General features: G+C 33.3%; 19 protein-coding genes and 4 long non-coding RNA genes across 52 annotated transcripts; 9 read left to right on the top strand and 14 right to left on the bottom strand.

Annotated features, from left to right (window-relative positions):
* Positions 1 to 2,517: 2,517 nt before the first annotated feature.
* Positions 2,518 to 6,402, top strand: LOC143180499 (ATP-binding cassette sub-family G member 5). The gene is made up of 6 exons (XM_076380260.1): positions 2,518 to 2,581; positions 2,663 to 2,907; positions 3,715 to 4,290; positions 4,369 to 4,591; positions 4,654 to 4,868; positions 5,725 to 6,402. The coding sequence occupies exons 2-6, from the start codon at positions 2,712 to 2,714 to the stop codon at positions 6,390 to 6,392; spliced, it is 1,878 nt and encodes a 625-aa protein (XP_076236375.1). The 5' UTR covers positions 2,518 to 2,581; positions 2,663 to 2,711; the 3' UTR covers positions 6,393 to 6,402.
* An 80-nt stretch (positions 6,403 to 6,482) lies between these two features.
* On the bottom strand, positions 6,483 to 9,287 carry Scot (Succinyl-CoA:3-ketoacid CoA transferase). Of its 2 annotated transcripts, XM_076380262.1 has the most exons (8): positions 8,963 to 9,287; positions 8,379 to 8,759; positions 8,229 to 8,316; positions 7,891 to 8,117; positions 7,697 to 7,802; positions 7,410 to 7,626; positions 6,987 to 7,198; positions 6,483 to 6,903 (listed from the first exon to the last, which is right to left on the bottom strand). In XM_076380262.1, the coding sequence occupies exons 1-8, from the start codon at positions 9,059 to 9,061 to the stop codon at positions 6,713 to 6,715; spliced, it is 1,521 nt and encodes a 506-aa protein (XP_076236377.1). In that variant the 5' UTR covers positions 9,062 to 9,287; the 3' UTR covers positions 6,483 to 6,712. The 2 variants fall into 2 exon arrangements, with proteins under 2 accessions (XP_076236377.1, XP_076236376.1); XM_076380261.1 differs by having other exon boundaries at positions 7,891 to 8,316.
* Positions 9,288 to 9,706: 419 nt separating this feature from the next.
* LOC143180502 (tumor protein p63-regulated gene 1-like protein) lies at positions 9,707 to 12,683 on the top strand. 2 transcript variants are annotated; one of them, XM_076380263.1, is made up of 8 exons: positions 9,707 to 9,799; positions 9,904 to 10,036; positions 10,187 to 10,397; positions 10,466 to 10,642; positions 10,767 to 10,874; positions 11,560 to 11,693; positions 11,761 to 12,077; positions 12,231 to 12,683. In XM_076380263.1, exons 2-7 carry the CDS (start codon positions 9,931 to 9,933, stop codon positions 11,946 to 11,948), a joined length of 924 nt encoding a protein of 307 aa, XP_076236378.1. In that variant the 5' UTR covers positions 9,707 to 9,799; positions 9,904 to 9,930; the 3' UTR covers positions 11,949 to 12,077; positions 12,231 to 12,683. The 2 variants fall into 2 exon arrangements, with proteins under 2 accessions (XP_076236378.1, XP_076236380.1); XM_076380265.1 differs by lacking the exon at positions 10,767 to 10,874 and having other exon boundaries at positions 9,717 to 10,036.
* Positions 12,684 to 17,538: 4,855 nt separating this feature from the next.
* On the bottom strand, positions 17,539 to 18,042 carry LOC143181081 (ATP-dependent DNA helicase PIF1-like). The gene has a single exon (XM_076381288.1). The coding sequence runs from the start codon at positions 18,040 to 18,042 to the stop codon at positions 17,539 to 17,541; it is 504 nt and encodes a 167-aa protein (XP_076237403.1).
* A 19,586-nt stretch (positions 18,043 to 37,628) lies between these two features.
* On the bottom strand, positions 37,629 to 38,905 carry LOC143180801 (uncharacterized). Its single transcript, XR_013002183.1, has 3 exons — positions 38,363 to 38,905; positions 38,256 to 38,284; positions 37,629 to 38,172 (listed from the first exon to the last, which is right to left on the bottom strand). It is a non-coding gene; the product is annotated as an uncharacterized LOC143180801 (long non-coding RNA).
* Positions 38,906 to 43,560: 4,655 nt separating this feature from the next.
* On the bottom strand, positions 43,561 to 60,806 carry Vps13d (vacuolar protein sorting 13D). Its single transcript, XM_076380532.1, has 22 exons — positions 60,712 to 60,806; positions 60,214 to 60,404; positions 59,912 to 60,143; positions 59,641 to 59,837; positions 59,395 to 59,562; positions 59,077 to 59,314; positions 52,254 to 59,008; positions 51,569 to 51,725; positions 51,274 to 51,502; positions 50,969 to 51,212; positions 50,524 to 50,892; positions 50,260 to 50,448; positions 49,867 to 50,190; positions 48,809 to 49,001; positions 48,542 to 48,724; positions 48,238 to 48,468; positions 47,760 to 47,786; positions 47,314 to 47,474; positions 46,058 to 47,227; positions 45,883 to 45,995; positions 44,871 to 45,300; positions 43,561 to 44,789 (listed from the first exon to the last, which is right to left on the bottom strand). Exons 1-22 carry the CDS (start codon positions 60,803 to 60,805, stop codon positions 44,688 to 44,690), a joined length of 11,997 nt encoding a protein of 3,998 aa, XP_076236647.1. The 5' UTR covers position 60,806; the 3' UTR covers positions 43,561 to 44,687.
* Positions 60,807 to 61,793: 987 nt separating this feature from the next.
* Positions 61,794 to 64,599, bottom strand: Ost48 (dolichyl-diphosphooligosaccharide--protein glycosyltransferase non-catalytic subunit Ost48). Of its 2 annotated transcripts, XM_076380861.1 has the most exons (4): positions 64,583 to 64,599; positions 64,249 to 64,422; positions 63,063 to 63,689; positions 61,794 to 62,992 (listed from the first exon to the last, which is right to left on the bottom strand). In XM_076380861.1, exons 2-4 carry the CDS (start codon positions 64,379 to 64,381, stop codon positions 62,448 to 62,450), a joined length of 1,305 nt encoding a protein of 434 aa, XP_076236976.1. In that variant the 5' UTR covers positions 64,382 to 64,422; positions 64,583 to 64,599; the 3' UTR covers positions 61,794 to 62,447. The 2 variants fall into 2 exon arrangements, with proteins under 2 accessions (XP_076236976.1, XP_076236975.1); XM_076380860.1 differs by lacking the exon at positions 64,583 to 64,599 and having other exon boundaries at positions 64,249 to 64,524.
* A 6,933-nt stretch (positions 64,600 to 71,532) lies between these two features.
* Positions 71,533 to 72,384, bottom strand: Cox7c (Cytochrome c oxidase subunit 7C). Its single transcript, XM_076379774.1, has 3 exons — positions 72,200 to 72,384; positions 71,706 to 71,824; positions 71,533 to 71,628 (listed from the first exon to the last, which is right to left on the bottom strand). Exons 1-2 carry the CDS (start codon positions 72,278 to 72,280, stop codon positions 71,711 to 71,713), a joined length of 195 nt encoding a protein of 64 aa, XP_076235889.1. The 5' UTR covers positions 72,281 to 72,384; the 3' UTR covers positions 71,533 to 71,628; positions 71,706 to 71,710.
* Positions 72,385 to 76,768: 4,384 nt separating this feature from the next.
* Positions 76,769 to 78,714, bottom strand: LOC143180204 (uncharacterized). 4 transcript variants are annotated; one of them, XM_076379762.1, is made up of 5 exons: positions 78,548 to 78,692; positions 77,683 to 78,267; positions 77,479 to 77,601; positions 77,235 to 77,394; positions 76,769 to 77,154 (listed from the first exon to the last, which is right to left on the bottom strand). In XM_076379762.1, exons 1-5 carry the CDS (start codon positions 78,597 to 78,599, stop codon positions 77,049 to 77,051), a joined length of 1,026 nt encoding a protein of 341 aa, XP_076235877.1. In that variant the 5' UTR covers positions 78,600 to 78,692; the 3' UTR covers positions 76,769 to 77,048. The 4 variants fall into 4 exon arrangements, with proteins under 4 accessions (XP_076235877.1, XP_076235878.1, XP_076235880.1 ...); XM_076379763.1 differs by having other exon boundaries at positions 76,770 to 77,154; positions 78,444 to 78,635; XM_076379765.1 differs by having other exon boundaries at positions 76,771 to 77,154; positions 78,454 to 78,635.
* Positions 78,715 to 80,596: 1,882 nt separating this feature from the next.
* LOC143180206 (uncharacterized) lies at positions 80,597 to 88,343 on the bottom strand. Of its 2 annotated transcripts, XM_076379772.1 has the most exons (3): positions 88,207 to 88,343; positions 80,969 to 81,337; positions 80,597 to 80,796 (listed from the first exon to the last, which is right to left on the bottom strand). In XM_076379772.1, the coding sequence occupies exons 2-3, from the start codon at positions 81,330 to 81,332 to the stop codon at positions 80,684 to 80,686; spliced, it is 477 nt and encodes a 158-aa protein (XP_076235887.1). In that variant the 5' UTR covers positions 81,333 to 81,337; positions 88,207 to 88,343; the 3' UTR covers positions 80,597 to 80,683. The 2 variants fall into 2 exon arrangements, with proteins under 2 accessions (XP_076235887.1, XP_076235886.1); XM_076379771.1 differs by lacking the exon at positions 88,207 to 88,343 and having other exon boundaries at positions 80,969 to 81,873.
* On the top strand, positions 84,126 to 88,803 carry LOC143180207 (uncharacterized). Of its 8 annotated transcripts, XR_013002091.1 has the most exons (7): positions 84,127 to 84,561; positions 84,717 to 84,949; positions 85,801 to 85,888; positions 85,963 to 86,115; positions 86,194 to 86,351; positions 87,085 to 87,318; positions 87,970 to 88,803. It is a non-coding gene; the product is annotated as an uncharacterized LOC143180207 (long non-coding RNA). The 8 variants fall into 8 exon arrangements; XR_013002090.1 differs by lacking the exon at positions 84,717 to 84,949 and having other exon boundaries at positions 85,993 to 86,115; XR_013002092.1 differs by lacking the exon at positions 84,717 to 84,949 and having other exon boundaries at positions 85,966 to 86,115.
* Positions 88,804 to 89,924: 1,121 nt separating this feature from the next.
* Positions 89,925 to 91,954, top strand: LOC143180205 (uncharacterized). Of its 4 annotated transcripts, none has more exons than XM_076379767.1 (5): positions 89,966 to 90,175; positions 90,456 to 91,040; positions 91,122 to 91,244; positions 91,329 to 91,488; positions 91,569 to 91,954. In XM_076379767.1, the coding sequence occupies exons 1-5, from the start codon at positions 90,124 to 90,126 to the stop codon at positions 91,672 to 91,674; spliced, it is 1,026 nt and encodes a 341-aa protein (XP_076235882.1). In that variant the 5' UTR covers positions 89,966 to 90,123; the 3' UTR covers positions 91,675 to 91,954. The 4 variants fall into 4 exon arrangements, with proteins under 4 accessions (XP_076235885.1, XP_076235882.1, XP_076235883.1 ...); XM_076379768.1 differs by having other exon boundaries at positions 89,970 to 90,279; positions 91,569 to 91,953; XM_076379769.1 differs by having other exon boundaries at positions 89,975 to 90,269; positions 91,569 to 91,952.
* A 3,813-nt stretch (positions 91,955 to 95,767) lies between these two features.
* Positions 95,768 to 96,063, bottom strand: LOC143180596 (uncharacterized). Its single transcript, XR_013002157.1, has 2 exons — positions 95,925 to 96,063; positions 95,768 to 95,826 (listed from the first exon to the last, which is right to left on the bottom strand). It is a non-coding gene; the product is annotated as an uncharacterized LOC143180596 (long non-coding RNA).
* A 3-nt stretch (positions 96,064 to 96,066) lies between these two features.
* Positions 96,067 to 99,389, top strand: LOC143180594 (28S rRNA (cytosine(4447)-C(5))-methyltransferase). 4 transcript variants are annotated; one of them, XM_076380445.1, is made up of 8 exons: positions 96,067 to 96,210; positions 96,418 to 96,534; positions 96,639 to 96,775; positions 97,254 to 97,648; positions 97,720 to 97,890; positions 98,171 to 98,366; positions 98,443 to 98,811; positions 98,883 to 99,389. In XM_076380445.1, exons 2-8 carry the CDS (start codon positions 96,435 to 96,437, stop codon positions 99,345 to 99,347), a joined length of 1,833 nt encoding a protein of 610 aa, XP_076236560.1. In that variant the 5' UTR covers positions 96,067 to 96,210; positions 96,418 to 96,434; the 3' UTR covers positions 99,348 to 99,389. The 4 variants fall into 4 exon arrangements, with proteins under 4 accessions (XP_076236560.1, XP_076236561.1, XP_076236562.1 ...); XM_076380446.1 differs by having other exon boundaries at positions 96,395 to 96,534; XM_076380447.1 differs by lacking the exon at positions 96,067 to 96,210 and having other exon boundaries at positions 96,226 to 96,534; positions 98,225 to 98,366.
* Positions 99,390 to 99,459: 70 nt separating this feature from the next.
* Positions 99,460 to 102,006, bottom strand: Ccz1 (vacuolar fusion protein CCZ1). 2 transcript variants are annotated; one of them, XM_076380450.1, is made up of 11 exons: positions 101,918 to 102,006; positions 101,692 to 101,836; positions 101,494 to 101,584; positions 101,310 to 101,403; positions 100,994 to 101,209; positions 100,745 to 100,920; positions 100,534 to 100,677; positions 100,316 to 100,461; positions 99,983 to 100,247; positions 99,773 to 99,900; positions 99,485 to 99,695 (listed from the first exon to the last, which is right to left on the bottom strand). In XM_076380450.1, exons 2-11 carry the CDS (start codon positions 101,768 to 101,770, stop codon positions 99,643 to 99,645), a joined length of 1,392 nt encoding a protein of 463 aa, XP_076236565.1. In that variant the 5' UTR covers positions 101,771 to 101,836; positions 101,918 to 102,006; the 3' UTR covers positions 99,485 to 99,642. The 2 variants fall into 2 exon arrangements, with proteins under 2 accessions (XP_076236566.1, XP_076236565.1); XM_076380451.1 differs by lacking the exon at positions 101,918 to 102,006 and having other exon boundaries at positions 99,460 to 99,695; positions 100,115 to 100,247; positions 101,692 to 101,905.
* Positions 102,007 to 102,792: 786 nt separating this feature from the next.
* On the top strand, positions 102,793 to 105,553 carry Uri (unconventional prefoldin RPB5 interactor). Of its 4 annotated transcripts, none has more exons than XM_076380784.1 (6): positions 102,793 to 103,054; positions 103,251 to 103,500; positions 103,577 to 103,723; positions 103,808 to 103,955; positions 104,015 to 104,480; positions 104,590 to 105,553. In XM_076380784.1, exons 1-6 carry the CDS (start codon positions 102,989 to 102,991, stop codon positions 104,698 to 104,700), a joined length of 1,188 nt encoding a protein of 395 aa, XP_076236899.1. In that variant the 5' UTR covers positions 102,793 to 102,988; the 3' UTR covers positions 104,701 to 105,553. The 4 variants fall into 4 exon arrangements, with proteins under 4 accessions (XP_076236899.1, XP_076236898.1, XP_076236897.1 ...); XM_076380783.1 differs by having other exon boundaries at positions 102,794 to 103,054; positions 103,580 to 103,723; positions 104,015 to 104,507; positions 104,590 to 105,552; XM_076380782.1 differs by having other exon boundaries at positions 102,796 to 103,054; positions 104,015 to 104,507; positions 104,590 to 105,550.
* Positions 105,554 to 105,648: 95 nt separating this feature from the next.
* Positions 105,649 to 108,519, top strand: LOC143180810 (uncharacterized). Its single transcript, XM_076380786.1, has 4 exons — positions 105,649 to 106,477; positions 106,549 to 106,698; positions 106,769 to 106,936; positions 107,084 to 108,519. The coding sequence occupies exons 1-4, from the start codon at positions 106,343 to 106,345 to the stop codon at positions 107,792 to 107,794; spliced, it is 1,164 nt and encodes a 387-aa protein (XP_076236901.1). The 5' UTR covers positions 105,649 to 106,342; the 3' UTR covers positions 107,795 to 108,519.
* Positions 108,520 to 108,828: 309 nt separating this feature from the next.
* Positions 108,829 to 115,311, bottom strand: LOC143180996 (uncharacterized). 4 transcript variants are annotated; one of them, XM_076381111.1, is made up of 12 exons: positions 115,227 to 115,311; positions 114,322 to 114,541; positions 114,188 to 114,246; positions 113,924 to 114,107; positions 113,567 to 113,739; positions 113,153 to 113,269; positions 112,312 to 113,074; positions 110,979 to 112,234; positions 110,240 to 110,865; positions 110,000 to 110,101; positions 109,797 to 109,922; positions 108,829 to 109,714 (listed from the first exon to the last, which is right to left on the bottom strand). In XM_076381111.1, exons 2-12 carry the CDS (start codon positions 114,487 to 114,489, stop codon positions 109,167 to 109,169), a joined length of 4,122 nt encoding a protein of 1,373 aa, XP_076237226.1. In that variant the 5' UTR covers positions 114,490 to 114,541; positions 115,227 to 115,311; the 3' UTR covers positions 108,829 to 109,166. The 4 variants fall into 4 exon arrangements, with proteins under 4 accessions (XP_076237226.1, XP_076237227.1, XP_076237228.1 ...); XM_076381112.1 differs by having other exon boundaries at positions 115,199 to 115,306; XM_076381113.1 differs by lacking the exon at positions 115,227 to 115,311 and having other exon boundaries at positions 113,924 to 114,118; positions 114,322 to 114,359.
* Positions 115,312 to 116,250: 939 nt separating this feature from the next.
* LOC143180945 (uncharacterized) lies at positions 116,251 to 118,864 on the top strand. The gene is made up of 2 exons (XR_013002203.1): positions 116,251 to 116,412; positions 116,487 to 118,864. It is a non-coding gene; the product is annotated as an uncharacterized LOC143180945 (long non-coding RNA).
* LOC143180944 (uncharacterized) lies at positions 116,313 to 117,760 on the bottom strand. Its single transcript, XM_076381007.1, has 2 exons — positions 117,613 to 117,760; positions 116,313 to 116,792 (listed from the first exon to the last, which is right to left on the bottom strand). Exons 1-2 carry the CDS (start codon positions 117,758 to 117,760, stop codon positions 116,320 to 116,322), a joined length of 621 nt encoding a protein of 206 aa, XP_076237122.1. The 3' UTR covers positions 116,313 to 116,319.
* Positions 118,865 to 119,810: 946 nt separating the features above from the next.
* Positions 119,811 to 121,046, top strand: LOC143180323 (coiled-coil-helix-coiled-coil-helix domain-containing protein 7). Its single transcript, XM_076379972.1, has 3 exons — positions 119,811 to 120,053; positions 120,293 to 120,391; positions 120,471 to 121,046. Exons 1-3 carry the CDS (start codon positions 119,955 to 119,957, stop codon positions 120,582 to 120,584), a joined length of 312 nt encoding a protein of 103 aa, XP_076236087.1. The 5' UTR covers positions 119,811 to 119,954; the 3' UTR covers positions 120,585 to 121,046.
* A 343-nt stretch (positions 121,047 to 121,389) lies between these two features.
* On the bottom strand, positions 121,390 to 131,664 carry LOC143180322 (ethanolaminephosphotransferase 1). Of its 3 annotated transcripts, none has more exons than XM_076379971.1 (9): positions 131,504 to 131,664; positions 131,082 to 131,179; positions 127,881 to 127,949; positions 127,604 to 127,796; positions 127,250 to 127,512; positions 126,993 to 127,150; positions 126,735 to 126,915; positions 126,483 to 126,659; positions 121,390 to 126,406 (listed from the first exon to the last, which is right to left on the bottom strand). In XM_076379971.1, exons 2-9 carry the CDS (start codon positions 131,151 to 131,153, stop codon positions 126,344 to 126,346), a joined length of 1,176 nt encoding a protein of 391 aa, XP_076236086.1. In that variant the 5' UTR covers positions 131,154 to 131,179; positions 131,504 to 131,664; the 3' UTR covers positions 121,390 to 126,343. The 3 variants fall into 3 exon arrangements, with proteins under 3 accessions (XP_076236086.1, XP_076236085.1, XP_076236084.1); XM_076379970.1 differs by having other exon boundaries at positions 131,082 to 131,176; XM_076379969.1 differs by having other exon boundaries at positions 131,082 to 131,664.
* A 3,963-nt stretch (positions 131,665 to 135,627) lies between these two features.
* LOC143181080 (uncharacterized) lies at positions 135,628 to 136,557 on the bottom strand. The gene is given in 1 exon segment (XM_076381286.1): positions 135,628 to 136,557. A coding segment is annotated over 1 exon segment (930 nt).
* Between the last annotated feature and the right edge of the window lie 1,683 nt (positions 136,558 to 138,240).

The following is a 138,240-nucleotide window of genomic DNA, read 5'->3' as shown; positions in this document are numbered from 1 at the left end:
CGAAATTGATCTCATTCGGAAGCTTATACATATTCGGTTCAAATAAAAAAAGTGCCTTTAAATTTGGAGAATATTGCAAACCTGTTGAGATATTAATAAACTAAATATTGGATAAGGTTGGAATGCCTGGTTTTCGGAAAAAAGATACGCGGCAGCGATCGACTCATACACTTGGTATCAAAAAACTACGTGGCAGCAACGGTTCATATACATAGATTGGGAGATACAAGATTGAAGAAAAAATTGAAAATTATTATACATTAATATTTACCAAATTGACAACATTTTTAAATTAACTCTGACTTACTGACTCGTAGATGCGTATTTTGGCGTCAGTCATGCACATAAAATCTAATACATTATTCTGCGAGAATGGGTTAAGGACCTCATTATTGTATACCTTAATCGTAGACTTTAATCATACTTGTCCGACATCGAACAAGTAGTTTTTTTTTATGAGAACTCAATATTGTGTATTCTTGGTGTTAGGGAAAGTAGGTATATGAGTAAAAACTTTTTGCCACGAATTATAAACTTGTAAAGATACATAAAATTTTTTGTAACTTCAACCCTCTTTCAGATATGGTACGCCATGTGCTTGCATCATCCTTTCTCGACCAAATTTTTGAATATTTATTAGTATCTTGTTTATTAATAGTATTTTTTCATAATGAGCTAAAATCTCGATAGAATACAATTTTCTGTAGCTTCAACTCCCTTTAAGATATAGTATGTCATACTCCCGCATTTCTGTCCCTCTTGACCAAATTATTTGAAGTTTCAGAGATATAAAGCAAAATAGACATAGATATAAGCTCAAATCCGTAGGTACATATAACATCTAGTCATCAGACTTTTAGTATTCTTGCATTCAGGAGACCTCGAAATATCAAGAAACAAATTTTTTAAGTGGAGGCGATGGATTAAAATTTGACCGATAGCAATACTTTTCTTATTATATTATAATAGTCAGAGAGAAATAAAAGACTCTGACTCTTAGGTCTATCCTTGGCGTGAGTACGAAGCAAGTTTGTGGAAATATGTAGCTCATGGAAAAACGTACCCAAAACGACAAAATTTCCCGGTGAAGTTGGTGAACTAACAAATACCGTGCGACCATCGAAAAAAAAGAAACACCTTGAAACTTGTAATCACCTGTTGCTTTCACCGTGCTACTGGTAAACCTTTCTCATTATGCAAAATCAGGTTCGCAGTCGTTGAACTATGACCAGTCGCAAAATTAAATTCATACATGCCGCATTTCAACTGTTCTTTCCGCATTTTCTCCTTCATTTCGAGCGGGAATCTGGCTGCAGAAGATATTGTAAAAATTCGATCTCGTAAGACGTAAGCAAAGGTTGTCCGTTGAAAGATTCAACGGCTAAGACTCGCACTTCGTTATCGAGAAAAAAGGGGATTCATCGTCGTTGACATCTCTTACAAGAGAAAATACAGAAAGGTGTAAGTCCGCTTTAAAAATAAATTCTCACGTGCGTTTGCATGCGCGTACGGGAAGCCAACGCGCGTGCCAGGGACAAACTCGCGGAGGATCTTTATGACAATGACTCACCGCCAGTACTCAAGATGAGTTTTCAACCAAGCCTTGTCGAGTCAAGGTGATGCTGTTCCTCCATTCCGTCCTCTTTCTCTGCTCCTTCTTCTTGAGCAGTATCCTAGTTCAGTTAATGGAAACAAAGCCGCGAACACGACGTATCAACATAGGAATCGGCTGGCCTCTTGCAAATGCATTACTCGAGCCGCGATCGCGGAACCGCAATGGCATCAGTATGTCGAACCGCCAGTTCGCAAGGAACCTTTTCTAAACGCTTGCCTTCTAACAGACGTGCCTTCCGAGACTCTGAATCCCCTTCCCGGCTCTCCCCTTTCTGTCTTTCAAGTTCGCAGTGACGCAGCTGCCGAGAAGGTGTGCCCCACCTTTGTGCTCACGATTACTCCTGAGTTCTATTCCTATAGGTGATGAACAGAAAATCTTCATACCGGTTTCTTCTTTCCTGTTGGGATCCCTGATCTTAGTGGGTTTTTCAGTTTTCGTCCTTCCTGTGCATCATAATTCATTGACAGTATAATTAAAGATTGAGTATTTCATTTGCTTCCACTCTGATCGATGAGACTTTAATTGTCTTTGTCTTCTCGATGATCTGTGGTTAAATAAACATAAAACGGTATCCTTTAAAGTGATAATCATTTTCGTGGCAAGACTTTGGAAGAACGTCAGGGGGATCTCGGTTTTATAACTACAACCTTGCGCCACTGCTGATGGTACCTTCAACCTCCCACCAATCTTTTCTGAGAGAAGACATTCACCTCGTGAAGCCAACTCCCAACCAGGTATCGTTACAATGCCTGCCTTTTACATGCGGTGTTCGGCCAACCACTGCTGTAGCCACCGTGCCAGCTCGTAGATTACTGTACTCGCTGTTCTTGCAGTTTGTACTCTTGTATTTTTAATATTCGAGATGCAATTTTAAAGAACAGTCTCAGTGACTAGCAGTTTGCGTAAAAAGGTGTTTCTTTGTTTTCGAAAGTCAATCTTCTTTGATTCTTCGCGAGAGTTGTTAAGGTCTATAGCTAATCTTCTTTGAAGATTCTTCTGTAGCTGGTGAAGAGTGTCCTAACAGATTTGATCTGTTTTTGAGAACAGCCAAGGGCTATGTAATTCAGACAGGTCAGATATCCAGCGCAGTTCTAAAATGATACCGTCAGACTGTACTTTGGATATATCAAACGTGTTTTACTCCACATCAGTGGTAATCGAGGGAAATTGCTTAAGCAAGTCAGAACCGACTACGGTATTGAGAGATGTGTCTGCCCGAGTTCATGGTGGAGAAGTGTTGGCAATTTTGGGTTCGAAGGGATCCGGAAAAAGGGCCCTGCTCGATGTTATTGGTAAGAGAGCATCTCAAGTACAGGTGTTGTTAGTAACATACAGTGCGTCAAAGAAATACTCGCACGCTTAGCTTTCGTATAATAACATATTCAAAATAGAATATTAGTACATTGTTTCCTTTAATAAGCTATTATATATCACTTATTTGCTCCAATAATAACATAACTAAAAAAGTAACTGTTTTTGAGTTATTGGTAAAATAAAAAACGGATATTATGTGAAATGAAGTTGTTGCCTTATTTCTTGAAAAACTATGATTTTTGAGTTGTGCCATTGTTACAATAAATAAGCAATACTGCAAAATTGTTTTTCATTCGTCGTTTTATCAGTAAACACCATTATACACTACATGACATGCACCCGCATATTATGATGTGCCCACCGTTATGCATAATAGTCAGTTGAACATTCTTTTGCAGACGATCAGTATGTATTACGTTAGTAGTTCTGTTATATGTTCCAGCAAAATATAAATTATTTTTTATGAATTAAGAACCAATGGTGTTACCCGATATTGATGGATAAAGTTGAAATATTAAAATGATTTAGTTAGCTTCTTTTACAATATACAGTTTTTTAATATACAAAACTTACTACATAGAAACTGCATATAAAATGCACTATTGTCTTATACAGTACTGAATATTTCAAATAGAAACATCATCTTTAAATGTAAACATTTGTTAAATGAAGCAGTCCCCCACCCATGTATTAATTCTTTATTTAACATTATTATACGGGACCCGAATGTATAAATACTTTTTGAACTCATTATGAATTACTCAAAGGCTTATTGTGTTCTTTAGCCGGAAGAGCAGAGGGAGAAACGAGAGGCAGAATTATGTTAAATACTAATCTACTGACCCCAGAGTTATTCAAACGTCATGGTGGCTATGTAGCTCACAGGTGCCACTTGCTACCGAGTTTAACTGTCCGTCAAACTCTGACATACGCGACATGGCTTGCCAACCTGAACAATAGAGAGAGCAGAGTTCGTCAAACGCTGGCCGACCTGGCATTGTCCCAGGTTGCCAACAGGTCAGTAAATGATCTGACAAAACCAGAATATAGGAGATTGATGTTGGGAGTTCAGCTGGCAAAAGATCCTACGTTACTCCTTTTGGACGAGCCAACTTGGGATACTGATCCTCTCAACACGTATCTAATCGTCTCCATGCTTTGGTCTTACGCGACTAGGAGAGGATCCATCGTCGTTCTCACGATGGAGACTCCAAGATCGGATGTACTGCCATTCGTGAGTCGCGTAACTCTTCTGTGTCTAGGGACGGTGGTCTATTCTGGACCAACTAGAAGTATGCTAGATTACTTCACTTACATAGGATTCCCTTGTCCTGAACTTGAAAATCCATTAATGTACTATCGTAAGTATCTCATAATAGTATCTCTTCAAAATAGCTAGAATGGCGATAAATGTAACTAAAAGTAAACGATCGCTTCAGTGTGCCTGTCAACGGTCGATCGTAGATCCAGAGATCGATTCCTAGAATCTAATCAGCAAATATCAGTACTGGTCGAGAAATTCAAAGCCGAAGGTGTCATTTATATGAAAGAAGCTCCACAGATACCACCAAACGTAAAAGACACACCTTTGGGCATCATGCATAAAGGTTTAGGTCGTGGTATCAAGCCTGGATGCTTTTCTACCCTTCTTGCTCTCTATTTGTGAGTAAATAAACAAAGCGCTTCCATAAGTTTTATCAGATTTTACAGCTTATACATTTTAGGAGAGGTATGGCAGCAACTTTCGCCTTCAACAAGTGCGGCTTAGGACATTTTGCTACACGTCTTTTATTACTACCATTCTCTGTTGCTCTCATGACCATTCTTTATTCTCACTCAACTCCTGTGCAATCTAGGATATTTCTACAAACCGGTGGTTTAGTCTTCAATGTACTGACGTTGTTTTACGTTGCCGGTATAGCAACAACAGCTCTTCTGTGTAAGTATTAATATAAATCGATCGCTCTTGTCTTTCGCTCCAAATAGGTGTATGACAAACTTTAAGAAATAAGTGGTGTTGAAAAAAATTATTAGTTTTAGATTCGGTTTTCAGTCTTTAATTACCTGAGATCAAAAGGGCTGGTAATCTGACAAATTAAGTTAAAATATATATATTTCTTGCAGTTTTATGATACGCGGTTATTTACATTCTCTGAAATAGAACATTTCTTATAGCACACATATATAGATAACATGATTCGTAAAGTAACTTCCGTAACTCAAAAATTCCAAGTTTTCTTTTAACTTGGCGAATTCGTAGAGAATCTCAGTAAGAGTGTTAGACAATTTTATTTTCTACTACTTTTTGGTTTCCAGAGTGAAAATACTTGTATCTACAGTTACTTTCTTCTTTTTTCCACACCAGGAAGAAATTTTCAACATACAAGTTGTAACAAGTATACGTTTCAATATTGTAAGAGATGGCAGTAATAATGTTTTAAAGTTAACATGTTTATACGGTAAATTAATAGTCGGAAGATTTTGTAATTGTGCAGATACATTGGGGAGTAGTAGAAGAATATATTCGAAGGAGGTCATTCTTTTTAATAGTAATATGAGATTGGCGTACAAAATTGATTATCGTTTTACCGAAATTATGAGTGTCAGACAGATGTGACCGATGCGGCTCATCAGAAATATAGCTGTGCCAGTCATATGTATATAACTGACATGACAATCAACATGTTAATATTGATGTTTTCATTTTATGATTCTAAATTCTAATTCTTATTACCTATTCGCACCATTAAATAATAGATACATAGAAACAGACTACAGTACAGTTGATTACCTAGTTCCAGGCTATCGCGCCAGATATTATCAAGAGAAACGAGAGGGTCTTTATGGTGGCGCGATGTTCCTGACTGCATACGCGCTGTTAAGTTTTCCATTGAGTTTCATCTCCACCATGATTACGATTGGAATTCTAACGCCTATTTTAGAGTTAGACTTATCGTCTTGGGCGTATGCTTCGGGTGTTCTATGGGCTAGTTATGTTGCAGCCGAGCAAGTGACTGTGGCTGTGTTAATGGTGATTGGACGACCAGTAGCAGGCGCGATAACGGTGTTGTACATGACTCTAGTGTCTCTTGTTATTGCATCAGGAGCTATTAGAAGCTTGAAAGGTCTATCGTATTGGCTTGCGGCTATTTCGACTGCATTACCCGCGAGATATGCCTCATTAGCCTTGAATCAACTGGCCATCGACGTACCAATCTTCTTAAATTTACATTACAACGAAAGTTTCGCCTGTCCTGGAATACCAGAGCTGTGCAGATACCCTGACGGAAGGACGTACTTGATAGAACGTTTCACTCGCGAAGGTGAAAATATTTCAGAAGTTTTAAACGTTGATTTAAATTTGTTAATCTCGTTAGCATTTGCCGTAGGCTTAAGTATACTAAACAGTGTGCTTTACTTGCTACCACTTCCTGCAAGAGTAAAAGCTAAGTTTAGAGAATAATCGGTTTATTATAAGCATTATGGATAAATTATAACTGCAAACGACTGTAGTTATCGTAAAGATATAAGGAATGTTTAGTTTATTTAAAAATTCATTATTCCTCTGTTTTATTTCAATATGTATATTACAAAATTATATTATTCTCTTAGTTAAGACCTAGCCATCGTATTATGCTCTTACAAACAACTTATAAGAAGCTTAAAAATCATAATACGAAAATATAATTATAAAATTGTACAATTTAAAAGCACGTATTATGCAAAATAGCGATTGCATAATGTGTAGCATTCAATTTAAATGTAATTTCAATTAATAGTATCTTATTCGCATTCATCCACATCCACCTGTCCCATTTCTTTAAGATCATCAGCTACTGAAAATTCACAACCAGTTGAACTGACAACTTCACTTATGTCAACATTAGGTGCGATTTCGACGAGTTTTAATCCTTCTCCATTAGTTACTTCAAACACTGCCATTTCTGTTATTATTAAGTCTACACATTGTTGACCTGTTGTATAGTATAAATAGAAAAATTAATTTTTCCACTTTACAAATTAAACTATGTATTATCTGAAATTTTATTCACATTACCTGTTATGGGCATTGTGCAATTTTTTAAGATCTTTGGACTTCCATCGCGAGCTTTATGTTCCATAGTAACAACCACTTTTGTACTCGCTGCAGAAACTAAATCCATTGCACCTCCCATTCCTTTTACTAACTGTCCCGGGATCATCCAATTGGCCAAATCTCCCTTTTCTGACACTTGCATACCTCCAAGCATTGTCAAATTAATATGACCTCTAAAAGAATTAAAATTTTATATCAATTTATTTCATTTTCATTAACATTTAAATGATTGTATATTATTTCCCATAGCTTTACTTTGAGATGGATAAATAATTTAAATTTTTAAAAAAGAAATAAAAACAAAAAATTTCACGATCGATTTCTGCATCTGAACTTTGAAACACGAGAAATTTCCTAAGCCGTCTTTTGAGTGTTAACATTTACCCTCTAATCATAGCAAAACTTTCATCACTACTGAAAAAGGATGCTCCTGGTAGTACTGTAACTGATTCCTTCCCAGCATTAATCAGATCTGGGTCAACCTCGTACTCTTCTGGGTAAGGACCAAGACCAAGAATACCATTCTCAGATTGTAGTGTTACTTTTACATTTTTAGGAATGTATTTGCATGCAAGCATTGGTATACCAATTCCCAAATTGGCTGCAATAAAATTATCTATTGAAATCTGGATGCAATGTTTGAATATATTTACTAGTTCTTTAGCTCTTACCATACATTCCATCTTTAAATTCAAGAGCAGCACGTTTAATAATTCTTTCTCTTATTTTACCTGCTGGTGTTACTTTCTTAGGTTTCATACTTTTCGTATATCGTTTCTAATTAATGTAAAATAAAAGAAGCAAAGAATTTTATAAAACATTGTTTTCTAAAACACAGTTCTTTATAAATTACAAATTTACAAACCTCGATCCGTTTTACATATGATGGTCCTTTGATGATTCTATCCACAAAGATACCAGGTAGATGAACATGGTCAGGATCTAGATCACCAATTTCTACAATCTCTTCCACCTCAGCAATAGCTATTTTAGCTGCTTTACACATTACTGGATTAAAATTTCTGGCTGACTTCCTAAAAATTAAGTTTCCAGCTTTGTCTGCTTTCCATGCTTTCACAAGCGCAAAGTCTCCTGTGATTGCAGTTTCCATAACATAATTTCTACCATCAAATTGTGACACGGTTCTTGGTTCTCCCGAAATTTCTGCAGTTCCATTTTTGTTATATTTCACAATAATGTTACCTTCTTGAATTAAAGTACCATATGCAGTAGGAGTATAGAAAGCTGGTATACCAGCTCCACCTGCACGAATGCGTTCCGCTAAAGTCCCCTGTCAGATTTTAAATACAGTTATAATACTATTTATGCTTCATAATTTTAATCTGTAATTACCTGTGGTGTTAATTCTACTTCTAATCGACCAGTAAGATATTGTCTTTCAAACTCAGGATTTTCACCAACATATGAAGCGATCATTCTTTTAATCCTGTGCTCCTTTAAAAGTATACCTAATCCAAAATCTTCCACACCTGCATTATTTGAGACAACAGTTAAGTCTTTTGAACCTTTTTTAAGTACAGCTGCAATTAAGTTTTCAGGAATCCCACAAAGTCCAAATCCACCAACCAATAGCTTAGCACCATCTGGTATATCTGATACGACTTCATGTATAGAATTAAATACTTTCCCATCTCCAACTGGTGATGTTAACTTTTCAACCTCCTCTTCTTCCTCTGGGATATTAGATTTAATAGAAAAATTAACTGTGCATACCTATTAAAAATTTGATTTCATTTATATTATGTATATAAAGTCAAATAAAAATTATTATCATAAACTATTTATAAATAAACGACACAATTTAACGTTGAAAAGTTATGTATTGACAAAAATACATCACGTTATGCACACTTAACTAATTTGTCGAGACTAACACTGGTTAGTTGGCATTTTATCGAATCATATACATTACATACCCTACTTGTTTTCCAATTTTTATAACCACTCTTTGAAAGTGTGATCGCACGGAAGAAAATACAGCTAGCTCTGTTTATGGCAAACGCCATGATATCCATAAAAAAATTGTTCACTAAATTAAACAGCTGTCCAGGTTAAACTGCTTCGAATGTTCTCTTCAACAATACTAATAAATAAAATGGAGATAACAGGTCCATGCTTTTGATTTTTACACAGATAGTTAGTCGTATCTTATTGGTTCCAAAATATAGAACGATTAAAACTTATCAATACGACAGGAGTATGTCAATAATGTCACGAATTCAAATAATAATTAAGTTTGATTCATGAAAATTTCAAATTTTGCCGCATTTTTCAATAAGATTAAAATTAAAAAATTGAATGGTAGGCTTGTGACCTTAGACCATTTTGTAACCACAGACGTTTACAATATGAGTCTTATCATATATGGTTCCAGCTGGTTTCAGCTTCCAGCGTATCCTAAAGCATCGAAAAGATGAAACGACGATATATCTTCGAATGTCATGTTTTAACGTTTTGGTTATATCTTAGTTATTGACCATAATTGTTTCAATTTCTTATCTTTGGCTAACATATAAAATCTATTATTACTATCGCCCGTTGATGGAAACAAAAATGTTTCCTAAATGGTATTTCTGCCGTTATATACTTCTCTAAGATCAGGGAAGCAAAACTCGTTCGTTATCTATATTGATAACTTTATCAGTGACAAATTTAGATCTCAAAAACATGGCGCTTTTCATGATTACTTAAAATGTCAAATTACTGACTTGAATACTTCGAGTACACGTTAATAATCGTAACGACAAAAGCCAGTGAGTCTAAGGCAATTGTTCGTTCTAACACAGTGACTTCGTAACTACTTATCATTTTAACGTGACAATATCGTGATCAATAACGATTAATTTAATTTATAAAGTGTACGAAGAAGTACTAACTTTGAATAATGGACGAAACATATTTTGATGAGGGTCTACCGGGAACTTTTGAAAGAACAACGCTGGAAATTACAAAAGATCTCGATGGAAATGAATATAATTTTGTATCCGACGGTAGAGTATACTGACAATTTATTTAGTCCATAACACCTTTTACATGAATACTTTATTTTATCCTTTATACATAGTTATATTTGTACTCTCTTGGATTCTTTTTACAATTAGTATTTGATGTATCGTACAAATGTTTCTAATATTTATAAGGAGTTGATGCTGTGAGGAGAAATGGGGAAAACCAAAATAATTCATGGAATGAAATTTCATCATCTAAAACTTTATCTAGTATTCCGTTTAAGCATATAGACATCCATTCCTTCTTTTCGGATAGAACTGAAGTTGTAGAAAGAGCACTGCAAGATTGCCAAGAAAGTTTAATAAATGAGGAGGATATAGTTGGCAATTGGCTTTTAACTGAGTAAGCAGTCATTGTTAAGCCATATATTGTTACATATTATGATTAATGTTTAAAAATGATATTTATAGAATAAGTATTTGGGACATTGAGAAAGAGAGGCTTGTGATACTTACAAAAAAAGCTATTTATTCAATAAAGTATGATTTTATTTCATTAAAAATACTTGAATATAATAGAATACCCTTATTACAAATTGATACATTAGTTTCGGGTGAACTAATTTATCCTTCGTCTTCTTTAGCACTGTAAGTATTATTATTTAGTTTACAAAAGTTTATCATAATTAAATTATAGGTAATCATGTCATTGTTTAAATAAAGAATCAAACTATATCTTTTCATTGAATGGAATATGTTTAATAATTTTTAGACGATTAAATGGATTGGCACAGGGTATGTCATCTATAATTCATTGTGCAATTCGTCAAGAATGGTCTGCTATTACCTCTTGCACAGGTTTTGCACAATTTGAACTTAGGTACAATTAGCTGCTTTTGAGTAAAGTTAGGATCTTAGCCTAATAAATAGTTGCTTTTCATAATTTTAGTTGTGTTAATTTAGAAATATTAACATTACATGGTTATTTCAAAATTTACTTTTCTTTTATGGAATGCATACATATTTATTTGTTCAAGTTAAAAACCTTTAAACTGACTGGTTTTAAAAAAACTTTAAAAAATTAAAAACTTATGTTAATTACAATGTAGTCAAGTTGCATGTTATTACTGTATTTTTTTTAAACAAATGTATATCTACCTTAGACCATTACCAAATACAGTGGTGCCGGATTAACGGTCCGTAGGTCAGGACCATATCTGGACCATTATTAAGGGTGGTTCTAGTTCTAGGAATACTTGAATGTTTTGTTTCTTTTTTGAGCCTGCATTCATTGAGGCGGGTGTGAAGGTAGAATGAGAAATACTGAGTGCAAATGAGACACAGATACTTAATAGGGGATAGCAAGGTCATTGAGGCTTGTTATGAGCTACTTGGTTTGTCATGTGTCACTCGGGAGTACCAGTTTCAAGAATTGGAACTGGAGATAGAAATGGACCGTAAACCCGGGAGAATTTCCGACCGATACACCAGCACCACTGTAACATACTCTCTATAAAACTGTTAATTTGTTCTTTTCCTCTACTAAACTAGAGTTACTTTGGCAGGAAAAGATGTATGTCTGGAATAAGACTTATGTGGAATAAGGGTAATCCATTGCCGTTGAGCAAAAAATGGAATCCATTTGCGAAAGATATACCATGGCTTACTTATGCTAGTCATCCATTATTTTGGTACAAAGGTAAATTTATTTCTTATCTTGGTTTGTAATTGTATATATTAAAAACATATTATTTATCCAATTCTAGGATCAGAAGCTGACAAAGCAACATACGATGTTGAGAGTTTGCATTCAACAATTATAAGCGTATTACCTTCAGAATGTAGTATTAAAACTGGATCAATCATTATAGAAAATTATTTTGGGTTGGGTGCTTTAGTACATAATAGAAATGGATTAGGTTTCTTCAAGATAAGGGGTAAAGTTAGCTTCTAAACATTAAATTTATGAAAGAACTGGACTTTTTCTTTGGTTTTCTAAAGAAAATGATATTTTAAATCTTATAGCTCTGTGTACTTATTCATTTTACTCTATTAATAAAGAGATATTTAAATATCCAGACATGTAAGTGTAATTTGGATATAGTAAATTATGTAACACTAACTGTTTAAAATTAAATTACATTTAATTTATATGTTAACTTATTAAGTAATATAGGTAACTTAAATAGATATTAAAGTATATTATATTAAAGTACATTAAATGTGTTTTAACCAGAAAATCGAGACCGGAAGATTAACAGTCACGGTCAGGTCAATGAGCCGACCAAAATGACACGACGGGTCGCTCTCGGGGTTATTGAGAGGTTTGAGCAGTTACGGGTTTTGTCTCAACCGTATGTCCTGACCAAAAGAAATGGTCAGAATTTTTAGTTAACCGGAATTTGAGAGCGGTTATATCCGGTCAGAACTCCGGTCTAGACCGTTTTTCATAAGAAGAAGAAACGGTGAGGTCAGGAGTTTCCTCTCAACCAGCATCAAATTGATTTGGTCAGCTGACATTCTTCAAGGATAGAAATTCGCTTAACCAGAATTCACGACCAGAGTTCAGCTGTATCTCATTATGTCATTGTCATGATTACCTCTATGATTGATTATTGAAGTAATCATGGTAATTGTAATCATTCACCGATTAACCATTATTGAAATAAATCAGTACTTATACATCATATTTTTAATCTACAATCATAAATGAAATAATTTATATTTTATTAAATGCAATAGGTACATAATAGAATGTTTTAAATGAGAGGTAGGTAAATTAATATGTAAACTAGTGACAGCCTTGGTAGAAACTTGCGCCAAATACATTCGCACCACAAGTGGTGGGGATGAACTGACAAAAGGCTTTCTCCGACTATCTATACACAAATACACACCCGACAAAGACGAGAATGTTGAAACTTTGAGCTTTTTAAAAGTATTTTAAAAGATGTTTTTTTCATGGAAATTGATTAATTATAACTCTATGAACCTTCACCTACGTATTAATGCAAATATTAATGAAATTAGTACAAGTATTATCGAAAAAATAGCATATTAAACGGTCCGTGTGCCGACAGACGTCTGTTAAAAATCTAGTAAGATGCTGTAAAGACTACATGGTAGCTGTGTTAGAAGGAGTAAAATAGATTTATGTAAATTTGCGCGAATGAGGAAGATGCCGAATGTAATTTTTGTACTTCTAAATCAATTGAAGAGTGTGGCGACATTGTTCAATTGAAGTGATTGGTAACATAGAAGTCTCGGCAGAGATTCGCGCCAAATATGAATTATATCACGAAACTTCTTCTCAATAAATTCAATTTTATTGGACTTGCGTAAATAAAAATGTTTATAAACTACTAATGCTATTTTTACTATTCGCATATAGATTATCGGTTTCTCCTGAAATTGCTGTAATTCTTCTAAACGTTGTGTGACTTTCGTTTGCCGTGCATAATATTTGACAGATTATAGAGGTAGAGGTTACGTATCTAGATTTTCTGTTTCTGACTCTGTATTTCAGATGAAAGTAATAAAATATTTTATATGTTTTTAGTCGAATTTGTCAAGTTTATTTCATAGTTTGATTTAGTTCGGCATTATTTATTGGCTCATCAGTTTGTCCGTTTATTGATAATCAAAATAGAAATTTTTGTAAAGTAAGCATCAATTAATACTCAAATTAGAAGCTTCGTCAAATATCTGGAATTTAAAAAAAGATGCAATCTTATGCAATAAAATTGCATGTGAATTTTAAATTTAGTATTAGAAAATAACAGCAGACTTTGTAAAATGATATAAGTAAATTCTCATGTCGCAATCATTATAATGTGTTTCTTTTTCAGTTAAATTTACTTTTACTGGTCGAGTATTAGATAAACTAAATAATCAAAAGTAAGATGTTGCAGTATGTTGAAGTTAAAAAACAAATTGTATGTTATCACTAGTTTGTGGATCTATCTGTATACATAGGAAATTTCAATGTACAAAAAGGACAGAATTTATATGATATTGGAAAAGTATTGAAATTATTGAAAAGTAAGTATGTGAATTTAGAATTTGGTGTTTGAAAATAACTATGTACAATAACAGACTTTATAAAATGATACAAATAGATTCTCATGTCGCGATTACAATATCAAAGCTAATGTGTTTGTTTTTAGTTAAATTCACTTTTATTGATCGAGTATTAGATAAACTAAATAATCAAGAACCGGCAAGCAACAGGTGCCAGGCATAATCTTTTCATTTGCCCAAATATTTCTTTTTTTCGATCTGTAAAAGGGAGTAATGGTGGACCTAGTCTTCAACAGGCTCAAAATGTTTCAAATTTCTGGAGCCTCGTTAAAACAAATAAATTATGCAGAATATGTATTACTTTATTTTTATGCAAAATTAAATAGACATAAAATTAAGAATACATAGATCAAGCGTTTGAAAAGGCATCTGTTTCACATTTATCGCGATAGTAATGTAACTATACATATGTAATCCAAACTCTAGGTATTAAAAGCTAACAATAACTCCGTAAAATGGTATAAACAATCATCTCAACAAAAACACTGTTAGTGTAAAAATATGCGCCAAGTACATTCACAAAAATCATGATTATTCCGATCCCAACAAAAACATTACCAATGTATCTTAACAAAAACATTGTCAGTATATCCCAATAAAAACACTATCGGTATATCTGAACAAAAACGTTGTCGGTGTAAAAATTTATGTACACTCAGTATAGTTGCGGAAATCGTAGTTATTCTGGTTTTACAAAGTATCGAAATCAAATAAGACCAAGTACATCAGCTCTTTATAGTTTATGCGATTAGTTCAATGTGCACTCTAAAAAATTTGCGAGACAATCATCGCTTTAAGAGTCATACAGAAATTGAAAAATTAAACTTAAAATGTACTTGGCGGGTCCTCTTACGAAGGAAATGGTTTTACCAGGCCTGAATTAGAGACGAAGAAAGAACTAAGACAGACTAGAGGGATTAGACTAGAAAAGCCATAACTTTTAGCTATACTAGAATTTATCTCAACATGTAGAATGTGTAGAATCAAAGAGGCAAAAGGCCCCGCCAAGTACATTTTAAGTTTAATTTTTCAATTTGTGCATGATTCCTAAAGCGATGCTTGTCTCGCAAATGTTTTAGAGCGCCCATTGTGTATGATTCCTAAAGTGATACTTATGTGGCAAATTTTTTAGAGCGTACATTGAAGTATTCACATAAACTATAAAAAGCTAATGTACTTGGCTTTATTATTTGATTTCAATACTTTGTAAGATCGGAATAATCACGATTTCTGCAAATGTACTGGGTGTACATTTTTACACTGACGATGTTTTTGGTAGGATATACTGATAGTGTTTTTGTTAGGATACGTTGGCAACGTTTTTGTTGGGGTCGAAATAATCACGATTTTGTGGATGTACTGTTGCGTGCCCTTCAGGGATTTTTATTTGGACCCGGGAAGGATTCGTGCCCGTGGAGCGCTAAAGCACTCTGCTCGTAAAGAAATGAAACAAATTTAAACTCAAACTAAACTGTTGTATTTGAACCAAGGGAAAACACGTCTTATCAGTTCACAGGACTGGGACGAAGAGAGCGTACCAAAATGGTTTCTCGCTAAATTTTTATACATGTTTGTTAATTTTTGGTATCTTAGTAACAAGGAACCAATTACATAATTATATTATAATTATTAAACTCCAATTCGTTAAAACTATCGTCAGCATTTATCGATTTCTAGCTTTCGAGTCTTTTACATCTTGGCGCTGGAGATAATTCCTTAGAGAAGGGGAAAAAGGTGAGATTTGAATGTTTAAATAAGTGTTTCTAAGGAGATATTGATTTATTCTTTACTCTGAAATATTCTGTAGAGTAATGTTTATAACTGGTTTCAAGCATATAAACTTATTCCAACTTCACTTTTGACGCCTTCTCTATTACATTCAATTTGAACTTCGCGCCTTGAAGTTAGTGTCACACGTTGTCACACAACAGTACATACTTGCCGCATATTTTTACACTGACAGTGTTTTTGTTGGGATTTAGTTACTTTTTGCGAAGTTTACCCCCTTTTTCTAGTCTACACGAACATGTTAATATGTGTGTGGCCAATATATGTACATATCAATTTGTCGCTACTACTTACTTATACAGGTATTTAATGTGATTATACTTCAATTTAATAATTTCTGATATGTTATCTCATGATAAATTTCATAGTGCCATATTTATTATAACGTTGTTAAAATATGCAACTCTTCTACTTCGAACAACTCTCCAAGAAAAATATATAAGCGTTTTTGGCACCTCTAGGCTATTTTTCTTCAGTTACAAGAGCATCGTCAACGTGTAACCAAGTAGAAATCCCGACTCTTAACATACACGTATAATGACCCTCACGTGCATCGTTTCCATGATAAAACACAGCACTTACAACTTTATAAGGTTTTTCGTTTATACGTATTTTGGTAGTAGGCACAGCATTTATAGTACAACTTTTAAGTTTGATAATATCAGAATCTTTATTGTTGAATAGCAACATCTGAACGATCAATAGATCTCTAGATGAAATTATTTCCGTTTTTACAATTCTTTAAGGTTCTTTGCAACTATAACATTCGCCATCAAATTTACGCCAATCCAAAAATTCTTCTTTAAGCAATTTTAGTAAAGTTAAATTTGTTTTGTTAATACAAGAAATTATAGGAAGCTGAATTATGCAATTACGTTGCAAAGTGACGTCAGTATAGCCGCAATTTTTATAGAGAACAGTTACGAACATCTCATGCTCTACCTTACTTTTAAGGTATTCCAATTTAGTACTTAAAGCCACAAAAAATTCAGAACTATCTTGTACATTTCGAGAAAATTGTCTTCCGACGAAATATCTTATATTCGTAGTATCTAAACTTTTATTTATCACCAAATACGAAATAGCCAATTCACTCAACGGATCGGAACCACGTACCCGCCATAACAACGTCCTTATCGATACGCATCGCAACATGCATTGCACTATCGCATTTGCATGTTAGCGTCAACGTATTTTTAAGATAGTTTGGGACAGTTAGCCCAACGAGGACGTGTCGTTGAGGGATTTATGATAGAGTCTTAGTCCTACGTGTGGCTGATTGAGGGTGCATGAGACTAAACAGTCCCGTTGGCGACCGATGGTTGATGGCTATGTTGGGCCTCTCAGCTATCGGGTGTTGTGTGACTGTTTGGAAGAGGAACGAGTGTTTAGAGAAAGCAAGCGGCCGACACCGCATTGCTAAAGAATAGGAATATTGTTCCTAAAGGATCTGGCCACGGAGTGGGGAAGGCTATGCCTTTTGGTAAGAAGACTGTGATGAACCCCACGGCATTTACCCCAGAACCTTGTACAAGGAACGTACTTTCGGGTAGTTTTTCTGACATGCATAACAAGACACTTTATCCAGATTCAAAAATCCACGTAGATTTCACTTCATACCGTTATCAATGTTCTTTTTATCAGATCCTTCTTGCACATGTAAAATCACACCACTCCTAGCCCCATATAAGATCCGCAACTTTGGATTTTCGTTTTTTCGTAACCTTCAGAACCAGTAAATTAGGTTTGCAATTTCGTCTCATTCGATTATACTCCAGAATTGCCGACTGACTGGCTTTTACAGCGTGAAGATCGAAATTAATTAGATGAAGACCATCCAACGACGTAACGCGAGAAAGCGCAACATAAACCTGTCCGCAACTAAAAACACTGTTTCCAACATCCACAATAGCATTATCAAGACTATATCCTTGACTCTTATGAATAGTAATTTCATAACTGAGCGATACGGGAAATTGTTTTCGAAATATAAAAGCCGTATCCATTGCTTCAAATTTCACGGTAATCCTTTCGATTGTGCATTTCGATCCCGAAGGCGGAACAATTTTTATCGATCCAACTTTGTTCGTATCGCCAATAGATCTGCAAACAGACGACACTACGCCAATAGTGCCATTAATAAGACCTTTGGTAACGTCGATGTTTCGTCTGATCACCATCTCCGCTCCAATTTTCACAACTACAGTAATGTTGTGGACGAGAGCCGTTCTCGGGTCTGGTCGCGACTCTCGTCCGCGACTGGTAGTCGATTCGGCTTCCTTTGCTCTCGGTCGCCGAGATAATTGGTACACGACCGGAGAAGCAAAAAAAAGGGTCTCGCTCGTGCTCGATGCCCGAAATCAATGACGTCAGAAAAGACAAGGATAGCATTAGGGACTTAATAGGAAAAATTGAAGTTCCTTATTTGCAAACAGATTTTCACGCAAGTAACACCAATCGATTCCTTGTGCTCTCCCGATAAAAATGATATCAAATACGACATGATTCCTATTATTTATAATAAAGATATTTAAATAATAAAGGTTGGAACCCTGCGAGAGTTACGGAGAATCGTCAAAGTTACTTTTCTATCAGTTCTTTACGAGCTAAAAATGACATAAACAGAATTTATGTATATTATATTTAATCGATGTCGGAAAGAAGATATTAAAAATAAAAAAATAAAAATTTCTAAACATTTAAAACGGAACTTATATACATACTTTTTGTATTACGCTTTCATTTTCTTAATAATTTCAGTCATTAAATAATTAAACACAAAAATATGAGGGAATAATAGGGAGTTAGCCCTACGACGAGAGCCGCGCTCGTCGAATCGACTGCCACTCACGGACGAGAGTCGCGCTCGGGTCTAGTCGTGCCTTAGAATCGACTACCATTCACGGACGAGAGCAGCGCTCGGGACTGGTCGTGCTTAAAATCGACTACCACTCACGGACGAGAGTCGCGCCCGGGTCTGTTTACGAGCATGACCTTTCGTTCTACAAACCAAGTTTTCTGTATCTTTGTTAAAAATAATCGGAATCATGTCGTGTTTGACATCATTTTAATCGGGAGAGCACAAGGAATCGATTGGTGTTACTTGCGTAAAAATCCGTTTGCGAATAAGAAACTTCAATTTTTCCTATTTAAATCCCTAATGCTATCGTTGTTTTTTATGACATCCTTGTTCTTATCAAATGTATCAAACGAGGTAGTGGTGATAAACCGCGGCTCTCGTCCGTGTAGACGAAACGGCTCTCGTCCGCAACATTACTGTATACGCCTAGAAGCCCAGCCGTGCGAGAAGCGTCCTCGTTAGTTTTAGCCAAGAGTCGCGACACTTTTCGCTTGAAATAAGGTACACAATCTATCGTACCTTCTTCAACTTCAAGCACAATTTTGTCCGACAATATTATCTTAACCATTTCTGTATTTAAAATATCGCGCATCCAACAAGTAGGTAATAAACAAACCGTATCGAACGGCAGTTTCTTTATATAATCGCACAATTCTTGCAAACGTTCGGTACAATTCGAAGAAGTAAATTCTAGTTTTCTGGACATCAAACATTTCATCAAACTAGCAATGCACCAACGTTAATTCTAGAAAGTATTTCACGACATCGCGTATCAGACTGTTGTCGCACATTTAGAGTTAATTCATCGTAAGCAAACTAAGTAAAAATACAAATACAAATACAAATACAAATACAAATACAAATACAAATACAAATACAAATACAAATACAAATACAAATACAAATACAAATACAAATACAAATACAAATACAAATACAAATACAAATACAAATACAAATACAAATACAAATACAAATACAAATACAAATACAAATACAAATACAAATACAAATACAAATACAAATACAAATACAAATACAAATACAAATACAAATACAAATACAAATACAAATACAAATACAAATACAAATACAAATACAAATACAAATACAAATACAAATACAAATACAAATACAAATACAAATACAAATACAAATACAAATACAAATACAAATACAAATACAAATACAAATACAAATACAAATACAAATACAAATACAAATACAAATACAAATACAAATACAAATACAAATACAAATACAAATACAAATACAAATACAAATACAAATACAAATACAAATACAAATACAAATACAAATACAAATACAAATACAAATACAAATACAAATACAAATACAAATACAAATACAAATACAAATACAAATACAAATACAAATACAAATACAAATACAAATACAAATACAAATACAAATACAAATACAAATACAAATACAAATACAAATACAAATACAAATACAAATACAAATAATATATGTATATATATGAAAATATAATATGTTCTTTTACATAAAAATAATAAACTAACTAATTAAGAAGACCATGAAAAACAAATTCCAACTTAAATAATTAAATATGTTAGCGTCAACGTATTTTAAGAGAGAGTTTGGACGGTTAGTCAAACGAGAACGTATCTTTGAGGGATTTATGATAGGGTAATAGGGTCTTAGTCTGCCTGTGGCTGATTGAAGGTGCATGAGATTAAACAGCCCCGTTGGCGACTGATGGCTGATGGCTACGTTTGGCCTTCCAGTTATTGGGTGTTGTGTGACTGTTTGGAAGAAGAGCGAGTGTTTAAAGAAGGCAAGCGACCCGACACCGTATTGCTAAAGAATGGGAATATTGTTCCTAAAGGATCTGACCACGGAGTGGGGAAGGCTATGCCTTTTGGTAACAGGACTGTGATGAACCCCACGGCACTTACCCCAACCGTTGTCTGAGAGGAACAGATTTCTTATTCTTCGTATTTTTCTATCTAAATTTTAAATCTAAATTTTAAAATTGTTTATTATTATAAACAATAATTTAAAGTATTTTTTCTAGTTCTATTTAAAAGATCAGAGCGTTATTTATAGCAAGTCATCTTGGGAAATAATAATTGAAACGTTACGAGTATTAAGAAAGTTAAATATATTCTTATAGATATCCTCCAGAAGAATATAGAAAAAAAATATAGAATCTCGTTTCAAACATATCAGTGACCTTGAAATCTCGTAAAAAGAATAACTGGGAAAAATTCTTTCCATTGTTAAATTACATTGTGTAATAATAAACAGGACAAGTATGTAGGTGCTCTCATTTAGTTTGTTTATATTCTATAATTATTATGCTTATTTATTATTACTATTTACATAAAATTATGTTTACAGAAAATAATTAAGGGGTTACATTACTTTCAAACTTTACAAAGATTGCAAGTTAAAGTAAGTTATTATACAACTATTACAACATATAACAAATATTGTTTCTTAGTATCATGATTTTTTTCGTTATATACAATAATATATATACATTAAGAAGTTTTGATAGTTTAATAGTTCAAATCGTTAGAAAATTGTACTGTTTAATAGCTTAATATATTAAAAAATTTAAAACTTTAATATCTCAATGGCTGATACGTAGAGTATAGTTATTATTTATGTAAGTAGTATATTTAATTATACTCATACATAAAATTCAAAATTTTATAATCTCAACAAAGTCTTTACTGCCCTAGCTGTATGTACTTTGCATTTTGCATTGTTTTATTGTATTCCTTTCTTCTGTGTTATTGTGTCAAATGTATTTATAATACAATTTTAAAGTTAATATCAGACTGTGAATTTTCATTTGAATTAAAGTTTTCAAGAAACTTAATAAAGGAATGAAACTTAAATAACCATATGTCTTATTTTCTAAATATTGCAACTTGATTTATATTCTTCATATTTTCTATATTTTGGCATGAATGAATGAAATTCGCAATGTAGTTATTAATTATTACTCTTACATAAACATTCAAAAATTGCGGACTTAATATAACCTGCCTACTCCATTTTAATTGTAATTCCGAAAACTCGTAGCGTTGCAATCTGCTTTGAGACTTCGCTGGTAATATTGGCGGTGACACTAAAATGATAATGGGGTGCTAGCACCCCAAAAATCAGGGACAGAAAAATACATAGGATGTTAGTGCTATTATTACCTAGTCGGTAGTAATGTCACATTCAAAATGATGACAGCAATTTCAGAAGAAACCGACAATCGGTACGCAACTGCTAAAAATAGCATTAGTGGTTTATAAACATTTTTATTTATGCAAGTCCAATAAAATTGCATTTATTGAGAAGAAGTTTTGTTAAGACGATCATAATTGTGTGACATCTGATAGACTAGGTTTACGATACGGACGAATTGGGCCTGCTATTTTTGAGGAAATACACTGTTAGTTTATTGGTAATTATTTGTTAATTTGAATTGTGGATTAAAGACCCTAGAAGTCGCTTCATCGTTTTACGAGTCTGAAGAACACGTGCACTTTGGGGTCCTGAGTCTCTGCTCAATAGCAATTGACGTATCGTAAACATAAAACCCGAGCGTCTTCCGTTAGCGCGCTACCCTCGGGGTCCGTCGCCCCTTGGGCCATTCCGGGGTGATGTCACCTTACGGAGCCTAGCCACTACCCCCACGCGCTGTCGACAAAGGCTTCCCTCCCATGTCTGTGGTGGGAGTTTTTGAGCATAACCTACGCCAGAAAGGCCTCCCTCGAAGGAGTAACGAGGGTTCCTATTTGTAAATATTTTCTCCGCCCTCTAAACTCATTTCTGTATAAAGGTAATATTTATCAAAATAAAGATTAGATATAACTTAGAATTCATCGGTATCTCTGGTCCTTCGAGCTAAACCCTAGTCGGCACACCACGTGCAAAATTCAACAAAACCAGAAAGATCTACTGACCAACCGCTGGTCTAAACAAGTTTCGTGATATAATTCATACTTGGCGCGAATATCTGCCGAAATTTCTGATATATTACCAATCACTTTAATCGAACAATGTCACCACGCTTTTAAATTGATTTAGAACTACAGAAATTGCATTTGGCATCTTTCTCGTACGCGCGAATTTACATAAGTCTATCTTTTTTGCTCTACCACAGCTAGTAATATAGTTCTCACAGACGTTTCACTAGATGTTACTAGACGTCTGCCGGCACACGATTCGCTTAATTATGCTATTTTTTCCATAATGCATACACTAATTTCATTAATATTTGTATCAATACGTAGGTGAAGGTTCATAGAGTTATAATCGATCAATTCCCATAAAGAAAACACCTTCTAAGATACTTTTAAAAGCTCAAAGTTTCAGAACATCTTTCCGGATCCTCGTGTATAGATAGTCTCGGCGAGACTCGCCATCCCCACCACACCTGATGCGAATGTACTTGGCGCGAGTCTCTACCGAGACTTCTGATCCGATTCGCTTGAAATTTTTGGCAGTGGTTGCTAATACTATTCTGTTCATTTACACGTACGGAATTTCTGGTTAAATGATGTATATTTTTATCGTTGTATGGGGAATCCCTGTTTTATGGGTCCCGAGGCAACCACCTGGCGCCTGTGCATAAATTGGTTACTGGTGCGGTCCCCAGAGATTTTTATAAAATGTTTAGGGATGAGTCTTAAGATGAAGCAATGAGATTCTGGGGAATATCTCTATGTGCATTTTTTATGAACAATTAAAACATTGTCCGTATATATGTACTTAGAAAATAATAATAGTCTCAAAAAAGGCTGTTGGGTAAGTTGTGGATGATGATTTCTTTCTAAATAACGGATCCTGTGTTCGATACGCAGTGTGGAAAGGACTTTTCAGTTTTCTTTTAAATATTTAAATTGTATGTAACATTACTTCACAAATACTGCAATTTTGATATATAAATTTAAAAATTTCCTTGTTCCTTCCCTTTTTTCTTTTGTTTTTCTCCTTTTCTATAATTTCCTTAACTGAGGACATACAAACAAAATGCATTTTAATAGAGTATTCCATCATTCTAAATTAATAATAAGTAATATTAATTAAGAAGTGTGGATAAGGGCCCCAATCTCGCCCTCACGTGTGAGCATCCCCAGGATCAGCTTGATCCTATTGTCTTACAAGGCCTCACTACGGTTAGGCTCTCCAAGCTTACCTTTACCTTACAAAGCTAATCCGAGTGTTTTCACGGATTAACCTCTGTCAAAGATCTTAACAATTTTTTCAGTTTAATTTTCCCTACCTCGTTCGGTTCCAAGAAGTTCCAAGAAGTCTTCGCTGTCGCAAAAAGAGCACATTTTATCCCTTAATTGTTGCATCCTTGTTAAGTGTAGCTTCAGTTGGGCATATCCGATCAAAATGCCAGCCATTAGCCTGCATGTTCCTCTTTCTAAAGATATCAGATTCCTTGAGCATTTGTACTTGGGTTCATCTCCCAACATCTCCTTCGCTCCCCTGTAGCCTGTTGCTTTTATCCATTTTCTTTTCCTTTCTCTCACAGCCCAATCTTTTATGGCCGTTTTTACTGTTAAAACTGATACCGGGAGCATAGGCTCCACTCCTATCGATACCTCATCTGATCCTTTGTCCGCTAGAATGTCAGCCATTTCGTTGCCCACGACACCTTCGTGTTCTGGTACCCATATGAGTGTAACCTTATTACCATTGTTCGCTAAATTATTCAATTTCTTTTTGCATTCCAATACCGATTTGGATCTATGTATGTGCCGTCTTCTTTAAAGCTTTCAGAGCCATCTTGCTATCCATGCATATGACTATCCTTTTATTCCTGATCTCTCTGTCCAATAGCATCTCTGTACAGCTTTGTATTGCCATAACTTCTGCCTAAAATATAGTAGCCATTTTGCCAAGATGTATAATTCTGTTTTCCGTAACTGATTCGTTGGTCCATGCTGCTCCAGTTATTCCAAATTTCCTTGATCATTAGCGTACCAAACTTGATGGTACGATTGTCTCGTACATCCATTTCATAACCATTGGTGTGAGTCCTCAAGTGGGCCTCACCACTCTTCCCAGCATTGCTAGATTAGCTTTGACTTTATTTGCTTAAATACGTGCCTTCTCCAAGTTAATCTTTGATTCAATTAAACTTCTAAATATTTCACCTCCGAACTGAAATTCAGAATTTCACCTTGTTGAATAATAATTATACGCGGTTCGCGGTATTAATTGTTTTCCGGTTATGGAGAAATTATTTTTCTGTTTCCTGTTTGGTATGTGGCGCCGCAGTGCGGAGGCGCTAGTGTGCTTTGTGCCAACACTATGTCGAACGGGGCCTCAGATGTATACGCGTGGCGAAATTTTATTTTTGTAACGCTGTGTTTCTTTTCACATTATAAGCTTCATTATACCAGATTCGTATAATGTCGTCATTCACGACATTCAAGTTCTTTTTCGTTCTCTCGCACTTACAATATACAGATGCTGTACCGGACCGCATCACCGTAGGGTTACAATGCCAGGCATTCCCACTACGGCATGGTACGACAGAATTTCGAATGGAGGGGTTATACTCTCAGACACCATTTCTTAGGATTCTTATAGTACACTTTCACTTTTTATGACCGATTTATTAAACGTTGAACAGAGACAGGAGTGATTCGACGGAACTCTAATTTTCATAGGTCATACCCGCGCTTAGTTATAAACGGTCGTCTTAACTCTTTCCCGAACCGGTAAGATCAGCGAACAGTGGCTGCACCCATTTTATCCACTGGAACCTTTCCCAGTGGCTTGCCTTTCCTAGGGACCCTTGCCATCGGGTAGCTGGTTGCTGAGACGCGTTTGTTGGCACCATTTGCTCCTAACCGAGCATAAACGCGCCTCAGGAGAAGACCCTGAATGTCCTCCCAAGATATGAGCTCTTGCCATCGAGCGATTACACCGAGTCGTGTTACTTGGCAAAAGGTTGCTCTGATCGGAGCATTAACACGACTCTGCTATGTTCAACCACTGTCCACGCCCGAAAACCGTCAAGAAGATACGAGCCCCGTTTCCCGACCGTTCCGTCAGTGACCCGTGCCTCTCTCAAAGTAAAGAGAGCCCCTATTCTGACCCCACGGTGCGCCTTATTCTACTTCCCCTACCCCGGGTCAGACTTCAATAATACTATACAATTATAGGGCTGAACATAACGCAACCATTGGCGCAACGCAACGCAGTGTTAATAATAACGACAACAATGATTACATATATATCGTAACAATCGCAGAATTTAACACAAAATATAAACTAATCATAACGATACAGCTAACTAACACAAACGAAACTTGTAATAGTCATACAAAATAAAACCAGTCCTTAGACCTCTGTGTCGTCAACAGATGCAAAGGATTAAAAAGTGTATTCATTGTGCTACCACGTGTCCTGGTAAAACGACTCTCCCATTCCTATGAAAATCCAACACGCCTCTGTAATTCAGGTTTGTGATTGTGGATCTATTTACTCTCCTCGTGAAGAGAATTGTTACCATTTTAGAGGGATTGACCGACAAACCTGTACGATCGCACCATTTTTCCAAAGTCTCGTGCGTCACTTCGGCCTTGTACCACGCAACCGCTCCATTCGTGCCTGTTGCCAGGAATGTAACATCGTCGACATACGCCTGTACCATTACAGTAATAATAATAGTGGTGACAGGATTTCTCCTTGAGGGCAACCTCTGTTCACGAATCCCTTCGCGATCATTGTCCCCTTGGAAGTTTACAATTCTCTGGTGATTAGCATGTTATTAATCCCCACCTGGTTACATAATCGTTCTCCCCAAACTCCTTCAATGAATTAATAATCAACCTTGTTGAAGTTTGGTTAAAAACTCCTTCTATATCTAAGAAACATGCTATTGTAAGCATTTTCTTCTTCATAACCTCTTTCACCTCACCTACAAGATTGTGTAGGGCCACCTCCACTGAGTGCCCAACCCTGAAGGCGTGTTATTTACAATGTATTGACTTTCTTTCTTAAGTTACTTCCTTCATATATCTATCTACTATCCTCTCCAACATGTTCAGTATGAATGACGTTACACTAATTGGCCTAAACGCCTTTGGTGTTGTAAAGTCCGTCTTCCCTGGCTTTGGGATAAATGCTACCTTTGTTGTCCTCTATAATTTTGGAATAATTCCAAGAGCTATACTAGCCCTCATAATTTTTGCTAAAAATTCTCTTATATGAGGCATGGCCACCTTTATCATCTTCGGGTATATTCCGTCCATTGCTGGTGCTTTGTAGGACACGGACGACCTTATAGCCCAATCAATTCTTTCTAGTGTTACGTTCCGTAACGATTAAATCTTTTTTTTTCTTTTCCTTTCCCACGAGGAATTATCGTCGTCGCGACGGTTGGTTGCCACCCGATATTTGGCGTTAGCATAAAGTAAGTCGTAAACGTCTCTCGAATCCTGCAACGAACTGCCGTTACAGCAACCCGATATTAAGGGGGCAGACTCCTTGTGTTTTGAGCTGTGTGCGTGCGCTCACACAAGCAAAGAAAGTCATACACGTATACGCGATGAGCGAGAGAGACAAACAGTTTCGCAAATTACGCTTTACGTCTCGATACTTGCATAAATGAATTTTTCGCGGGTACAGAACCCACGAGTAGACTTCACTACAGGGTGCTCTGGTCCGTTTAAACTCCAATAAACACTATACGTTGAGAAAACTGTAAAATTACAAACTGTAAGCATGAAACAGACGCTGTTGTAAACTAGCCAGATGGCTGCCGAAGTTACATTTTCGCAAATATCTCACGATTTAATGGTTTTTTCACTCATAGCACACCAGAGCACCCATCCTTGAATTAGCACAATATCGTGGAAATGCGATTTTCCTCAATTTAACACTTCTTGAAGGCGTAAAGCGTAATTTTCGTTGTGCACCCGTTTTGACACAAAAATAATTCAACGATTTGCCGTTAGAAGCGTTAATGGTATATCTCAATCAATTTGGTCATATTACCATCAGCATCAATGAAAATACAAATCAGTCGATAAATGTAATCTAGAATTTGACAGCTGAATGGCGTATTCATCGAATACACGAATACAGATGCCAGAAAGGCTTAGTTGCCAAAACGTATTGAAAGTTTGGTCACGCTGTTGCCACATATATGTATGTACATATTACAATTCTGCCCATCAGGAAAACTCGAACGAATCCAACTCCAGCCGAGATTTTGATTCTTACTAATAAGGGAACATCGCGAGGTTAAAGTCTCCGATTTTGATGAAACTTTGTAGGATTGTAGAATAGCCGAAAATATTCGACACGTATTTTTTTTATTGCTTCTAATTCATCTAAAGGGTGTGAAAACCACCCCCAAAGTTGGGGGTGGAAAACATATTTTGTTTAATATCTCCAAAACTAGTGCGTATAGCAAAATGATATAAATGGCGTGATTGTGTATTTTTGAACCACGAATCCACCTATGTAAACAGGTTTTAGAAATATCAATTTATTTAAAACATATATTAAAACATAGTATATTGTCGTTGTTTTCACTGATTATATACTGATCGATCGTTTTGCAAATTTGTATGCAAATACTATGAACCAAAACACAAAATACGGTTAAAATAGAATTTTAAATTTTTACGTTATAAACAAAATAATAACATTCCTAGTTAGACTACATTTTGTGCGAAATTGGGCGCTGAAACGAGTGGTTTTATGAAAAACATATATCCCTATAATATTTTTGTCATTATATTATGACACATGTTGTTTATTGTTCACTAAATGTATAAATAATAACATTGCTAATGAATACTCGCAACGTCTTGCACTTGTTGCAAACAGTACGAGACGTTCAGTGTGAGTGACTCTTGATCGATGAAAATGTAGCAAGTAAAGGTGATTTACAAATTATTATTCTTCAATAGTTATTATTTACTATAAACAAACAATTGGAATTGTACCAGAAGTTATAGGTTAATCCACTAATTTTACAAGAAAGTACTTTAGTTGAGTGTGAATTAGGCATTCCCTCATAATCTGTAGGTGCCTGGTTCGAATCTCGTGGTAGCTTTTAATTTTTTTTGTTTTCAATTTTTATTTTAAATAATTCTAATTTTTGTATAACTTTTCACAGATTACAATTATACCACTCGTAACATTTTTATTTTTAAATAAAAAAAAATTAAAATAATTTCGTTTGTTTATTTCTTATTTTGGGATATTGAAAGGATTACATTTGAATAAATTAAAAAATATTTCTATATTACGCAACATTATAATTAGTCTTGATTAATGAACATTTATTATAAATGTGAAATTTTGTGTGAATCTCATACGAAAATGTTGTTTCTTAGACCACTTTCATAATTTTGGGCACATATGTATTGTTTCATTCGTGATACTCTTTCTTTGTCGCTCGCACCGTCCTTTTCTATATTCGTATGAAGCAAAATATCAGCTCAAGGCGTATTCAGTAGAGATTTACTGATGCATAAAATTGTAATTGATGTGGCAACAGCGTGACAGAACTTTCCTACGATGCGATTTGGCAATTATACCTTCGCACTTCTCATTTGTAATTCAACAGCATAACGCTAGATGCCACATTATCAAATGTCGCATGTATAAATTATATATTTTCACTAATGCCCGTTTTTTCGCAACAGCGCTTCGATCGATTCGGAGTAGGCCCCGAAGGAGTCTGCCCCCTTTTAATGCGTGTAGCGTATAAGTAGAAAATATTCCACCGACCAACGCGACTGCACTACGCACGTTACAGAACTGGTAGCAGCGGTGGGATACGAAATTCCTAACGAGAATTTTCGAATTTTGTCATCCATGTACTATTTTCGAGAATTGACAACGTATAGCGTTCTGGGGAATTCTCGTCAATCCTCAAAGGTTTGTACTCGAAATTTTAGTAGATTTTCTAAATTTTCGTCGCGTGCTGTGTGCTTGTTCAACAGAGGGAGTTAGGAAACTGATTATTGGTGGCCTACTATTCTATCTTTGGTTTGAATCGTTATACTAAGTTTTGGCTCTGCAACAATGTCAACTCCAAATGTTACCGGTGCAGATTTAGAAGTTAGTAGCGCTATGATGACATCCATGGCAGAATGCTTTGCCATACAACACAGTACATTAAACGTTCGATTTTTCGATGGCAAAAATATTCCTTTGAAAAATTTCTTGCAAGAAGTTCAAAATGGATCAGTTTTTGTTTCACCTGGTTTAGAAACATCATTCTTAAAAGCAGTCATTGGTAAATTACAAGAAGCAGCTAGAGACAGTACGTGGAAAAAAACCTTTATTGATCTCAATGACTTAATCAAACATTTAAAATCTAAATTTGGTTCTGATAAAACATACCCATATTACCATCATGAAATTGAAAGCATTAGAATGAAACGCGGAGAAACTGTTAACGATTTTTATGACAGATTAAATATTTTACTTAACGGTGCTAAATGTGTTTTAGAGGACAAATATGGATTAAAAGGTAGAGAAATGTTAGAGCTTCTCAAAGAAGTAGCGTTAGAAGCAATTGACTCGTCGAGAAGATGCGACGATGAGTCGACTATCCTCGAAGCGTCAAACTACTGTGAGCAACCTAAAACAGAATCAATAATTCTTTCGGTAAGACGTGAAACTCCGGTTGTTAAAATGTTCGGAAAAGAGTTACACTCAGGTTTCGCACACTTTTTGGTAGATACAGGGGACAGATATAAATCTTATAGAATTAAATGCACTACGCGATGACGTTTTTGAAACATTGGACGAATCTGCAATAATTACAGGAATCACCTCGGAAAAATTGGAAACATTAGTACCATTGTACTACAAACAGGTCCGATTAAATTTCACGTAGTTAAATTACATTTCCCACTAAATTGTGACGGTATTTTAGGCAAGGAATTTTTAAAACAAGAGCAAGTAAAAATCTCTTTCAATCATAATACTTTAATCACAAAATCAAATCCAATTAGAGTTATACCATTTGTAGGAGAAGGACCATTAAGTCAGAAACCACGAAAATTAGAATCCTGTATTTTGAGAAATGCTGCACGAACTAGGCAGGCAATCGCTATAGATGTCATAAATACCGACTTAAAAGAAGGATATTTACTAAAAATTGAAACTGTAGATGGAGTTTATATTGGTGAAGCAGCTGTATCAGTAAGCGACCAGGGCAGGTATCATGTCTTAACTATTAATACATTAGCAGATGATATCGATATCGAGATACCACCTCAAGAAATAATTCCGTTCGAATATCACGATTTTCCTGAAGAAGAAAATTCAGATTCCAAGTTAGAAAATCCTCAAATTACTATAAGCAGAGTAGACGTAATAATTAAAAATTTATGTTCAGACCATTTGAATAACGAGAAAGTGAGTCACGTCATTGATCTTGTTGAAGAATTCCGTGACAGATTTCATTTACCTAGCGACAAATTAGAGGCTACTCCATATGTAAAACACAAAATTCATACCGTCGATGATGTTCCTATTGATACAAGGCAGTACAGATTTCCGCCGATTCACAAACAAGAAACTGATAAACAAATTTTTGCAAAATTAAGTTGGTTGCTATCCAGTTAGATCGGGCCAAAGTTCCCTTTCGAGTCTACAGTTAACCTCATGGAATCCGCGAGTCGGCATAAATTCTATCTGGCAATTCCTACGACCACTCTGTAAGTCCCCGCATCGTCAGTGCGTTAACACCATGCATTAAAATCATACATTTTACGCGACAACACTACACTGTACACTTGTACGTAAAGACTGATTTAGAATATATTTAAGTATTCATTGTAATTTTGCGTAGATTGCTTACAAACCTATAACTACCTTAAGCGATCCCATTCGAAGTTGACAGATCCACCACGATACAGCTTAACCGCTCAAGTTGTATCAATTAATAATTTAAAAAGTTACGAGGCTCACTAACATCTCCTGCGGCTCTCTGATCTTACATCAGTTTCGTCCGCTTACCCTTACTTCCAAAGAAACTGCATTCAACCTAGTGGCTCCTCGATTTATTCGAGTTCGTCCACGAAAGCTAACCTATCCTGTAGCTAACTGATTTTTACATCAGTTTCGTCTACTTCCTACAGCTACCTGATACCAGGTTCGTCTGTACATTATCCAACTTCCTTACAGCATCCTGATTTCGCATCAGGCTCGTCTGTTCGAATTTGCCAACCTCCTTAACAGCACCTCAATTTAATTTGAGTTCGTCTGTAAAACTGATCCTAGTGACTCCCTGATTTCGCATCAGGTACGTTCACAAACTCACTCTCCTGCGGCTCACTGATCACCGATCAGTTTCGTCCGCAAGCACACCTATCCTCAGAGGCTACCTGATTTTACATCAGGTCCGTCCTCGTCTACAATAATCCTAACGGCTCACTGATCTCGCATCAATTTCGTCCGTGTACCAACCAACACATCAACCACTATATTCTTTGGAATTATACCTATCCTCGACGGTCTCTCGCGCTGCTCGCCTCCCGTCTCGTAACAGGGTGAAGCATGTTATTTTTCAATCTTTGATTTGGCTAGTGGGTTTCAACAAATTGAAATGGATCCAGTAGGTAGACAACAAACAGCTTTCACTACACCAAACGGTTATTATGAATATACGCGTGTGCCTGAGGGTCTAAAAAATGCACCAGCCACATTCCAACGGTTAATGGATCGAATATTACTTGGATTACAGGGAATAGAAGTTTTCGTATATTTGGACGATATAGTTGTATATGCAAAAAATTTGGAAGAACATGGAAAGAAAATTCGACGTTTATTTGACAGACTAGCAGGTGCAAAATTAACTCTTCAACCTGATAGATGTAAATTTTTGAGAACTGAAGTAGCTTACTTAGGGCATATTATATTATTAGCCATAAAGGAGTAAAATCTGATCCGAATAAGATCAGTGCCGTGAAAAATTTCCCTCGTCCGCAAACTGCTAAAAATGTTAGAGAATTCTTGAGTCTTGCAGGTTATTATAGACGTTTCATTAGAAATTTTTTCCGTTAAAGCTAAACCATTCACTGACTTATTGAAAAAGGATGCAAAATTTGTTTGGGGAAAGGAACAAAAACACAGTTTTAGAGAATTACGAAAAGTCTTGTGCAAGAATCCTATATTGCAATATCGTAATTTTGATAAGCCTTTCACATTGACTATCGATACCTCAGATTATGCAATAGGAGCAGTTCTTAGACAGGAAAAAGATGGTTATGCTCTGCCAGTAGCCTATTTATCCAGAACTTTAACCAAACCTGAACAAAATTATTTTACAACAGAGGAGGAATGTTTATCGGTATTATATGCAATACTACATTTTCGACCTTACCTTTATGGACGTAAATTTATTTTAGTAAGTGACCGCGAGCCCTTAAGGTGGATAAATTCTATTAAAAATCCTGGCCAGAGATTAATCCGTTGGAGACTAAAGTTGCGTGATTACGAATATGAATTTGTTCATAAATCCAGTAAGTTAAACAGTAATGCCGATGCATTGTCAAGAAATCCCGTTGATGAAGTTCAATTATCATCATCCGATGAATCAGATACATCCGTAAATTCTTCGTCTGAAGAATCAGATACAGAATCAAACCCGGAAACTTTTCCATTGTTACCACTTCAAAAATCTAAGGTTACTTCTAAACCCTCTCAACCGCGGAAATCAATAGTGAGTCAAACAGGATGACCGAAAGTAGCAAGACCATTAGACAAAACCAAGACAAGACTAAAATTACCTGTAACTATGGATTAAAGCGTTGTAGCTGCCGTTCCGTTATAATAAACCGTTCAAAAAGTCAAAAACCCGAGGAGACATTACCAAGTCTTTCTAAAGAAGCAGAACCTAATATACATCTACAACCCCCTAAAATTCAAATTCAGAGATCCTCATCATCTCTAGATGAGGAATCATCCGCTGATGACTCCCCAATACTCAGGCAAAGGCGGAGCACTTTTCCTAACTTAGAATTTTATCCTGAAACAGGGATATTCGAAAATTCTGGAGTTCCAGAGGAGGAAACTTCCGATAGTAATGTTCTACCAGAGTCACAATATCCGATAGAGTCACCTACAATTTATAATCCTTCAGACGATGAATGTGACCCATCTCCTACGTATCCTATAGATTTGAAAGAACTTCATGAATTAGTATTGACGATTTGCAAGCTGAATCAACGGAGTTTCTTGATGATGTATTCGAAAGCGAAGTTATGATAGAACCCTCTCGTGCAGTAGTGAATGAAATAGATCTTGGCGATACCGAAACGGAAAACGCTCTTTTGAATTAACGAGTTGAGGAACTGATTAAAAAATCCCATACCCCTTCTACTAGTAAACCATATTCTAAACCGCCTTCTCTTAAAGACATCCCAGAAAATACAGTATTAAATATAACACCCCCAGATAATACAATTATTGACAAACCTGAACATCAAACTACTGTTCCTACGCCTGCTACGATGACTAAACGTTTGGCACTTTCCACACCACTCTCTGAACCTATACCAAAACAGTCTTCTAAGGGGGGAGGAACTCCTGTAGTGCCTAATGTACCTATACCTCGGCGTATAATTTCCCATAAAAGTCCAGCCAATATTATAATAACGGAGGATATCCCAGCAAAGGAAACCAATGTACCCTTAGATTTCACTAACTTACGATATAAAGACAAATCACCATATCAAGAAGTTATAAATATTACTAGAGAAAATTTGACGTATTCTCATTCTCATTATGTCCACTTTATTTCGTCAGATTGCGAATTGGTAACGCCAATTAGTATGTTTCTATCTGACTTAGGTATGGTAAATTCAAACGACATGAAAGAAGCAAAACCATAATTAGGACAAATATTAATCACCAAGCGGGGTAGATATAAAATTTTCAGCGTAGTTGTAAAAGAATTACATGCAGACTAAATTAACATGTCTAATATAATATTAGGTCTTCCAAATTTAATGGATATACTTGTTCAATCCAATATAAGGACTTTTAGGATTTCAAATTCAGGAGACTTTACAGACGAACTTCCTCAATATACATTAGCATCTCTGCTAATGCACATGTTTAGGGATAGCGGAATAAAAATAACTATTTGCTATGGGAAAATTCGATTATCTCCGGAAGATGTACGACCCAAAATTATTGCAGAATTCCACGAAGGATTAATCAGTGGGCATAAGGGAGTGACGAAAACATATCATAGAATTCGAGAAAAATTCTTTTGGCCTGGATTACGAAACCAGGTTCAAAATTTCATCCGTAATTGTAATAGTTGTAAAAACAGAAAACTAGTTAGAGCAAAAACTAGAGAACCTATGTTAATTACAAACACACCAATAGAAGCTTTTGATAAGGTATCTTTGGACACTGTAGGACCTCTTCCAACCTCCTCTCGAGGGAATCGTTACATTCTTACTATGCAGGATAATTTAACGAAATATTGTATTGCAGTCCCTATTCCGAATATCAAAGCAGGAACGGTAGCTCATGCTTTAATCATAAATTTAATATTGCAATATGGAGCTCCAAGAGCAATTTTGACAGATAGGGGTACAAGTTTCATAAACAATCTAATACAACAATTGACAAAAATCTTTAAGATTCAACACGTTAGTACTTCTGGATACCGACCTCAAACAAATGGAGCATTAGAGCGAAGTCATATAGTTTTAACAGAGTATATTAGTCATTATGTAAAAGATTATGACGATTGAGATCGATTGGTACCTTTTGCAATGTTCTCATATAATACTTCCATTCACGAAGCAATGAATTTTACACCATACGAACTAGTATTTGGCAAACCAGCATGTTGTCCAAATTTATTTCGCGAAGATGGAAATTTACCCGTCTAAAATTCATATTTGCAAGATATAATAATTCGTCTCTCTGAAATGCAAACTCTAGCAGGACACAATTTGGTTAAAGCTAAAGAAAAGTCTAAACTACAGTATGATAAATCGGTTCGTCCATTCAAAGCGAAAATAGGAGACATGGCACGTGTTTTGGTTGAACCAAAAAGGAGAAAATTTGGTGAGCGTTACCATGGTCCATACAGGATAATTGGAATTTTGGAAGAAAGAGGCATTGTATTGGAGGACAGAAAAGAAAAACTCTTCACCAAACATCCAGATAAACTTAAGTTGGCTTAAACTTAGCAGGAAACTATGAGCGCTTCACATTTATACTGGTTACTACTACTTGCATTAAATTGGATATGTTACACCGTAAACGGAACTGATCATAGCCTAGAAAATTATCGAATCACACGAATAACGTCTAACCCGGGATTATACTACGAAAGAGCTGATAGCGCAGGATTCGAGAGAGTAGATTGGCGTGTTATAATTTTCATAGATATTACAAAAATTAGTAGAAATTGGGATGCTGAACAAGAATCTTTGGATAATGTTTATAAGAATTGTACTTTGCGCGCTGTAACGACAGAGTGCAGTTCCCTTTTAAGAATTAGTTATTTAAAAAGTTTTGTAGAAATATCACAATTGTTTAACAAAATAAAACAATTAATTACAGAGCTTATTAATCCTGTACATTATGTAAAGTCTGTAAGAACGATGGTTCGTCAAAGCGTACCTTTTGGTTTCGTAGGCTCTGTAAGTAAATCCTTGTTTGGCACATTGAGCATAGAGGACGCCGAGTATTTTAATAAAGAAATTGACAAACTATACTGTTTTCAAGAAACAATTACTCAACTCGTAAACAACCAATCACATACGGTAATAGAACGCCTAATATCCGAAATTAATAATAATAAATTAGCCATTAGTAAACTTATTGAGGCACAAAATGGATTTAAAATGTTAAATTATTCGCTGGCATTAATACAATACTCTAATTCAATAGAGATTTCCCTCAATCATTATATTCGCGGAATAAAAAATTTGATTACAGCCATAATAAATGCTCGTCATGGTAGGTTGCATCTCTCGTTGCTCAATGGACGCAAATTAGGAATAATACTTGAAGAAATACAAACTTCAGCCACGGCATCCGAATTACCCATGCACATATACAGAATTGAAGAATTGGTAAATTTGGCGACTGTATATCTACGATACTATAATGGGAAATTAACTTTTACTTTACACATACCGTTAGTAAATCGTATTAAATATGATTTGTATCGCATATACTCCTGGCCTATCAAACAAATTATAAACTCTAATGTGACTGCATCTGCATTTGTAATTCCACAAGGAAATTATATAGGGATAAGCAGCGATCTCAGGACATACTTCATTGTCGAGAACTCTTTTCTAAATTCCTGTTTAAAACTGCATGGATATTATCTGTGTCAACCGAAAATATCCTTATACGAGACACATAACTCGAAATCTTGTGAACTACAATTGTTATTAGGACATTCGAATTCAACGGACGAGGACATATTTCAAAATTGCAACATCCGGATCAAACCGCACCATATACCATTCTAGGAAAAGCTTAAGACTACTGGTGCTTGGCTCTACTCTGTGGCGCACCCGGAACCTCTACAAATGATTTGTGACGGACATAAGGGTCAAATCATAACAATTGAACACCATGGAATATTGGAATTATCATCTGACTGCATAGCGATAACGAATACAATCACACTAATGGGGATAAAAATCATTCAAAATCAACATTAATATTACTACCAACCAAATTTATATTTAAGCATCACCAAAATGATACTAGCGATTTGCAACCATTCGGAAATCAACCAGATCCTGGCAGAAAACTCAAATTTGGGACCACTTCCATGGCAGCTTGCTACTGACTGGCCTTTAAAGGAAATAGAGGAAAAGTTGGAATTCATTGGACAACAAAAGCGTGAAAAGGAACATCATCTTCACTTGACATATGGATCATTCTTTTATAATCCATGATAATTGTCATTTTATTGTATTTCTTACGTAACCAAATACTAAACACCTTTAAATCCTTGCAGAATACTTTGACAAGGCAAAACCCAGGTCATGATGCTCCTGAATCAAATGAACAATCTCCAGAATCATTACAGGGTCGACCGCTCTTACCTCCACAAAGATTACTAGCACATTAGGATTCTGTCTCTATCTCTTTGAACCTTTTTTTCTTTTAGCCAGTTGTATTTTCTTTTTAATTTCCTTTTGTTATCTTTCCAATTTCTTATCCCATCAGGGGATCATGATCTTATTTTTTATTTCCACTTCTTCAGCTGTATCGTTCTAATGTACGTCCACTAGTACTCTGATTACTGTTTCGACTGCCTTATCCAATTCTTCTGTATTACCGTACCATCTAATGGGAAATTCCTGTTTCCTTGATTGTACCATTTTGGCAAAAATTTTCCAGTTTGTTCTCCTAGGATTCCTTTTCATTTAATACTTCTTCCGTCCTATTCAACATCAGCTCAAACCTAACATATTTATGATCCGAAAAAGATATGTCATCACTTACTCTCCAATTTCTTACTTTATGTGCCAGACTTTGTGAACTCACTGTAACATCCAGTACCTCTCTCCTGGTTGCTGTTTCAAAGGTTGGTTTATTTCCTCTGTTAAGTGTCACCAGTTCATTCGTTACAACAAATTCCGTTAGCTCCTCACCTTTTACATCCGTTAGTGTACTGCTACAATTTTATGTTTAGCATTCCCCTCCTATTAGTATTTCCCCTCCTTTGTTTTGTACGTGTTCCATTAGCTTCTGAACCACATTCCCTGGTCTCTTCTCCCTTGAATTCCAAGGAGCATATGCTGTTTCCATGTATATATTCTTCTTTTCATTTCCTCTTTTGTCATTTTCCTAAACTATGACAACCGCCAAATCTTTTGTACTAAATTGTGACAAAAATGAAATATCCAATCCTTTCCTTGCTAAAATACATGCTCTTGTATCCCTAGTGTTTATCACGCAGATTCTTCATGCTAAACCTAACCCCCTTACTTTACCATGTACTACCCAGGTACCCGGGGTTCTTTGATTAGGGCCACATCAAGTCTGTCCCTTGCCATCGCTCTTGTGAAGTTGACTCCTGCCGATGCTCCCTCACAGTGATGCAGAGTGATCTGTATTACTTTGAAGGGCATACTTGATGGAACCTAGATTTATAATTTATAGTTTTCAATATCTCTAATATTCTATGCTTTGGATAAAATTTTATTTTTTTATATTATATTGTTTATTTTTTTTTAAAGGGTAGTTTGACAAAAATACATTTATGTATACTTACGTACATTAATTTATATGCGGATACCTTATTCATTTATTTATACTTTCATTATTTAATTATATCTATATATATTTATATTATCATTATGTGTATGTTAATTATGATAATTATTGCCTTATGAGGGTAAAGGTTTCTGTTGAAGCCCCCCCTCCAATAGGAACTGTATATATTTATTCATTTTTATAATTCAATTTCCCTTCTATTTCCTATTTCCTATTTATATTTATATTTATATTTCCCTTCTCCTTCTCACCCTCTTCCTTCTCTGATTTATACATATTCCAATACATATCCAATACATACCCCCCCCCCCCCCCCCTTCCTAACTTACATGGTATAAAAATGATAAGAAGTGCACAGCTTCATTTACAATGTTTAATCATTTTTCTTAAATTATACATCTAATCCTAGAAGATACATTTAGAGTAATTCTAAGTGAGTATTCTTCTCACTGTCTAAAGTTTCATCCTAATCTTTCTTCCTCTTTATTTAAATAGTTTCATTTTTGTCCTAAATTTCACTAATGATGGTGATGGTTTCCTTCCTTCCCACGTTTCTCTTTTCTTCTTGCGTAATTTTTGTGCCTTAGTCAATGTTTCATTGAATTTTGTTATTTAAAAATTCCTTCATGGTACTGATCTTTCATATCACTTTTCCTCTGTCCTCCTTTTCAGTTCTAATTTCATTTGTTTCCCCTGTGCTTGTCGTAATTAGTTCATCCCTCCTTAACATTACTTTTCCTTCTATTTTTATTATTACATTTCCTTTTCCATTTTTCATTTCTTCTCCTTTTCCCTTGACTATTTCTATCTTCCGTAACTGCTTGATTTTTCTCCTTGATAGCGTCTGGGTTCCTACCTGTTTTTTCCTTCTTGTTTTCATGTTATGTTTTCTTAACTCCTCGATTAATACCTTATTTTTTTTAATATTCCAATAACCGCCTCTTTGTCCATACTTAAGAAACCGACTAACATCTTATTAAACCTCTGTCTCAACGATCACGGCTTACAACCGTGAAGATTTATATCAATTTGCGACGCGACAATTGATTAAATTTCATTAATTCTATTTTCATCATATGTCCACTTACTTTTGTCCCTGACTGTAGAAATACGGGCCTACCATTGCTCTGCTCCGCAACAAGGTTAGTCCTGAACGCATGGCCCAGCATAGTGATGTGCGAACCCCAACACCGAAAGCCTAGCCTATATATATACAGGGTGTAACAAAAATGTCGCAGTTCCTTAAAAGGGGTGATTCAGGGGGTGATTTGAAACAACTTTTTCCTTAGCGAAAATGTAAGATGAGGCTTCGTTAACGAGTTATTAATGAAAAACACCGGTCAATGAGAGCACGAGTTTGCCGTCCGAGCGACTGCGGTAGCGTTGGGTACGCGCGCTAGATGCTACGGTTGTACTCCGAACAAGAAAGTCGTCATACATCGAAGAAAATAGCATTAGTATGAAAACTGAAAGCGACATAATAAATAATACCGAGTCCTTTTTTTGTGTATCATTTGAAGTGAATAATTACTTAAAATCGAGGAAAACTACGTGCAACGTAAAAACACGAATATGTAAATTTCTTATTCGCATAACTTATAAACGAAAAAGCAATACAACGAAAAATAAAGGAAGAAGAGGACAAACTTCACTTGTAGTTTGTAAACCTGTGTCACTGGGTCACTGTACCGATCCTGGTCATCGACCGTCGAAATGGTTTATGCTAGGGCACGCGTTTAGGTAATTTATGGCTTTATTGCTTTGGTTTCGAAGGAGACATGATCTCGAAATGTCCGAACAAGGAAGGTCTGAGGTGCTTAAACTACGTGGGGGGTACAAGGAGCTTCTTTGGAAAAATTCTACCCTACCATAAACCATTTCGACGGTCGATGACCAGTATCGGTACAGTGACCCAGTGACACAGTTTTACAAACTACAGATGAATTGCATTTAATTCATTAATGATTACTATTTTTTAAATCTAACGCAGACTACTTTCAACGTTTCTATCTTCAACGTTAATTCTCCAAGTCTCCGTTCATTTCTTTTGTTGCATTGCTTTTTCGTTTATACGTTATGCAAATATTTTCATACGAATGCTATTTCCTTCGACATTATATTATATTATATTATATTATATTATATTATATTATATTATATTATATTATATTATATCATATTATATTATATATAGATTTTAAATACAGTAATAATACGATCGAGCGCTGTTTCGTCCACACGAACAAGAGCCGCGATTAGACCCAAACGCAGCGTCCTCATCATCACTGTAGTGGTTTACAGTATTTTTCGTAGCATTCTGCATATCTCGGCGACCGAGAGCAAAGGAACCCGAATCGCCTACCAGTCATAGACGAGAGCTGCACTCGGGTCTGGCCGCGGCTATCGAATCCACTACCAGTCAGTCGACTACTCAATAGACTACCTGTAACATTACTGTATACGTGGATGAATGTGACCTTTCTTTCTACAAATCAAGTTTTTTGTATCTTTGAAAATAATAATCTAAAAGATAATTTGTTATAGCCAATAAATTTTCCTCCTTATACCATGCAAATTTCATGTAAACAGTTTTTTGTATATCTTAAATAATTTAGGAAATAATGGACTGTACAGTGTACGCGGGACACCCTGTATGTATATATAGGTGGTAACGCGCTAGGCTACGAGCGAGTGATGCGATGCGCGACGCATGCCGAACATGACCCATTGGTACTCGAAATCGCGATAGCTAATCGACGGAATTGAGATATTTCAATTCTCTATGCGTGCTGGTGGTGTATCCAAACGCACACGACTGCTTTGAATATACATGTGATCTACTGTATTTATTTCTTCATTACACATAATCTAACTGCGACATCAGACGTGTATAGGATCTCATAATCTCACCTCGTAACCGTAATGAAATGAAGAACGTCAAAATGCACAGATCCTAGACCTGTCATCTATGTCTTTACCATTGCTCGAGTTCGGATCCCGTTCAAACCAGCAACTTTTTTTTTATTTTGTAGTGACTCGAACGTTTTAGTTTTCGTTTACGCTAGCGAATGCTAGTGATGCTAACCAGATGTTGGTTAGCCAGCAATGTCTTGGGTAGCAACATGTCGTTGTTGTCCTAGACGTTGCAAAGGAAACTTTGTTTTTTCCTTGTAACGTTTGGAAAAACCCAACACGTGTTTTACGAGGACCCTTTGGTCAAGAGGTTCTAGAGACCTCAGTCGAGTCTTGATCGCCTATGCGAAAAGTCCACGGTTTGGTTCGTACCGTACGCTTGTACAGTATAGTTTTTTATGAGTTGAATTTTAATAAATTTTATTACTGTTACGCAAACAAGGGTATTATTACGTACACCCGCGACGAATCCCAAAATTTTACACGTAATTTTAATATACAATTCCAATCTTTATATAAATTTGATTTTATATTACTTTGGCTCAATTATTATTTTATTCCATAAAAGACTGGTTGACGAGGAATTCTAAAGTTAAAAAACTAAAAAGAAATTATGTATGATATAAAAAAGTCACAGATTTGAACCCGCATAATAGCAAAAGACAGGCTCCGTATTCTTGTCTTCTCGGGCTTTCGTAAGTATGCCTGGGCATATGAGAATATCGCGCGCGGTTTGTGTCGTTTATCAGCAACTTGGACAGTACTTTAAGAGCGAGAGAGTAAGGTTCACTTTACATTCGCATTCTCTTTTGACTTTTCGAAGCTGTCCGAAGTGGCCCGAAGCGCCGAACTCACGTACACGCGGCTCCTAAGTGGTGTGTGTAGTGGAGGGGGAAATTTTCAGTAACTCGCATCGCCAATTTGGGTATTACAGATTCCGATTCCACATCGGCAGCCTTTCAAATTAGGCGTCGCAAAAGCCCAACTAAATTTGTTACATTTTTTGCTGTTTTATCGATAACCCAGCCGAAAGCAATACTGTGGTATGGTTTTACGGCCTGACATTTATCGTCCTTGTATGAGAACATTTTGAACTGGGAAGGGGTAGGTTTTCGATAGAAAAAAGTACAACGCAACGCAATCAACTCGCGATTTCGTTCAAAACACTCTCTAAATTACATAAAAATGCTTAAATTTCTATAGCTGTCAATGGTAGATTTTTGCTCTACTTTATAACACTCGTATTACTAAATATCAGTAGAATTTCGTTAAGTCGCGAATTGACTGCGCTGCGTTGAACTTTTTTCTTTCGAATGAACCCATTACCAGCTTAAAATCATCTCATATAAGGACGAAAAGTGTCAGGCCGTAAACCCCTGTTTTTGCCTAATTTTGTCAGTAATGTTGCCGCTCTGACATATCTGATCGTACTCCCTTAAATCTTCATTTCGAAATGTCACGTGACTACCGTACCCCCTTAAGACGAATTTTTTGAAAATGTGACAGGTTATTTTGTTTTACAGCCTCATAAATATAATCGCAGTTACGTATATTGTTTTTTACTTCAATTTTGAAGCAATGATATATTGAACAGAAATAGGATTTCTTTATGAAATTATATCGACAGAGCGAAAATCTTATGATATAACAAATTTAGCGAGTCGTATACAATTGATCATTATACATCATCAACACACTGATATTGGCAGGTTCTTCTTCTGCAGTGTTATTCACTGAATGCCGTTAATATTTTATTAGAATATAAATTTATTACATATGTTTAAACTGTACAAAGCATCAGCCTTATAAAAAGTATTTGAACAGAGCCGACTTCGATCTTACAGTTACCTGTACAAATATTAAATTAGTTAATTTCGCCTTTACACACATGATGTTAGAAGAAGAATATACATTTAACATATTAGTAGGATTATACTTTTTTACACAGACTTTCTCCGCATAATATTAAACTTGTTAATAGAAAATAAGCGATATACAGTGGTGCTGGTGTATCGGTCCGAAATTCTCCTGAGTTTACAGCCCGTTTCTATCCCCGGTTCCAATTCTTGGAACTGGTATTCCCGCGTGACACACGGCAAGCCAAGTAGCTCATAACAAGCCTCAATGACCTTGCTATCCCCTATTAAATATCTATGTCTCATTTGCACTCAGTATTTCTCATTCTACTTTCACACCCGCTTCAATGAAAGCGGGCTCAAAAAAGAAAAAAAACATTCGAGTATTCCTAGAACTAGAACCACCCTTAATAATGGTCTAGATATGGTCCTGACCTACGGACCGTTAATCCGGCATCACTGTACCTACTATATGTAAAAACTTTGGTTTTTATTACTTCTCTTTATACATTATAATATTAATTTAAATAGATCATATCCCTAATAAATATCTTATCTGCCTATATTTTACACATTGCACGTATATACATTATTAAAAAGTCTTTTATCATGCGTTTTAAAAGAGTTCTCGTTTCATCTGCTATTAGTATAAAAGGTATGTGTGCTACCTGTGCGACAACCAAACATTTTTATGTCTTTTTCGAAGCATTGTCAAACTGATGTATAAATTGCTCAAGAAAACTTTATATGTTTATTACAGATGTATCATTATCGATGGTGCCTTGAATCAGTCTTATCATCAACTTAGTTTAAGCGTAGTAAGACATCAGTATGTGCACTGTTAAAAAAATATACAGAAACCGAAAGACTGACTAGCATACGAAATACATTAAACACAAAGTATAAACTGTCAGTGCATGGACATTTATGACTATTTATAATACTGGATGTCATCCAGCATATTGTCCGATGAAGATAGAGTTAAACTACGTTCCTCATGCATTCCCTTAGCGTAATTAATTTGTTGCGATACCTACGAAGTATTATAATTAAAAGTATCTATTCAAAAGTTATTATTTCTACATAATAAATTCTACGCTAATATATTACTTACGCGTTTGGCTACTTCTTCATTATCACAACGAACTTTTGGTCTCCTTAGAAGTTCTGGACCATCTATGTTAACAGTCACTGCTGAATCCGACCTAGATATAAGCTCAATATAGTATAATGTTGTACCGTTGCCTTCAACCTTCTGCATTGGTTGGCAATATAGAAGATCTGCCAAGCTAACTTCAGTCACCACCCCCTTGGTACCACCAGAGATAACACGAACTCTTTCATTTGACACGAGTACTCTTAAATTTTCTGTTCCACTACGTAAGCACTCATATGCTACAAATATTTCTGAATAGTTATGATCATTTATTATATAGAGAAATTCTTGACCCTCTGCCTGTTGATGATTGTATGGTGGTAACAGACCAGCAGCACCACTAGCTACACGAGGAGCTCTGTCTCGTTTTGGTATTGTACGATGAGCACTAAAAACAAAACAAATCCATTGTTATTAGTATTATATATAGCAACTAATATCATAATTTAAAGTAGTTGTCCAGGTACAATCATATTAGGAAATTAATTGCATATGGATTCATCATTCAAGATTATTTTGTTTCCTAGGGAATGATGAAACTATTCGATACGTTTGTACGCCTTTCACCTGCCACCCCATCACGAAAGTTATCCGTAGAAATGTGTCCGTACAAAGAAACATTAACACAAAGTGACTTAATAAAAGTGACGATATGGTAACGTTGTTATAGCATCATGTTTTGGAATTTCGCTAAATTGTGTACTATTCTGTTCATACATTAGTTTTTTAAAGAAGTCCTAAATTAATTTTTAGAGATACAGCTAATAGTATCACCAGCGAAATCTCGGTATAGAAATTACATGTTAAATATTGAAACTTTGAAAGCAAATATCTCGGATTTGGTATGGTAACATTTTTTTTAAATTTTAACCAAACGTAGATGACATTTATGTAGACACATCAAAATTTAAAAAAATTCCTAAATAAGTCATTTTGCCGGACAATTACCTTAAGATTTGTATAGACATACCTTCTACTCGTTTCTCGTACAGCAGAGGCAGTTTCTGTAGCGAGATCTAATACTCCTACAACCGGTTTTGTAATTGTTCCAACAACCCCTTTACCAAAACCCGCAAAAAAACCCTAAAATTAGTTGTCATTAGCTTCAAAAATAAATATAAATTTATTCTATTTTGATTACATACTGGAAAGCCTTCATTCGTAACTCCATCGTATGTTTGTTTAAAAATACTGGTAGCACCTCCCAATAATCCAAAGACAAAACCTTTTAAACCAGCAACTAAATGATCACTACTTCCTGCAGTATTGGCCCTAATTCTTTGTCTAACTTCTTCATGTCTTTCGTCTAGTATAACGCGACCTAGTCCATCTGACAAAGACTCTGTAACCTTAGCAGCTGAATTTGAAATACCGTGCGTGACATTTTTCACTAATGTTTTCACGCTTCCTTCATAAATCAAACCGGAAACACCTTCTGTGACATCATTCACGAATCCAAGGGGATTACCCAAGAAGTCTACAGATCCTAATATCACTGCAGCTTGCCATTTTAAATCATCTTTATAATGTTTTATAATGGAATGTACTAAAAACTGGGTACTTTCGAACGGATGTTTTTTAATAAAAGGTTCTAATTCAATGGTAGCATCCTCAAATTTGATTAAGGTTAAGCCTAACTGTCTTTTTATTGCTTGTAAATGACGTGGTAGCTTCGTGGTGGTGAGAACGCTTAATTTTATTTGACTAGGGACGATTTTTAGTGCACCAAAATAGTATCGTTTAGCGTGCGCTGCAGAGACCTCAGAAATAAGTCTCTGTGCCTTGAAGTCGTTTTCATCAACTGGCACCTCTAGTCCCGATCTTCCTGCTCCCACAAACGCAGCTAGTTTCAAGATCAACTTTTCTTCGAAGTGTATACAGAGTGGCTTGATGCTCATTATTACGTGTTTATATATCTCTGCATTTTGATTTTTAGATTTTAACTTTTCTGCGACTATATGTATTGCTGGTCTGTGTTCGCTTTCCACGCGAGTAGAACGAGACACGTATAAGACAGATGTACATTGTGCTTCAAATAATTGATTGTCAATTTGTATATCTTCCATGCTTAAATCTAATGTAGTGTTAGTAGGAGTTTGTACAAGTTCTAATGAAATACCAGCTAATCGGGCAAACAACAGCTCTTCAGCTGGTCTTCGTGAAACGATTGATAATCCCAAGCCGGCCGTTAAATTAATTTTTAGTTCTAATTCTTGAGAATTAAAGTTTTCAGCATCTGTATTTATTTGAGTAGGGCGATGGCTCACAGCGATATGCGACCAATCGCGTTCCTCAAGTAGCGCAAAGGTTTTTTTCTGCAAGAAATTATTAATTATCAGAAGACAGACATATTTCACAATTTTAATGTTTACGCATAGATATTTAGATATTTCTTATTTACCCTTTCTTTGACATCCAGTACTTGCAATACTCTTGTCGGTCCATCAGTTGTTACTCTGACAGATAAGAAGCCAGATCCTGGTCTTAATTTTTGTCTTCCTACGCGTTGCTCAATTGGTGGAGGATTGGTGTGAGTTTGAGGACCCAATACGGCTTCGCTCCCTAAAAAAAGTTGATACATGGTTTGTATGTGTTTGCATTATCAAGTGGCTGTATGGAAGACTCCAAGTAAAGAGACACATTTGATATAAAATATTGAGCTTTGTGCATCACTTAATATGTAATAATAAAAAACATTTTGTATCTTACTTTGAGCCTTTAAAATACTTAATGTGCATAGCGCTAATGAAATAAAAAAACAAGCATAAGTGTGTAGCATATAATACTTATACGTAAATTTTTATAAGTAATTGATTGTTCTAATATATTCCGAGAATCTATACGTACACATTTGCCAACGGGCGACCTTGCCGCCTGCAACATTCATTGTCAATTTAAGCTTTACAAATTACAATTATAATAAAATACTTTCGGAAGAAAAACAGAACAGGAAATCATACGCTTTAAATTAATCAAATAGGAATAGAAATGTAACATAATTCTTACATAAATCATTCAAATGAGTAAATTTACTATTTTTACAATTGCTTTATTTATATTTAACAAAACGAATTGTTAACTTCTGTGTAACAGATAGAATAAATAAAAAAATTAACAAAATATTTTAATTATTTGCAATCTCAATTTGCGTGTAGCAGTGATATTACAATAAGCAAATTATACACACAGAAGCTCTATTGAATGAACAAAACAAAACCGTAATGAATTGAAAGATGAAATTTATATGTTGATGTGTCAAAATAATTGGTAAAAATGATCTTCACTAAAAAAACTTATAAAACATAATATATTCTATGTGTCAAACCTTCATACAATCCCATGAATCCGTCTTTAGACTGAACGCACATATTCTTATGCACACAACACAATCGTCCGTCATCAGTAAATCTCCAGGTTTGTGTAGATCTTCTTCTAGGATCAGGTTTTCTCAATGCAAGTGAACAATATGTAAATGGTTGTGGAGCTGTACCAGCAATATCCAGAACTAATACTGTTTCTGGAGTTTTTGAATGCTTATCCCTAGGCGGGCTAGAACCTAATTTATTAAAAAATTGTTTTAAAACAGTTTATGAGAATAAATAAAATCAATGAAACAAATTTCCTTATACCTTCGTGTTGTAATTGACCATCTCCAGTCATCCTCCATAACTGAGATCGAGCTCCATACTGTTTTCTTCGCAAAGCCACCCAACCACCAGGTCCAGCTTCTAAAACTAATCTTTGCGTTTCAACATCTAGTGGATCAAGACCACCCTCTCCTGTCCCAAGATCACAGTCAGTTTTAAAAGTTCCTAGTTACAACAGCCACAATGATTTTAATAATTAAACCTGGTAATACTGATATATTAGCTTTAGATACGGAGGCGAAAAATTACCAGTGAAAGCAATGTAAATGAAATTCTCATAAGTTAGGCCCCTGCCTTCTCCAAGAATATTCAGATCGTATGTAGCTGTAACACCCCCAGGTGCTGTTAAAACTAATCCAGTAGATTGTGTTGGTTCATCCAGGGCATACGGTACTGACGAATGAGGTCTCACAGTCCATTGTAAATTGTCATGTACAGTGACCTGCAAAAATACTCTTCAAAATAATTTCTAATTAATTGAGACAGATGGTTTAGCGAAAGAAAACTATTAATTGTCTGTAGAACACTTGAAAAAATTTAAAAAATGATGAATTTACCTTAAAGGAAAGAAAAACACAATACTGGTATGTGTATGTATAAATATACTGATTGAGATCAGTTTCACCAAATTAACCTGACAGCTTTTTGAGAGAGTCGCCTTGTTTTTATTTATTGAAACAAGTAGTGCTGTAGAAAGTTCAAGTCTTCTAAGCTTCAAGGCTGAATTTAAGTCTTTGAGACTAATATTGTATAAAATTCAGGCTTTCAAAAGTAAAAAGTTGAAGGTTTAAGATTCAGTCTTTGTGGCGGAAATAAATTTTTGTATAAAATGTACCCATTTATACTACTTTTAATATTTTAAGAGACTTTAGTCAAAAAAATTTGTTATTCGTTAAAAAAAAGAAAAGGCATGACGTATCGTACGACTCTCCCTAAACAAACGGTTTAAACTGGTCAAAAATACACAAAATCAAAGGACATTCGGATACTTGGAAGACTTTTTCTTTCACTTCTACGTTTCTTGGAAGTAGACTCATGACGTGACGTAAGCGTCTCCCACTATGGGATAGAAAACTGTCATGATGTGTATATCACGTCACTCGTATTGAATATGTTAAGCTCTCAGAAATCGAGACTTGAAGCTTATTTTAACAAAGCTGAAATTATCAACAAATCGCCATGTTGATCTCATACAAATTTTCCTCTGAAAAGATTGCAAATGCTTCCTGTATGTCTTTCTTTCCTCTAAGCAATTTATTATAAAAAGTAAGAAGCGTGTTTGTTATTATACTTCTATAAGTGATCACCTGATTAACTGTTAAAGCAACTTCTGAGAAGTTATCGACTCTTATGGGTGGTGGCATTGTATCTGCGTCAGTAAATACTATAAAAAACGTGCTTTCTTGGAGTACCACATCTACTCGAAGAAAGTGCATCTTTCCTGTTGCATCTCTGATGTTAATCGTTAGGGAGTAGTTGTCATCTAATCTGATGCCACCCGACCACATGCAGTCTTTAACATTCAAGTTACGGACGCATAATAGTAAATCTTTGTCGAGCCGTGGCCAATGAAACGGCATGTGACACTCGGGCATAGTCCTAATGTATGTTGCTTGAGCGTCTGGATGACTCTGAAAGGAAAATATGCTGGAATTACTAAAAGTAACGAACAATGATAAAAAATGTAAATGTCTACGTACAACCGTCGTAGTAAAACATTTCTGTGCTAATTCCAATGTAAAACTGGACTTATTGTGCAATTGATATCTAGGAGACAGTGTAACTACTGTTGTAGCTCTATACTTTCCTCTTGCTATACGGGTAGCTACACTGATCAAATACACTATGTCAGGTCGGCCATCACGTAAAGATACTCTAAGACGTCGTACCTGAAGAAATGAGAAATTGACGCAATGTATCTCATAAATTTAACAACACAATAACAACAAAACTTTAATACAGACCTGTATACCAGGTTGTAAATGAAAGTGCTGTGACCATTGTGGTATACCCTGAGGATGCACTGCAGTGCCAACTCTCAAAGACAAAGTTCTGCTTGCTTCTTCATCACTAAAAGAGAACAATAACGGTGCTACCATTCGAGCTTTCTCATGTTCTTCGAACTGTCCAGCCGCTTCAGTTCCAACTCCTTCTTGTCGAAATACTAACGGCAGGCCTGTCTTGTTTATAATCCAATACGGCGCGGTAATATTAATTTGTATAGCTGAACCTTTTTCTATATTAACAACTGCATGTAGAAATAATATTCTTTCAGCAGAATCTGTTAATCTGAGACGAGCAGTGAAAGAACTTATATTCGGTAGTAATATCATCTACGAAAAATATAATTGTTTTAAGTACTAACTAAGTATTGGTTAAAGAAGTTCGAATGGAGGAACACGTATTCACCATTCCTACTCCAGGATAACCATCTAGTTGTATTGTTATTTCTAATTGCTCCTCAATATTAACTGTATGTAAATCTGCGCTACTACCCGGTTGAATTCTGCCACTCTCTGTGCCTACTTCGAATAGTAATTCATGTGGTAATAGATTAGTCAAAGTTATTGGCGCCATTATAGTAATCGTATGCGCTGGCAGCATGTGTCCAATATCAGGAGGGTAATTATCTCGCATTATTGCTACGCACATTCTAGAATATAAAAATTTATAAATTCACTAACTTATTTCGCTTAAACAACATGAAAACTTACCTAAATATGTTATTATGATTAACTCTACAGGCAATACGATTTTCTATAACTTCTAGTGGTTTCTTCACTATTGTCCAATCTATCGTTTCCGTACAGAATTGGAATAAATTATTTAAATTTATAGGTTTCAAACACATTTGTACACCAGTATGCGTTAAAGGTACCGATATCGTGGACTGAGCGGGTACTTGAAGAATTCTGTCATTATTAGATAGTGGTAGAGGTGAATCTAAAAAAAGAAAATATTAAGAATGATGAATAAACAATTCACTTTCCATGCATAAGGAAAACCTACATTCAAATTGCTTCAATGATTTCTCCATTTTAATTTCCACTGGATATTTTAATTTGTTAAATATCTGTAAAGCTGATCTAATGGTTACTAATTTTCTAGCTGATCCTTCTAACTCAACTGCAAATACTATTCTAGCCTTGGATGTTAATATCTGAAACTGAAGTCAACCATACAATTACCAAAATAAGTTATGTTATTTAATATACATACAGGATGCTCTAGGAGAAAATTGAATAACTTTACTAACATGTTTGGTAGGTCATTCTGAACTAAAAAGATCATATACACTATCAGACTTGGTTTATGCGTTTCTGGTTTAATTTATAAAAAAAAAAAGAAAAAGAAAAAAAAAGTAACCACTTACTTTTCACGTTGACCTTGTTTACTTGTATGCTTTAAAGAAAGATATTCAAAATGACGACCATCCTGTGTAAATATAAATTTATTCAGCGTTTCTATGAACGTCGAATAATAATGTCGAGAAATAAAGTGAGCATCATAAATAACTAATACCTTGTGCGACACTTGACGTACATATTGAACATTTACTTAAAAAACGAGTGTGAACCAAGATCTGTAGTGTACTGCATAATCTTTTTGATTCAGAAGGAGCCACTAAACATGCAGGTAAATTTATTTGGTTTTCTCCTAGAACACCATGTGTATATATATAATATTAATTTACCGCTGGATTACTAATATTTCCATTTGCATGCCGAAAATATATGCCAACACGGTCCACTGTGACTGGATCTACGGGTCTCCATCCATCTACAAGTACTGTAATTTGATGCCTTCGAACTGTATGTGTAGCATGGTGTCTTAACTTTCCTCTCCCTTCAAAAGTGAATGGAACAGTATCTCCTGGAGTAACTTCAATCCATGTATCGTCTTTTTGAAAAATATTTTTTGTCTTGAAATATTGTTCCATATCTTTAGTGTCATTTGCTGTAGCAATGATAGTTTTGAACCATAATTTACAACCTGTCTCATTTTTCAGCGCGAATGGGATAAAAGGCAATCGACGTCGATATGCCTGTCCATTGCCTGGTGGTTTAGATACATTAACATCTTTAGTAGATATTGAATAGAAGTCTTGCATCCAGTTATTCTTAACTAATTCTATTAGCTCTATTAATGTAGAAGTTATATTGACATTTACAGAATCCTGAGAATCTATAGACATTTGCAATCTCTTTGGATTGAGAGAATTAGTTAATGTTTGTTCCCATTGAATAGTAGTACGCCAAGATTCAATAAATGGTTCCCAACCACTAAGAACTCTGTTATAGTAATCAATAGTGAAAGTGGTAGATATAAGACCAGGTCCTCCATAATCCTGCCTCCAATTAAAATCTAACAATGAAGTTTCCAACAGTGGCACATCAGCATCTCTACAATCATCTATAATGCATATCCTTGCACAAGATGTTTGCAATTCTATAGAATGAAAAACTGATTCGTTTCTTATATTAATATCAGAATTAGGCACTGCATTTTGTGTCAACCATAAAGCTGCTTCATCTAATTGACCATTACAGAGATCCAACGCTGCCCTACAATCAGCATCTATAAATCCTAGAGCCGTTAATTTCTGTATTTGTTTTTCTGTAGGAGTTAGTATTTCATTTGAACGTTGTTTTGCTACTAGAGTTTGTTTGGGAAGAGAACTGAGCATTCTGGAAAACATTGTTACATCGTGGTAACTCAATCTCACACACAATGGCTGCAAGTGTATCTCAAGACATTTATCCTGCGTCAAATCTAAACTAGCTCCCACAGGATCAATTATAGACAATGCAGTTTCCTCTTCTAACCCTAAGATGCAAGAAAATACTTCACAATGCGATAAATTGCAAGAGAGAGGTTTTTCTCCTTCTTGAGGATTAGATCTATATGAAAGAACAGTGGTACTTTTCAAAATAACAGCATTGGTATCACGAACTGAGGTATCTTCCACAATAACCAACTCTGAATCTGTGATATTGATTTTCAATTCAAAGGGTATCATAGCACTATTATTTTCATTTTCATGAGTACTTCCTGTGGTTGTTTGCGCTATTCCAAAAATAGGTTCTGGTTCTGGCGAATTTAGTATCAAGAAATCCCTTACAGCTTCCCACCAATCTAATATGGCAGTTAAGCGCATACTATGTATAAGAATAGTTGTTGCTGCATTGGCTTTGCGTTTCCTATGATGTACTTCAGCTTGTACACGATTCTCGTTGTTGGAATTCTTTGAAGGTTGCAAAATACTTGTGAAAACGTTGGACTGTCTATTAGTAGGCTCATCTTGGAATCGCATATCAGTGATCAATATCTCTTGAGACACCAAATCTATATCCTGCGATCCATCGCTTAATGAATCTAAAGTTAATCTAGATTTTATAAAATTGATACAAGCTAAAGCAGCAATATTATGATTTGGATGTAATTTGACAGTCACGTTCACTAACTCAAGAGTAATGCATGACTTTTTCCAGATTTTTCCTCGATTATCTACGCTAACAATTGAATATTCAACCGTTTGATCCAGGTCTTGCATAAATTGCCGCAAGTCATCTAAATTTTCACCAATATTATAAGAAAGCAATCCTCGAATTAACATGTATTGAGCAGGGTCTAATGCACAATCCATTGTTGATAAAGTTCCATGTATGCTTAAATCTGGAATTTCTCTGCTAATGTACATATCCAAATTTCTTTCAATACGTAGCTTCAAATGGCACATCTCTGTAAGCAAGGATGATCCAAGTTTTTCTATAAAGAAGCCTCCAACAACCAAAGTATCCATGTCTTTGCTTTGATCATCACATTTTACCCTTTTGGCTGCATAAACATCCATATTAACTAGTTCAAGAAACATTATGTCTAGCATACATTTATCTATCTCCTTAGAAACTGCAAACTTATTGTGAGCAGTAAGTTCTCCCAGATCTAACAGTATCAGTTCATTGGATCTAGAACTGACTGGCAATAATATTACAGGTGCACCTGCATGAAGTTCTAATGATAATCTCATACTTCGTTTATTGGTATTTATTATAGCTCCAACACCAGCTCTTAAATTCGCCATGATAGTCCACAATTGTGAAAAGTGGCTAAAAAATGCCTGCAATTCTGCTACAAATCTTTGAGTATGCACATAATGAACTGCAGACATTTCTAATTTTAATTGAGCGTCATAAGGTCGCTTTTCAGAGTCTATATAACTAGAGTACTGAAAATTCAAAGCCTTTCTTCCAGATGACAAAAACCTCTCTCTGTAATATCTCCCATGTGGCGTCAAATCTAATAAAGACATGGATCCCAAGGATCCTGATACCTTTGTTTTTCCATTCACCTTCAAAACATGCATATTAGCATTGGATACATTAGCTTTCGCAATTTCTCTTTCCGACTGTATTAATACTAACGTCAAAGATCGAACATCTACCTCGGTTTCTGATCTCCAAGGTAAATTGTCTGCTTTATCCACCTGATCCATATCTATAGAAGTTTGATGCATAGTAACCTTAGGATTAGTTCCTGAAGGTCCTGCAAAACCGAAAAAGTCAAACACCACTATCCAAGACTCAACGCTTATCACTAAATCCAAGCAATTAAAGTCTACAGTTATACTCTTTCGGTGAAACTGTTCCTTCGTGGACTGATCAGGATCTGGTTCGGTTATCGTGATGCTCATTAATACCAAGTTTTCTTCGCTTGTAGATGCACCCGGTGATGGAGGTGGTGTGTTTGGAGTATCTGCTAATGATACTGGTTTTCTACGCCAATGAGCAGGAATTGTTCCATATAATGTGTCAGTCTCCAGCCTGTCAGGTAGACTTCCTCGTCCAAATTCACTTCTAAATTGCCGTATAAATGCCAAGTCTGGGCAAGACTTAGAAACACTAGCAAGAAGCTTAGCACGAGTTGGCGGTGAGGATTGCATCATACAACGATGTCGTGAACCAACGGGACACAATAAATCTTCCATAAGAAGAGAACGGAGAGATACTTGAATCGTTGATTCATTTTTTTGTAACTTTTCATATTTTGCAACGAAATCTCGCATAGACAATTCAACTAATGGTTGCTCCATGGGACCTTGTCTTAGTTCTACACTTAAAGTGGGTAATTCGAATAGAACTTTAATGGAAAGATCGAACTTCTCGTGCACTTTGTTTATTACTTGTGACTTTTGAACAACTGGCACTGACATCGGCATTGAAAACAATCTATTTATTGTATCTAACAGTTGCTCGTACTGTCCACGAGATAAAGATACTTTTAAGGGAGTCATTACTACTCCATGAACTTGAACTATTGGGTTACTTGAAAATTCATTATCCAAACAGAAACTAGGACTTTGCACTAATGTGTTTTCAATTTCAACTGTAATTTTTAAAACAGTATCATGTAAGATCGGTTTGCCAGATTCCTTGCAAGAATACATTTCTTCTGCTCTCAAAGGCAGATTATTGTGAACTTGAGTAAGATTGGACGATATTTCAAGAGAGTATAAATTCATGTCCCGAACCTCTAAAGTTAACTTGTACTTCGTTCTTGAACTAAGATGAGGCTCGTGTTGCAAAGACATAGTACCAAGATGTGCAACAAACACTTGTCGACTTTGGGATGATCGAGGTATCACCAATACAGGACTATCTAAAACAATATCCAGCGTCAAGTATAAACTCCCTGCATTTTCTACATCTATTGATAGACTTGGCAAGCGTTTATGTGGTGGTATCGTCCAATCTTCTGCATTTACAAGACCAATAGCCATGTCTGTAGCTGCTGCACTAATTTGCCGAGCAAGATTGCTCAAATACTGCTTAAATTCATCGGCACACGACCGTAATTCAGAGAGCAAATGAGGTGCATGGGTATACCATACACTGCCTATACGTATCGTCAAGTCAACCAAAGTTTCTATTCCATCCTGTTGTTGTGTGCTTGACTTAGTACATCGATTTGCCGAAAATCGAAGTGCTTCAAGTTGATTGGATAAATTAGTAAAGTGTTCCAATCGATGTTGAGGTGGATCTACTATGGGATCTCGTCCAACACTAACAACTCGTTGGTGCGTTTTACCAGTTGCTGTCTGATCTAATATTTGTAAACCTCCAAGTGAGCCAGATATCGACGTATTTATTGACAACGTCGCTTGTATGCGTGCATCACACATCGTAGCTGTAGCAATTTTGTGTCCTATTAAATGATTATCGTGCATCACTGCACGTAAAAGTAAAACATTTAATCTATGAAAATCGAAAGTTATCTCTGTTCTAGTTGAAACTTTTGACTCTGTCGTTAAACTTGAAAATGATTCTTGTCGTTCTATAATTCCCGGTCGCATTTTTCGAAATGGAAAAATCCTTCTAAAAAAGCCCATCAATTCAACTATCGTTTCTTGATTAGCAATTATATCTAAATTGTTAAACTGTATGTTAGCAACCCTTAAATTCTCTAGAGTATCATATACCAACGTTAGCTCAACTACGATTAAGGCTTCAGAATCCATCTTGTCTAATTCAATAAATGAGTTATTTCTAGGAGATTGTAAACTCTTCCCTTTAGTCGCTAAGTTAGATAAAGCATTGGTTAATGCAACTGGAGAAGTCAAACGTCTTGGCACTGTAGAATCAGGAGATCCAGGAGACACTGGTGAAACAGGTGACGTCGGTTCCGAGTCTCTTAAACTTCCAGAGATGCTATCCATTCCTACATGTTTGTGACTAGCTACTAGTAACTCAAAGTCAGGCCCAAATTCCTGAAGAGCATCGACAAGGAGTAGACCATGCACCGATAAAGAAATACTAACGTCAGCTGTTCGTTTAGTGAACGCTGCTCTAACTCCAGAGACTTGTAGCTCAGCTACACTGCGACCTCTAGATTGTAATTCGAAGGTCATTTGATCGACTATAAATTGAACCATTATCGCATGACTCAAACATTTATCTGCATTTTCTTCTTTCTTTGGACTTTCGGGTTCTACGTTGACTATGTCTGTTTGGGACATTCCAGTAGTCCGCGAAAAATTTGAAAGCAAACTGTACATCAGTCTGATTGCTTCAACTTTTTGCTCGTTGACGTGTACGACTAATCTTGGCAAATTTCCCGATACCGTCACAGACGGAAAATTTGGATCCGAAGTGGTGAACACTCGCCGTTCTATTTGCAATGATATATTGAAACGTTCCAAAACATGTAAGCTGGACATGCCTCTAGTTCGTACGTGTTTCCAATTATCTTTTACCTTTCCTACCAAAATTTGCAAATCGATCAAATCAATGGAGTAATGATCATACAATTTTTGATGTAACGCTGCCTCTGATATAGCTTGGAAATCTTGAACAGAACCATTCTCTTGACTACCAGGTGGAGTTGAGCAAGGCGTTTCAAATCTTTCATCTTCCTCGTCGTCGCTATTGATTTCTGAACCTGGTTTCATAATAACTTCATTACTTTGTATATTGTTTGATAAATGAAGTTTTCCAAAATCAACGACCACAACTGCTGCATTAGGATCTGTAAAATTTTCTACCAATAATATCTGCGGTGCGGATATATTGAACTGTAAGTCCCACGAAGAACGGTAAACAAAATCTCCTTCTAAAATCTGTTCCCAATTTTTGATAAGTTGTCTTCGTGTTCTACGTTTCATAGCTTGCAATCTTTGATTAGACGATGATCTATGTGGCTTACACATAAAATCTATGAGCCAATATATTACAGCGGGGTTATACACGATATCCAATGACCTTGAATTTACGTGCAAAGAATGATCAGCAGTCAAGTGAAGAGGTCGTTTTTCATAAATCATTTCAAACAGATGTTGTGGCAATTGATTGGTTAATTTTTCCGTTGAACTACGAATACGCGAAGTCGTTGTGTTAACTACTTGAGGTTGCACCAAAATTGGAAAAGTAGAATTTTCGGTGAGATAATCGTGTAAATATAAAGCACCCAAACTGATAGAAAACTTGTGAGATCCAGACCGAGGTCTTGAATCGTAACTCAAATTCACTCGTTCAAATTGTAATTCTATTACTGTTTTCGTAATTTCGGTATTGTCTTTCATTGTGCAAAGAGAAAAAGTGCCTTTCGATAGTGTAAAATTAAACTGCCCAAACACGGTATCACGACGTAATAATGTATCGTCATCTATAGTATCTGCTAAAACATCCAGAAGTTCTCCGTCAAAAGTAGAAGATGTACCCTGAGTGTTTGTGTTTGATGTCTTTGAATACCATCCCCACCATTGTGGAAACCACTGTTCAAGCATGCCACGAGGTTGTGGCACCTCCACATTTGAATTTTGAACAGGTCTTAGTGGCCTAACTTTGTACATTGCTATTTCTCTCAACACCCGAAGTTCATCAAAACTTCGTTCTTGTTCCACTTTTTCTTTCAACTGTTTCATGTCTGGAGGTAAAATACTGGTTGGTGTTCCTGTAAAATTATACTGTCCAGTACCAAAAAGTGATACAAAATGACTTGTGTAAGTGTTAAATAAATACCTAGTAATTTAGTATAACTTTCGACGTACAAGATACATTCTTTGCCCTTTTGAAGCAGATCTTCCCAACATGGTTTAGGTTTCAAAGCTTCCCTACCCAGATGACATCGCACTGCATATTTCCACCATTCTTTAGGTGCTGCAGACACACTAACTGTTGGACGACAACGCCTTTGCCGCTTACGACGATCTATATCTTTCAGACCCTTTATACATTTGACTATTTGTTCATACTGTACCTAATCAAAAAGAGAATTATTCTTGCATATATGAATTATTTGTCATTAGTATAAATGCTTTTCTAAATTGAATTGCTTACGTCTGTAAGACATAAAGGAACATCGTCTAATAGAAGATCTACCACAATTCTTGGTTTATTTGTAGATCTCAATGGTCGTACAGATCTATCCCTTTTAATGTGTGCTCTTGCACTAACAGGTAACAAAATATACATTTTTATTATGTTTTTTGGTTCACTCATAGCAATCTAACAAAAGAATTATCCAAGATAATACTAATTTATCATAAAATTTACATTACATAATTTAGTGAAATAAATATATACAGCTAAATCACCAAGATTGTGAAAACCAACAAACTCATCTGGTTTCAAGTCATTCCAGTAAATAGAAAACCTATCAAGTTCCATAAGCTTAAAGGAAGCATCTGTAAGATTCCATGAAGTAGAACCAGGTATCCAACTAGCATCACAACTTTGAGCAGTTAAAGCTCCTATAGTTACACCAAGCGCAATCCCACTACCTATGGATTAAAATTACTTTCTATACCCGTTATTAACCATAAAACTTCATATACAGTTAAGGCAATTACTTTACCATTTGACAATGTCACCCCATCTTCATATCTTATGTGAACATCCTTAATATTAAGTTGTAAATTTTCAATGATATTTGTTACTAACGAAGTTCCATAATTTACCCATGAACTATAACTGCTAGCATAATAACCAGGATCACGATCTGTATCAGCTCTCCACCTTGCTTCTAAAGCATCTAATCGACTCAATTTATATTCTACATTTGCTTGCTCTTCCGCTTCTTGATCAAACTACAATTTAGAGATAAATACATAAAATTGAAAGATTTAAATGACATTCGATTATAATTTATAATCATACCTCGTCTAAACTTATTGGTCCTGCCACTAAATAAAGTTGTTCTATAACTATAACCCAGGATGCTGTTCTTATTTGACGGACAGGTATTTGTAATCTAACTTTACCAATAAACCCTGCTTTTATTTCAACTGGTAACCCAATATGACGTAATGCTTCCTTCTTTAGTGGCAAATTTTCTAATTCAACTTCCCCTAAAAATATGAACATAACGAAACATAAGTTTCAAATTTTAGAACTATCTCTTGAAAAATGTCATTTTGTATACACTAATAAATAAATGAAATAATAAATGAAGTATATAATAAGATGAGCCTTGAAATAAATTTTAATAAAGTTTAACAAGTTGTCAGAGTATATAAGTATTACGAAGTAATGACAAAAATTTGTATAAAATTACATCATAATCGCAAAGCGATACATGTTGCCAATAAAATATTTTAATGTAAATTCATCTTCAAAATCGTGTAAGTACAGTGAGAAACAAAAACATAACCTTACCCGACAAAGCTATACTTAATTGATCTGTATTCAAGTTTTCAACATATTTCCCAAGATAATTATTCAGCACCCAAGCTACGAGGCCTTCCAGCATTTTTAAAGGTTGAAAAACTCCTTAATGTTTACGAAAATGAATATATATATATATACAAAAGAGGGCATAAATAACCTGATTAGGTTATACTTGTGAAATTTCATTCAAACTCTCGACATTCGCGAATAACAGTATTTAGAGATTGTACTGATGGTACGATACGATTCTTTTCAAGTAAAGGTAGCATTTTTCATGTTTAATTGCTACTGTGTTTGATCGCAAAAACTTCCAAATTCCAAAGTTCTCGTTACACTGGAAATCATATCAACACAACTCATCAATGGCGCACAACACCAAAATACTGAACTATTCCCACACCATCAATGATCTTTAAAACTCAATATGTTTCTTCTATCATTAAATGCAGTTTTTTCTTGTTATTATGTAGATAGTATGAAACTTCTATTTAACTATCAGCTACGTAGATATATCCATTATTGCATTCCAAGATAATGATGAGTTCACAGTTATACAGAACTTACAAAAATTTTAACAAATCCACAAACAATTACTAATTCTTGCAACATACACAATTACTTTCTCATTTCTTTAATTATAAAAACAACTATTAGGTAGTAGCATGGATAATTTAAACGATTCTGGCCGTGCTGACACTCTATCTCTTCCTCTTCTTTAATGGTTCCCGTGTAAGAAAGAGATAGAGTGTTCGGTGCAGTCAGAATCGTTTGAGCTAATGTACATATGTACCTATCTTTTTTTCGTGAAACCTATATTTTGCTATTTTAGAGTGCATTTACTAATGCATTTTTATGAACCAATGAAAAAGCTATTTTTAAAATTTTCATACATCAATCGAAGTATTAATTAGTATCAACGAAACGATTTAAATTAGCATGTTTTATGTATCAGTTGATTGTTTAGCATTCAATATACAAGTTTTATATTTTTCACATTTATATAAAGATGATTATGCCTTAACTAAATGAAAAGACGAGTCGTCTTGAAACGATAATAAAGAACAACCCTGTTGCAATATAAACTTAAAATATTTTATTTTATGCTTTAGATTATTCGAACAAAAATATTACATTTGCTGAAATTTCACTGCTTATTTAAAAAAACTACTTTATTTAAGTTATAGAATGACAATTACTTAAAGTAGCATTTAAAATATTTTTTCTATAAATTTTATCCAGCACTGTCTACGGGTCGGGTACGCAAGAACGATAGTCCACTAATTAGCATTAGATAATTAGAAAAATTTGGAAATATACTATCACTAAAAAATGCACGGTCAAGTCGCTGAATCAACGAAAGAGGGCAATGAATAATTACATATTTAGAATAAATATTTTACGTAACATACATACAAGTCCTTTTTCCATTTATTGTAGTAATCATAGAAACATTTTTGAACAAATTATTTAATATTGTATTGAAAAAACTTTCTGATGGTTAATTGTATAAGCATACCTAATGTAATACTCTTAACATTTTATTTTACATAAATTGCTTTTCTTTCCTTCTTTCACTTTTAGCATTTTATTATGTAAATATAAACACTGCTGCCATTTTGATGCTATTTAAACACCTTCTTTTTAAAGTGTATATTAGAAAATCAATAGTATATATTTATGTGACCAATTATTAATTAAATATAAGTTTCTGTGATTGCAAAAGTTTATTCAGACTTTGATTTTGTGTCTTCCTTATAATGAAGAAACACAAGCGAGAACAAAAATACACCACCCATCATTGAAAACGCACTGACATAATAAGGGAATGCACTTGGTATGAAACGTTCATATTGAGTGTGTTGTAAAGGGCGCACTGACACCTGTGTCGTACTGTACAAATGAGTCAAACCAATTCGAGTGTAATCCACTTTAAATTGATAGACCCCATAAACATCGGGGATTTTGAATCGTGCTTCGTAACTACCGTTTCCTACAGGTTTCATTGTCATGCGGACAAAAGGATCGATTCGAACGAATTCTAATTGTAAGTCATTCGTTTCATAAGGAACCCACTTATCACCTGCCAGTTTCTGAACATCAATTGAGTAAACAACATCATCCATTATGGTATAAGCTGCAGGTGGTTCGGATTCTCCAATTCTATGGTGATGAACTGCAGAAACGCGAATCACACCATTTTCCTTAAAAACCCATTGAGCGATTGCAGTTGCTACCATTACATTTCCAGATTTCTCATATTGCTGTCCACCTAGAATTATTTTTACTTTATAATAAAGAAGAAAGGCATACATTTTGGAAAAGAATTTTCTTCTTCTTACCTTGAGCTTTCTGCATAGAGCTGGTGAAAGCTTCATCACTAAAGAAGTATAATGAACCAGAGAACACAACTCGAGCATTGTTTCTAGCCTGAAGAGCTGAAATTAGTAGTGTGTTCTTCCCAACTGCATGAGGATATTCTTTTATAGTGTTCTGTGGATTATATGAATAGGCTGAACTAGATGCTGTTAGTAGACGCAAAATTAAAGGATTATCTGCATCAGCAATGAGCCCAGTGCCTTGATAAAGTAAAGGTGGTACATCTTTACTTCCAACAATAACAGGAGCATCTATTAAGTTAGATGAGTCTGCAACTATCTTAGTATGATATCCATTATCAGAAACATCATAATTTAGGTGATCGATAACTGCAGAACCTTCTTCGTCAATTTCAAAACCACATTCAGATGCTAGTTCATGCAATGCATCTCCAGACTGAGAGGAACCAGCGACTAAAACATTACCACCACCGTCAATGAAATCAGTTATTGCTTCAATGCTCAATGCTCCACCAAATTCTTCTACCGATGGAGCAAATATTATCAAATGTTCATATAAATATTCCCCATATTTGGAAAGCTGTAAGTTGGCATCATCTGCTAACTTATATGTTAATGTGTATCCACTATCTGTAACAAAATACAATTTAAATAATAGTTAAGTTGTTTATAAAAAAGAACTTTTTACATTATAGAATTTAACAAAGAGAAATATAAAAATGAAAAGGATTAAAATGAAAGAATAATAATCTATGGTTTATAATAATTGTGAATAACTAATATTGATACAGAAGAGTCAGAGTATTATCATACTTTAATGGTATGCAACTATACTAAATAATAAAATCAAACATATACAAAATTATCTATTTGTAACTAATATATACCTGAAATCAAATTGCAGATATTCATTAATAAAATCTTTGCTATAAGAAAAACAAAAGATCTAGTACTCCAAATGTCATTTAAAAATCACTATTATTTGTATTTCATTTTGATTTTCATAATTTAAGAACATTTGTTTTTGTTATGATATTTCAAGTTTACTAAAACTAAAAGTAATTCGTACAATTATGCAAAAACAATATTATTAGAACCTTTAGAGAAAAATAAAATTCGTAGTGGCTATTAGTATTAATAAATAATTATTGATATATATTTTTTAAAAAGTAGTCGAGTGTTTACTTACCATGTAACGTCTTAAAAAATATAGAATGAGTTTCCCTTATTGCTAAATTGTCAAGTAAAACGAGTATAGGTCCGCCGGCATTTGCAATACTGATTGCCGCAAATAAATAAAGGAACTTATTCGTAAATTTCATGATGCACTATAAGCAATAGCCACTTGCCACGAGACACCGGTCTACCTACACAATGCTATGCTTTAGACCACATATATATATCAAATTTATGTATATATACGTAATCAAACGGAAGTGACATGTTCCAGTCCAGTTAACTTCAACCATAGATGAAGTATGCGATAGATCTATCCAGTGTTGTAAGATTTGAGGATTTCCTACCGTAGCGTCATCAGCCGTAGAGTAAGGAATCTCAGCTTAGGATAGTTCCACTTTCAGGATGTTCAATTTAATTGGAAATCCTCAAATCCAGCGCTCCTATCGGCCAGAAGTGGAAATACAAATCTTATCCCATTCTAGATACCTCTTAAACGCTGGTTATTGTCTATTATGGAACTGTCAATTCTGTAACCTAAATAAGTGTGAACAAATCGATACCTTGCTAATAATTATTAGCATTGTCAGCACACAAAATTTTTAGTTGTAAAATGTTTGTAAACTATTTGCTTGGTTTAATTTAAATATTTCACTCCATGTCATCGAAAGAATATGAATGTAACGAAAATTGATTATACACTGCACAAGAGTCGTGTGCGTAGATAGTTAATAATTGTTTGAATATAGTAATATGGCGTAATAATTTAATGATTCGTAACATAGGAATGAGATGATGAAACACCATATTCCTTAATCGTAAATTGTGAAGGATACAAGGATAAATTACCCAACCTGTTACATCAAGAAACTTGTAAATTTATTCTCTTGTATACTTTAGTTTTTTGTAACAAATCTTTTACATCAGGTATCTTCCCTTAGACATAGAAGTTGACTCTTGTTACTCTTGTATTTAAATGTGAAGACAAAATTTTGGTTTTCAGTTATAGACTAATATGTAAATGAAACTTTATGTTAAAGAACTTGGAGAACATAGTTTTTAATAAATTATCATTTTTATTAAAAAATGTATAAACTGAAGAACAACACGATTCTGTGACTGGCTATTCTACTGTAATCAGTTTAATAAGTTACACTCAATCCATTATACGTACCATTGAGGCAAAACATCAAATTGACACATTATTTAGTTCCAGAGAGACTCTTACCTCTCATTCCATATTATTATCTGAACTCTCCATTATCGTCTTTAATGATCTCCCTTTGTGGAATCTCAAATTTTATAACAAATAGATCCAAAATAATAAAATTTGTAGGTGCATGGACGTTAAAGAGCAAGCCAACTGGTTATGGTCAGACATGGTCGCGTTTATTTGGCAAAGACATGGAGGGAAGGGAAGGTGACAGTAGCATATCGTTCCATACTAAACACACTGGTTTGGAATTGCTCCTATGACCAGAGGACAGAATTCCTTCGAGCTTGTCTCTTCGTCTTTCTCCAATGTGTACAGTAATGTTGCGGACGAGAGCCGCTCTCGAGTCTGGTCGCGACTCTCGTCCGCGACTGGTAGTCGATTCGGCTTCCTTTGCTCTCGGTCGCCGAGATAATTGGTACACGACCGGAGAAGCAAAAAAAAGGGTCTCGCTCGAGCTCGATGCCCGAAATCAATGACGTCAGAAAAGACAAGGATAGCATTAGGGATTTAATAGGAAAAATTGAAGTTCCTTATTTGCAAACAGATTTTCACGCAAGTAACACCAATCGATTCCTTGTGCTCTCCCGATAAAAATGATATCAAATACGACATGATTCCTATTATTTATAATAAAGATATTTAAATAATAAAGGTTGGAACCCTGCGACGGTTACGGAGAATCGTCAAAGTTACTTTTCTATCAGTTCTTTACGAGCTAAAAATGACATAAACAGAATTTATGTATATTATATTTAATCGATGTCGGAAAGAAGATATTAAAAATAAAAAAATAAAAATTTCTAAACATTTAAAACGGAACTTATATACACACTTTTTGTATTACGCTTTCATTTTCTTAATAATTTCAGTCATTAAATAATTAAACACAAAAATATGAGGGAATAATAGGGAGTCAGCCCTACAACGAGAGCCGCGCTCGTCGAATCGACTACCACTCGCGGACGAGAGTTGCGCTCGGGTCTAGTCGTGCCTTAGAATCGACTACCATTCACGGACGACAGCAGCGCTCGGGAATGGTCTTGCTTAAAATTGACTACCACTCACGGACGAGAGTCGCGCCCGGGTCTGTTTACGAGCATGACCTTTCGTTCTACAAACCAAGTTTTATATATCTTTGTTAAAAATAATCGGAATCATGTCGTGTTTGACATCATTTTAATCGGGAGAGCACAAGGAATCGATTGGTGTTACTTGCGTGAAAATCCGTTTGCGAATAAGAAACTTCAATTTTTCCTATTTAAATCCCTAATGCTATCGTTGTTTTTTATGACGTCCTTGTTCTCGGGCGTCGAGCTCGAACGCGATGGTTCCAAGAATTGGTTTCTCGGCGGCACGTATCAAACGAGGTAGTGGGGATAAACCACGGCTTTCGTCCGTGTAGACGAAACGGCTCTCGTCCGCAACATTACTGTAGTCCCTCTCCAATCTGTAGTCCTCTTTCTATATACAGACGAGGGTACGTTAGTGTTTTCACCTGACCATTTCAATTGATGATTGCGAAGGAAAAGTCGGGATGGAAGACGAGAATGAGTGGAGGTATAGGCCAATGGTTCAAATTGTATTTTTGTATGCCAACATTTATCCTTTGTATACATTAGACAGACCTCCAACTTTCCCTTCAATTTTCTCTTTCAATAACCAATGACCTCATCCTGTACTCATCCTATTATTTGAATCTCGACCTCATTAACTCGCCCTTTACTAAACTCGGAAGCTAAAAGATACTCCCCATTTTTTCATTTTCCGATTCTATATCATCTGCACCGGTTTCCTCTAGGAAGATAGACCTTTACAAACAATAACGTGACTTTGTACAAAAATGTATTCTGAATAAACTATAATTAGTTCTACGGAATACAACAGAATAGATAACCTAAGTCTAGTAGTATTAATACTGGTATTACAAGTAGAACTATGGTACTAGAAAAAGTGACCGTAAAGAAACCTATGATGTATCAGTATCCAGTTCTCTTTCGACTCCTTAGTTTCGGTACTCTCACAACTCACAACATGGTCACAGTTTTGCGAGAGAAATACAAAACCGTCAGTCGTTTTGGATCTCCAGTTATTTTTCTACGCGACATATATTAAACCCCAAAATGAATTTATGATCTAAAAATAAAAATATAGAATAACAATTTTTTGTTTGCTATTTCGATTTTGAGAAAACTAACAAGAGAACTACCCGAAGTATAAATCTTCGAATTTTATGAAACTTCGCAGGTTTGTAGAGTAGTTAAAAATATTAGACATGTACTTTTTGTTATCTGCTATTATCCATGTTAAATGAACGAAAACCACATTCAATATTAACGATGAACATATTTTGTCTATAATGGATACAAGATACAAGAAAGAACTTATACCAGTTTGGGTTTTAAAAAATGTTTATTCACAAAGTACTGCTCTTAACGGGGCAGACTTCTTCGGCGCCTACTGGCGCCTACTCCGAATCGATCGAAGCGCTGTTGCGAAGAAACGGGCATTAGTGAAAACATATAATTTATACATGAGACTGTAGCGGATAAAATGCAAGGATATATTAACTCTGGGCGTCGTATTGCGTAGCCACGTGTTCTCTATATATATTTCTTGTTCCAACTACAATATATATATTCTATGTCTTAAATCTTAAACTCTAAACTTAATCTAGAACGTAAACCTACTAACTTATGCTATAGCTATCTCTAGTGACAACATTTTACCGGTAGAATACCGCTACAAGACATTTGATAATGTGGCATCTAGCGTTATCTTATTGAATTACAAATGAGAAGTGCGAAGATATAATTGCCAAATCGCACCGTAGGAAAGTTCTGTCACGCTGTTGCCACATCAACTATAATTTTATCTATCAGTAAATCTCTACTGAATACGTCTCGAGTCGATATTTTGCTTCGTACGGAATATAGAAAAGGACGGTGTGAGTGAGAAAGAAAGAATATCACGAATAAAACAATACATATGTGCCCATAATTATGAAAATGGCCTAAGTCAATTCGAACTTTAAAAACAACATTTTCGTATGAGATTCATACAATATTTTCATTAATCAAGACTAATAAAATTCAAAATTACAATGTTACATAATATAGAAATATTTTCTAATTTATTCAAATGTAATCCTATTAATATCCCAAAATAAGAAATATACGATTTAGACCACTTTCATAATTATGGGCATATATATATATACTAATGCGTGAAATCGTAAAACTTATATATATAGAATAAATAATTTATTAAATTCATACTATTCATTCATTCGTTCGTAGTTTTTAACCCTTTAAGGGTTAAATTTAGAAGCAAAAAAACGAAATTGTTATGTTTATTATTTTTTATTTAAAAATAAATATATTGTTATAACAGCCCCTCCCCTCCCTTAATTAGAATTATTTAAAATAAAAATTGAAAACAAAAAAAATTAAAAGCTACCACGAGATTCGAACCTGGCACCTGTAGATTGTGCCTAATTCTCACACAACTAAGGTACTTTTGTATAAAATTAGTGGATTAAACTATAATTTATGGAACAATTTCAATTGTTTGTTTATAGTAAATAATAACTATTGAAGACTAATGATTTGTAAACCACCTTTACTTGCTACATTTTCATCGATGCAAGGGTCACTCACACTGAACTTCTCGTACTGTTTGCAACGAGTGCAAGACGTTGCGAGTATTCATTAGCAATGTTATTATTTATACATTTAGTGAACAATAAACAACATGTGTCATAATATAATGACAAAAATATTATAGGGATATATGTTTTTCATAAAACCACTCGTTTCAGCGCCCAATTTCGCACAAAATGTAGTCTAACTAGGAATGTTATTATTTTGTTTATAACGTAAAAATTTAAAATTCTATTTTAACCGTATTTTGTGTTTTGGTTCATAGTATTTGCATACAAATTTGCAAAACGATCGATCAGTATATAATCAGTGAAAACAACGACAATATACTATGTTTTAATATATGTTTTAAATAAATTGATATTTCTAAAACCTGTTTACATAGGTGGATTCGTCGTTCAAAGATACACAATCGCCCAATTTATACCATTTTGCTACACGCACTAGTTTTGGAGATATTAAACGAAATATGTTTTCCACCCCCAATTTTGAGGGTGGTTTCCACACCCTTTACATGAATTAGAACCAGTAAAAAAAATACGTGTCGAATATTTTCAGCTATTCTACAATCCTCCAAAGTTTCATAAAAATCGGAGATTTTCACCTCGCGATATTCCCTTAGTAACAATCAAAATCCGACTGGAGCTGAATTCGTTCGAATTTTCCTGATGGGCAGAATTGTAATATGTACTGTTGTGTGACAAAACTTCAAGGCGCGAAGTTCAAATTGAATGTAATAGAGAAGTCGTCAAAGGTGAAGTTGGAATAAGTTTATATGCTTGAAACCAGTTATAAACATTACTCTACAGAATATTTCAGAGTAAAGAATAAATCAATATCTCCTTAGAAACACTTATTTAAACATTCAAATCTCACCTTTTTCCTCTTCTCTAAGGAATTATATCCAGCGTCAAGATGTAAAAGACTCGAAAGCAAGAAGTCGATAAATGCTGACGATAGTTTTAACGAATTGGAGTTTATTAATTATAATATAATTATGTAATTGGTTCCTTGTTACTAAGATACCAAAAATTAACAAACATGTATTAGATTTAGCGAGAAACCATTTTGGTACGCTCTCTTCGCCCCAGTCCGTTGAACGGATAAAACGTGTTTTCTCTTGGTTCAAATATAACAGTTCAGTTTGAGTTTAAAATTGTTTCATTTCTTTACGAACAGAGTGATTTAGCGCTCCACGGGCACAAATCCTTCCCGGGTTCAAATAAAAATCCCTGAAGGCCACGAAACAGTACATACATATATGTGGCAACAGAGTGACCAAACTTTCAATACGTTTTGACAACTAAGCCTTTCTTGCGTCTGTATTCGTGTATTTGATAAATACGCCATTCAGTTGGCAAATTCTAGATTACAATTATCGACTGATCTGTATTTTCATCGATGCTGATGGTAATATGACCAAATTGATTGAGATATACCATCAACACTTCTAACGGCAAATCGTTGAACTATTTTTCTGTCAAAACGGATGCACAACAAAAACTACACTTTACGCCTTCGAGAAGTGTTAAATTGAGGAAAATCGCATTTTCACGATATTATGCTAATTCAAGGAAGGTCTGGTATGCTATGAGTGAAAAAACCATTAAATCGTGAGATATTTGCAAAAATGTCACTTCGGCAGCCATCTTGCTAGTTTGCAACAGCGTCTGTTTCATGCTTACAGTTTGTAATTTTACAGCTTTCTCAACGTATAATGTTTATTGGAATTTAAATGAACCAGACCACCCTGTAGTGAAGTCTACCCGTAGGTTCTGTACCCGTGAAAAATTCATTTATGCAAGTGTCGAGACGTAAAGTGTAATTTGCGAAACCGTTTGTCTCTCTCGCTCATCGCGTATACGTGTATGACTTTCTTTGCTTGTGTGAGCGCAAGCACACAGCTCAAAACACAAGGAGTCTGCCCCCTTAAGTGTATTCTATACAGCATATTGACGGAATCTGCCTTAAAGTAAAAATGTTTAGGCTTTTTAAGGGTTTTGTGGACAGGAGAGTGGTACGGGTTGGAAATGTATTTATGGGACAAGCTAAGGCTTGGCGATGATGCTAAATTCATAAGGTGCAGATGACACATTGCTTAAGACTATGGTAATTTAATTCTCGAAAACAAGTTTGACTACGAGTACATATTTGTAGAAAGTGTCTAGAAAGTATATAGAAGTATATCAGAAACTATTTGATATAGACAAAAAATATAAATTGGATGATTACGTGTTTTGAAATCATAAATCAATCTGTGTGACCACTTTAAAAATATCTATTTGCTCAAAACATATAATAAAAAATGATGTTTTTATTAATTTTTTAGATTAAATGTTAATGAACTTCATCGTAAATTTACACGTGAATACTATGTATCTAAACACAAAATATGGATATATAGGAATTTGATAAAGGTTAATGAATTTCATTAGTTTTTATTAGTATCCTTTTATTACAAATATGTACACTCTATTATATTTTTCACAACAGTAAAATAACGTACTAGCAATGATATCTGAAACGTAAGAATCATTGTAAATACAAATTTGTATTACTCATGTGTTATAACAAAAGATGCAATAAAAAATTTACCTCATTTATTTTAACAATTGATGACGAAGGATCAAGAAGGGACAAGCAAATCCACTTCCAAAGAACAATATGAATTTTATGGTAAGTCCATATTTATTATTTATACTAAAGGGAAGATTCTGCAAAAATAAATTATGATAAACTTAAAAACGTTTTTAATTGAGTTACTGATCTCATTTAAACTACGTACAATCAGAAGTACATACAATTCATTCCAGTTTGTCAAATTTATACAAGTATTTCGAGCTAGTTATAGTTTAATATCTAAATTTAAAACTTTATTGACCAATACCACTTTAAAATTATTACAAAAGTTGTGACTATTCACCCAATTTCAACATTCTAATATGTGAAAAATATAACACATTTTAAAAAGAATGTACTTCGGTTTTTCATATTTATAAATCATTTTTAGCGTTTTGATAAAAAAAACTTTCATAGAGAAAAAATTAACATAATTACGTAACAAAATCGAATTTGTGGATTTTACTTACTGCGCCAGGAAAGCCTTCCGGTTCGTGGCCGCTTCTTCTCACAGCACTGGTCATAAAAGTCCTTACGCGTTGTGAAATCATCTTCGATATGTTTCTCCTACTTTTATAATATTAAAGAATACTTTATCCCACCTGATCGCAACCTTAGTTAAAATGGCAATGCAATGAATCAATGAATCTTCTATCACATGAACATAGAAGTACAGGGTGATCACTTTATCTAGAACCTCTGAACCTACTGCCCTCATCGGCTAAAAGTGGGAATACTGAAATCATGACTCCGTTCTAGATACCTCAATAAACGACCCATGTGAAGTAGCTCACACTAGTAACCAAATCCAATAAAACATAGGTTAAAAAATTGCTCTTTAATTGCCTCTAATTGCTCATCAATTACTTTTAATTGCTCACCTTTCGTTTTCGAAATATTTCCAAAAAACTTTTTTGGGCATCTAGGGACTTTTATGGGTTGGCAACGGTCATTCAATATCACGAAACTTCTAAACTAATGTACAAAATGAGCTACAAAAACTACCAAAAAATTGCTCTTTGCTCAGAATCACTCAGAATTAATTGCTCAACCATTAATAAGCAACAATTAGGTCAATAAACAGCAAATTTTATAAATAGAAATATGAAACTAAAATCTAACAACATCCAAGTGCGCATATGCATATCTTCAGTAACATCAATCCCAACAAAAACACTGTCAGTGTACAAATATGCGCCAAGTATGTATGTACACCCACAAAAATCGTGATTATTTTGATCCTAACAAAAACGTTGCCAACGTATCCTGACAAAAACACTATCGGTATATCCCAGCAAAAACATCGTCGGTGTAAAAATGTACACCCAGTACATTTGCAGAAATCGCGATTATTCCGATTTTACAAAGTATCGAAATCAAATAATAAAGCCAAGTACATTAGCTTTTTATAGTCTATGTGAATGAATACATCAATGTACGCTCTAAAAAATTTGCCACATAAGTATCATTTTAGGAATCATACACAATGTGCGCTCTAAAAAATTTGCAAGACAAACATCGCTTGGCGCGAGTTGCTACCGAGACTCTTGATGTCCTAGCTAGAAATTATAATCCTTCTAGTCTCTCGTAATCCCTGTAGGGCCTGATAAAAACATTTTTTTCGCAAAAGAGCTCGCCAAGTACATTTTAAGTTTAATTTTTCAATTTGTGCATGACTTCTAAAGCGATATTTGTCTTGCAAATTTTTTAGAGCGCACATTGTGTATGATTCCTAAAGTGATACTTATGTGACAAATTTTTTAGAGCGTACATTGAAGTATTCATTCACATAAACAATAAAAAGCTAATGCACTTGGCTTTATTATTTGATTTCGATACTTTGTAAGATCGGAATAATCGCGATTTCTGCAAATGTACTGGGTGTACATTTTTACACCGACGATGTTTTTGCTGGGATAGATAGTCTCGGCGAGAGCCTCACGCCAGTTCATCCCCACCACTCGTGGTGTGAATGTACTTGGTGCGAGTCTCTATCGAGACCCTGATATAGATCGCAACAGATCGTACGCTCGCATCTACATGAAAACTCAAAAAATTGTTCCATCACATTGCGCAGTGCTCTTTTTTTGCTCCTTCCTGTCTTGTAATCAATTTTAATTATTTAGCTAAATTTTTGCGAGGGATGGCCAAAAAACCATCACGGCGTTATGACCAATTGAAGTCGCTGATGATGCAAGTCTGATATTTTCAAGAATTTTGGACTATGTGCACATACATACTATGTTTTTTTACTCATTATTTAGTGTGCAATAATTGAAACTGATTGAGAAAGTTAACGTTGACTAATAGAAAAGTTATGTTTATTATTTCGCATTTTTAATGTTTTGATTTGATTTTCGAACATTTTGATACATTTTTTTCTGTAATGGTACATGGAAATAGAGTTGAATTACCTATTGTTATACGAGGTTTCAATAGAATCCATAAAGGTAGAGAATTATTATTTGCGATGAATCTATTTAGTTAACTGTTTAGTTGCTACGGATAATACACATTGTGTTTATAAGAGCATATGCATATTTCCTGCCACTGTCAAGGCACTATTTTTAATACTAGCTCAACAAAATGTGTGAGTGTAACTCTGATTGTACTTATGAAAGCCAATTCAAGCCAATCTTTTCGTCGCCAAAGTATGTAAAAATCAGTATATCCTTTCTCTAAATTCTTTTTCGTTAAAAATAAAACCATTAAAGGAAGAAAATAATTTAAAAAAAAAATTATGAAATTAAAAATTTTATGTAATAGTATAATTAAATATACTATTTACATAAATAATAACTATACTCTACGTATCAGCTATTGAGATATTAAATTTTGAAAACTTTTAATGTATTAAGTTATTAAACAATACAGTTTTCTAACGATTTGAACTATTAAACTATAAAAACTTCTTAATGTATATATATTAATGTATATAACTAAAAAATATCATGGTTAGAAATTATATTACACAATGTACTAGGGATCAAACATAATTTAAATTATAATAAACAGTTATAATTCCTTGTAAATGTTTTATTGAAAATTGGTGCGGTTTACATATTTGAAAAAAGAGTTTAAATTCCGAAACAGATGGAAACGAATGGTAGGATATTTTTCAATTTTTCATAATTGAACAATTATGTTGTAAGTTGAACCATGTGTTTATAAACCATCTGTACTTGTTACATTTTCATCGATGCAAGGGTCACTGACACTGAACCTCTCGTACTGTTTGCGATGAGTGCGAGACGTTGCGAGTATTCATTAGCGATGTTATTATTTATACATTTAGTGAACAATAAACAACATGTATAATTATATAATGACTAAAACATTGCAAGGATACATTTTTTCCATAAGGCTACTCGTTTCAGAGCTCATTTTTTTTTATTTTTCGATGTGAAAAAATCCGTGCAATGATTTTCGGATAACCAGGTACCTCGCTGAGAAATCCGTTAATAAAAGGCAGTTGCTATAGTAATTAAATAGCGATCGCGAAACAACGGATCGCGGAGTCACCGAAACGCGGAATGATCATTCGTTCAAGTGTCTGTGGTCAGTGAAGATTTAAAGTTCAATTGAAAACTACATAATATTCCTATTAGAAAAATTAATTGTTGCGAGTGTTTGTACTGTTAGAAATAACAATTTTTGCAACTATATCAGATAAGTTTTTACTTTATATTTATTTCTGTTTGTCTATCGGATATGCGGTCTCCGACGCGCGTCCAGCCGCTGCGTCCAGCCGCCGCGGCGCAGAGGCCAGGCGTAAGCAGCGATTCTCAGTAACTGTTTAATCATGCATATTGTTTAATACATAAAACAGTTGAATAATAAAGCAAAACAATATGTTGTATGTTCAACTGTCTTCTTCAGATAACGATAGCATGTTATATTAACTAATTACTGTTCCTTTTGAAGAGGCAATCGCGTTTATTATAGTGCGAGTCAGCGTCAACCCTCTGTGAGTCCGAAGAGGATGAGCTACCGATTGCGGGACAATACGGCCCTCGATGGTTATTAGGAAGAAACACTTCGCTCGAAGAAAGCAGGAAATTACTTTATTCTGCCAGATGTGTAATTTCGAAAATACGCATGAAAATACAAGGTATTTAAAAGAAACTCGGATTCCCACATCTGGCAGCAATAAACGCGATTGCCTATTGTCTATTACATAAAATTTTTAATTTCATAATCTCAACAAAGTCTTTACTGCCCTAGCTGTATGTACTTTCATTTTGCATTGTTTTATTGTATTCCTTTCTTCTGTGTTATTGTGTCAAATATATTTATAACACAATTTTAAAGTTAATATCAGACTGTGAATTTTTATTTGAATTAAAATTTTCAAAAAACTTAATAACGGAATAAAACTTAAATAACCGTATGTCTTATTTTCTAAATATTCCAACTTGATTTATATTCTTCATATTTTGTATATTTTGGCATAAATGAATGAAATTCGCAATGTAGTTATTAATTATTATTCTTACATAAACATTCAAAAATTGCGGGCTTAATATAACCTGTCTACTCCATTTCAATTGTAATTCCGAAAACTCATAGCGCTGCAATCTGCTTCGAGACTTCGCCGATAATATTGGCGGTGACACTAAAATGATAATGGGGTGCTAGCACCCCAAAAATCAGGGACAGAAAGATACATAGGATGTTAGGTCTATCCTTACCTAGTTGGTGGCAATACCTTGCCTCTAACGCGAAGGTAGTGCAGTGGACTGTATGTTCGACTTTCCTTTGTAATTAAAGGAATCGTCGATAGGCGAATGCATAGAGAGGAGGAGACCTCTTCTTCAGGCCTGAAATTCAAACAGCTGACACAGGTCGTTTACCTGTTCGACTTCAACTGTAGTAGCTAAAAACGAATCATACTTAAATTTACCGTGTTTGTTGTTAGCGTAACGGAATCTCCTACCGAAGGCGACCTTCGGTTGGTCACGTATATCACAAACAACGGTTTTCGCGAACGAGATAAAGGCTCGCTATATCATCGCTTTTGTAAACATTAACAAAAAAAATTCAAGCATTTCTCCTATTTTTTTTCTTTGTTTTGTATTTACAATTTCGTACTAATGAAAAATATACATTTTATTTATTTAATACAATACAATAACGAACAAATTTGTCGATACACTTTATAAACTGCTCATATATATATTTCGAAATTGAAAGGAAAGGAGATATAGGAGAACAAATTACATTAATACCTTTGTGACAGTTATAAAAAATAAAAAGATCGAACGTTAGTGTGCTTGCACGATGATACAGTATATATCGTACGAGAAAATGACAGATCTTTCATTTAAGATTTATATTTCTGGCTTTCATTTGAAGTTCGAAACGTCGATTCGTTCTCACACCCTTTAAAATTGTTCTAGTTTGTTGTTGCTGTGAGACCTGGTTTCTGCACGACCGAAAGAAGAGAAGAAATGTTAAAGCGTTACTCCATGATTTCACAATTGTTTAACGTATTTGTAGCTTTACCTTATCGAATGCGAGTTTTTTTTCAAGATATAGTTGGTAGCATCATTTTTTCTGATCTTTAATCCAGATCGATTATGCAGGTTATTACTTGACTCGTTAAGTAGTTTACTTTTTTCTCTTAAATTAATTCTGGCTCTTGTTGATTTATTCACCGGCGTAACTAAAATATAAGAAACTTTAAAAAACAACTGACCATAAAATAAAATCAAGTTATAAATTTTATAATAACGTTACGGTGTATTACTCAATGTCATATGCTTTTCCTTCAATCGTCGTCTCGCGTCTACAATGGATTCCGATTTAGCAAATATTCTCTTAGGAATTTTGAGGAAATCTAATATTTTTGTGGCTACAGAATACTTCAAGCCTGAAAGTGAAAATTTTTGTTAGCGATAGTTATCATTGTTAGCTTATGTTAATTTTTACATCAATATTCATTAGAAATTACTTGGTTTTTTAACAGATCTTTCAAACGAAGGTCTTGAAACCTGAGTGCTTAAATTTGTAATAAGCTTCGATCTGTTGCGAAGTTGAAAATTGGGAATCCTTATCGGTATTTTCGATCTCATTGTTGGGTTTCTTAATCTACTTAATTTCAGAGGGTCAACAAAATGTACTTTTACAGAGGATAAACTTTTCGATAACTTTTCAGATGTTTGAACATCTACCAGCTTCTGTGTGCACGAGTTCACATCAGGTTCAACTGTTGGTTGTACTTTTCTCACATTTTCCTCCTTACCTCTGGACGTAAAAGGGGAATGGATAGCTTCATTCGAATGATTTACATGAGATATACGTTTCAGTGAACATAAACCATCTAATCTTTCGATTCTCATAACATTATTCCTACTGTTATTCTCGTTAATACTGTTTTCCTGCATATGTGCTGTATCTGTGATTAAATTATGTCTTCCTTCTTTCTTTTGATTCTTGAAACCTTCATCACGAATCAATGAATTAAGATTTGTCTCCGTAGTACCGTTTGCGTTTCTAATTTGTGTTCTAGTATTGATAAATAAACGTGTTTCATACTCTAAAAAGTAAACATTGATACGAAAAGATTAACAGAGTTGATCATGCAGAAAAAAGAAATAGAATTAGAAGACAGATTTAATAAAGTAGTTAAACGAAAACTGATTAATAGGAAATTCAACAATAATTTCTCGATGTTGTCTTTATATCAGAATTTGTATTATTATTCAAATATACCTCGCCGTACATGTTTCACAGACATTTTTGTGTTGTTGTAGTAAAAGCAAAGCGTCTAATTAATATATAACGCCAATGATGGATGCTTAAAGAGTTAACTATACCATGAATGCAGAATAGGACTTTTAATACTTGACGGTTAACTTGAAATTCCATGAAACATGGCACTGCGACTTATACCAGGCTTCGGAATTAACTGCTCTTGTCGGTGTCGGTGTCGGACCCATGTGAAGTTAGCTCACACTAGTAACCAAATCCAATAAAACATAGGTCAAAAAATTGCTCTTTAATTGCCCATAATTGCTCATCAATTATTTTTAATTGCTCACCTTTCGTTTTCGAAATATTATCAAAAAACTTTTTTGGGCATCTAGGGACTTTCATGTGTTGGCAACGACATACACTATCCCGAAACTTCTACAATAATGTACAAAACGAACTACACAAGCTACCAAAAAATTGCTCTTTGCTCAGAATTAATTGCTCAACCGTTAATAAGCAACAATTAGGCCAATAAACAACAAATTTCATAAATAAAAATATGAAACTGTAACCTAGTAACTTCTAAGTGCGCATGCGCGCATCTTTAGTAACATTAATACAGATCGTATGTCCGCCTCCACATGAAAACTCTAAAACTTCCTCCACTACATTACGCAGTGACTTAAACAATTGCTTTTTATTTGCTCCTTCCTGCCCTGCAATTACTTTTAATTGCTCATTCGTAGTTTTCGAGAAATCTGTAAGAAAAGCATCGTACTGTTCGGACCGACGCGAAGTTGGTCGCACGTGTCAATCTGCTAGGTTATACCGGCGCATAAAATTTGTCGTATCTCAATAAATGACGACTTCAACAATTGCTCTTTATTTGTTCCTTCCTGTCTTGTAATCAGTTTTAATTACTTAGCTAAATTTTTGCGAGGGATGTCCAAAAACCAATCTGGGGGTTATGATCAATTGAAGTGGGTAACGATGCAAGTCTGGTATTTTCAAGAGTTTTGGACTATGTGCACATATACATATACTATGTTTTTCTACTAATTACTTAATGCGCAATAATTGATACTGATTGAGTAAGTTAACGATGACTAATATAAAAGATATGTGTATTATGTCGCATTTTTAATGTTGTGTTACATAAATAAGGTTATATTTAAAGATTATGTTTATGTATGGTATGATGTATTCTCAAAAACAAATAAAACGATTGCATCTATTAACTATAAAATGTAAGCTGCAAGTAATTAAGGTTTACCGTATTGTGGAAAATCAGGAAACTTTAAGCATCCTGTTAGTGTCAGTATTTTGTCTAATTGCAATAAATGATCTAATGCAGTTGTTGGATTCCCAGGAATAATTAACTTGTATGTTAACTACAATATGCTTTATTGCAACAGTGAGTACAGTTCGACAGTCAACCAGAATCTGCCTTTCTCACCGAAGGCAAGCATCGGACCCTCTTGAGAGGGTAGGTGATGGTGGAAACTCTGTAGGCCTCTTGAAATGAGTTTATGGGTTTTTCCATGGTTGTGCTTGTAAGGAAAAGCAAGTTTGCCACACGAATTATCAAGCTGAGAAATGCTAGGTTTCCAACACAGTTAAATCTTTTGGATAAAAAGGAAAGGAACAGACAGAATTTAGGACAGGGTTTGAATATAGTTCTTAGTAGAGTAATGGATCGTTTAATAAACAGTTGTGTTAATGTTATTAAGATACATAATATTTTTTGCAAATGTCGTATTATAGCAAAATGTTAAATGATATGTGAAAGCTTATATAAAAAAGTTGATAAAACCTTATATAGTTTATGCTTGACATGCAAATAAGATTACCAACAAATGTTTTACAGGTATTTCATTTCGGTACTATTATTTGTAAGTTAATTTTAAATGAATCTAATATTTAACTTTTAATTCAAAAGAAGATGAATGTATTAAACTAATTAAACGATGTTGGACTTGATCAAGATTTTTTTCTTAAGGATATAAATCGTTAGACTCCTGTGTATATAATAATATACAGAAGACTGAATAAATGACAGTACATAGCAACGAAAATACTCAAAGTTTTAAAAGTAGTTCAAGAGTTATTTGAACTCAGCAGAGATTTCAATTTCAATAACTGAGATAACATGGAATAATGAATTTATTTTTTTATTGTGTGTGCTGGTAACACTGTGCAAGGTGCATGAATAAATATACTAAATCAAAGTTATTTTTATTGTAAAATATTTTTATTTTTTATTTGGGAATATTTGCAATATTTAAAAACAGTCGTAATAAATTTTGCTGGTTTTTCTGCGCCTGACGGTGGCGCCATCTGGCGTGACTTTGTACGCCCCTTCGCTGATTTCCTGCACAGATAAAAGCACTGATATTATTAAGAGGGCATACACTACGAGCAATATAGTGATGTAAGTTAACAACTTGTACACTCGCTCTTTTGAGGACAAATAATAAAGACTTAAAAGCAAGATCCACAAAGAAAGAAGTACATTAGTAGTAAAAAATATAAAAGGTACTCACGATTTCGCCTCGGCTGCTGCTGCTGCTGTCGCTGCTGCTGTTGTTCCTGCTGCTGCTGCTGATGCTGCAGCTGCTGTTGCTGCAGCTGCTGTTGCTGTTGCTGGGACTGCAGCTGCGGCTGAGACTGCAGCTGCTGTTGCTGCTGCTGAGGCTGCTGTGGCTGTTGTAGCAGCTGTAGCTGCTGCGGCTGTTGTAGCAGCTGTAGCTGCTGCAGCTGTTTGCTAATATCCTCTTCTTTTTTTAGTTGTTTCTTCCTTTCTTGCTGCAACTGCTGCAGCTGGTTCCGTATTTCTAGCTGCAGCAGTTGCAGCTGTTCCAGTGGTGTCTTAGGAGATATTCCTGTATCTTCTTCAATATCGCTCATTTTTTCTGAAACAGAATACATATGTACATACATTAATCAGTGAAAATCGTTTACTACAAATATAAAAAAAAAAAAAAACGAAAAAGTTGCAAAAATTGGACACTTTTTGGAGTAACATCTTGGATTTTTTTTAAAGAGCCTAGCCGAATAAGGAGATCAAAAGTGATTTTAAAAATGTATCAGATCGAATTTAAGAATGTTATTGATCTCTTTAAGGCAACAGACACTAATATTATTTTCTTTATCTACAAGTTCTGCTAAATACGAAATCGCTTGTGATAACTGATAAGAACCGATAAACAGAATTTTGAAATCTTTCTCGGTTATTTCCGGAAAATTAAGTACTTCGGAAGCTGAAAGCAGTTTGAAACCCATCCTTATCCCCTCCTGATGGAAAGAAACCCACCACCTTACCGTGGTTTCCATCGAACAATAATACTTTTTCCACAAATAAGTAACGAACAATAAAACATGTAGTGCAAAATGTGATTATTGTAAAAAAGTGTTATTGGCCGAAAGGGTAAATATACAGATTAGGGGAGCCACCTCCGATTTCAGTGACCTTGGAATATGTTGTCAAGGTCATCATTCTGAACAACTTTTCCCTATACATATACAAGGAGATCTCTTTTAGTTTTCGAGATATTCGCAAAGAAAGTTTTCAATATTGAAAAGAGTGATCGAAATAGGTCTGGGTTATCAGATTCGTTAGCGAGAGCTGTTTATTGAAATCGGAGGTGGCACCCCTAATCTGTATATTTACCAACACCTATATCATACATTTTTCGAACAGAGAGGGAGAGGGGGAGAGATTGATTTAATTAATTAAAGTTGTAATTCGTTCATAATTTATGTGATATGAATTTAAGTGACAATATATATGACAAGAAAAATGGAATCGTGAAAAGCACTCCAAAATTATTTTTATAGATATTTCAGATTAAAATATTTTTAAATGCTCTCAAAAAACATATAAAAGTTAATGTTGATCATTATTAGATGTTTACGAGAATTAAAAAAGATGAGCCTAGAAGAGGGACTCGAACCTGTGGTTAAAAAGTATGCAACGGTTTAGCAGGCGGATGGTCTGTCGCTGCGCTACTGACACTGTTGGTAATGTAGTATCGATACTTCGAAACATAATTAGCAGAGGAGACTACCACCTCCACTAAAAAAAAGTAACCCAGGAAGATCAAACCTCGTTGGTGTCAACTAACAAATCAAATTCGAGTATTCCGACAAAGCTCTACACCCCCGAGAAGTCGCCTCCGCACCCTGCAAGAGGCCGAAGGAGGCCAATTCGAACACCTGCTCTGATAATCAATCGGCCCTTTTCAGGGCCACATATTTTTTAAACGTAGGAACGATCTCGTTCCAGATTAAAATTCTGGTATTTAATTCGGTGTGTTCCGCGGTTGTCGGTCGTTAAGAGGTCAAGTGCTTGTTTGGTGAAGTGATCAGTGTTAGTGACCGCGAAGTGTCATAAATGCAAGGTGGCTCCGTGCGGTGTAGTATACCTGCGATCAGCAGACTTTGTGCTGTACGTTACCGGCCATCATCCACCAACGACCGGGATCGGTGCAGTGACCCGGTGGAACAAGTGTACAAGTAGCAAGTGAATTCTTCTCCGAATGGGTAAGTTTTACCGATAATAATAATTATTATTATTAATTATTATTCGTTGCGCCATAATTAAAAAAATGAAAACTTATGTGTCCGTACTTTTTACCGATTGCAGCAACTAATATGTCCAACTTTCGTTCATTCCTTATGCAATAAGTATTTTTGTACAATTTTCAATGTTTTGATACCCAGTAAAATAATGTACAATCTGTAGGAACTACGGAAACATTGTTTTTTATTATCTTACTATAGCATTACTTTACTAAATCGGCATTTTTATATTCTTCTTCCTCGTTTTTTATTTTTTACAACTTGGATAGTTAATTTAAAAATTTGAAAAAATTCCATAATATGTGTCGGAATAGCTGACGTGTCCCTGATTTTTTTCATAATTTTCCATCTAATAGTTTAAGAGAAATTGGGCAATAACATAGAGATCTTGAGTTTCTTGTACAAGATTCGAGCACAGCGAGTAGGAAACACTACGCGTAGCTTGTGCCCTGTCACTGAACGGCCGAGCGCTCGCTATCCGCGCTTTCTGATTGGTCGATGTTTTTCGTTAATAACTCGTTAACAAAGCTTCAGAGAACATTTTTGCAAAGGAAAAGGGTGTTTAGAATCACCTCAGGAATCTCCCCTTTTCGGCTCCGCCATCTTATGTGGGACACCCTGTATTGTAGTCTTTAGTGATGTTTAAATGTTTTCAAAATTTTGAAAAATCCTTCGACATACGTTTAAATATTACTAAATACTATCTACAATGCTATCTAATACTACAACATATCCGAATTTAAACAAAATCCGAGATGTTACTCCAAAAAAAGTGTCTAAGTTGCTGTGAAATGACTTCTATAGAAGTATGGACTGCTAACAAGCAACTTCAGGTTGCTTGTCAAGATCGTCACCGCTGGCAGAGACCAAGTTTCAGTAGTGAAAACTATATCTTTTTTACTCACTTTTATTCATTTTTTGATACATTATTATTAGTTCATTTATTTGGTTATTATTGCGAAATAATTTTACAAATACAGTTAATATTAATTCAATTCTTATATTTCGTATTTGTGATATTCAAATTTTGCGCCATTTTGGTTTCTGGAGGCGCTCGAGATGTTGACAAACAAACCGCGGCAGTTCCTTACGAGAAAATAAGGGGGGTGCTCGCAATCTATACTTCTACTTCTATCCATACCATTCATTCATTCATACATTCCATTCTTACTACAAAAAGCGAAGAACTCGCAAAAAGCGAATAACTCGCAAAAAAGCGAACAACTCGCAAAAAAGCGAACAACTCGCAAGAAAGCGAACAATCCGCAAAAAAGCGAATAATTCACAAAAAGCGAAGAAGTCACAAAAAGCGACCAACTCGTAAAAAGCGAAGAAGTCGCAAAACGCGGACAACTCGCAAAAAGCGAAGAATTCGCAAAGAGCGAAGAATTCGCAAAAAGTGCTTTAAGCACAAAAATACAAGAAGGTCTTTGACCGCCTTTTTATGTGTAACGTTAAAATTGTCATGTAAATACATTTTTTTATGGATATTGAAGATTCAAACCCAGGATCTTGTAAACTAAAAATGCCACGTGGCATTTGGTGGTAGCAGCAGGTAATCATTATTTTATGCATGCATAGTTGGGTAATTTATCCTACAAGGATTCATTACACTTCACATAAAAGAAAATACAAAATTGTAATTTTAAATTATGCATGCGTTTTGTTATTAATAATCTTTGTTTACATATATCATCTCTTTTATCCCAGGTGTTATTTATATTTCTACAATATGCAACGTAATGTGTCCTGTTTGCATCATATTCTATAACCCCACAGAGTATAAACTTCTTATTTTGCAATTGGAGTGAAATGGGTAATTCCTGAAGGGAAGTTCTATAATTATTACTACCACTTCCTTCCTTTCCAAAATGATGATTTCTATAAAGATATTCAACATCGAGGCACAAATATGGACCAATTACTATCTCGACAGATAAGCAGTACTTATTACATTGTACACATAATCTACTTTTTTCTTGCAAATATTCATTGATATGTACACCCAAATTTTTGAACCCTTCTGTCCAATAAATAGTTCCTTTGGGGATTGTCAACACTGGTAGTGATAAATTATTAATAGTGATGTTACACTCTGTATTTGTACATATTCTTTTTTCATAAGAAGATGTATGATGTTCCATTAAAGTTTCGAATAATCTAACTACATTACATTCACAATTTAATGCAAAATTATCGAACTGGAATAATTCATTTCTTAAGTGATACAAGATTTGTGCTCTTCGCTTATATACATGTTTATTTTTAACACCTTCTGTTGCGTAAATAGCAACTAATTTGTAATGATTTAATAAATTATTATCTTCTGCTAAATTATCAATGTAAGTTTTAAAATTCTTTATGTTGGAATATCCACTTATCAAAATTTCTGTTATGCTGTCAAAAGCACAAGTTCCACTAAATGTAATGAAATTTCCAGCAATTTCTATTGGTGCTAAACACATTGCATTTCGCATAATTGATGTGCTTTTACCACTTGATGGTTTTCTAAGTTTTAGTACTATTTCTGGTTGTTTTCTAACAAAATATCCTCGTTCAGGTTTAGCATCTGTTTTGCATGTCTCTGCACTTTCATATTGTTCAGTTATTGTAGAGTTTTGTGGTATATCATGAATGAAATTTGAATAGTTTAATTGTTCATTCATATTACCTAACAGTTTCATATTTTTATGATCATGATTTGAACAATATGAGTGATCAGCAAACTGAATGCTAAATTCAGAAGAATCAATAACTTCAGTTATTTCAGGAATCTTTTTCCTCCAATTTTCAGTTGTTGCAAGGTGGTCATTGCTGTGTCTCCTTAATTTTGAAGCAGGCTGAGATGTAACTGCATTGTATGTAGGAGCAATTTCCCGATTGTAAGTAGCCATACTTAACTTCACCATTGCATCAATCAAATTGCAATGCTGAACTACAAATCTGTCTAATGTAGTAGGTAATGATATCGATTTCTTAATATCAGCAAAATGTGCCTCAGATCTGGCTGATGTTGCAACATCATCTGTATGTTGAAAATAATTCTTCATAACTGAAGTCCAGCAGGGAAATTCGTAGCATAGTCTGCGTAATTTGGGAACTATTGCTGGTAAATAAAAATCATTATTTTTTAATTCAAAATCTGTCACATTAATACTAAATTCTTTAACTTTTTCTGAAATTTCAGCAAAGAAGCCATCTATAAAATGAGACATTTCATCATCAAAACTTGGCTCGTGTTCATTCTCTACAAGTTCTGGTTCTAAGTATCCATCAATATCTTCATTTTCTTCTTCAGAATCATATTTTTTGTTATACTCATTGTTGAGTTCTGCTTTATTGAAAGTACGTATACATTCAATTAGCTTATTTCTGGAATTTGTAGCTTCTGTTTCTGCTTCTAAGCTACTTGAAATAAGCACTGCTTTTAATACAGTTGTGAATTCTTCTAACGTACTTATTGTTGTCATAAATCCAATGCAATGCAGATAAAAATTTTTTCTTCTAATTGTTTCTTTATTATTTTTCACTTTGGAAAAACAATCCCAACGTGACACTGCATTCATTAAATGTGCAATGTCAATTCGAATCCAGCAGTTAACAGGCAGTTAATATTATAATCTCTAAATGTTGTAATATTAAATGACATGCTTACTGCATTTTGTAATGCTTTTCCCATGTCAGTTACAACAACATATGGAGTTTTCGCACCTGATTTCTTCCACTCGTTTAACCAGTAAGTTATAAAATTAGCATCTTGCTTCTCAGATAACATTTGGCATACAGGGAATATTCTGTTGTTTCCCTTTTTGTCCATGTGACTGTTTACCTTTATTTCATTCATGGGTTTATCACCTATATGCATTACAATTACATATAGAAAAATGGCACTCGAATCATTATTAGGTCGATGGATTTTTCTCACAACGCTTCCTGTTGCGTCTATGGAAATTTGGGTTCGAAAACTTTTAAGGACATTGTTATATAGATTTATTTGGTGCTGTGACCAATAGAAAATATGGCACTTATTAAATCCAATGTCCCTAATATATTTATTAAATTCGACCTTTTCTTTCAGGTTTGTTAAAGATTCCCACAAAGATATAGGGGAATCAATGCCCAGTTTTTTATCCCTGTCTTCTTGACGAGCTTTTCGCAATATCTCAGGCTTTGGAACATGAGCTGGTTCAGGATCACCATAGCTCATTTCTGTATTTGCAGCCTCTGTAATATTTTAGTGCCTTTACATTCATCAATTTCTCTTGGCATTTTTTTCTTTCTACCCCACGTAATTGTCTTTTCTTTGTATGAGGTAAGTTGCATGTATTTAATGTTTCAATTTTAAAAATAAAATCTGCATTTCCTAAAGCTGGCTCTTTACATTCACCATACAAAGGGTTGTTACATTCTATGCATTTACCCTTTATTTTAATGAATGGGTGGTGTGAAGATGTTTTAAAATTATTACACACATAATGCGAATAAAATGAAAAGCAGCATGGCAGCTTTTGTTCTTGCCAAATTTTAGCAGTGAATATATTAGTCCAGGGCTCTTGCAATCTCATTTGCGTATTGCCACTTGCATAATCTACTTGCACTGGTTTTATGGTAATCCACTCTTCTTGTTCAATAGTAATACTAAATGTTAATTTTTCTAAATGTTTTATTTCTATTGGTACCAAGAGTGGATTAACTTCATAATTTTCGTTGCTGCCAGAACTATCATCTAAATATAAGGTCTTATGCTGCTTTTCATTTTCAATTATATTTCGCTTCTCTTTATATTTGGTTTTTAAATTGTTTCTGTCTAACTGAACAGACCTGAAAAGAGATAATGCAGCGCTAGGTCTATTATTTTTTAACGCTGCACATATCTCTTTCCAGACTGGATCTCCCCTTCGCTTCAATAAATTATCACCATCAAATATATCAAAATTTAATAATGTATTTAAAATAATTTCAGGAGGTGCAAATGGTTGAGGACCACGTTTTCTCTTTACAGGTACCATGATTCTGAAATGCTATTATTCTAACAATATATGAAAGGTAATATTAAAATAGTGTATTCTAAAAATACAAATGATTCCTGAAATTATTTTGTGTACGATTCTTTTTTTTATACTAATCAAAAAACAATTAACTTTGTACCCACATATGCTTTTACATACTGAATATTATTATTAAATATTATTGTACTTACTACTTTATTAATCCCACGTAGGTGACACAAACAAAAAATTAAAAAAAAAAAACAAAAACTACTAATTATATAAAACTACTATCTTAAATAAACTAAAAATTGCTTTTATTGTCGAAGACACAAAGCTTGCAGCCAAAGATCCACGCCAACTTTTGCTACGGATGTTTCGCTTTTGTTTCATTAAAACAGTTGAACACTATGAAGAATGTCTTTTGTTTTTGTAGCCTTTTAGTTATTTCCTAATTTAAAGCTGGGTTTTTATGATTAAGAAAAATTAATACTCAAACTTATATTTAAAATGAAAAATATAATTACATGTCTGTACAATACAAACTCTAATTAACAAACACAACAATTTTCAGTTTTATGCAGCTTGCATTACAAAACATATTTTGTTTTACAACGAGCGTTTTCACATATGTACTTAGAAAAAATAGATGAAATTATAATTGCACTGAGCACATAATTACATAGTTTTGTAGATTTGTATTCAAACAATGATTATAATTACATAAAAGGTGCCTTAGTTTAAATTTCCCTCAAAATATGATGCAGCTCTTAAACACATATTCATGAGGCAACAAGATCGGGAATAGTCGCTCATCCAAAAATATCGTTCGTACATAAAAAGTCAATATGTATTGAATTACCCTTTTAAAACAAAAATTACGGATTATAGCATTTTCCAATACGAAACAAAGATTTCTTAAAGAATCCAGAACTGAATCTCAGACAACTTTGCTACGATAAAAGATATCTTTCTCAGATTTTACGCGAAGAAAAGTTTAGGATGCCTTAAAGCTAAGCATATAAATTGCAAATACACCCGTCAAAATTAAAGGTTTACAATTTTTACTCAATTATAATTTTCATATATAGAGATATTTTTTGAATTCCATGAAAACTGGCAGTCTTATATCTGTCGCCAACTTAATGCAGTTGAAACGACATCACAGTTTTTCGGAAATTTCTCGAAAAATAAGAGGGAGCAATTAAAAGTAATTACAGAGCAATAATGGGCAAGAAAAGAGCAATTTTTTAAGCCATTTTGCAGTAAGATAGGGCAATTTTTTGGAAACTTGTATAATTGTAAACTGATATGTATTGCCAACTGAACGCAGTTGTAATTGCAAGAGCATTTTTCCGAAAGTTTTAGATGATTACGAGTGAGCAATTAAAAGTAATTGCAGGGCAGGAAGGAGCAAATAAAGAGCAATTGTTGAAGTCGTCATTTATTGAGATACGACAAATTTTATGCGCCGGTATAACCTAGCAGATTGACACGTGCGACCAACTTCGCGTCGGTCCGAACAGTACGATGCTTTTCTTACAGATTTCTCGAAAACTACGAATGAGCAATTAAAAGTAATTGCAGGGCAGGAAGGAGCAAATAAAAAGCAATTGTTTAAGTCACTGCGTAATGTAGTGAAGGAAGTTTTAGAGTTTTCATGTGGAGGCGGACATACGATCTGTATTAATGTTACTAAAGATGCGCGCATGCGCACTTAGAAGTTACTAGGTTACAGTTTCATATTTTTATTTATGAAATTTGTTGTTTATTGGCCTAATTGTTGCTTATTAACGGTTGAGCAATTAATTCTGAGCAAAGAGCAATTTTTTGGTAGCTTGTGTAGTTCGTTTTGTACATTATTGTAGAAGTTTCGGGATAGTGTATGTCGTTGCCAACACATGAAAGTCCCTAGATGCCCAAAAAAGTTTTTTGATAATATTTCGAAAACGAAAGGTGAGCAATTAAAAATAATTGATGAGCAATTATGGGCAATTAAAGAGCAATTTTTTGACCTATGTTTTATTGGATTTGGTTACTAGTGTGAGCTAACTTCACATGGGTCCGACACCGACACCGACAAGAGCAGTTAATTCCGAAGCCTGGTATAAGTCGCAGTGCCATGTTTCATGGAATTTCAAGTTAACCGTCAAGTATTAAAAGTCCTATTCTGCATTCATGGTATAGTTAACTCTTTAAGCATCCATCATTGGCGTTATATATTAATTAGACGCTTTGCTTTTACTACAACAACACAAAAATGTCTGTGAAACATGTACGGCGAGGTATATTTGAATAATAATACAAATTCTGATATAAAGACAACATCGAGAAATTATTGTTGAATTTCCTATTAATCAGTTTTCGTTTAACTACTTTATTAAATCTGTCTTCTAATTCTATTTCTTTTTTCTGCATGATCAACTCTGTTAATCTTTTCGTATCAATGTTTACTTTTTAGAGTATGAAACACGTTTATTTATCAATACTAGAACACAAATTAGAAACGCAAACGGTACTACGGAGACAAATCTTAATTCATTGATTCGTGATGAAGGTTTCAAGAATCAAAAGAAAGAAGGAAGACATAATTTAATCACAGATACAGCACATATGCAGGAAAACAGTATTAACGAGAATAACAGTAGGAATAATGTTATGAGAATCGAAAGATTAGATGGTTTATGTTCACTGAAACGTATATCTCATGTAAATCATTCGAATGAAGCTATCCATTCCCCTTTTACGTCCAGAGGTAAGGAGGAAAATGTGAGAAAAGTACAACCAACAGTTGAACCTGATGTGAACTCGTGCACACAGAAGCTGGTAGATGTTCAAACATCTGAAAAGTTATCGAAAAGTTTATCCTCTGTAAAAGTACATTTTGTTGACCCTCTGAAATTAAGTAGATTAAGAAACCCAACAATGAGATCGAAAATACCGATAAGGATTCCCAATTTTCAACTTCGCAACAGATCGAAGCTTATTACAAATTTAAGCACTCAGGTTTCAAGACCTTCGTTTGAAAGATCTGTTAAAAAACCAAGTAATTTCTAATGAATATTGATGTAAAAATTAACATAAGCTAACAATGATAACTATCGCTAACAAAAATTTTCACTTTCAGGCTTGAAGTATTCTGTAGCCACAAAAATATTAGATTTCCTCAAAATTCCTAAGAGAATATTTGCTAAATCGGAATCCATTGTAGACGCGAGACGACGATTGAAGGAAAAGCATATGACATTGAGTAATACACCGTAACGTTATTATAAAATTTATAACTTGATTTTATTTTATGGTCAGTTGTTTTTTAAAGTTTCTTATATTTTAGTTACGCCGGTGAATAAATCAACAAGAGCCAGAATTAATTTAAGAGAAAAAAGTAAACTACTTAACGAGTCAAGTAATAACCTGCATAATCGATCTGGATTAAAGATCAGAAAAAATGATGCTACCAACTATATCTTGAAAAAAAACTCGCATTCGATAAGGTAAAGCTACAAATACGTTAAACAATTGTGAAATCATGGAGTAACGCTTTAACATTTCTTCTCTTCTTTCGGTCGTGCAGAAACCAGGTCTCACAGCAACAACAAACTAGAACAATTTTAAAGGGTGTGAGAACGAATCGACGTTTCGAACTTCAAATGAAAGCCAGAAATATAAATCTTAAATGAAAGATCTGTCATTTTCTCGTACGATATATACTGTATCATCGTGCAAGCACACTAACGTTCGATCTTTTTATTTTTTATAACTGTCACAAAGGTATTAATGTAATTTGTTCTCCTATATCTCCTTTCCTTTCAATTTCGAAATATATATATGAGCAGTTTATAAAGTGTATCGACAAATTTGTTCGTTATTGTATTGTATTAAATAAATAAAATGTATATTTTTCATTAGTACGAAATTGTAAATACAAAACAAAGAAAAAAAATAGGAGAAATGCTTGAATTTTTTTTGTTAATGTTTACAAAAGCGATGATATAGCGAGCCTTTATCTCGTTCGCGAAAACCGTTGTTTGTGATATACGTGACCAACCGAAGGTCGCCTTCGGTAGGAGATTCCGTTACGCTAACAACAAACACGGTAAATTTAAGTATGATTCGTTTTTAGCTACTACAGTTGAAGTCGAACAGGTAAACGACCTGTGTCAGCTGTTTGAATTTCAGGCCTGAAGAAGAGGTCTCCTCCTCTCTATGCATTCGCCTATCGACGATTCCTTTAATTACAAAGGAAAGTCGAACATACAGTCCACTGCACTACCTTCGCGTTAGAGGCAAGGTATTGCCACCAACTAGGTAAGGATAGACCTAACATCCTATGTATCTTTCTGTCCCTGATTTTTGGGGTGCTAGCACCCCATTATCATTTTAGTGTCACCGCCAATATTATCGGCGAAGTCTCGAAGCAGATTGCAGCGCTATGAGTTTTCGGAATTACAATTGAAATGGAGTAGACAGGTTATATTAAGCCCGCAATTTTTGAATGTTTATGTAAGAATAATAATTAATAACTACATTGCGAATTTCATTCATTTATGCCAAAATATACAAAATATGAAGAATATAAATCAAGTTGGAATATTTAGAAAATAAGACATACGGTTATTTAAGTTTTATTCCGTTATTAAGTTTTTTGAAAATTTTAATTCAAATAAAAATTCACAGTCTGATATTAACTTTAAAATTGTGTTATAAATATATTTGACACAATAACACAGAAGAAAGGAATACAATAAAACAATGCAAAATGAAAGTACATACAGCTAGGGCAGTAAAGACTTTGTTGAGATTATGAAATTAAAAATTTTATGTAATAGACAATAGGCAATCGCGTTTATTGCTGCCAGATGTGGGAATCCGAGTTTCTTTTAAATACCTTGTATTTTCATGCGTATTTTCGAAATTACACATCTGGCAGAATAAAGTAATTTCCTGCTTTCTTCGAGCGAAGTGTTTCTTCCTAATAACCATCGAGGGCCGTATTGTCCCGCAATCGGTAGCTCATCCTCTTCGGACTCACAGAGGGTTGACGCTGACTCGCACTATAATAAACGCGATTGCCTCTTCAAAAGGAACAGTAATTAGTTAATATAACATGCTATCGTTATCTGAAGAAGACAGTTGAACATACAACATATTGTTTTGCTTTATTATTCAACTGTTTTATGTATTAAACAATATGCATGATTAAACAGTTACTGAGAATCGCTGCTTACGCCTGGCCTCTGCGCCGCGGCGGCTGGACGCAGCGGCTGGACGCGCGTCGGAGACCGCATATCCGATAGACAAACAGAAATAAATATAAAGTAAAAACTTATCTGATATAGTTGCAAAAATTGTTATTTCTAACAGTACAAACACTCGCAACAATTAATTTTTCTAATAGGAATATTATGTAGTTTTCAATTGAACTTTAAATCTTCACTGACCACAGACACTTGAACGAATGATCATTCCGCGTTTCGGTGACTCCGCGATCCGTTGTTTCGCGATCGCTATTTAATTACTATAGCAACTGCCTTTTATTAACGGATTTCTCAGCGAGGTACCTGGTTATCCGAAAATCATTGCACGGATTTTTTCACATCGAAAAATAAAAAAAAATGAGCTCTGAAACGAGTAGCCTTATGGAAAAAATGTATCCTTGCAATGTTTTAGTCATTATATAATTATACATGTTGTTTATTGTTCACTAAATGTATAAATAATAACATCGCTAATGAATACTCGCAACGTCTCGCACTCATCGCAAACAGTACGAGAGGTTCAGTGTCAGTGACCCTTGCATCGATGAAAATGTAACAAGTACAGATGGTTTATAAACACATGGTTCAACTTACAACATAATTGTTCAATTATGAAAAATTGAAAAATATCCTACCATTCGTTTCCATCTGTTTCGGAATTTAAACTCTTTTTTCAAATATGTAAACCGCGCCAATTTTCAATAAAACATTTACAAGGAATTATAACTGTTTATTATAATTTAAATTATGTTTGATCCCTAGTACATTGTGTAATATAATTTCTAACCATGATATTTTTTAGTTATATACATTAATATATATACATTAAGAAGTTTTTATAGTTTAATAGTTCAAATCGTTAGAAAACTGTATTGTTTAATAACTTAATACATTAAAAGTTTTCAAAATTTAATATCTCAATAGCTGATACGTAGAGTATAGTTATTATTTATGTAAATAGTATATTTAATTATACTATTACATAAAATTTTTAATTTCATAATTTTTTTTTTAAATTATTTTCTTCCTTTAATGGTTTTATTTTTAACGAAAAAGAATTTAGAGAAAGGATATACTGATTTTTACATACTTTGGCGACGAAAAGATTGGCTTGAATTGGCTTTCATAAGTACAATCAGAGTTACACTCACACATTTTGTTGAGCTAGTATTAAAAATAGTGCCTTGACAGTGGCAGGAAATATGCATATGCTCTTATAAACACAATGTGTATTATCCGTAGCAACTAAACAGTTAACTAAATAGATTCATCGCAAATAATAATTCTCTACCTTTATGGATTCTATTGAAACCTCGTATAACAATAGGTAATTCAACTCTATTTCCATGTACCATTACAGAAAAAAATGTATCAAAATGTTCGAAAATCAAATCAAAACATTAAAAATGCGAAATAATAAACATAACTTTTCTATTAGTCAACGTTAACTTTCTCAATCAGTTTCAATTATTGCACACTAAATAATGAGTAAAAAAACATAGTATGTATGTGCACATAGTCCAAAATTCTTGAAAATATCAGACTTGCATCATCAGCGACTTCAATTGGTCATAACGCCGTGATGGTTTTTTGGCCATCCCTCGCAAAAATTTAGCTAAATAATTAAAATTGATTACAAGACAGGAAGGAGCAAAAAAAGAGCACTGCGCAATGTGATGGAACAATTTTTTGAGTTTTCATGTAGATGCGAGCGTACGATCTGTTGCGATCTATATCAGGGTCTCGATAGAGACTCGCACCAAGTACATTCACACCACGAGTGGTGGGGATGAACTGGCGTGAGGCTCTCGCCGAGACTATCTATCCCAGCAAAAACATCGTCGGTGTAAAAATGTACACCCAGTACATTTGCAGAAATCGCGATTATTCCGATCTTACAAAGTATCGAAATCAAATAATAAAGCCAAGTGCATTAGCTTTTTATTGTTTATGTGAATGAATACTTCAATGTACGCTCTAAAAAATTTGTCACATAAGTATCACTTTAGGAATCATACACAATGTGCGCTCTAAAAAATTTGCAAGACAAATATCGCTTTAGAAGTCATGCACAAATTGAAAAATTAAACTTAAAATGTACTTGGCGAGCTCTTTTGCGAAAAAAATGTTTTTATCAGGCCCTACAGGGATTACGAGAGACTAGAAGGATTATAATTTCTAGCTAGGACATCAAGAGTCTCGGTAGCAACTCGCGCCAAGCGATGTTTGTCTTGCAAATTTTTTAGAGCGCACATTGTGTATGATTCCTAAAATGATACTTATGTGGCAAATTTTTTAGAGCGTACATTGATGTATTCATTCACATAGACTATAAAAAGCTAATGTACTTGGCTTTATTATTTGATTTCGATACTTTGTAAAATCGGAATAATCGCGATTTCTGCAAATGTACTGGGTGTACATTTTTACACCGACGATGTTTTTGCTGGGATATACCGATAGTGTTTTTGTTAGGATCAAAATAATCACGATTTTTGTGGATGTACATACATACTTGGCGCATATTTTTACACTGACAGTGTTTTTGTTGGGTTTTTCATTTCCTTAGCACACCTGAAAGAGTTCAGACGTATTCATAAATAAAACATTATTTTTCTTCGAATAGTTCAAATCATTTATTTTTAACAATTAAAGTTACAGTTTTGAGTTACTTAGTTATTCGTTTTGAGTGCGCTGACAGAGTCGGTTCGCGTTCACGAGCAGAGCGCAGCAGCGCAGCAGAGCGCTTTAGTGCTCCACGGGCATCGATCCACGTTCCAAGTTCCTGCAAACACTAGATCTTCGAGTGGGCCGCGCAACAACTGTCACCCTGTATGCTCTAAGGTTAATTTCGGACTGCAGCCAAAATCGAGCTATTGTAAGCTGAGATTCCTCATTGTACGGTAGACAGCGCTACGGTAGGAAATCCTCAAACGTTACAACACTGCATACTACTAGGTATTACACAGTAAATGTAAAAAATAGGTTAAGACTCACGTGGTCGCTTCGAAAATTTCGAAAGCTTTTATTCTCTCAGTATAAAACTTTTCGTCGAATACGATATAGAAACATTTAAAAATGTATGAATTGTAGTTATAAATGAATGCCAAGTTTTGTATCTTACTTATGTAAAAACTGGTAGTGTTTTGTGTAACATTTGTTAAGGAAAATATAAAAGGAAGATGGGACGAAAAGCTAAATTTGACGGGACAACCGTTCCAAAAGGTCCTGGCCGCAAAGCAAAAAAGCAAGGAGACCCATCCTTTCCAAAAGGTTTATTAGGTATGAACGATTTTTAGTCTATTTTCAAAATTAGAGCAATATTGAAATTGAGTTGTTCATTATAAACAAAACAAGAATTTAAAACTTGCAATTCTATTTTATAGTACAAGAAGAGAAAACACTCAGTCATAGGCAAAGGCAACGTGCCAGGAAACGATTATTAAAGCAGAGTTTAAAAGAGAATTTAAAAAAGTTAAAAAAGGAGAAGTATAAACAAAAGGAAGTTATAGCGAATCAAAATGTAAGTTCTGTAATTTAAGCGATCAACATGTAACACTATGCTTTAACATTTTATTCTGTATGTGTATGCACATATGCATGTGTAACAAAACTATTCGATTTTAAAAAAAGTAATGTGTTTGCATTTATCATATCAGTAGATACCTTTACAATTCATTAGTGTTGTATGCTAAAATATAAAATAAAATCCTGTGTTAACGCTAAAACTACCAACAGTAAATGTATACATTTGTTTCAAAATCATAGGAGCATAAATAATGCATAATTAGAGAAAATAGAATTCATGTACAAATATATAGACATTTCTTCAATTTTATTCGTTATTAGTTAAGAATAAACTTAAAGTTTTCTTAGAATAGATCATAAATTAAAAATAGTTGTACGGTTCATTTTAACTTGTTTAGTAGTTCTAGTATTAATAGTATAATACATTGTCCACATTAGTTATAGCATTTGAATAAATATTTTAATTGTTTTAGAATGTTAAAAATGTATCAAAAGAACTCAAGAAAAATAAAGGGAAGAAATCAGTTAAGCCTGTACCATTTACAAATAATGATATAAGCAATGAAAATGAAAAAATGGAATTTAACGAAAATAGTAATGTATCTGATGCTAAAAATGTAATGAAAAGTCAAAAGACAAATACAAATAAGAAGTTAATAGATAGTGATTTGGAGGATGTAAATGATGTGGAAAATGGGAATGAACATGATTTTAGTAATGTAGTTAATCAAGATGAGAATATGGAAGATGAGGAAACAGATCAAGATGAAGATGAAGTAGATGAAAGTAATGATTCTGGTGAAAATAATGATCTGCTTCCCATAGAAAGGGCAAACAAAAAATTAAGGAAGAAACAAGAAGAAGAGCAGTAAATATATTTTTTAATTAGAATGGATTAAAATTTGTTTCCCTAATTATTCTTTAACTGTCGTTTCTTAGAAAATTGGCAGAAGAGGAGATGAAAGACATGACTTTGCAAGAATTTGATTTTACATTTCCAACTGAAGAAGAGCTTGCAAATGTGCAAACTAATCTCAAGGATGTACAGCAGCGTATAAAAGATGTTGTCTTGATATTGTCCGATTTTAAAAAATTACGTGACCCAAATAGGTATGATACTACTATACAGAGCTAGTAAAGTTACATCTGGAAAAAATATAGATCTATATGATTACAGTAGATATGACTGCTTGATTTCGTATATACTTTCAAATGTAGCGTATTATTGGCCAAACTAGTCATAACTACTAATTGAATCGACGTATTCCGTTTATACGAAATGTTACTACTAGTTGAAAGTGTGTCTCGCCTTCAAACTTACCAGCTCTGCATAGTACAGACTGAAGCATATAAAAAAATAAGATAAAAGCTACTTTATTGTTTCATTTAGATCACGATCAGATTACGTGGATTTGCTTAGGAAAGATTTATGTATATATTATAGTTATAATGAGTTCTTAATGGAGAAATTGATGCAAATATTTTCATTGGACGAGCTGTTAGAATTTTTGGAAGCAAGTGAAATTCAAAGGCCAATGACGATACGAACGAATACGTTGAAAACACGTCGCCGTGATTTAGCTGAAGTATTTATCCGATCAAATATAAAACATATATTTTACAAATTTCTTGTTAGTCTTCACGAACTTTTTAATATTTTAGGCTTTAATTAATAGAGGAGTTAATTTAAATCCAATAGGAAAATGGACAAAAGTTGGATTAGTAATATACTCTTCACAAGTTCCAATGGGTGCAACACCAGAATACTTGGCAGGACATTACATTCTACAGGGTGCATCTAGTTTTCTACCAGTTATGGCATTGGAGCCTAAAGAAAATGAACGAATTTTGGATATGTGTGCTGCACCTGGCGGAAAATCTTCATACATATCGGCTTTTATGAAAAATACTGGTGTTCTGTTCTCGAATGACGTGAACGAGGAAAGGATAAAGGCAGTTGTTGGTAATTTCCACAGACTTGGTATTGTAAACTCTGTAATTTGTTCCTACGATGGAAGAAAGTTACCATCAGTAAGTAATAATTTATTTACTTATATAATGTGAATTAATATTTGTATATTATTTAAATTATGTACTTTCAGGTTATCAAAGGTTTTGATAGAGTCTTATTGGATGCACCATGTACTGGAACGGGTGTTGTCTCGAAAGATCCTAGTGTTAAAACAAATAAAGACAAAGTAGATATACAACGTTGTTGTACGTTACAAAGAGAATTGCTTTTAGCAGCAATAGATTGCACTAATGCTCGTTCGGAATCTGGTGGAATTATCGTTTATTCTACTTGTTCGATCCTTCCAGAGGAGAACGAATGGGTTATTGATTATGCCCTTAAAAAACGTGATGTTAAATTAGTGACTACAGGCCTAGAATTTGGTACTGAAGGTTTTACCAGTTATAGACAGCACAGGTTTCATCCTTCGTTAAAATTAACCAAACGTTTTTATCCGCATGTACATAACATGGATGGATTTTTTGTAGCGAAGTTAAAAAAATTTTCTAATATTGTTCAAAAAAAGAAAGATACAGTGGAAGAATCCATTGATTAATATTAGTGAAATAAAATTAATCGCTATGGTTATAATGATTGTTGTAATATTTGAAGAAGTACTGTTTAGACAGTTTAAATATATTAAAAATATATAGTTGTAATACGTATGTACAGAATTTGTATTTTACAGTAAATTTTATATATAAATTATATAGTCTCCCATACTTATAGTAATGCATTTGAAATCATACATATTCTTGCACCATGAAAGAAAATCTCATACAAAATAATAGCAAATATAAGTGATAAATTTACGAAGTACAGGACTTATTTTTTTCATAAGTATGTTTTTGTTAATGAAAAAATATACTTTTCAATTGCTTTTCACAAAGTCTTTTTACCTCATCTAAAACAAGCGTTACAGTTTTAATTCATGTAGTTATATATACATAATGACATTTAAGTATATATATAAGTGCATACCTTCTATATCAATTATGCTTGCACTTTTTTGTTGAATGATTACAAAAAATTCTCTCAAATTTGATAACTTTCCAATAACCCAATAATCACTCATAGTTTTTATAATGATTTCACCAGCCTCTTTCAACCTAGAATATAAGAAACCATGTTCCAATATAAAATTCATATGCAATACATATCAATCAAAATGCTACTACATAGTGTATTAACTTATTTGTATCATTGTATATGTCAGTAACAATTCTGAGTACTTCAGGAGTTGTCAGTACATTAGAACATCGCCTATTATCTAAGTGAATTGTACTTTTATATGCTAAATTAAGTTTATTAAAATACAGATACTTTGTGCAAGTTTCTGGAGTAATTATCACATTTTTAGCACACTGTTCCGCAACTGAACTAACAAGAGTAGTTAATTGCGGACCAAGAAAACTGTCGAGACTTTTAAAAAAATCTATCAACAGACTTGTTTTACCTGCAAAGTAAACATTTTAGTTTTATGCATTTAAGAAATTATCTTTTTTTTAAAGACGATATACGCACTGTCGACGAAAAGGCAAATAGTAGCGCTTAAAGCTCGATAAACCACTAAATACAAAGAAACAGGTTGTGTTGAATAATTTATAAATACTTTAGGAGATTTACCAATTAAACTTGGTTCGTTAATACTTGATGGACCAGTGACAAATCTGAAAAGTTTATACAATTCGCTAGTTTTACTTTTCTATAAATACAGAAGTAAATATTGTATATATACTAACTTTCCATAATGTGTTGTAGTAAATGGTGAAGGGGAATTTCTGGGCATTGAACCCCCATGTAATTCTTTTTCAAGATGAGCTGGTAAAAGTGTACTTACTAAATAATTATAAACTACTTGCATATCTTCAGGCTCCAAACCACTCCTAAATAATAAAATATTACTTTTACAGTGTATTACTTTACCATAATAATAATCACAATATTACTAACCATACAACTTGATCATTATAAAGGAATGCTGTATATTTCACTTGTGAAAACATAGCTTCTACGAGATTCATAAAACATTGCACTCTCAAAAATGTTATTTTATTCAAAGGTAAAAACTGCAAACCTTGGAAAATATCCAATATATCACTATTATTTAACTTGAGAGATAGTAAATACTGAAAAAAGTGCATAAGTTGTACATCATATACTAAATGTATTTAACACTTGTATTAACAAAAATATATTTACTCTTGAATAAAAGTGTTCAAGTTTGTGTTTCAACAATGTTATAGAGCCACATTCAGGTTCATTAATAATAGTGTCAAATGAACCCATAAATAGTCTGAACATAACATATGCCTGTTTTAATATAGACTGACAGACACTGCTTGAAACTTCATCATGTTGATATTCTATGTATTTATTACCATCTTTTTCCCTACATGCATATGGTAATCCAACAATCTATTAAATGATCACATGTTTTTAGAATTTTATTAAACATTAATGCCTTCCAAAAATATTGTTTGACAAATTTGTTCTTTGAATATTTCAGAAAACTTACCATTACCATCCAAAAATTAGGTTCTGGTTGATAATATATTTGACGAGTTTTATGTGTGTGACAGTAATCACAAGGTTGACCAGGATTAAACGATCTAAACAAATCAATAACATAATGTAATTATGTAAACTAAATATAAAGACATAAGAAGTTTATTGCAGATACATAATATTATTATACTTACTCTGCAAATTTAATAATCGCTTCGCTCAACCCTATATTCTTTATCTGAACGTCTATATCTTTTTCTGGATAATAATAAAGTATTTTTTTCTCTTCCTGTATGGAAAACATACACGATGAGTTATCTGTATGAAATATGTATTGTGAACTACAAATTTTACAATTCGCAAAACATTCAAGTATAAAAAATTTCATGTACTTGCCTCTCCTTCTTTTTTTGCATATGTTCCATTAAATATATAAAAATGTTCCAAAGTAACCTCAGTTTTCGATGTCATTTTAACAAGTATACAAGAATATACGTGAGATTCTCCTTTGTATATAATAAAAAAGATACACCGGTCCTATCAAGTGATCGAAAGCTTAGTTATAAGCAAGTATAAGTTCTCTTACTCGACATCTCAAAATTAAAGAATAATCATAACCTCATATCTAAATGTTTCGATAAATTATTTCGAAATGTTGACAGATGCTAAGATGGCAGCACTAGGTCGCACAGTCGCAGAGCATTCTCTCTACCCGGTACCCTCTACTCGAATGAAATGAAAGAATGCTCTATGGCCTGCCTATGGTACACAGTTTATAATCATATATGTGTATGTTTGCATGTACATTATATTATTATTTTTTGGAAAATCTATAGAACTGCAGATTGAAGGGCGTGCATTTTTGAGAGATATTAATTCCGGACTATCAATCTACGCTATTAGATTTGTAAAATTCTCGTTGATTCATTTTATTTTCTGCTTGAATTATCTGAGAATTTTAAGTCGTTTAAATTTCCTGCCTTTTTTCCTCCTGACACTTGCTAAATCAGTTAATCACTGATTTTAACTAAAGTATTGTAAATTTCGAAAGAGTAAAGGAGGTGCAATTAAGCGCACCAAATGTGCAACTTTTCTGTGTAATCAAGTATATGAGAAAACGCAATATTTTAAAAGATATCGGTATGTTGTAATGTATGAAATTTAGAATTTCGTTTTCAATTTTTTTTTGGAGGGAAAAACTGTGAGGCTACAATTAAAAAGAGAGATATTTTCTGAGGGTTCCATTCGAGAGGAATAGGCTAGTATTTTTTTTCGAAATTCGTACTTCAACTCGCTGGGGTGGAAGTGGTTTGTAATTGGTTAGGTGTCAGTTCACTCTCCTCGTCACTAAGTCTACTTTTAATGCATCATCCTTTGCGTCTATGGTTCTACGTTATGTTTTGGTTATGTTTAAAGTTAGCAGTTTGAACAAATAAAAAATATTAAGATGTTTCTTTTTTAAATGATTATAATGTCAGGCTAATGTAATGTAATTAAAAAAATGAAAAATTGTGCATATATAAAAAATGCCGAAAGTATAATGTTTTAACATTAAGGAATATAGCATATCCATTATTATATTTTAATATGTAATAAAAGAAATAAATATTTATAAATTTATTATTAATAAATATCTTCAATAACACTTCTAAATTTCAATAAGATATTATTTATATTCATGTTGTGGTAATGATGAACTACGAGGATGGAACGCGAAATGTCTCGCGAATACTTCTGGATGAAGCCATCTCACAGGTAGACTTTCAGTGGGAAAGAAACAATTTGTTAAAATTGTTTCGATAGATTACTAGTTGTTTCAGATAAAAATATATAAAGTTTGCATTTTATAAAAGTAAAGTATTTATTTACAATATGTTGGTTTTTTTTATTTTCAAATGTTTTAATTGTATTGTTACCGATTTTTTTTATCATTCTTAATTATATCCTAAAGGGAATCCAAAAAAATGAAGAGCAGCAAAAAATTTGGATGGCTTACAAGAAGGGTCACTTGAAAGTTGCGGAAGCATTATGTACTTTGCAAAAAGATTTGTATGTAAATTGTATGGTTCCAATAGGTAAACGAGCATTGATGAAGGGAAGATTAATTCACACTAATGAAGTACTTGCTTGTTTGGGTGATGGGTATTTTGCAAAGTATAGTGTTACAGGTGCAGCTGCAGTATGTGAGAGAAGAATACAAAGTATGTTTAGCATTTAATGTTTGTAATTTAAATAAAAAAAGTTTTAGATAGAAGTAATAAAATTATTTTGCTTTAGAAGCAGATGAAATGTTAGATAATCTAGGAAAAGAAATGAATTTGTATGAAACTAGAGTAATGATGATAAAAAATGATGTTTTCGAGAATTATGCTAATAGAGAGATAATAGAATATTGGAATGAAAAAGAAATTGATGAATGGAAAAGTAATTTTTTTCCCCTTCTTCTAATATATATCCAGATATTAATTTATATTAACAGATATTAAATAAATCTGAATCTTTTTACAGAAAAGCATAGAGAAAAAGAGAGAGAATATCATCAGAAACTAGCTACATTAAGGCAAGATGAAAAAAAGAAAATAGAGACAGAAGAAGACCTATTCCACAGATTAGATGAACTTGAAATTGAGGAGGAACTTGCAGATGAACTTAATCGGTATGTAACATTTTCATTACTGTATTACATTTATAAATGTTCACTATTTTTAATTATAGATTAGAAGATGAGCATCATGAACTTTTTGGAAAAAGATTCGAAGAGGATGAATATTCTGATTTAAATAATTCCTCCGATAGCGAGAAGGAAGTTTCATGCGAGCAAGAGAAATGTTTTGTTTCCACAAAACATTTTAGGGAAGAGGATGAAACGTACAAAAGTAAAAAATCAGTTTCATTTGCAGAACCAGAAAATAATGTATGTAAAGGGAAAATTGAAGACTCAATAAAAGAAGATGTAAGCATGAAAAGTGCAGAGAACTCTGAGGAAGACATTTTTTTAATAGAATTTCGTCATTCTGTTAATAACACAGCAATAAAGTCAAAAAATGATACAGTCGAAACACCAGCAGATATTTATAGAATATTTTCAAAGCCTAGATCTATTTTAAAGAGGTCATCAAATGACATTCGTGATCAAATTGTACCTCTTGATTTTAGTGCAGAAGAGGAAGAAGAAAAACAGGTTACCAAACCCTCTGCATATGAAACAGTAAATTTTATGTTGTTTCTTTATTTCACTTATACCTTACAAACTTACAAATAATCTAAAATAATATTTTTGTGGTTTTCAGATTGTAAAAGATGTTAAAGAAAGAGATACAATTATAACAGATACCATTGCAAAAAAAGGAAAAGAAACGCGATCAGTTAGTAAATTCAAAAGAGAACGTCAATTGAAATAGTAGAAATCTGTATAAAATTAAGAAGTTATTTTGATACAGTTTTTTTAAAGAGAAATGTTTTACGTTTTTATTTTATGGGTTAGCAAATGTACTCATGTTACCTTCTAACTCAAATTCGTATATATACAACTAAACATATTGATTAAAGTAGCCTATTTTATTAAAATTATGTTTAACATACATAGTATTATTAAACTGCATTACTATTTAATGTTTACATATATAAAAAATTGTATTTAGTAAATTTTATACACAATCCATAAAACATTTGTTAAGAATAAATAATAAAACGTTCGTTAACAGTTATTACAAAGAATCAGGGTCAACCTGTTGAATAAGGGCTTCTTCACCGATTTCAAATTTGTTACAAAGGACGATGTTTTGAGTAACTTTTTCCTTGAAAAAATTGGTGGTTAGCTTTAGTTTTCGAGATATTTGTAAAAAAGTTTTCGATATTAAATAATCGTACTCTGTGTATACATGTACGCTGGTGACAGTATGTGCATTACAACAAAACTAGCGGTAGTTTTCTATTTGTATAAATACTCCACACTGCCGAGCATAAATGAATAAAACTGTTATTTAATTACAAATTTTAAATAACGAATAAAAAATAAAAAAATTATTCGACGTCTATCGAATAAAGATAATTCCAGTTATCTTTATTCGAACAGTTATAAATAAAAAATTTTTTCGTCGAACGAAGATAATTTTTTTATTCGTGGAATGTTTCGTCTTGGGTATCGAATAATTTTTTCATCTTTATCTGTATCTTTATTCCGCGATTAATTTGAACTCGAATAATTTTCAAGCACGCGTCGAGCGTTGTAGAATACTGAGCCGGATGAGGGTGATTATTTCATCTGGAAACTCTCGAAATTGCTGCTCTCGTCGATCAGAAGTAAAAACAGTAAGATTTTAGGTCTGTTTTTATTCCTCCGCTAGTTCAGTGTCGTTCAGTACAGTGCAGCACCAGTTCTGAAAGGAAAACTGACGAGTGCAGAACGCGTTTCCTCGCCTTCCATTGCTGCCAAACCGACATGGCGAATTCATGCGTTCACCTACTCACGATGCATATTAGCTATATCACAACCAAATTAAGAATCGAGTCCATCATATTTTTATATTGCTGCTCAGTGAACGAAATTGCTTTTACGTATAATATTTAGTCCAGCAAAATTCTATTTCAGCCAAATAAATAAAAGCTTGTGCACCTATCCGCGTAAGCTACGGATCCCGCCAGTGATTATTAGATATTAGGGAGCCCGGCTTCCGACGTTGCCATTTTCTGAGAGAAGCCGATTTTGTCGCCGGGTGCACATACAACATTTTTCGTGTTTGCCAGGCGCCTACCCAAGAGCATATAAAAAGGGAGAAAATTTGAAGTAGTATAATCTCTGCAAGTTGAAGTTTACTAACAAAGTTTGTTCGTTTCAATTTGAAACACCTGATAACTATACATAAGTAATTTAGTTTTAAAATCGAAATTTTTTTTCTTGGAGCTCTTACAATTTTTATAAATACATAGATGTATCATATTAAAGATTGAATGAGAAATCTATATCAATAGAATTTATACAAATAATTTTTTTACTAATTTTATGAAAATTATTATGAGTATAAATAAAAAGACATATCAACAATGATGCTACATAAAACAAACTTAAAATTATGTCGTCTTTGTGGAAAGGAAAAACAACAAGGCACAGATTTATTTATAGATAAGGCTAAAGGAGCTGTGTTAATGTCAATTATAAATAAATATTTCTTGAAGGAGGTATATCTTAACTGTTTCATTGTAAGACTTATTTTTTTTATAGTGATAATTGTAACTTTTTCATGTTATAGGTAATAAATATATCAAGTTCTGATACATTTTCTAAGTATGTTTGCATTGACTGTGAACAGAAAATTTGCACATTCGATGAGTTTTGTTTAATGGTAGCAAATGTACAAAAACAGCTTACAGCTCCTGCATTGGAAATTGACTTTACTGAAGTATGATGCAATTTACATCTATTTACTTTTATTAATTATAAATGTATTTATAAAAAATATTTCTGTTTAGAGTATGTTATGTCAATTAAAAGACAGTAATACGATCCAAGAAAATATATTAGGCAAAAAAGCAGGAAGGAAAAATATATGTCCAATATGTGCCAAAAATTTTAGATGTCAGGCACATTTAAACAGGCATAAACGTATTCATACAGGACAAAGACCTTTTATTTGCAGTGTTCGTAAGATAACAAAGTTATTTTAGATAATTTAATGAAATTTATAATACTATAATTAAAATTCATATTTAGAAATATGCACATTCTTTTAAGGAAAGAAATGGAAAATTATGTGTATCATCTTAACATTGCAATAACATTTTCAGATTTGTAAAATGTCATTTAATCAACAAGAAATATTGATCAAACATATGGCGAGGCATGAAGGAAAGAAACAATTTCAATGTGCAAATTGTCATCAATCATTTCGTTATAAAATATCATTAAAATCTCATATGATAAATTATCACATGGATATGGGGAAAGTTCAAAATAATAAAAATCTACAAATAGACAATACTTCATTTGCTTGTTCAGAATGTGGAAAACAGTTTGCAACAAAATATAAATTACAAAGGCATTCAAGATGTCATACTGGAGAAAGACCATACCGTTGCACCTTTTGCATGAAAACATTTTCACAAACTGGTAATTTAAAAGCACATCAAGTGAAATATCACCAAATACCTGGTTCGCTAACCGAAATGCAAGAGCAGATTCAATATAATACTTCAATAGTTCGTTGTGATGTATCTACAACTTTAAATAATTTTAATACAGTTAATATATCAGAGACTGAACTACAAAATACAATAAATGAAACTATAAACTCTACGGAGCAAAGTGATTCATACGTTACAAAAATGTATGGAAATTCTTTATATATTGATGACGAAATTGAGACAATATTAGATCGTGATCTTGGTCAATTGGAACAAAATAAATATTCTACAAATTTACAAGACAAAGTATCTCTTTGCTTGAAACAACCAGAAACACCTGAATTGTTACACAGTTTATTATATGATGATGAATAGTTTTAGCTGTTTCTTTAAATTCCGTTATTTGTTTATTTCTTCTTTATTATTGCTATAATACCAAATTTTATATAGTAAAAGGCTATAATATTAGATAATAAATATTAACAGGTTAACTGTTAGACGCGATCGGCGTTTATCTTTTCAGTGAGACCCCAAGTATTGTTCAAAGCTCAGGAGATGGTCCCTGGCACCAATTAAATCTTCATTATTTTCGGTAGTTATTTATGATTGACAGTACTAAATGGAAATCTGATCGTGGCCCCAGAACAAAACGTAAAACTTGCGTAATAATCTACGTGTTAAACGTGGACAAATAAAAAATAATATATTCGACTTTATTATAATAAAAGGTGATCCTCCCGTTTGAAGATTCAAAGATAATGTCGCTACAAAAACATTATAGCGGGAAAACACGTAAGAGCACTGTGGACCTTTTACGTCATAATAGAGTTTTACTGCGATGTTTTTACTGCTTTGAGTCTCCTAGCGGGAGGATTACTCTGTCTAATCAGTAGATCTGAGCTATAAACACTAGTATTTATAAATAACTTCTCCAGTGTTAATACATATTTTAAGTATTATATGAATGTGAATGCCTTTATTATAAATTTAAGTATACTATTGATTGAGATTTTGTTCATATGAGATTATATATGTTAATAGATAACAAGAAAATTTCATTTTTAATTTCTAGTTATGCTTTATGTGTCTAAATTAAAATATTTAAAATATAAAATGTATATTTATGTAGAAAACTGATTTTATTTATATATAAAATGCATATAATAGATACAAATTTTACACGAATAAAAGGTTTATGTACAAGGAACATGAATTTTTCTAATATGAAAATGATTTTAAATAAACATCTTCATATAATTGCTTTTATTTAAATATGCTTAATAAATGTACATTAACACTAAAATGGGATATCTTTTTCTAATACCATAATGGAAAAATGATAAATGAAGGAATTTCATACTAGTACAAATTTAATTTGTAAAAAATTTTCTATAAATTATTAACCGCAATCACCAGAACTAACAACATTCTTTAAAGAATCTACTGTTACATCTCATACAAAATTTGATAGAATTTGTTATTAATTCTAAAATAACTTAATCATTAATGCTGATAGTATTACTTCCAATAAAACTATAAATGCAAGATATAATGTACTTTTATATTAGAAGTTTTGTAAAAGATTTACTGTATTTGGATTCTTCTAAGAATGCATTTATACCTGAGAACTGTTGCGTAAAAAAATATATTGCAAATTTTTCTTTCAGATGTAATTTTTGTTAATACAACAGTTACAATGATACAGAATTAAGTTATGTGTTCGTGTTATAATGTTGTTATAAATATATTAATGAAGAATGTTCAACTGACCAGTATTTGTAGCATAAACCAATCCCTGTCCAGGCTGAGGTGCCCACCTAATGCAATTTAAACTCACATGCTCAGCAGATTCTCTATTATTTTGTATTAATTGTCTATGAAGTATCATACTTTTTTGGTTATTTTTAATACATGAATCAGTTTTTGCATTATAATTATTTGAGTTTTGAGCATATGATATGTCATCAACGAGATTGCATTGTCTCAAATCATATAAATTATTTTGTTTTGTGTTAGTCATATGTTCGTCAATTTTGCGATAAAAATTTGCTGTTTTGTACAAGTTATATTTTGGGTAACTTTCATTCAATAATATATTTTCATTTTGTGATTCCCTGTCTATTAATTTGTAAATCAAAGCCATGGGAAAAGGTCTCATTGACATATGAACTTTCCTTGCAAGCCCCACTAACAGGTGTTGTTGGGTTGGTGAAATTGATACAGAAACTACTGATTGATCTATTTTTGTTGAATAAAGTTTTTCTCCTAGAGTATCCCATTGCAAGCTAAAAATTCCTAAAAAATTGTCAGTTTGCATTATTGTAAAGATCAAATATAAAATTCATTATTTTACTTTAAATGAATTGCATATATTTACCTAACGTAGTTGTTACATTAATTCGTCCTGATGGGAGCAAGGTTGCTAAAAGTTTTCCATCAGAGGAAATGTCTATACTTGCATCATTATGAATCTTGCACTCACGTACAATAATGTTCTTTTGAGCTGCAATATGTAAATAATTTTGAATAAAATATATAAGTGTATACAGCAAAAATTAAAGTACAATATAAACTATTTACAATTGGTAATATCAGGTATTTCACCATTAGAAAAATCCCATACTTGTACTCGATAACTTTGCATTTCTACAGAGTTAATAGATATGCTTACTGGAACATGGTCTGAAATAAATCACGAAGATAAATTATATTTTATTTATAAACATAACATGTTATGACAAGAATGTTCTTAAATGATTACTATTTAATCACAGTTTTTCCTACTAAAATAGAAAGCACAGCTTTGTTTATTGTATGTACCTCCTAAATTTACATCATCGCTATTATTTCTAAGATCTTGATTATCATTTCTATTAGCTATTCGTAGTCTTGAATTACTGTTATATGCAGAATAACGAGAGTACATGTATTGGTTGTGTATACGCCTTCTTTGAAAATTTTCTAATTGTTGTCTACGAGACTGCACTTCGTTATACGGAATTTGTTGATTATCATTCGTTTCATTGGATTCAATATTCAAACGATTTTTTCGAGTAAAAAAGTGTCTCCTGAGAGGATCACGTGTACTACAGTGAGGAGACACAAATCTTTGAAAGTTCGTTGATCTCAAATTCTCTTCGTTATGGAAAAAATATTCTGCATTTGCATTAAACGACTGACTTCTCAGTTCAGTAGTTTGACTACTTAATCTGCTATTAACATTTCTATGAAGAAGGAACGTATTGCGCCAGTTTCTCTGAAAACTTTTTCTTCTTCTTGAAATAATACTATACTGAAAATACGTTTCTTGAGGAATATCGTTATTAATATTAGTGCACTCAATTGTTTCTGATCTATTATTAGTAGTTTCATGGTTATTTATAGAATTATTATCTTGAGTTCTGTAACCTTGGTATACAAGATGTAGAGGGACCGGCTGTAAATGTCTAAAATCAAACATAAAATTAATCCTCGTTTACAAATGATCTTTAACTAGAAATTAAATTATAATTTTATATTTTACATATATATATATATATATATAAATATTTCAATATACCCGAAAAATATTTTTCGACTATCTTTTCTACATAGTCTTCGATGTTTATTCTGAGTGGTGTTTGAGGTTGATGTAGTCGTTGCTTCGGAATTTGCGTTCAAGGAACAGTTAGTTGAGTTTCTTGAATTCATTAGCAAATCATAACAGCCACTGTTATTCAAATTATTATTTATTATTTTAGTGGACGAATGTGCAAAATTCGCAATTGACATTTGATATGTACTTGACGTTGGATTACTAGGTATGCTATTAATCAGATTTGAAATATAAGATAATGGTGAATTAGCAGTGGTTACTTTAATAACAGAAGTTGAGTTTGTACTAGAGACCAAACTAGACACACTTGGTAATAGAAAATTATCATTATTATTATTATTATTGATTGAAATTTGCTTAATATAATTGTTTGCAGAACTTTCTGAATACTCTTGTATATTCTTTTTATGAGATTTTGTGTATAAGTTATTATGAAGTAGTTTTGATTGAGAATTCTCTGACATGATTTTTGAATAAGAGATATTCCTTGAATTTTCATTAGTTTCATTACCATTAATTGATTTCATACCATTTCTATTATAACTATAATTAAAACTGGTGATTCCTTTTGATGTAGATGGTTGATATTGTTTGTTTGTTACTGTATCATCATTTGCATTATTTACATTATTTAAAAGAACATTTCGAACATGTGTTGTTGAAATGTCACAAGAGTTAATGTTTAGTTCTGTACTTCTTTCATTGCTCCTTGTTTTTTCAGCATATGTAGATATGCGAAATGGTCTAATTTGGTGTTGAAAATTTTTCCATATTTTACATATGTTTTGTAATTGCACTTCTGTATCCTTGTATGTTCTTATACCATCTCTTATAGTATTGTATAATATTGGCAATTTACTACTTCCGTTTACTGAATGTGAAATTAACGATGACGTTTTCGCACGTGTTTTCAATTTTTCACATAACATGCACAAATTTCTTAAACAAAATATATTACACCTAACTATAACCGAAATATCTCTCAAACTTAAGGGCGACGTTTCGTTTTTCTGTTGTTTTGCGTTTATTATGAATTTCATTAATAACGATCGCCGATAGTACTGTAACCTTTTGAATCTTATACGTGTTTCAATGCTAAAATTCAGTGTATTAATCAATCTCCCTAACGACATGTCAGGCAGCTTTTTTATACATTTTATTTCTTCCAAATTCAGTGTTAAAGTTTCTACTACATTTATTGGTTTAACCCTATGATGAATCTATAATTATGTAAAAAATTATATTATTATATTATATCATCATATAATGTCTATTTAAGTATTCTTTAACTACTCACCATATTTTGATTCATCAAAGTATCAAAATACAATCTAATGAGTGTATCGTACTGATTACTTAAGCGTTTATAACATATACTCAATCTCCGCTGTTTTATATATGAGAAATCAAATGTTTTATTTTCTATACTTCTCAAATTTGAATATGAAATATTATGTGCTACTTTTATCAACAATAATTTATCATTGTCAACATTGTTTCTCAAACTGTTATTAAAACTACTTTCTAAGTTAGTTCTTGAAATATTATGAGCAGAAACATCTGAATTCGTTTGGATGTTTTCTTTACTTTGATTCAATTCCGTATTTTGTAACATAGGAATAGTGAAACGATTTCTAGCGGTTATATCGTGCGAAGTACTTATTAACTGTGCATTGTGTAAATTCGCTTTGAATGGTATAATCATATCACGACCGTACTGAAATCGTAACTCTGGTGTTGTTTTTTCTGACAAATTTTCGCAGTGTTGCAAATGAACTTGTTTTAATGGTAACTTCAATCTGTAATTTAGATTAATAGTAACATCTGGATAAGATAGATCGGTATCCTGATGCATAAAATAACAGGCGTTGTAAATAGCGTGATTTAATCTTAACCAATTTTCTAATGCTAGAATGCGTTTGTGTTCCATAGAACGATTTATATTTTGAATAGTTCTTTCATTGTAATTACTTGGTATTTGATTTCCATGTGTCATTTCATGATTCCTTGCATGCATCCGTGACAATGTATTTACAGTTTGTTGTCTATTATGAGAATATCTAGAATTTTATTACAAGATAGTATGAGATTAATCAATATAAATACTAAATTATATCCCACTGTTCTATGTTCATTACCTTGATACATTTCTGTGTGTTTGCTCTACAGAAGGAGTCTTCCACTGTGCCTGTATTTCTGGAGTATTTGCAATACCTGTAATTAATTTCTTTCCCAAATTGTCAAAAGCTACATATCTGAAATATGTAATTTTATATTTCATTTAGTTATATCTAAATATTGCACATATCAAATTAAAATAAATTAGCTTCGATTTTTATAGAAAAATATTGTGACCAAACATTTTTAACGGCACAATTATGAATTCATTTCCTAAAAAGACTCTTTTCATAGGTAAATAAATAGAATTAAATAATAAAAAAACAAAAAATAAGATCTATAGAAGATATTAAAAAAATAGAAATAAAATTAGATTTGTAATATACTTAATAAATATATTAAACAAATATATTAATTATAAATTTAAGACTTACCTTACTTTCTCTTTGTCTGTATTAGTAGTTGTTACTGCAAATGGTTCAGATTGACTCCAATCCCAAAAATATATTTCATTGTATGTTGCTATAACAAGTAATCTTTCAGATGGATGAAAAGCAAGAGAAGCTATAACTGTTTGACTTTTGGCATTCCAAACTTCACTACCATCCTATATCAGTAAAATATATTATAAATAATAAATGTTTGATAAATATGTAATTTATGTTGTTATAATGATTATGCACTGAAGCTTGTTTTTGTTCCAAGTGATTATTTCAGATTTTATAAAACATAAATGCTTTGGAGTCAAAAATATTACTGTCCTAATAAAATAGTTCAGTAAAAATACTAACACTCAAATCCCAAACACGAACTTGACCACCTAAACATCCAGAAGCTAATATACGACTAGAAGAAGGATGAAATGCAATACACCATGGAGTGCGTGGATGACCTGAGAGAGTTCTAATATTTTTCCCAGTTGTGACTTCAGTTATGTAAATATTGTGATTTCCATGAGTTGATGCCATTTTAGTCCTAAAATTGAACTTTACAGATTGATTGACAATATAATTATAATTTTTCATTTTATATGTCAAATTTATTTTATGTCTCACCCATCAGGACTGAAAACCATTAGAAACGTTGCTTTAGGAATTCCAGGTAAATCACATTTCTGTCAGATATAAACAATACATAAATTATTTGTCTTACTTTTACATCCTACTATGTAATATTACATTATATTTACCAACTCTTCGTAACATTTCCAAACAAGTTTTGTTTCAGCTATTGATTCTAATTGTGCACAAGTTTTATGTTGTGTATAAAATCCAATATCTCTGAGTATTAAGTTTTTCAATATGTTTTGGGGTTGACTGCAATGAAGGAATTCCGATCTTTTTTTTATTTTCCCCATTTATTAACAATTACTTGATCAAATTCTTAAGGATTAGTACAACTATAATAGACTGTAACACATTCAATATTAAATATTAAAAAAGTAGAACAAAATGTAAAATTACATTTAACAATATTTTGCAGTTTTTTACATACTTTCAACATCTAATAAGGGACAAAAATAAAGATTTGTATATTTTATATGTTTTTTCAGTAATTTATGAAAACTACAATTATTCTAACTAATAAATCAACTAAAGAAAATTATATACACAGAAACATTTCAAAATTTTTTATTAAATATTTTAGTTAATGATGTTTGAAATTTACAAGATCATAAAGGTCTGATCAATTTAACATTATATTTTCATCAATTTGCTAATGTTTTTATAAATCTTTTTGGTAAATCAAACATAAGTTAGAAGGAAAACATTTTGTACTTGCAGCTATAGAAAAATATAGTTATATATAAAGTAAAAAACATTCTTAACTGTTAACATATCAATTGATACACTTCTAAAAAATTCACTACTTAATAAAATACTGAATAAACTACTCACTCATATAGTACAAAATAAAGAGATTTTTTTATTTAATTTATTGTAATTTTTAATAAAACACCTTTTAATATATACAATTTTTCTAATTATAGGTTTATAGTATTTATATAAGATTAGTAAAGTTTATCAAATTAGAAATTAGAATTTTTTGAAAATTAATAACATTACCCAAGGATAACTATTTTTTGAAACTGACCCTTAGATGTTAGAATATTCAATTTTCAACACGTCTCAATTCAAATTCTATAATATCTATCCATGGAATTTTGTTTCAAAATAATTTTTTTCATCGAATAATAAACATTCTTCTTACTATATCCACAGATGATGTATATAACATAGAGACACAGAGGATTCATGTGAAAATCCGGTGTTTCTGATGTTCAGTTATCAGTGCGCATGCGTGGCTATAGTGTACAGATCTGAATGTAGTTACAGTAAATTAAGTGAGGAACCCATATGAAGGTAGCTCACAATAGTAATCAATCTTAATAAAACATAGGTAAAAAAATTGCACTTTAATTGTCCATAAATCCACTTGTCCACTTTTAGTTTCCGAGATATTGTGGCGACCGTGGCGACACTCTTTGATGTGAAGCTGCAGTTATTGCAGATTCAAATGTTAAAAGAACGTTATTGTTTTATTAGTTAATAAGATACAAAATGTTTAATCGATATCGAGAATTCTAGGAAGAAGGATCAAAAGAATTGTATTAACAAGAATTATTAATCAGTTCCTTATATTTATATTCTACAAAGTTTTAATAAAATATTTGTTTTGAAGAATTAACTTCAGTCCTACATATTCATTGGAGACCCTAGAAATAAATTCCCTAGAGGTCTGCCAAAATATTTCCAAAAAACTTTTTTGGGAATCTAGGGACTTTTATGGGTTACCAATAGACATTCAATATCACGAAACATCTAAAATAATACACAAAACGAGTTACACAGGCTATTAAAAAATTGCTCTTTGTTTACAATCAATTACCGAACCCTTAATGAGCAACAATTATGCTGATGTACAGAGCTGAAGTTGCGTTTTAGTTCTTTTTGTTTCGGTACATAGCGCTAGTTATAGACACATACGTTTTTGCACTCTGTCAGTGAGCACCACTACGAATGTCTCATTTTTAACTTTCAACCTAGGGTTACCAAATATACTAGATAGGAAAGTAGGACAATTTCTACTGTAGCAAACTATGTTTCGCCAACTAACTCACGCTTGTTCTACGGGATCTCGGGTTCTAAATACCAAATTAATCCGTTCTTTTATCAAAGTATAAACTTTATTTTTTAACAATGGCAAAACTCGTACTCTCAACGGAAAAGTTAACATGCGCAATAATTAGCACGAGGGAGACTCTTCTTGGTGGACTGAGGTACGCTGTGATTGATCGATTGGCGCCCTCTTCTGACATACTTTTCCCTGGATATGTTCTTACTTCTTTTTCAGATTGTTCCATTATTGTTTCCATAAATGCTGGTTTGAACCTTTCTGTTGAAATATTTGTCTCTCTGCCTTTGTAGTCAATTTTAAAAATATGATCAGTTGTGCTTTCCAATATCTGAAAGGGGCCTTCGTACGGGGGTTCTAATGGTTTCCTTGCAGAATCCACTCGTACAAAAACATGACTACAAGTGTATAACGTTTTGTGAGTAAATGGTGTACGTTTGGAATGATGTGCTGTTGGTACAGGCTTGATATTCCGGATATACTGTCTAAATTTATCCATGAATGGGTATGGACTCGAGTCTGTTTCTGGAGCAACAAAAAATTCTCTTGGTAGTCTTAAGCTCGCTTCCCATTGCTGTAAGTTTGGGCCGCGAGCGCGTTCACGGTCCACTTGAAAGTGTCAACTCTACGAGCAGGAGAGTCTGAAGTACCCAGCGAGCCTGCACCGTGATCTGTTTAATCACCAAACGAGCCCGGCATATCCAAAGCTACCATGCACCCCGATCGCTGTCGCCGCCGCAGGCGGTCAACAAGGGGTAGGGTCTTCCGTCCCACAGTGTGTCGCCTATTGTGGAAATTTGGAGCAAAACTCATTGCTCCTAATTTAATCAACTTTCGAACTAAGACATCCAATACTTTTCTAAAGAAAATACAAAGATGTATCGATTGACGTATTAAAAAAATATTAATTTTCATTGAGAAAATTGAGGTAACCCTGATTATTGTTGAAATTGCAGTTTTCAACAATAATTAACATGTTTTTGTCTGCTTTTAATGTATGAACTCGTACTGATACGCAATAAGTGCGCATATGCAAGTAATCTGTAGAAATAGCATACAAAATGAGGCTGAAAATTACAAATTTCACTTTGTTCACTCTGTTCGCGTGCTCAGGTGCTCGGATGCTCGAATGCTCGCGTGGAATATAGCCGTGGCTGCTAGCGCCGAACGCCTCTCATGCTCGGACGCTCGTAAAAATCGACCCTTTCGAGTGGTTCGAAGCGTCGTATAGGCGACTTATGCTCGCCTAGTGGGAACGTCTTTTCGAACAAAATTCGCCGAGCACGCACAATTTATGACCGAACGAGCTCGTTACAGCAATGGGAAGCGACCTTAAGAACTATACCGTATAACATTTCTGCAGCAAATGCTTGTAGGTCTTCCTTGAAGCTTGTCCGAAGTCCTAACAAAACTGTAGGCAGAGTGTCTACCCATTGTGGGTTATTGTGGCACATTATGGCTGTTTTTAGAGATCTGTGCCACCTCTCTATCATCTCATTGGATGCTGGATGATAAGCTGTTGTGCGTATCCTGGAACAACCAATTAATTTTATTAATGAAGAAAATAGTTGCGACTCAAACTGAGTTCCTTGGTTGGTTGTAATGTCTATTGGAGCACCAAAACATGATATCCATGTGTTATAAAAAGTTGTAGCTATTGTATCTGCTGATCTAGAAAATCTGTCAATAATGGTAAGACAATAGCGAAATCCTTTGGATGGCTGTAATGAGCCTATTATGTCTAAGTGTACGTGTTCAAAACGTCCCTTAGGAACTTCAATTTCTTCTGGTATTTGTTTGTTATGCCTATGTATTTTACTGACTTGATATGCTATGCAAGTTCTTGCTCATTTTGTTATATCTTCTTTTGAGCATCTGAGGTATATATGGACATATATTATTTCCTGTTATGGCACAGAACAGATACAACGCAACTACATTATCCAATGTGGTGAAGAAACGTATATTTAGAACTCGTATAATGTTGCCAACATCCTTTTCAGCGGAGAGTAGAGTAGGGAATTTTAACACTTGAAAAGTTGTGTACAGTGTACAATGATTTAATTTTTATAAAATTATTTAATTATGTTGTATGTACATATAAGAGACTCATTGTCCGATTACACGCAATTTGTCTCCTTATTTTTCTTTTATAATTAACAAAAGAAAGAAAAAAAATTAATATCTTTCTAAAGTATGAATATTATTGATAAACACGGCCAAGCTATTCATATCATTTTATTCGGAAGAGTTCACAAAATCATTTCTGGTTGATAGTAACTAAATAACTTGCCATCTTGTCAGGATTAATACAATAAATAATCATGCACATTAGTTTATAATGAATAATTTATTCGTTCTACGGATGCGTGTTGTTGCGAATGTTGACCGCGCACGTCGTCTGTCTTCTTCTTCAATTGAACGAGCGCGTTAACGTGTGCAGCGAAATTTATAACATTTACAATTATTTATACTCGTAGCTACGTTCGTAGCTAACTGTTGCTCCTACAATATATTATGTTATAATATAATATGTAAACGCAAAATAGTATGTAACGTGTATACAAAAAAGGATGCATAAAGTATCAAAAATGTTATTCCATGATTAAAAATTAATGAGAAATGTAAAAAGAGGGAAAAAAGTTATCAAATGGTTCGAGATCCGGAACTCGGTTAGCGGCGCGACAACTTTACACTCTATCGCTGCACCTACCATTCATTTCTACTTTGAAGGAAGAGGAGGGAAAGGAGGGAGAGGAGGGAGACGAGGAAGAGGGGGAACAGCAGGAAGAGGAAACGGAAATGTATTTATTAATTATTATTATTGAAAATCATAATAAATATATTTAAAAAAGACAAATTGTTGTTAAATTTTTTATTGAATACATCTATTCTATCGTATAAGTCGTATAAGAGGAGGAACAGACAATTTAAAATTTAAAAAAGACAATTTTTTGTTAAATTTTTTATTGAATACATCTATTCTATCTATTATGTAAATGCCATAATAACCATAAAAATCATAATAGCCATAATAATCTGATGTTGATCATAATAATCATACTAACAACCATAATAATCGTAGTAATCGTCATAATAACTACAATAATCATAATAATCATAATTATAATCACAATAATCATAGCAATAATCACAATAATCATAATAACCATAGTAATAATTACTATCTATATCTATTATTAAAGCAGGCCTTTTGCTTTTTTTCCCTCAATCGTGAACGAAATTAGTTTCGCTATTACAATCTGTAATTTAAAGGTTTATAGTCCTTGCAATTTTCGCATCTTTGGCATTGATTTTTGGTAAGTACTATCACCGACCAGATAATAATAGACCTAACATTCAATGGAGTTTTGTGTCTCAGGTCAAACTGCCTTACCGATGCATAGTTTGCGGACTGAATTAGGCGACCTCTACTCACGAATAACGTTCATTTGGAGAACTACTCCAACCTCTGGTGAAATATCGAATAGTGTGTGTGCTTACGTATGTGTGATTTCTCAGAGTCCTCAGTCTGGCAGCACAGCTGTGGCAGCACAGGTCTGGCAGGATTTCTCCGCCGTCTCCGCCGTTTTTTTACTTGCAGTGAAATAGTGGAGCGATTTAATTGCAAATTAGAATGATTAAATTGATCTCAAATATTACAATTGAATTCAGAAACTGAAAAACATGAGTACTTCGAAATCTCATGAAATGAGACATAGAAAAAATTCTGATGCAGTAAATAAGTTTACACGAAATCAAGAATTATACAACCCATGTTTAAAGGTATTGCAATTTAAGTGATCAATCGTTTTGAGGTTAATTAATCATTCCTTCATTATATAGAAAAGAGATAGGATATTACAATTTCATAAAATGAATATAATATTCTTTTTTATTCAAGAAATTCTAATTATTAGACAGTTTACTTTTAATCGTCAATAAATTATCAAATTACCTAATCTCAAAACTAAACCAAAGCATTATAAATCTTATATAAAACTTACATATGATATTTATTTCAGGAGCATAACATGAGCTTTAAGTGTCTTGAAAATAATAACTTCATTCAAGTAAACTGTGCAGTGTATTTTGAAAATTACAAAAACTGCCAATATTTTTGGGTAATTTATTTTGAAAAACTATTCATGTTTTGTTTATATGCCTTGGATATGTATTTCATAAATTACATTAATATTTTAGAAGAAGGTAATGGCTGATCGTAGAATGCGTGGTATTAGTCCAATACTTCCTGCACCGGAAGAACGAGAAAAGTTAAAAACAGAATATTTAAGTCAGCAAAAAACTTATTTATGAGTTGATAGCATTTACTTTATTGTATATATTAAAAGAATTTGTAATAAGTTTAAAGGTTGTCAGTTAACAGTATAGCACATGAACTGCACCAGACCAACTTCAACATATTCACATTATTATACATATGTAGTTTAAATGTATGTGCATCTATTTAGTTATAACAGCGTTGATACTGTACTGTTATGGATAGATGCGCGTATCTATTTTTGAATTATATGTTACGTAGAACCATTTATTTAATTACATTTTGTATGAAGCATTTCATGTGCTATGCTGTTAAGTGGGAAACAGTTTAAATAACATTTTTTACAAACAAGCAATGCACAAAATATAGAACTACTAATTTAATTAGTAAAATTAGTAAGTTGTTACACCTTTATCTGATATATGCAAATTAGACTAATCTAATGTACTGGATGTAAATACAGATAAAAGTTTTCAAAATAAATACACTCAATTTACATAAAATCATTTTAATGTCTTTGGTAAAACAAATGTTTGAGGAATAGCAGAATTATATTCACCATTAACTCTTTGCCGTATGACGAGTGAGACTTGTGATATAAAATTCGGGTCCAAACACAGAAATGAATCAGGCTCGTGGTGCGGATGAAGGACTTCGTGCTTCGCGGTGTCAAATTAAATCGTACGGCAAAAAGTAATAATGATAAAATAAAAATTACAAACAAAAAGCATGTTTACATTGAAAGGAAACTGAGTACCAAAAATGAAAATAACAAAAATTTGGTTACAACACATTAGTTGTGCGTGTTTTATAAATAGTTCAGTTAAAAAATTTAGCATCTTAAGATCACTATGCATTAACTATATTTTTCCTTACAGAAACTGCATATGTACATATACTAAATTGTACAAAAAAACCTTAGCCCTATAAGTTGATTTTACCTAGCATTTAAGGAACTAATAATTGTTGTTACAAAAAGTAACATGAAAGGGCCTAGCCGAATAAGGAGGTCAAAAGTGCCCCCAAACCAAATTCGATTTGCTTATCATAAAAAAACTAGTTTGTGCCAATTTTCAACTCTCTATCTCAACCTGGTGGGTAGTAATGGGGGTAAATAGAAAATCACATTTTTTGAAAATTACTTGTACCCTATTGAATAAAAAATTCGACAAAAAATCAGAGATATTTCAGATACCAAGATACATGTAGAATTTTCTGAGTTTTTTAAATTGATAATTGAAGCCATGAAAAATAAAAAAACGGGAAAAACTGCCAAAAAACGCGGATTTCGCATTGAAGCAATCTCAAAACTACAATCATATTTTTACAGTAAATATATATTGTTGTTACTAGTATCTCTGATTTTTTTCAGATTTTTCGGTTTGGTGCGCCATAGTCAAAAAAATCAAAAACCGATATTTTCGTCGTTTCTGTCGCGTCAGAGTAACATATACGTCGAATTTTTGTACATTTTTTAAAAGACAAGAGTTTTGTTCAATGTTCAAAGCTTTTACACTCAGGAAAATAACATAACAATTACAGAAAGTAAATAAACTCGTCCGATGAAAACTGCCGAGCTAGGTATGTTTCGAAGTGTCTACTACTACGTACTACGTTTCCAATAAAATCAATGGCGCAGCGACAAATCGTCTACCTGCTAAACCGCTGCATATTTTTTAGGCACAGGTTCAGGCCCCTCTTTGGGCTCATCATTTTTTAAACTCATTATTATATATTTTTTTTAAATTCCTAATCATCTAATAATGATCGACATTTACTTTTATATGTTTTTTGAGAACATTTCAAAATATTTTAATCTGAAATATCTATAAAAATACTTTTGGAGTACTTTTCACGATTGCGTTTTTCTTATTATATATGTTACCACTTAAATTCATATCATATGAATTATGAATGAATTGCAATCTTAATTGTATGTTTTGCTATTATGGCTAGTGTTCTTTTAAATCAATCTCTCCCTTTCTCTCCCGCTCTTATCAAAAAATGTATGTGTAGGTGTTCACCACAGCCTCACTATCTAATGGAGGAAGCTGTAAAGATCATTCCACTCTAGATCTACTAGCCCATTCTTGGCCAATAACAATTTTTTATAATAATTACATTTTGAAGTACATGTTTGATTGTTGGTTCCTTATATGTGGAAAAAGTATTATAGGTGAACATCTTGAAATGTTTTCAAAAAACATAAAAGTAAATGTCGATCATTATTAGATGATTAGGAATTTAAAAAAAAATATAATAATGAGTATAAAAAATGATGAGTCCAAAGAGGGACCCGAACCTGTGTCTAAAAATCATACAACGGTTTAGCAGCTAGACGCTTTGTTGTGTCATTGACGCTGTTGGAAACGTAGTATCGACACTTCGAAACAACTAGCTAGGCAGTTTTCATCGGACGAGTGTATTTACTCTCTGTAATTGTTATGTTATTTTCCTGAGTGTAAAAGCTTTAAACATTGAACAAAACACTTGTCTTTTAAAGAATGTACGAAAATTCGACGTATATATGTTACTCTGACGCGACAGAAACGACGAAAATATCGGTTTTTGATTTTTTTGACTATGGCGTACCAAACCGAAAAATCTGAAAAAAATCAGAGATACTAGTAACAACAATATGTATTTACTGTAAAAATATGATTGTAGTTCTGAGATTGCTTCAATGCGAAATCCGCATTTTTTGGAATTTTTTCCCGTTTTTTGTTTTTCACGGCTTCAATTATCGATTTAAAAATCTCAAAAAATTCTATATGTATCTGAAATATCTCTGATTTTTTGTCGAATTTTTTATTCAATAGGGTACAAGTAATTTCCAAAAAACGTGATTTTTTATTTTACCCCCATTACTACCTCTCAGGTTAAGATAGAGGGTTAAAAATTGGCACAAACTAGTTTTTTGTGATAAGCTATCGAATGGCCCATCTCAAATCGAATTTGGTTTGGGGGCACTTTTGACCTCCTTATTCGACTAGTCCCTTTCTGCAGTTGAAATTATGGGTATACCTTAGAATAAGGCTGTCTAACTTGCGGCCCGTAGGTTGCATACAGCTCTTTCCCCGACTTAATTGCACTGTTAAATGACCCCCACCATGTCTGTTTCACTTACATTTTACGACAGAACAGGACTAGGAAAGTGGCAGTTCTCTCTTTTCAGTGAGAGAGAGAGAGAGAGAGAGAGTCGTGTATATACATAGCTCATGCTCCTATGCTAGCTAACTGCTAGTTAATGGGAGAACCGCCTAACTGATGGTGGAGGTCGAACAATACTGGCGTGGAAGAAGTTCGACAGCCATGCCTTAGAGCAGCAATGTTCAAATATCTATTAGGCGAGCGGTAGTTGCTGAAAATGCCAGGAATCACTCGCGAGCAGCCTAGCTCGAACGCCTTCCCTACTCCTTGAGGAACGGCCTTAGTAGAGTAGTTTCGATGGCTCCCCTCTCTGCTGCTGAAGTTGGCCTTGAAACCGCTCGCGAGCGATTCCATGCATTTTCTGCTGCTCGCGTTTGCCTCGAGGTACTTGAACATCGTTACTCTAAGAGGCATAAAAGATATCTCACGCAATTAGGAGAAGCTATATCTTTATAATGGTTAGAAATAGAAAAAAATGTTATAAGACAAAATTAATCGGTATCCAAGGATGCATAACCTGAATGTAATCTTACGTGTTGGTGCATTTAAAAAATGTAACTGCACCTTTATTTTAATTGAACTTTATAATTTTTATTGTATTATTTGATGTAACTTTTTAATTTTTACAAAAAAGTATTATAGTAGTTCTGCCTTAAACCTGATTATAATTTAAAAGTTTACTAAATGTATGTATGTACGTAGTGATCCTCAAAAGAGTATTTTGACAAGGTGTGGTGATAATGGTTGATTGCTTGAGAATTATTTGTGCTTAAAGCAGAAATAGACAGAGAAAAAAACCTGAAGTTTTTCGCTGTGTTATGTACATATGTCTTTATTTTCAGTTTAAGAGCAGTTTGCCATGGTTGTTTGATTATTCCCTTGAGAAATCATTAGGTGTATATACCTGTAAATGTTCAAATGGTCCTTCATTGCATTATAAACATTTTTTCATTCTTTTTTATTCAGGTTATGCCCCATTCGATACCGTTTAATTTTACCTTAAGGCCTTTTTTTCTATTTTTAACCGTTTTAAGGCCAATGCACACGAGTGATATTTTGACGCACGATTTTGTTCGCTATTATATGTTTCTCTTTGTTTTCCCAATTACAAAAAACGAAACCAGACATATAATCGCAACGAGATCGTGCATCAAAATATCGCTCGTATGCATCGGGCCTTAAAGAGACAGATTTTCTTAGTTACATGTGACACCGTATATATAGTCCAAGACGGGCTAGGACATTATTAAATATATGAATAAGAAACCGTTTGATTACGAATTGAGATTTCACAAATTAATGAAAATGTATGAATTGTGTTTAAATTGCCAGAAGAAATGTAAAACTAAATTTATCGAATTAAAAACAAATTTTAATTTTGTTCGTTCAACATATCTACGGTTTAACCCGGAGTTAATTATATGCTACATATGTGAATGTATTTTCCTCATACTTTGTGTGTTTTTTCTGAACTATCCTACACAAGTTATCAATTTTACTTGATAAAAGTTGGGAAAAATTTTTAAATAAGATCACCTACGTATTATACATTATTTATCCACTATTGTCATGAGGAATGTGTTTCTAACACAAAAACATTATTAAGTTTTAAAAATTAATTTAATCAAAATTAACAGAACAACGCGTGGCAGAATTAATAAAATGCATAGTAATTAATGAAATGTTATGGAGCGTTTATATATCCATTTTCTGATGGCAAAAACGTCGCATTAGCTTCATACTACTTTTTAACGAAATTCTAACGTAATTTTATGTATTACTTTCCTATTCTGCACATTGAGAAATTATATATTTTGAATAATGTTAAATATGTATGTATCAACGGTTCATTTATTTAAAAAATAATTATGAAAGTTATTTTAATTATTTTTGGCCGTGCTAAGAAACAGATTCCTACTATCTTTCTTCAAATTGACAATTTTAAATTTTAATTTAAATGTTTCAACAATTAGAAATTTTGAAAAGTTTTACCTATTTTATGTTATTCATTGTTGATAGTAAAAGATAAATATTTCAAATTTTGCATTGTTACATGCAAAAGATATTAGCATACACATGCATTCTTACATAAAATAAATAATATCTCTGACTTATATCCTGCCATAAGCGTACATCAATTATGATTTATACATTCAGACAATACACGTTAAAAACGAAGAACGAAAAATAATATTCCTAACACGCACACGATCAGAGTTTACGAACAGAACACAAAAAAGACAAAACAGAAGTCAATAAATTCTTTCTTCATTGGTAACGTTCTTAAATAAATATCTCAAATGAAAACTTCCGGTTGACGCTGCGACTACATATTACAATAAAGCGTAGAAATGAAAAATCTTTGTCTCCGTAAACTAATAAATACAATTACTTAACAGGTACTTTTCTTAATTGGATATGTGATCAGCAATGATCGGATACATGAATGAATTGATTAAATCAATTGTTCCATTTTTCATTCATTGTTTAGGTTTAAACGTTCTTTTTCGACGAAAAAAACGTTCTAAATTTACAGAATTCGTTTAGTTTTTTTTCTCTTTCTGTGCTCTGTTTTCAGTAATGCGTAGTTATTTCTGACACATTCAGTTTTTCTTCGTTTCTAACATGTATCGTCAGCAAGTAGTCAATCGCTCCGATCTTTAATGCGGAATGTGTGAATTCGGAAATGACGACACATCTGACGTACCTAAAAATAATAAGTTCAATCGCCATTAATAGTTTGCAAATATAATTATTCAACACTTACGAAATACAAATCTTACCACGCATGTGCCATAATGAATATGAGCTAATAAAGCCACGATGGCAACGATATACGTAAATACCAGATCTATGCTGGGTAAGACAAAAGAAAATATAGCTGCAATTCCAATAGGAAGCAATATCCATAACAGTAAATCGCATCTAGTATTACTCATTTGTGAAACGATTAATCGACACTGAAATTTTTAAAAATAATATTAATTTCAAATAACTCAATCAATTAATTTAATAAATTGTTTTGTACATCTTACGCATATGTTAGAAAAAATAGTTCCAATAGTTAAGAATACTATCCGAGGATCCTTTTCAACAATATTACTAGGTGAATGGAATACCCAAATTGTAGAGATAGTAAAAAGTACTGTCAAAGGCAGCAGAGGTCTTACAGCATCGAAGAATGTTCGCATTTTGCCGGTCTTGTCCCTGTATGATCTAAAAACAAATATAAATTTCATAGTACTTCATAAACTCTAATATAAGAAAATATAAAATGTTTTGTTTGCACCAACTTGTATATATTCCAGAGAACAACAGGTAAACTGGTCATAATTGCAGTGACATAAAGTATCACTTCAAACATCACTCCCATGGAAATTCCTCCAGGTAATTCAAATTTCCAGGTTCTGTATCCCCCTATACTCGATATAATAAAGACTATGATAGTACCCTAAAAGAAACATGATTATTAGTCACTTTTATCATACTGAATTATAACATATGATTAATAATGATACATGATAATATATTATATAAATCATTTACTTACTACCATCGATAGATCATATCCCCAGGGAAGAAATAATATACCAGTGTTATATTTTTCCCAATGAGTTAAGTAAAAATTAATAAATACACTCCATAGTATGAAGTACATTCTTAGTGGAGACACACTATGGTCTGTTCTACCAAATACGGAAAACATGCAAACTGTAATGAGCATTGTTGTCCAACTATCTAACCCATGATCAAATAGTTCTCCTAAGGGTCCAGATGTTTGTGTACGTCTTGCTTGTTTTCCATCGATACCATCTATAACAAGAAAATTCTTACTATTGAGAATTTGTATTGTTTGGAATGTGAAATAATCAACAATCATAATTGAAATTTTTGCTTTTTTTACCAAGTGTATATGCCATAAAAACGTTAAATGCTCCTAAGGCAAACACCCATCTTGGTATAGGAGGGTATTGTGGTTTATCATCGCTTGACGCATATAGATAATAATCATAACTTGCAAATATAGTGAAGTTTAAGACCGTAAAAAGAAATCCAGAAAATGTTAACATATTTGGAGCAACCCACTTTGGACAATACTAAAAATAGTTTGAATTCCATGAAACAAGTTCAATAAATTAAACAAGTATTTATACTAATAAATTCTTATAGAAAAAACCTACCTGAACTATTCTGTTCCAAAATGGATGCATAATATATACACTAAGAGGACTTGTGTCCACAGAATTATACTGAAAAAGATATACAAATTTAGTATAAAATAATATTTATAATATTTAAATAATTTAAATTAAAAAGAATTTAAATATTAAATAATATTTAAACATTATATTTATAGTGGTAGTGCTACAAGTATTGTGCACAATTCAGGATTTGACATCTAGAATAGCACAAGGGCAAAAGAAACTTATTATTAGCTGCACCTATTTCTACCTTTGGTAGAAATTTCTAGCAATAGGTGCCAATAACCAAATTACATATGCCCTGTTTTTATGACTGTTTAAGTAAATTGACTTATTACATTAGAACTAAACACATCCACGTATCTTTCGAGTGCCAACTTCAGAACTCTACACAGTACAATCTTTTTATATTTTCTGTTCAATTTGCAAGAGAATTTTCAAATTGCACAAATAAAAATATTCTTATAGTCTTGCAAGGCTGCTTTAAAAATATTATTCAATCAAACATAAGATAAAGTATTGCATAATACATTTTACTGTATTTGTTATATTTACAGTGTAATTCTATATGTGCATGCTTAATTAACAAAAACTTTAATACAGTTTAAAATTATCAGTTTTAAACTAGTTGAAACTAAGAGCATTCATTTGTAGAAAAATAAAAAATCATGTATAATATGAACTGGATATACATAAGGTATTATGTTGTACATGGGAAGCTTTCTTTCCTCTAAGGTGAGAAATATGGCAGAGATGAATTCAGGACACTAAAATAAGAAAAAAAGTTCATATAAACATATGCTCAATATAACCTTGTTTTCACGTTATAGCATATAAAACCTTATGTTGCAAATAACTCCACTTAACTTTATGTTGCAACAATCTTTTTCACATATATGTAGACATAGTGGAATTTAATAATGCTATACTGCTCTGTGTCATTTGAAGGCCATGAGATCATATGCATTTTGTATCGTCTTATGAATACAGTAGTTGCTAATACATAAGACACAATCACAAAAGTAAGATATTCAAGAATTATTGTAAGTTACTGATAATGAAAATGAGTTATTCTAATACTGAAATAGTTGATATGCCAAAAGCATGTCTGGTTTTGCAGAGTGTAATGCTATAAGAACTAGAGTTCTGTATCAAAAACGGTTTCCAAATTCTTGTTTGCCTGATAGGAAAACGTGTCAAAGATTACACGTTTATCTTTGGAATACTAGTCCCTTTAAAAAATTTATGGTAAATTGTAATGTATATACCAGTATTAGAAGTATTAAGCACAAAGAACAAATTTTGAACAGTATTGAAGAAAATCTAGCCTATAATATAATAGAAATAGGAAGAGAAGCAGGCATGGAACAAACTATAGTATGAAGAATTTTACATGAACAGCTTTTATCCTTATCACGTACGAAGTGTATAAGCTGTCTGAAATTGATTGTTCAGCACAATTGATCATTTGATCAACATCTTCTACACATAATATTGTTTACAGATGAGACTGTTTTATGAAGAATGACATGTTTAGTTTTCACAATGCGCGTCATTGAGCTGATAACAATGTATCAGCTTTCGTGCACTTAAAACATCAACAGTAATTTATTAAATTATCTGTAAAATTCGTGTTGTTCCAAGCATAAGCAGATATTATTGCAGATAGCTTGATAGCTCTTTTTTCAACTTTTTAAAAAACAAATTGAATGCTTTATTAAATGAAATTTTATTAGACATAATAAAACACACATATTGTTCATATATAATAGAGCTCTATTATATTTTAATTGTGAACTAGAATATTATTTAAGTTAAATCCACTGACTATTATTTATAGAGACATATGCAATCTTTAGTTTATAAATATCTGTCGATAGTATTGAAACACTTTACCAATGTATTCACACTGCACTAAAGTTGATGGTGGTCACTTCAAGCAATTTCTTTGAAGCAAGTATTATAACACAAGGTAAGCTATCATTTGAAAACAAAGTCATATCAGGTATATGTTTATATGAATTTTTTTCTTTGTTTTAGTATCCTAAATCAACCACTGCTAATTTCCCAAAGTAATATTTGCGAGGCCATTGTATACATCGACTTAAATTTTTGTTTAATTTAAATGATTCAGAGAGACTAACTCTTTAAGATGTGAAATATTTGGGAAGTGACTTTCTATGGCATAAAAAGGGTTGCATCCTTATTTTGTTTTATTAGAATGGCATAGTAATTTTCAATTATTTGTAGAACTATTGGCCAAGCTAACAACATTTATTCAAAACATTCTTTTATTTTGCATAGTTAAAAAGTTACAGTAAAGAATACGTTTCTCAAGAGTAGCTTTAAGGATGAGTGAAAAGATATCAAAATAAATGTTACTTACAATAGAAAGTTATATTATGAAATGTTTAAAATGCTGGCCATTCGCTTCCAAACATTTATTTATTCTGTTCACGACATCTTCATAACATCAAGAAGAGAATAAAACTCTATTGTGATTTGATATCACCAAGGATCTTATCAGAAGTATGTAAAAACATTGTAAGCAGAATGGATAAATATGCAAATGTTTGAAAATGAATGGGTAACATTCCCCAAATGTTTTGCATCCTAAAAAGTTAGCTCTTTAAATCATTTATGGGGAAAAAAAAGAAAATATGCATATATATATATAAGTCTCTGCAGTGGTTTCAGAAATATAACTTCATAACACTTTGTCTAAGACATTCTGAACAAAATGCTCTTCATTTTAAGTTTAAAATATCAATTCCAACATATTTACATATATTTACATCTACAACTACTGTAGAAAATTATCTGAAACTATTTACCTCAAATAATTTAATACATTATTAAATGCATTTTGTCTATTTGATGTTTTTTTATATGAACAAGTAGTTATAAGAGCATGATAATGCATTAATATATTAGATTAGAACAAACAACATTCAATAATTACAGAAATATGTGCTGTAACTTTTAACATATTAGTGGACAATCTTCGCTTATAAATACAACTATTAATTGGTACATTCGCACAGGAGAAATTGACTATATTTTATCATTATTGCCTACAGTTTGTTTAGTTCTACAAGTAGCAAAGAAATCAGAATGCAAATGTGAACTTTCCTTGAGAGAAAATAAATGTAACCAGAAACAAGAGGCGGGAATACTTACTTTATAATTCTCAAAGCCAACAAGATGCTGCTCTGTAAGGTACTCAACCTCGAGACTCGACTTGTGATACATGATGAGTCGTAGGAAATGTTTAACTGCTATAACAAATATGTTATTTTGATCACTTAGAACACTGGACTATTTCACTTCATCGAAGCATGTGTTAAGTATGTTCTCCCGAAATAATGTGACACAAATGAGGTTAGAACTGATCGCAACATGAAGAAAGTTTCGAAGCACGTGCTTCTCCGTTGTTGAGTAACCGTCAATTAGCGTCGATTCATCATAAATCGTGATGATGATGCAATGCGCAGCAATCCATGCAAACCAGTGCAAATGATACACTGTGATACACGAACACTATCATGTAATCTGCAACTTCTAGACTCCTAGAGTCATTTTAAATCAAGGCCGATTCTCACGTGCTGTATGCCTTATGGCGTATCGCCGTAGGGTATCATACGTGGGTGTTTTCCAGCTATACACACAGCGGTACAGTAGGACTTTCCAGCTACGGTACACTATATTACACTGTGATGCACACCCAGTTTAATGTATTCTGACCGTACCGCATATGCACGTAGTAGAGTTTACCCCCCAACGCGGAATTCGGCAATTAACACTATCTGGTGATGTTTAAAACAACTAATGTCACAGCCGACTCTAGTACTAACCGTGCTGAACAACGTGGCAACACCGCTCGTGTGAGGATCGGAGTCCTATTTTCAAAAGTAGAGTTTTGTTGTTTTGTACGCAGTATCATAATTAACGTCATTTTGTTGTATAAAATTATACTGTTATACAATATTTTTATTAATTATGTATAAGCAATACATAAATATTATAACTATAGTAAGTAGAAGTAATATAGAAGTATACTAATCTTTAAAAATGCGGTATATATTTTGTGGACTCTCGGAAGAGTTTGGTGTTGTGATACATTATATTTGAAATATTTACAGAGATTTGAAGAAAATATAAGTGTGAAACAAGATAGTTTTATCTTTGAATCAAATTGAAGGATTTAAGAATTGATAAAGGTATGTATAAGTTAATAGAGAGACGTAAAATGGACAAAATTATTGATACGAAGCCAAATAGGTTAAGTGAACAGGTGAAACAGACTAAAGAGGTTAGCATAATTAGATATTGAAAGGAACAATTCTGCAGTTAATTATAAAATCGTGTTAGAGGATAGTATTATAATTGTGGAAAATTTCCTCACCACCCTAGGGCTATTTACCATGGTGCATTACCTTTTTTTTTATTATAATGGGTGGTTCGCCAATAGTCATATCATCCCACTTTTTAAAATAAAATTAATTTTAAATAAAACATAACAAAAACATAATTTTTGTATTCATAAAAAAATTAAGTATTATATTTTGAAATAATAATAATAAATAATCTTAAATAATATTAATAAGAAAACATAACAAAACATACTCTTGAAATACTATTAGTAAAACCTTAAATCTTGTGAAATAGTACATACTAAGCAAATAAATAAAACTCTATTAATGTATTGAAACATATTGAAACATATTGAAATGAATAAGTTGAATATATATACATAAAAATTGATGTTTTAAGAAAAGTGAAATTAAAAAAACATTATTAAAAATCTAGTGCCTATTAAAAGTTTTTAATTTACGATTTTTAGAAGTAATGTCTGCATGCGTTTCCAACTGACTATTATTTACAGTTTTTACATAATCGTTTAATAAAATATTTGAAAAAATTGATCATAATTTAAACAAAATACTGTGGTAAGTTTGTCCACAAACGCATGTATCTGAAAATGCTAAATAATGTATATCTGATTGAATACTAATATATGTTAATTTACATAAAATATATTTATGATTTTCAGATTGTAAGAATTGAGATTCTAAATTACCGTCATTTATTATGGCCTCCATTATTGCATACATATGAATAAATGTGGTTATCACTGCTTCAGTGGGAACAGAAAGGCCCCCTCTTTGTAAGTGATCAAAATATATATCGCCTATAGTTTTACCTTTATCCTCCACAATTAATAATCAACATATATTGCAATTTAATTTTTTAGCAACAGAATGGGATCCATACCCGGATATGTAAATTTTAATGGAATCATCAACAACACAATCAGACAAATATGCAGAATCAAAGATTCCTAAAAAACAAGTTACATCAATGGAAAGATCATGAAGATCGTTACTGTTGTCATCACAAATTCGAAATTTATTTTTGATTTCAGTAAAAGAAAACGAACTTGCCGATTTTGTAAATATATGTTTCAATCTAATATTTTTTTTGCATGAATTGCTTCAGTATATGATACATGATAATTAAAAATCGTTTCTCTAATTTTTCGGTTGTAAATTTTCCAGCTAGAAGATATGATATATCAAAATTTTGAAATCAGTACTCTGTAAGTTGTAAAAGAACTATAGTACTTTGATGCAGAGCTTTGAAAGTATCTAATGTTAAGTGGCCATTTGTCTCTAAATTTTGCCAAGAATTTAACCATATTAGAAATTTCTTTAAAAATTCACATCTAAAATCATTGACATTCAAAATCGGTTTACAAAATTCGTTTCTTTTCCTGTTACCTTTCACACTACTTGTATTGTTCACGATGTCCCACCAAATGCGAAATATTTTTAAAAACTGAGCGGTACCGGTATAATTGAAATCTTTCATAGCTGCTATTGTAGATTGATGGAATACATTATCAACGAGAGAAACCTTTCGTCGGTCAAAATTATTTGGATATAGTGAGTTATAGTTTAATTTATAAGCTTTCTTAGCAATTAAATATTTTTCGAAATCTTCGCTAATCTTAGTTCATTTGTATAAATGTCGGGAAAAACGAAAGTTTTATCTACATTTTTTAAATTTAACCAATTATTTCTTATATTTTTCATTATATGAACAAAGTCGTAAGAAAGAAAAATGGTTTTATTAGATTGTGAAGGATTAGGAAAACTTACACCATTATTAGATAATGATTATCTGTTATAATGCATATTATCTCGAAACCACATTTTTGAACAAATTCTATAATTTCATAAATAATCGGTATCATTTCATTCCCGGTAATATTGAAAATTGGTAATAATTTAACAATTTCAGAAAAATTTCGAAAAGCTGAACTTATCATAAAACCTAAAATGGTTTTTGCGAATTCATTAGAATTTGAAGCGCAACCTGCAAGTTTATTTGATTTGTACTGTAATTTTGAACTAATATAAATTTCATCAATTAATAAAATCACTACTTTTTCTCTAATTGTTGAATTTGATGATATGATGTTAATAAGATAATGTTTGTTTTTTATATCATTATCAGGTGTAATAGATATGTTGGATGAAAGATATTGTAAACATCGTTTATGGGGTAAAATAAAAAACTTAATAAATTGTATGCAGTCGACGATTGACTATACAGGGTGTAACAAAAATGTCGCAGTTCCTTAAAAGGGGTGATTCAGGGGGTGATTTGAAACAACTTTTTCCTTAGCGAAAATGTAAGATGAGGCTTCGTTAACGAGTTATTAATGAAAAACACCGGCCAATGAGAGCACGAGTTTGCCGTCCGAGCGACTGCGGTAGCGTTGGGTACGCGCTGGGCGCTACGGTTGTACTCCGAACAAGAAAGTCGGCATGTGTCGAAGGAAATAGCATTCGTATGAAAATATTTGCATAACGTATAAACGAAAAAGCAATGCAACAAAAGAAATGAACGGAGACTTGGAGAATTAACGTTGAAGATAGAAACGTTGAAAGTAGTCTGCGTTAGATTTAAAAAATAGTAATCATTAATGAATTAAATGCAATTCATCTGTAGTTTGTAAAACTGTGTCACTGGGTCACTGTACCGATACTGGTCATCGACCGTCGAAATGGTTTATGGTAGGGTAGAATTTTTCCAAAGAAGCTCCTTGTACCCCCCACGTAGTTTAAGCACCTCAGACCTTCCTTGTTCGGACATTTCGAGATCATGTCTCCTTCGAAACCAAAGCAATAAAGCCATAAATTACCTAAACGCGTGCCCTAGCATAAACCATTTCGACGGTCGATGACCAGGATCGGTACAGTGACCCAGTGACACAGGTTTACAAACTACAAGTGAAGTTTGTCCTCTTCTTCCTTTATTTTTCGTTGTATTGCTTTTTCGTTTATAAGTTATGCGAATAAGAAATTTACATATTCGTGTTTTTACGTTGCACGTGGTTTTCCTCGATTTTAAGTAATTATTCACTTCAAATGATACACAAAAAAAGGACTCGGTATTATTTATTATGTCGCTTTCAGTTTTCATACTAATGCTGTATTCTTCGATGTATGATGACTTTCTTGTTCGGAGTACAACCGTAGCATCTAGCGCGCGTACCCAACGCTACCGCGGTCGCTCGGGCGGCAAACTCGCGCTCTCATTGGCCGGTGTTTTTCGTAAATAACTCGTTAACGAAGCCTCATCTTACATTTTCGCTAAGGAAAAAGTTGTTTCAAATCACCCCCTGAATCATCCCTTTTAAGGAACTGCGACATTTTTGTTACACCCTGTATAACGAGAAGGCCATAATAATGGTGCACGACCTATATCTATTTTTTTCATTTTTTATTTGCCTTATTTGATCTGTTACTATTTCAAGATTTTTGGTGTAAGCGAATTCAATTGATTCTGCAATAATATATGCCTTATTGAGTTCTTCTAGAGACTTCTCAAGATGTTTTTCAATAAGACATATATCAGTGTTAGAATCTGCATCATGTAATACTTTATATCTATTTAATAAATTCTCAAGCTGAGACCTCCTAGACAATTTCTTGTCAATAGGTAGTACCCACTTTAAATCCTTAAATGACACTTCATGATTTTTTTGAGAAACTTGTAATTTCATGTCGTCAGTAATCACAATCTGTGTAGTTAGTACCAAAAAATCAGAATCGTCATTACATACAAGCATGCAAAAATAAATTTTTGAATTTGTTATTTTAATAGTCCAACAGTTTGAAATTACAAGCTTTTCTTTATAATTATTTATTAAATCCGAGAAATTACTAATTAAATCTGAATTAGTAAATTCTTGGAGTAAATATTCATTCCTTGGAATGATTTCTTGTTCACGCTCTACAGGATCTTTTCTTGGTGGTAGCACACGTTTTATTAAGTAAGAAGGTAAATTGGGGAAAATGGATGGTACTGCACCCGCTACAAGCCTTGGACATCTCAACAAAACATTCTGCAGTACACCATTGGGCGATAGAATACCCTGATACCTTTGGATATCAGTTTCTGCAAAATGCAGACTACAGACGGCAGAATATTTTGTTGGTGTCTAATTTTTACGAGGAACAGCAACCATCTATTTTTTCCGCAGTTCCTTATCTTTGGGGAATAAAAATATGGAATTGTAATTATTATCTTTTAAAATACTATCATAATTTCGCTTGCAATTGGCAACACAGCTACGTCGTAGCATTAGTGATAAGTAAATGAAATTTAAAAAAGAATATATATTCAAAACAAAATGTCCAAAAATGCTATAGATTGTATTAAATAAATGTACTACACACAAAAATAAGATACTGTAGAGTTAATATTAATAAATAAACTACTAGGATTATTGCTCCGTTTTTCACGTTCAGGACTTCAAAACTACATTAATATAAACATTTGAAAGATAGGCAGGAAAAAGAAAGACCGGTAGAGGGAGGCTGGGTAGCCGGCAGTATGGAGATTACGTACTTCCGTCTCTCTCTCTCTCTCTCTCTCTCTCTCTCTCTCTCTCTCTCTCCGTCGTTCTTGCTCTAGCGCGGAGTGGTGGGGAAGAGGAGAGAAAGCAGCGTGCGATGCGTGGCCCCAACCTGTGCTGCCAGACTGAGGACGCAAATCTTGAGAATTACCCCCTCCACTACATACACTAACGCACGGGCTGCGTATCCGTGAGCTCGGCGCTTCGGACAGTTTCGGGCAGCTTCGGGAGGTCGAGAGAGAAGGTGGATCGTGATGGCAAGTGGCAAGCGGCACGCACCTTGCGCGAGCTTTCCGATTGCCTGGATATTTTCAGTGTTCAACTTAGAAAAGTATTCTAATGAAAAAAAATTTCAAAAATTTTTTCTGCAGAAAAACTCATTTTAGGACCCCTTGATTACGTTTTAACTAATAAAAAGAGAGCTTTTTTTTTAAAACCGCATATGTTTATTAACCGAATTGCATTTAAACGACTGAATGAATTTCAATGAAACTTTATATCTCAATTTTATATTCACATCTCAAGATCTTATCAAGATCAGAATTCAAGATTATCACAAAATAAATACTCTGATACTGAAAATTCGTCAAATGTATGTATTAGAATAGGAGTCCACTCTTAGCCAGTAACGTGCACGCTATCACAGCTTTTAATATAAAATATTTTTCAATGAGGTTTTTTAATACATTTTTTCAATTTTATGTCTGAGTTGATCTCGCAGCTATTATAAAATAACGTACACACTACCGCTCGATGAAAACCGCGTGAAGGTGGTGGTTTCTTTTATCGGGAGGGAAATGTAAAAAATTGTTTATGTGATCAAAAACATGTAATATAATGTACATCAAAATAAAAGATAAAATGAAACGGAAAAGTTAAACAATTCTTTACATTTCCAAAGAATAGAAAGCACAAGCAGAAGAGTTACATATGACGGAATTTCGAGATGATTGTTACATGTAAATTTATTATATAACTAATATATATAAATTTATATGTACAATTATCTGGAAGTTCTGTCTATAAATACTATTTACAACAAGCAAGCATATTTACAGCGAGCAAGCGTATTATATTTACAACAGGCAAGCATACCTAAAGCAGGGAAAGAATAGAAATTATGTGAAGCAAGTCAGAAAGCTATTTACATGTTAGCGATGTCCAAAAAATAAATTAAATTAGAGTAATCTAAATGAAACTAAATATAAAACTAAAAGTGATACTATTCTGGACATCGCTAAGTCGCGTCAAAGGACGAAGAGGGAGTATCCGCGAGACCGTCGTCATGTGCGGCATATAATCGTAATTGACAGTTCTGTTTCTTAACAGAACAAAAATACAAAGTCTCAGAGGACATGAGAGATAGATGTTTGTTATCTATCTCCATGGACTGAGGTTTGTCCCCCTTTG

The sequence above is a fragment of the Calliopsis andreniformis genome, chromosome 6, assembly GCF_051401765.1.
Source record: "Calliopsis andreniformis isolate RMS-2024a chromosome 6, iyCalAndr_principal, whole genome shotgun sequence".
Lineage (NCBI taxonomy): Eukaryota > Metazoa > Arthropoda > Insecta > Hymenoptera > Andrenidae > Calliopsis > Calliopsis andreniformis.
The sequence above is the reverse complement of the archived record's forward strand: the minus strand, read 5'-3'. Positions and strand labels throughout refer to the sequence as shown.

Bases quoted from the DNA above. Each gene is read 5' to 3' on its own strand.
- LOC143180594 (XM_076380445.1), top strand. From the start codon at position 96,435: ATGGGACGAAAAGCTAAATTTGACGGGACAACCGTTCCAAAAGGTCCT. The intron at 96,535-96,638 runs GTATGAACGATT...TCTATTTTATAG, and splicing joins CTTTCCAAAAGGTTTATTAG to TACAAGAAGAGAAAACACTC. The intron at 97,649-97,719 runs GTAAATATATTT...GTCGTTTCTTAG, and splicing joins AAGAAACAAGAAGAAGAGCA to AAAATTGGCAGAAGAGGAGA.
- LOC143180205 (XM_076379767.1), top strand. From the start codon at position 90,124: ATGGAATTTCAAGTTAACCGTCAAGTATTAAAAGTCCTATTCTGCATT. The intron at 90,176-90,455 runs GTATAGTTAACT...TTTACTTTTTAG, and splicing joins AGTCCTATTCTGCATTCATG to AGTATGAAACACGTTTATTT. The intron at 91,489-91,568 runs GTAAAGCTACAA...TCGGTCGTGCAG, and splicing joins AAAAACTCGCATTCGATAAG to AAACCAGGTCTCACAGCAAC.
- LOC143180322 (XM_076379969.1), bottom strand. From the start codon at position 131,153: ATGTATCACAAGTCGAGTCTCGAGGTTGAGTACCTTACAGAGCAGCAT. The intron at 127,950-131,081 runs GTAAGTATTCCC...TATCTTTTTCAG, and splicing joins TTGGCTTTGAGAATTATAAA to TATAATTCTGTGGACACAAG. The intron at 126,916-126,992 runs GTTGGTGCAAAC...ATTTGTTTTTAG, and splicing joins GTTCTCTGGAATATATACAA to ATCATACAGGGACAAGACCG.
- Vps13d (XM_076380532.1), bottom strand. From the start codon at position 60,805: ATGCTGGAAGGCCTCGTAGCTTGGGTGCTGAATAATTATCTTGGGAAA. The intron at 59,838-59,911 runs GTAAAGTAATTG...TTTAATCCATAG, and splicing joins TGGGGTGACATTGTCAAATG to GTAGTGGGATTGCGCTTGGT. The intron at 59,315-59,394 runs GTAAGCAATTCA...CTTTTTGATTAG, and splicing joins TTCCTTTATGTCTTACAGAC to GTACAGTATGAACAAATAGT.
- LOC143180204 (XM_076379762.1), bottom strand. From the start codon at position 78,599: ATGGAATTTCAAGTTAACCGTCAAGTATTAAAAGTCCTATTCTGCATT. The intron at 77,395-77,478 runs GTAATACACCGT...CTTATATTTTAG, and splicing joins GGAAAAGCATATGACATTGA to TTACGCCGGTGAATAAATCA. The intron at 77,155-77,234 runs GTAAAGCTACAA...TCGGTCGTGCAG, and splicing joins AAAAACTCGCATTCGATAAG to AAACCAGGTCTCACAGCAAC.
- LOC143180944 (XM_076381007.1), bottom strand. From the start codon at position 117,760: ATGATAGAGAGGTGGCACAGATCTCTAAAAACAGCCATAATGTGCCAC. The intron at 116,793-117,612 runs GTATAGTTCTTA...TTGTTGCTCCAG, and splicing joins TGCTGCAGAAATGTTATACG to AAACAGACTCGAGTCCATAC.
- LOC143180996 (XM_076381111.1), bottom strand. From the start codon at position 114,489: ATGGGGAAAATAAAAAAAAGATCGGAATTCCTTCATTGCAGTCAACCC. The intron at 113,075-113,152 runs GTAATGAACATA...ATAAAATTCTAG, and splicing joins ACACACAGAAATGTATCAAG to ATATTCTCATAATAGACAAC. The intron at 110,102-110,239 runs GTACATACAATA...GATTTATTTCAG, and splicing joins CGATGATGTAAATTTAGGAG to ACCATGTTCCAGTAAGCATA.
- LOC143180810 (XM_076380786.1), top strand. From the start codon at position 106,343: ATGATGCTACATAAAACAAACTTAAAATTATGTCGTCTTTGTGGAAAG. The intron at 106,478-106,548 runs GTATATCTTAAC...TTCATGTTATAG, and splicing joins ATAAATATTTCTTGAAGGAG to GTAATAAATATATCAAGTTC. The intron at 106,937-107,083 runs GTTCGTAAGATA...TAACATTTTCAG, and splicing joins AAAGACCTTTTATTTGCAGT to ATTTGTAAAATGTCATTTAA.
- LOC143180206 (XM_076379771.1), bottom strand. From the start codon at position 81,365: ATGTATGTACATATGTATTCTGTTTCAGAAAAAATGAGCGATATTGAA. The intron at 80,797-80,968 runs GTGAGTACCTTT...TTATCTGTGCAG, and splicing joins GCAGCAGCCGAGGCGAAATC to GAAATCAGCGAAGGGGCGTA.
- Uri (XM_076380782.1), top strand. From the start codon at position 102,989: ATGATGAACTACGAGGATGGAACGCGAAATGTCTCGCGAATACTTCTG. The intron at 103,956-104,014 runs GTATGTAACATT...TTTTAATTATAG, and splicing joins CTTGCAGATGAACTTAATCG to ATTAGAAGATGAGCATCATG. The intron at 104,508-104,589 runs GTAAATTTTATG...TGTGGTTTTCAG, and splicing joins AACCCTCTGCATATGAAACA to ATTGTAAAAGATGTTAAAGA.
- LOC143180323 (XM_076379972.1), top strand. From the start codon at position 119,955: ATGAGTACTTCGAAATCTCATGAAATGAGACATAGAAAAAATTCTGAT. The intron at 120,054-120,292 runs GTATTGCAATTT...TATTTATTTCAG, and splicing joins TATACAACCCATGTTTAAAG to GAGCATAACATGAGCTTTAA. The intron at 120,392-120,470 runs GTAATTTATTTT...TTAATATTTTAG, and splicing joins AAAACTGCCAATATTTTTGG to AAGAAGGTAATGGCTGATCG.
- LOC143181081 (XM_076381288.1), bottom strand. From the start codon at position 18,042: ATGGTGATCAGACGAAACATCGACGTTACCAAAGGTCTTATTAATGGC.
- LOC143180502 (XM_076380263.1), top strand. From the start codon at position 9,931: ATGGACGAAACATATTTTGATGAGGGTCTACCGGGAACTTTTGAAAGA. The intron at 10,037-10,186 runs GTAGAGTATACT...AATATTTATAAG, and splicing joins ATATAATTTTGTATCCGACG to GAGTTGATGCTGTGAGGAGA. The intron at 11,694-11,760 runs GTAAATTTATTT...ATCCAATTCTAG, and splicing joins TCCATTATTTTGGTACAAAG to GATCAGAAGCTGACAAAGCA.
- Scot (XM_076380261.1), bottom strand. From the start codon at position 9,061: ATGGATATCATGGCGTTTGCCATAAACAGAGCTAGCTGTATTTTCTTC. The intron at 8,760-8,962 runs GTATGTAATGTA...AATTTTTAATAG, and splicing joins AAAATTGGAAAACAAGTAGG to GTATGCACAGTTAATTTTTC. The intron at 6,904-6,986 runs GTAATGTGAATA...ACTATACAACAG, and splicing joins TTGCACAATGCCCATAACAG to GTCAACAATGTGTAGACTTA.
- Cox7c (XM_076379774.1), bottom strand. From the start codon at position 72,280: ATGATTTCACAACGCGTAAGGACTTTTATGACCAGTGCTGTGAGAAGA. The intron at 71,825-72,199 runs GTAAGTAAAATC...TTATTTTTGCAG, and splicing joins CGGAAGGCTTTCCTGGCGCA to AATCTTCCCTTTAGTATAAA.
- Ccz1 (XM_076380450.1), bottom strand. From the start codon at position 101,770: ATGACATCGAAAACTGAGGTTACTTTGGAACATTTTTATATATTTAAT. The intron at 101,210-101,309 runs GTAAGTTTTCTG...ATCATTTAATAG, and splicing joins CTAATTTTTGGATGGTAATG to ATTGTTGGATTACCATATGC. The intron at 99,696-99,772 runs GTATGCACTTAT...CGCTTGTTTTAG, and splicing joins AAGCATAATTGATATAGAAG to ATGAGGTAAAAAGACTTTGT.
- LOC143180499 (XM_076380260.1), top strand. From the start codon at position 2,712: ATGATACCGTCAGACTGTACTTTGGATATATCAAACGTGTTTTACTCC. The intron at 4,592-4,653 runs GTGAGTAAATAA...TATACATTTTAG, and splicing joins ACCCTTCTTGCTCTCTATTT to GAGAGGTATGGCAGCAACTT. The intron at 4,869-5,724 runs GTAAGTATTAAT...TTGATTACCTAG, and splicing joins AGCAACAACAGCTCTTCTGT to TTCCAGGCTATCGCGCCAGA.
- Ost48 (XM_076380861.1), bottom strand. From the start codon at position 64,381: ATGAAATTTACGAATAAGTTCCTTTATTTATTTGCGGCAATCAGTATT. The intron at 63,690-64,248 runs GTAAGTAAACAC...ATTTTGTTACAG, and splicing joins ATTTTTTAAGACGTTACATG to ATAGTGGATACACATTAACA. The intron at 62,993-63,062 runs GTAAGAAGAAGA...AAATAATTCTAG, and splicing joins CTCTATGCAGAAAGCTCAAG to GTGGACAGCAATATGAGAAA.